Below are 118,244 nucleotides of genomic sequence, written 5' to 3' on the forward strand. Positions count from 1 at the left end.
CCCACTACCTCGACCCCGTGAGCACCTGAAGGTGAGGGTCCGTCTTCCCCTTCTACTGGTCAGGCTCCTGAGCGTCCAGTACAGCCTCCCTGCACGTAGGAGAAGCCAGTATAGCGCTCGGCCCACGGAATGCAGTCGATCCATCCTTTACATGCCAACTGGCGTGGACGAAGAATTGTCACACTTAAACCGGGGTCTCTCCTCTGTCCCCCCAAACGCTGATGCAAGGGGAGAAAAGAGAAGCAGGGTGGCTTAGTGGGGGCTTAAGACTCAAAAGTCGTGGGTTCTAATCCCGCCTGTGCCACTTCTCCCCTGTGTGACTTTGGGCAAGTCACTCAACTTCTCTGTGCCTCAGTTACCTCATCTGTAAAATGGAGATGAAGACTGTGAGCCCCACGTGGGACAACTTGATTCCCCTGTGTCTACCCCAGCGCTTAGAACAGTGCTCGGCACATAGTAAGCGCTTAACAAATACCAACATTATTATGAACTTCTCTGTGCCTCAGTTACCTCGTCGGTAAAATGGGAAGACCGTGAGCCCCACGTGGGACAAGCTTGTACCTCTCCCAGCGCTTAGAAGAGTGCTTGGCACGTCGGAAGCGCTTAACAAAAACCATCGCAGAGGGAGGAGCTGGTGGGCTCCCAGAGGGCCTGGGCGGGAGCTCTGCGTCCCGTTAATCCGAGCCGGTTGATGTTTTGAGAAGATGCCCCGGCCGTCCCGTTGCCGAGTGCGGTTTTTTGGAAATTTGAAAAGATCCCAGGGAGGCTGCTCATTGGCTGGTCTCTAGAGCTGCGGCTGCGCAGAACAGCCTGCCCCGCCCCCCCTTTCTGCCCCCCCTTCTTGCCCCCTCCCTTCCCCCCCCCCAAACGGCCTAACGGCCCCCCACCCCCGCTTTCAGCGGCTCCCGGCTGACTCAGTGCCGGCCAACTGGCCTCCTCCCTCTTCTCTAGCCTTACAACCGCCCCGGTTCCTGCATTCCCTCCCTCCCTTTTTTTTTTTCCTCTCTCAAATAGCGTTTGTTCACAATTAAGGCATTCGTTGAGCCCTCACTATGTGCCCGGCACTGTACTGAGCGCTGGGGGTACACACAAAGCAAATCGCGTAGACACAGCCTCTCCACGAGGTCAAGCCCCAATCCTGGTGGAGAGGGGAAGGGGAAAAGAGAATAATAATACTAATGTTGGTATTTGTTAAGTGGTTACTATGTGCAGAGCACTGTTCTCAGCGCTGGCGGAGATACGGGGTAATCAGGTTGTCCCACGTGAGGCTCACAGTCTTCATCCCCAATTTAGAGATGAGGTAACTGAGGCCCAGAGAAGTTAAGTGACTTGCCCACAGTCCCACAGCTGACAAGAGGCAGAGCCAGGATTCGCACCCATGACCTCTGACTCCCAAGCCCGTGTTCTTTCCACTGAGTCATGCTGCTTCTCAAAAGTTTTTTTTTTTAGTGATTCATACATAAAATTTCAGCAGAAGAGAGATTGGGAACAAATTTCCTGGTCTCTGTCTCTTACTCCCAAGACCTCTTCCTTGTTCCACCTGTACCCCCAGTCACACATTCAGAGTGCGGGCATTACTATTCAAGTGCTTAGTACAGTTCTCTGCACACAGGTGCTCCATAAATTCTAGTTTTTGTTACTAATAGCAATAACATTCGGTAGCCACAGCTCTCCCCATCTTCGGTGCCCTTCTGAAATCGCATCTCTTCCAGGGGGCCTTCCCTGATTAATCTCTCATCTCCCAGTTCTGTTTCCCCCCAACTGCCGTTTCAGCACTACCCTGTTACCAACGACTTGAGTAACTCCTATCTGCAATTTTAATTTTAGTTTCTGTAATTTTAGGACCCCTGCTAGACTGTAAGTTCTTTGAGGAAAGGGACCACGTCTACGATGGCTAATATACTCTTCCAAACACTCAGAAAAGCGCTCTGCACACAGTAAGCCCTCAATAAATATTATTGGTTAATTAGCACCACCAGCATTATTAGGCAGCGTGTCCCAGTGGAAAGAACACAGGCCTGGGATACAGAGAACCTAGGTTCTTATCCCACCCTGCTGTGTGAATGTGGACGTGACAACTTCTCTGAGCCTCGGTTTCCTCGTCTGTAAAATGGGGAGTCGATTCCTGTTTTCTTTCCGAGTTAGACTGTGAGCCCCATGTGGGACAGGTGCTGTGTCCAACCTGCTTTATTGTATATCTATCCCAGCTGTCAGAAGAGCCTTTGGTATAGAGTAAGCGATTAACCAATTTCATTATTATTATAAGAATATCTTGACCCCAGGGGAGAGATAAGCACTCGTGGAGCCAGAAACACAAGCAGGTCCAAAGGGAATTGGACATATCTACAGATGAACGTCCACTCTGAGTCACCTAGAGGGAGAGTTGGTGATGGAGAGCGGGGAGAGTCAGGAGTATCGGATGGTCCGTGCCGCGTCACTGGGTGGTGGTGGGGGATCAAGGCTGGAAAAAGGAGAGGCGGGGTGTGGGATAGTCTATACTGGATCACTCGGGGAGAGTCTGGGATGGAGAGAGGAGGATCGGGAAGTGTGGGATAGTCCGTGCTGGGTCACTGGGAGAGAGTCAGGAATGGAGAAGGGGGAGTCAGGGGGCGTGGGATGGTCCACGCTAGGCCACTGGGAGAGAATCAAGGATGGAAAAGGGAAAAGCAGGGGTGTAGGATGGTCCATTCCCGGAGGATGTCCAGGAAGGTGACCAACACCCAGTCCCTCCCTACACCCCAGAGCCCCCGTTGAACCCAAGGCCCTGAATCAGCTGGGCCGTGGGGCTGGGCCATCACTGCTCCCCGAGGAGGAGTGGCAGCCCCTCATGTCGGCCGCCGACCAACCGTGACCCCACCCATGGCACCTCCGGTTCAGCACTACCCAGGGCTGCAGACGGCCCCGGGCGGGCTGTGATTGTGGTGGGCAGAGAGAGCAAAACACTCTTGCCAGCGGGAGGGGCCTCCTGGACTAGTCGTCTTCGCCCAGACACGCCGAGTCTTCGTGTTCCTGGCACCTTTGCTCTCTGCTTTTCCCTGCTTTGTTCCATTTATTTTTGCGCACACACACATAACACACACTCAGCCGCAGCATCTCGGCGAGAGCGGGCAATCCAGGGCCACAGAGAGGCCTCTGCCGGCTCAACTCGGGCTACAACACCAGGCACATGGCAGTCTCCAGCTTTGCAGAGGCCTCCGGCCCTCAGTTTCTCCCACCAGTCTACCTCTACAACGTGCAAACTGGGAACCGTGGACAGTCGTCCGGACAATCCCACCAGACTCCCAAAGGGTTAGCCCCATCCTGGTTCTCAGCCTGGGTGCATGTTTGTGTTGAAGGAAGAGGACCCATATACGCATCCAGGTGTAGGTGTTTTTGTTTGTGGGTGTTTTGTGTGACTAAGACCGGGAATTATTATCTCTATTTTATAGATGAGGAAACTGAGGCCCAGGGATGCTGAGTGACTTAGCATTGTCCTCCACTCGTCTCCTTCGAACCACATATTCAGCCTGTCGGTTCTACCTCCACGACACGCTGAAATCCACCGTTCCCCTCCGTCCAAACTGTTCCCACTGTGATCCAAGCACTCATCCTATCCCGGGACACCGGCACCAGAATAGAAACTCGCACAGTCCGCGCACAGAGACCCACAGGCCCACCCCGAACCCGCGCCACGAACACTCTCATGTCGCACGAACTCACACCCACACACGACGTCCACAAATGCCCACACACATCCACGACACAGATACGCACAGATGCCCCACAAACACAGATCCTTGCCCTCAGAGCACCTGCAGAGCCCTGTATCCCACCGTGTCCCCCAACGGACCCGCCCCCATGCAAGGGAGAGCCTTCACCTGGGGAGTGTCACCGAAGGGGCCTGTCAGCACTCGACACTCCTTATATAACACCCGCCCGAGACCGGCAGGACGGGGCCCGTCTGAAAGATGACAGCACAGAAAGCAGACGCAGTCTTCCAGAAAGAAGCTTCCCTGCTCTGACCTGCACACTCTATTATTAGTTTCTAATAATAACGATGATGACGATGACAAGGTTGATGGAGGTGTTTGATGGAGGTGTTTACGAAGTGCTCGCTTTTTGCCCGGAGCTGCACTGAGCACAGGGGAAAGCAGAGGAGAAACGGATCGGTTATTTCAATTAGTATTAGTTATTAATAGTTAATGTGGCAATCAGTTACTATTTATTTGGAATTTTTACGGTGTTTGTTAAGCGCTTATTATGTGCCAGGCACTATACTAAGCGTCGGGGTAGGCATGAGCTAATTAGGCTGGACATGGTCCTCGTTTCACAGGGGTTCACAGTCTTAAACTCCATTTTACAGATGAGGGAACTGAGGCACAGAGAGCGCTTTCTATGTGCCAGGCACTTATACTAAGCGCTGGGGTAGGTACAAGCTAATTCGGTTGGACATCGTTCGCGTCCCACAGGGGCTCACAGATTTAATCCTCATTTTACAGATGAAGAAACTGAGACCCAGACAAGGGAAGTGACTTGCCCATGGTCACACAGCAGACCAGTGGCAGAGCAGGGATTAGAACACAGATCCTCTGTTTCCCAGGGCCTGTGCTCTTTCCACTAGGCAACACTGCTTCCCCTAGATTGGGATTCCCATATCGATTCCCATATAGATTCCCATAGATTGGGAAGCGGCGTGGCTCAGTGAAAAGAGCCTGGGCTTTGGAGTCAGAGGTCATGGGTTCGACTCCCGGGCTCTGCTACTTGTCAGCTGTGTGACTGTGGGCAAGTTACCTCATCTGTAAAATGGGGATTAACTGGGAGCCTCACGTGGGACGACCTGATGACCCTGTATCTCCCGAGCGCTTAGAGCAGTGCTCTGCACATAGTAAGCGCTTAACAAATACCAATGTTATTATTATTATAGATGCTGCTTACTCTGTGCTAAACATTGGGGGAAGTAAAAGATGATCAGATCAGTTATTTTAGTGGGTATCAACTCATTATTATTGGTTAATGCGGTAATTAATAAGTAATAGTATTTTTTCAGGGCTTACTCTGGGCCAAGCACTGGGGTAAACAGAAGAAAATTAGATCCAGTCCCTCTCCCAATCCAAGGGGAGGGAGAGCAGGAATCTTATATTCATTTCCAGATGAGGAAACTGAGGCCAGGGACTGAGGTAGACCCGAGAATAGGAGATTAGACACAGTCACTGCCCACAGTCTATCATATTCCCATTGTACAGATGAGGAAACTGAGGCCAAGCACTGAGCTGCACACAGGATTAGGAGGTTAGACACAGGTCCTGCCCACAATCTATTTTGTCCTCCCCATTTTACAGAGGAGGAAACTGAGGCTAAGCAATCTGGCAGACCCAAGATTAGGAGATTAGACAGAGTCCCTGCCCACAATCTATCATATTCCCATTGCACAGAGGAGTAAATTGAGGCCAAGCACTGAGCTACATACAAGATTAGGATGTTAGACAAAGCCCCGGCTCACAGTCCATTCATTCAGTCATATTTATTGAGCACTTACTATGTGCAGAGCACTGTACTAAACGCTTGGAATGTACAATTCGGCAACAGATAGAGACAATCCCTGCCCTATAACGGGCTCACAGTCTAAATGGGGGAGACAGACAACAAAGCAAAACAGAACAAAACAAAACAAGTAGTCTATCAAATCCCCATTTTACAGAGGAGGAAACTGAGGCCCAGAGAAGCGAAGCAACTTTCCTAAGGTCACCAAGGCCAGGAGCAGAGCTGGGACTAGAACCCTTGTCTTCTGACCCCCAGCTCTGGGCTCTTCCCCGTCAGAGGAACGGGGACTGCGACGTGGGCCTTGGGTGACAAAACGTTCCAGAACCGAAACATCAACAAGCTGATCTCATTTGTACCGGGGAAGTGGGCTGACCTGGGCTCAGAGACCTTGGGGAAGTCATTTCCCTCTCTGAGCCTCAGTTTCCTCACCTGCAAAATGAAGATGAGAGCGCTACTTCCCTCCTTCTTGGACCATGAGCCACGTGTGGGGTGGGGATGGGTGCCATCTGATTATCTCACATCTGTTTAATTTATTTACTTATATTAATATGTCTCCCCTCAACACTGTAAGTTTGTTGTGGGCAGGCCGTGTGTCCACTAGCTCTGATATACCGGACTCTTCCAAGGGCTTAGTACAGTGGTCTGCACACAGTAAGCACTCAATAAATGATTGGTTTGGCCTGGTACTGAGCTGAGTACTTGGCAAAGTCCGCGCAGGATAAATACCATCCCCATCAACCCTGACCCCTCAGAGTTCGGCCCGCCTCAAGGGAATGGTCACCCCCAGAGGGCCGGTGACTGAGCCAGAATCTGAAATCATGACTAACGAGCTGCTCTCCGGTGCCCCAGAAGCCTGGCCAGACCCTCTGAGGGGCTGGACATCAGTCCCTAACTTGTGTCCCAACATAGCATCCACTGGGAAGACTGGCATCAACTGGGCTTGACCAGCGCTCCCTGGGCCAGCATCCGCTGACACCATGGGGAGGGAGACGGGGCATTCAGGAGAGGGAGCCCCTTAGACTGAGGGACTGAGAGAAAGTTTAATCATCTGGGGGAGTAAATGGGAGCTATGGGGTAGGAGCCTCTGTCTTCAGGGGACTCCTGTCCAGCCTCCCTCCCCCTCACCCAGCCTGTGGGCACTGTGCCATTTCTTACAGGCTGGACCCCTTGACCTTTTGACCATCTGACCATTCGCTCTTCCATCCCAGGTGAGGGGCAATCTCTGAATCGGCACACCGACTGTAAACCCTAGATCTGGGCTAAGCACTGCGCTGAGCCCCGGAGCCCATACGAGACCGTTGGGTCGGGTCGGACGCCGTCCCCTTCCCACATGGGGCTCACGGTGGGAGTGCAGGGCTCCCATTTTCTATTTTATAGGTGAGGGAACCAAGGCTCAGAGAGGTAGAGAGACCTGCCCAAGGTCACACAGCAGATCACACGATGCTGAACGCAGTGGACACACAAGAATGTTACATGTGTGTCTATGTCCAGCATTAACAGGGGCTGAGGATGGGACCTGTGAGTGCTCTGACATGATCTTTCCCCCCCTTCATTCATTCACTCAATAGTATTTATTGAGCGCTTACTATGTGCGGAGCACTGTACTAAGCGCCTGGAACGAACAAGTCGGCAACAGACAGAGACAGTCCCTGCCCTCTGACGGGCTTACAGTCTAATCGGGGGAGACAATTCCCGTGCAAATTCCTCCTCTCAATCGATCGAACCATATCATTTATTGAACACCTACTGTGTTCAGAGCACTGTAGTGTATGCCTACTGTGAGCAGAATCCTGAATAGGTTGCCTAGTTTGAGCAGAGCACTCTACAGCGTGCCTGTTGCGTTCAGAGGGCTGTACTGAGTGCCTACTGTGTGCAGAGTGCTGTACTGGGCATCGGCTACGTGTAGAGAATTGTAATCAGTGTCTAATGTGTGCAGAACACTGTAGTAGGTGTCTGCTGTGCGAAGTCCTTTTGCTGGGTGCTTGGGACAGTTGAAGGCAAGCAATACACACAATTCCTGCCCTCCAAGAGCTTCCAGTTTAGTGGGAAAGACGGGTCCTGCCTTGCCCCTTCCAGGGGGAAAATGTCATGATTAGAAGCAGGGCTGCAGGGTGCCCACAAAGGCTACGTGAGCTCAGAGCATCCTGTTATGGGCGGCCTTGCCAACTAATTTCCGGGTGAGCTGGTGGCCTTAATAATAATCACTGTGGTATTTGTTAAGCACTTAGTATGTGCCAAGCTTTGAGGTAGATAAAAGATAATCAGCTCAGACACGGTCCCTGCCCCACACGGGGCACCCGGTTTAAGGGGGGAGGGGGGAGAAAAGGGATCGAACGCCCACTTTACAGGTGAGGAAAGTGAGGCACGGTGCAGTGACTCGTCCAAGGTCATGCAACAGCGCTTGGTACAGTGCTCTGCACATAGTAAGCGCTCAATAAATCCTATTGAAGACGAAGAAGGAAAGTTAAAACGGGTTACCAGGCCCGCTGCTTGTCTCCTGTTCCTCCACAGGGGGGCGCGGTATCTCCTCACGCTGAACATTGAGGGACAAAGCCCAAGTCAGATCTTCTTCTGGGGGACATGGACAGGCACCTATCAATAAATCGGATTTATAATAAATAATAATAATGAGGATGGTATTTCTTAAGCGCTTACTATGTGCCAAGCACCGTTCTAAGTGCTGGGGTAGACACAAGGAAAGCAGGTGGTCCCGCGAGGGGCGCAGAGAGGCTCAGTGGAAAGAGCGTGGGTTTGGGAGACAGAGGTCACGGGTTCTAATCCCAGCTGCGTGACTTTGGGCAAGTCACTTCACTTCTCGGTGCCTCAGTTACCTCCTCTGCAAAATAGGGATTAAGGCCGCGAGCCTCACGTGGGACAACCCGATTCCCCTGTATCTATACCCCAGCGCTTAGAACTGTGTTCGGCACATAGAAAGCGCTTAACAAATACCAATATTATTATTACTCTCGTTAATCCCCATTTTACAGATGAGGTAACTGAGGCACAGAGAAGTTAAGCGGTCGCACGGCAGACAAATGGCAGAGGCGGCAATAGAGCCCACATCCTGTGACTCCCAAACCCGAGCTCTCGCTACAAAACCGCACTGCTTCTCTACTGATTCACTGAGCGTTTGCTGAGCACTGTACTAAGCGCTTGGGAGAGCTCAGTCCATTAGAGTTAGTAGGCAGGCTCCCTCCCCATGAAGTCACGTCACGGGAGCGCTTAGTGCAGTGTCTGGCACGAAGTAACTAACACCGTTATTCAGAGCTGGGAAATATGGTGGAGCCCTCCACAAACATATCAAACATATCAAGGATGAATAAATAGTTGCCTCTACCTACAATCATAATCTTCCTCTTTAGCTCATTGTGGGTAGGGAACTTGTCTATCATATCTGTTGTATTGTTAATCAATGTCTCTCTCTCTCACTCACTCTTCAAGTCCATTTTTTACGGTATTTGTTAGTCAATCCTCTTTTCTGAGCGCTTTCTGTGCGCAGAGCACTCTACTAAGCACTTGGGCGAGTACAATAGAGCAGTAAACAGACACACTGTTTAGCACTTACAATATGTCGGGCACTGTATTAAACGCTGGAGTAGACACAAGCTAATCAGGATGGACGCAGTCAGTGGCCCACAGGGAGGTCACAGTCCTAATCCCCACTTTACAGATGAGGTAACTGAGGCATAGAGGAAGGGAAGCGACTTGCCCAAGGTCACACAGCAGACAAGTGGCACGGCTGGGATTAGAACCCAGCTCCTCTAACTCTCAGGCTCAGGTTCTCTCCACGAGGCCACACTGCTTTTCAGCGCTCCGTGCTTAGTACAGTGCTTGGCGCACAGTAAGTGCTCAATAAATGTCATATTGATTATTAAATGCTTCCTCAGGGCCAACCACCCTGCTACAGGAAGAGCTTACTAAATATCCCCTGGGGGTCTGAGTGACCCAGATAATTAGCCCGTGTGGACAGGGGTCCTTGCCCCTTCCACCCCCCCAAGGTGTGTCTGGGGGAGGGGGTTAGAGGAGGGGGCAGAGACTATTTTGACAGAAGCAACCCCTGTTCCTGAGAGTCACTTGCTGCTCTGTTCTCTCCGCGGTGTGGGCAAGCTGGCGGTGGGGATTTTTCCAGCGTGTTATTTTTAACGAAATTTACATTCGTCCTTCGGAATCTTGACACAAGGATCTGTTGGTTTAAGGCAGAAATGTCTCTTTCATCATCTTTATGTACTGATTTTGAAATGAGTATTACCCAGGAGAGAGCCACTTCCCACAGTATTCCTGGAGAGGAGCTTAGCTTTTTCTGGACAGGAGATGCTGAATAAATTCAAAACATCTCTCCGACTCCGGGATTTTCATAGCATCGGAGTAATGATGAGCGTGGCAGAGGTTTTAGGAACCCGAATAAATAATGATAATTTTGGTTTGGTGGAATTCATTAATCAACTGTAATCATTTTTATTATTTACTCTGAGCAGAGTTGAGAAGCAGGATAGCCTAGTGGATCGAGCACAGGCCCGGGAGTCAGATGACCTGGGTTCTAATCCCTAGTCCTCCACTTGTCTGCTGGGTGACCTTGGGCAAGTCACTTAACTTCTCTGTGACTCTGTTCCCTCATCTCTAAAATGGAGATTAAGACTGTGAGCCCCACGTGGGGCATGGACTCTGTCCAATCTGATTAGTTTGTATCAATCCCAGAGTTTAGTAAACTGCCTGGCACAAAGTAAGTGCAAAAAAATACCGTGAAAAGAATATACGATCCTTGCATTCAAGGAGCTTACAGTCTACTGTGTACATAGGGGACTGAACTGAGAGCTTGGGAGACTATAATACAGATAGAAGAGAGTGATCCCTGCATTCAAGGAGCTTACTGTTTGAAGAGTGCTGTGTTCAGCACTTGCGAGAGTACCATACAGTTGGTATACACAATCCCTGTCCTCAAGGAGCTTTTTGTCTACTGTGTGCAGAGCACTGAACTAAGCGCTTAGAAGAGAACAATGGAGTTAGTGAGCATTCATTCATTTAATCAGATTTATTGAGCATTTACCGTATGCAAAGCGCAGCATTAAGCACCTGGGAGAGTACAATATAACAACAAACTGACCCATTCCCCGCCCACAGTGAGCTCACGGTCTAGAGCATGATCCCTACCCTCAAGGAGCTTGCAGTCTGGCATTTATTAAGGACTTAGAGTGTGCTAAATCCTGGGACAGATACAAGATGGATTGGACCGAGTCCCTTTCCCACATGAGGTTCACAGTGCAAGAGGGAAGTAGCACGGCCTAGTGGACAGAGCACGGGCCTGGGAGGCAGAGGACCTGAGTTCTGGCTCTGCAACTTGCCTGCTTGTGTGACTTGGGGCAAGTCACCTAACTCCTCTGTGCCTCAGTTCCCTCATCTGCAAAATGGGGATTCGATCCCTGTTCTCCCTCCTACTTAGACTGGGAACCCCATGTGGGCCCTGATGATCGTGCACCTAGCCCAGGACTCAGTATAGTGCTTGACATATAGTAAGCACTTAAATGCTTTCATCATCATCATTATTATTATTATTACAAGGGAGGGACAGAAGAACTCTCATTCCCCATTGTACAGAGGAGGAAACGGAGGTTTAGAGGTTTGGTGACTTGCCCAAAGTCACCCAGCAAGCAAAAACTAGAACCCGGCTGTCCTGACTCCCAGCCACAGACTCTCCCTCTCTCCCTACCATGTCTCTCTGGCCCTAATTTTCCCACTTACATTCAAGATGGTACCTACCCCTATGTGGGCCCCACCCACCGATCTAGACACCTGCTCTTCCCGCCCAGCCCAATTCCCAGGCCTGCTCCTTCACCCCAGAGTGACCCAGCCTCCCAGAGGGATGAAGAACTCGCCATTGTTTCCCGTTTGGAATGACTCATTAAGCTCTAACCCTCCCGGGACACCAGCAAACAATTATACCGGGCAGTGGAAGGGTTGGGGGCGGGGGCTGCTCACCCTTTATTAGGAGAGGCAGGAATATCTGCCCCATTCCCCCCCCCCCCCAGATGCCCCCTCTGGTGTCGGGGAAAGGAGGTGAAGGTGCCCCCCTCCCCAAGCCCTTGCCCCGGACACCTGAGTCCCTTACTCCGCTGCTGGGCCACCCGGGGCGGACTAGCTGGTTTGGGATGTGAGCCATCCAGATCACTCACCCTCGAGTGGAGGCTTCTTGTGAGCAGGAAACGGAGCTTATTTCTGTTCTACTTTCCCTGGTGGCTCTCACGTCAGTGCCCACTGTGTGCTGAGCACTATTTGGATTACCTACTGGGGCCGCAGAGTGCTGTGCTGGGTGCCCACTATGTGCAGAGCAGTTTATTAGGTGCAGAGCACTCTAATAGGTACCTACTTTGTGCAGAGCACTAAACTGGGTACCCGTGGTGTGCAGAGCACCATCCTGAGTGTCTTCTATATGCAGAACACTGTACTGGGTCCGGAACACCATACTGAGTTCCTAAGGTATGCAGAACACTGAATAGACACATACTGGGTGCAGAGGTCCAAAGTGGGCTGCAGAGCACTGTACTGGATACCTACGGTGTTCCGAGCACGGCACTGAGTATCTCTTCTGTGCAGAGAACTGTACTAGATGCCTACTGTGAGCAGATCACTATACTGCATAACTTCAGCATACAGAGCATAGCAGTACATCCTTAAGAGCACTTTACGAGTTTCTAAGCGAAGAGCACTACACTGAATACCCACGGCCTGGGCTTGTTTTATGTGCAGAGAACTGTATGGGGCACCAACTGGATGCAGAGTACTGGACTAAGTGCCTGAGAGAGAACGGTAGAAATGAGAAACACAATCCCCAGTCCACAATCTCATGGGAGAGGCAGATTGACCGAAATGATGGATAGATAATGGAAACAAACAAAAATGCCAAGACTTGGGCTCTGTACCCAGGGACTACCCAATAAATACCTCTGATTGACTGATCAGTTGAAAGGTAGAACCATCAGTTGCAAGAGCCTGGAGAGACGAATCGGTGAGCCAGGGAATGGAGGGTGCAAAGCCATCTATAAATAAGGATTGTGTGGTTTTGGGGTGACCCCCAGGAGCATTTGCGGGGGAGGGAGAGCGGGATTTTGAGGGGAAGGTTTCCAGAGGAAGCAGAAGGGCCTGGTGCTGGTGTCTCTGCCCTGCTCCATCAGGGAGCTCTATTGCTCGAGACTGTAAGCTCATTGTCGGCAAGGAATGTGTCTGTTATAGTGTACTCTTCCAAGCGCTTAGTACAGTGCTCCGCACATGGTAAACACTCAGTAAATACGATTGACTGACTGAGTCTTCTGCCTTTTGCTCCTCCCCCTTCCACCCAGGGCTTCTGAAGCACTTCCTGTTGTGGCTTAGTGCTGGATTGGCTGAGGAAACTGGGGCAGCTCGTTGCGGCGGGAAGTGATGTCGAATGCCCCCCGGGAACGGCAGGCCAGGGGCTTTCATCCAGAAGAGTGGACCCCAGAGGGACAAGGGAGGAAGTGGTCAAAGTGCAGGAGCTCTCTCCAAGGCCGTGGGTTGGAGGAGCAGCATGGGTCTGGGGAGAGAGCACAGGAGTGGGAGTAAGGAGGCCAGGGTTTGAGTCCCGTGGGCCTCAACCCTCCTAGGTTTTAATTTTCTCAATCTTCCCCCCTCCTCCCTCTCCCCTTGCCACTTACTCCCATCCTCCTTTGCCCCCTCCTCCTCTTCCTTATTCCTCCTTCTCATTTCCCTCCTCCTCTTTCTCTTGCCTCCCCTCCTTATTTCCTTCCTCTTTTCCCCTCCTTCTCATTCTTCTTCTCTTTCTCATCCCCCTTTTCCTCTTCCCCTTCTCCTTCTTCTCCTCCCTCCCTCCCTTCCTCCTCCTCTTTTTCTTCCTCCGCCTCCTTCTCACTCCTTCCCCCTTCTCTTTCCCCTTCTTTTCCCTTCTCCCTTCTCCTCTTCAACTCCCCCTTCCCCTCTCCTTCTGCTCTTCCCCTTCTCCTCATCCTGCTCCTCATGCTCTGCTCTTCTCCCTCCTCCCCACCTCTTCTGCATTCTCCCCTACTCTCCATCTCAGACGAAGAGCACCAGTGGAGGGGGGCACGAAGTCCAATCTGGTGATCTTATACCTGCCCAATTGCTGGGCTCAGAGTCGACACTTAGTACATGCTGTCATGATTTTAGCTAAAGGTGGAATGGAACGAAGGATGTGCTTTTCCTCAGAGAGCTGCAGTCCAAGACCGAGGGCAGCAGTGTGGTCTGATGGAAAGGGACAGGGCCTGGGAGTCAGAGGTCCTGGGTTCTAATCCCACCTCTGCCACTTGCCTGCTGTGTGAGCCTGGGCAACTCATTTCACTTCCCTGGGCCCCAGCTACCTCATTGGTAAAATGGGGATGTAATACTTCTTCTCTCTCTCACTTAGACTGTGAGCTCAGGGTGGGACAGGGACCGTGTCCCCCTGATGGTCTTATAACTCTCCCAGAGCTTAGAACCGTGCTTGGCACGTAGTAGACGCTTCACACATACCATGGTTATTACTAGGAAATGGCAGGGGTTAGGGTTAGGGTTAGAGACACACCCTATGACTATCTAGGTTGGCGAAATTCTGCCAAGAAATTTTTAGTGCGTTTCCTTATGACTCTCATCACCTAAGTAACGTTGTGTTGTTGGGTTGGGTAAGGGGGTGTTCTGAGGTCTGATCCTATCCCTTCTATGCTGGTCCCACACTCAATTTGGGGAGCTGACCGGGGTTTGAATTCAACCAGCTCTTAGCATCTCTCTCTCCCCTCTATCTCAAAAATGAAACCACCGTCTCTTTCAAACACCTGTCATGTGGTTGATCATTAAAGACAATCCTCCGGGACAGTCGCCCGACCGTCTGCCTCCCAACCGCCATGCTTGACCAGTGCACACAGCTGTTGCTAAAAATCCCTTTCCAGCTTCTCTGCCCCCTTGGGCGACTGCCCAGTACCTGGTTCTGCAGTGCCAGGGCAAGGGACTAAACTGTTGGTTTAAAGTATCCCTCTGCCAAGAACAAAGCAGCACGAAGCAGCGCGGCTTAGTGGATAGAGCCTGGGAGTCCAAAGGAAGAGGTTTCTAAGGCTGGCGGTGCCTCTTGTCTGCTATGCGACCTTGGATGAGTCACCTCACTTCTCTGTGCCTCAGTGACTTCATCTGTAATATGGGGATTGGGACTGGGAGCTCCATGTAGGTCATAGATTATGTGCAACCTGATTAGCTTGTATCTACTCCACTGCTTAGTACAGTGCCTGGCACATCGTAGTGCTTAATGACTATCAAAAAAAGATGCCTCTTCTCCTTCTCTCCCTTTTCCTCTTTCTCCTCTTCCTCCACCTCCTCTTCTGCTTCTTCTTCCTCCTCCTCATCCTCTTCCCTCCTCCTTCCCCTTGTCCTTTTCCTCCTAACACCTAAGCAAATAGGCACCCACCCTCTACTCCCAATCACTCAACACTTATGTCCATCTCTCAAAACTCTATTGCCTCCTCACTTTCTATTAATTTCTATCAATGTCCGTCTCCCCTGCTGTAATGAACACTCACCGAGGGCAGGGATCCTGTCTTTTATTGCTGTTGTACTCTCCCAAATGCTTAATACAGTGCCCTGCAAACAGGAGGTCCCTAGTACGGCCCTCTGGATTCAGCCAGCATTCAGTACAGGGTATTAATGCCTAATACAGGGCTCCACACTTAATAGAGTCCAGAGTAGCACTCTGCACAGCAGCATTCAGCACAGAGCTCTGCACAGAGTAGGTGCTCAATAAATAGTATCAATTGTCTGGTTGAGAACATAGTTCAGAGATTGAAGCTCTAGGCAGTTCCCTAAAGGTCTGAAAACATCCCTACATCCATCCACAGAGGGTGCAGGCTGGTTTAAGGATCATGTAAAATAGTTGTGGGCATTCATTCAATTCATTCATTCAATAGTATTTATTGAGCGCTTACTATGTGCAGAGCACTGTACTAAGCACTTGGAATGTGGAATGGGGAAGCAGCGTGGCGCAGTGGAAAGAGCATGGGCTTTGGAGTCAGAGCTCATGAGTTCGAATCCCAGCTCTGCCACTTGTCAGCTGTGTGACTGTGGGCAAGTCACTTAACTTCTCTGTGCCTCAGTTCCCTCATCTGTAAAATGGGGATTAAGACTGTGAGCCCCACGTGGGACAACCTGATTCCCCTGTGTTTACCCCAGCGCTTAGAACAGTGCTCTGCACATAGTAAGCGCTTAACAAATACCAACATTATTATTATTAATGTGCTTAGCAGCATGGCTAAGTGGAAAGAGCACGGGCTTGGGAGTCAGAGGTCATGGGTTCGAATCCCAGCTCTGCCACTCGTCAGCTGTGTGACTGTGGACAAGTCACTTCACTTCTCTGTGCCTCAGTTACCTCATCTGTAAAATGGGGATGTTGACTGTGAGCCTCACGTGGGGCAACCTGATTACCCTGTATCTATCCCAGCGCTTAGAACAGTGCTCCGCACATAGTAAATGCTTAACAAATACCAACATTATTATTATTAATGTACAATTTGGCAACAGATAGAGACAGTCCCTGCCCAATTATGGGCTTACAGTCTAATCGGGACAGACAGACGGACAAAAACAAGACAACATAAAGGGAACGTGTCTATCAACTCTGCTACATTAGACTCTCCCAAGTACTTAGTGCAGTCCGCTGCACACAGTAAGCGCTTAATATGATTGATTACTTGATTGATTTCCATGAATGTTCCCTCCAGCTACCTCCCTCTGGCGCCAAGCAGGGAAAGCACTGCAGCCCGCTTGTAGTCCCCAAGAATTGTAATCGTCAAGCAAAATCAAACCCTCAAATCCAAAGCTCGGCGAAGCCACCCGAGGGCTCTGTCTCAACTGGCCCAACTCCCTCCCCAGCAACTCTACGGGCGGTCCTGATTGGCTGCTGGCCATGATCTCACAGTCTCCAGGCTCCTCTCTAATCTGCCCCACCCGATGACCTTGCTGCCCAGCTCCAGTGGGTGGCCCCAAATGGGCACTGGCTGTGAACTCACCGTCTCTAGGCCTCTCTGGAATCTGCCACACCTGAAAGGTCGCAGTGGCCAACTGCCCAGCTCCAGTGTTGGTCCTGATTGGCCGCTGGCCCCGACCTTACCGTCTCCAGGCCTCTCTCTAATCTGCCCCACTGGAGGCGCCTACGTACTGGGCTCCAGTGGGTGGCCCTGATTGGCGTCTGTTGGGACTTCGCTGTCTCCAGGCCTCTGTCTAATCTGTCCCACCCAAGACTTCCCAGAAACCAACTGCACGTCTCCCGTGGGTAACGCCGATTGGCCAGTGGCTGTGACCTCACTTGTCTCCGGGCCTCTCTCTAATCCGCTCCACTGAAATATCCTAACTCCCCAAACTCCTGAGGTGACTCTGATTGCCCACTGGCTGTGACCTCACTCTTTCCTGCCCCATCACTGATCCACCCACCGGCGCCTCCTAACTCCCCAGTTCCAGTGAGTGGACTTGATTGGCCACTGGCTGTGACCCCACTGCATCCGGTCCTACCTCTAATCTACCCCACTGGAGGCTCCTAATTTCCCAGCTCCAGTGAGTGGCCCTGACTGGCCACTGGCTGTGACTTCACGGTCTCTAGCCCTACCTCTATTCAGCCCCATTGGAGGCTCCTCCCTGCCCAGCTTTAGTGGAAGGTCTTGACACTTGGCAGTGGACATTGTTTCCACTGTTTCCAGCCTCAAAGCCAGATCCCGACATCTCCACCATGGTCTTCCGTATCATCTGTGCCCAAATGAGGGCTAAACTATAAAATCTATGCCCTATCAATCTTACCCATAACGAAATGAGAAGCAGCATGGCCTAGTGGATACAGCACAGGCCTAAAAGTCAGAAGGACCAATCTAATTCTGTCAAACAAGAGTTCTAATCCTGCCTCTGCCATTTGTCTTCTGTGTGACCTTGGGCCTATCATTTCACTTCTCTGTGCCTCAGTTACCTCATCTGTAAAATGGGGATTAAGACTGTGAGCCCCATGTGGAACGTGGACTGTGTCCAACCCGATTATCTTATATCTACCCCAGCGCTTAGTAATAATAATAACTGTGGTATTTCTCAAGCGCTTACTATGTGACAAACACTCTACTAAGCTCTGGGGTAGGTCTTAGATAATCAGATTGGTCACAGTTCAGTGCCAGTTCGGTGCTTGGAATTTCGTAAGTGCTTAAAAAATGCCATTCCCCAAAAAAAATGCCTGTCTCAGTGTAAGAGCCACCAGACTCCAACTCCAGACCCAACCCGGAGAACAATGAGATCCAACCTCCAGACCAACGCCTGGCAAAATCTTTCCGATCTGGTGCAAATGGAAGTTTTTCGTCGTTCGCTCCTCCCCTGGAGACTTTGAAGCCTCAGTATTACGCAGCTATTAATTAGAGACCAACACCAGAAAACCTTTTCGGGTACTTGAAACAATGAATTACAATTAGTCTCAATTAAAGCGAAGCCACTGAGCGCCTTGAAGCCTGCAATCTGGAATTCCGCTCTGGGCCACTGCGACCACAAAAACTTTATGACAGGAATAGGAAACAGGAACATATGATGTCAGAGCCTCCCCTAGACACTAATCTATGTTTAATATACAGATGCCAGTCTGATCCTTTCTCCCTTATCATGTCAGTAAAGTTATTAAAATGGAAACAGCCTAAGCCACGACATTCTTCGTTTAGGTTTCCATAGATATGACATTATACAAACACACGTACACACACGCGAACACACGCCTATGCCCCTTTGTCGACCCCTGGGACCAATGGAGAAGCAGCATGGCCTTGTGGAAAGAGCCTCGGGCCTGGGAGGCAGAGGACCTGGGATCGAATCCCGCCGTGCCACTAGCCTGGCTTAGTTTCTCTGGACCTCAGACTTCTCATCTGTACAATGGGGATTCAATGCCTATTCTCCCTCCCCCTTGGTTTGTGAGGCCTGAGTGGGTCAGGGACTATGTCTGACCTGATGATCCTCCATCCGATCATCTTGTAGAGAAGAAGTGTGACCTAGTTGATAGAGCATGGGCCTGGGAGTCAGAAAGACCTGGGTTCTAATCCTGGATCTGTCACTTGTCTGGCGTGTGACCTTGCTCAAGTCACTTCATTTTTCTGTGCCTCAGTTACCTCATCTGTAAAATGAGGATTAACGCTGGGAGCCCAATGTGGGGACAGGCAGTGTGTCAGACCTAATATCCCATATTCACCCTAGTGCTTAGTACAGTGCCTGGCACGTAGTATGCATTTAACAAATACCACCATCATTATCTACCCTAGACCTTGGCAAATAGCAAGTGCTTAAAAATGCCACATAATTAACATTCCCAACAGAGAGGCCAGAGGTCGAAATGGCCAATCTTGCCCATCCCCTAGGACTGCGGGGGTTTCAGTCGGGCTATGGAGGTCTTGAAGATCTGAATCAGAAGGAGGAATTTCTCCTAGATGTTTACTCCTTCTCAATTTCTCAAGTAAGAGAAGCAGCAAGGCCTAGTGGAAAGAGCCAAGGCTCGGGAGTCAGAGGACCTGGGCTTTAATCCCAGTCCCACCACTTTTCTGCTGTGTGACTTGGGAAAGTCACTTCACTTAACTGTGTCTCAGTTACCTCACCTGTGAAATGGGGATTAAGACTGTGAGCCCCACGTGGGACATGGACTGTGTCCAACCTGATTATCTACCCCAGCCCTTCGTGCAGTGCTGGGCATGTAGTAAGTGCATAAGAAAAAAACATTTTAAAAAATAATCCATCTTCCAAAAACAAACTTGGGGAAGAGTGGCTTCTGGTAAAATAACTTTATCCCTACCTCCTCCAGGAGCCGGATCTAAGAACGGTCCATTTGGGTTTTCCCTTCACAGTTTTCAGGATTCCTCGATACCGAGGGGAATCTGGGAGTCCCCTAAGATTTGTGGGGAGTCCTGCAGAGGATGTCCGGTTAGGAGAGAGGCACAGTGCTGCCTTGGCTGAGTTTTGCTGATTACTAGGGAGGCCCAGATGGAAGCTGTTGAACATCAAGGACATATTTACAGGACCTAGCACATAGTCAGCACTTAATAAGTACCATAAGACATTTACATCATCACCGATCGTCACCATCAACAGCCCTGATCGAGAGTCTACGGATCACAAAGCACTGAACCGAGTGTCTGCTGGGTGCTGAGCGTTGCATCGAGCACTTTCTGAAGGAAGAGTATTATATTATCTACTTGCAAGAGTTCAGAGCACTGCACTGAGCACTCACTATATTCTGGGCACTGTACGGAGCGTCTACTGTGCACAGAGTGCTGTTTTGAGTGACTACTGTCTGCAGAGTAGTGAGATAGAGTTACTATTCTTCCTACTTTACAGATAAGGAAACCGAGGCCCAGAGAAGTAAAGCGACCTGCCCGAGTTCACACGGTAGCCATGGGGCAGGGCCGGAATTAGAACTCACGTCCTTCTGACTCCCAGGTCCAGGGTCTAGCCACTAGAGCACACTGCTTCTCAGTGGGAGCATCGAGGTGCTAGGGATGGCAGCGAAGAACAGAAATCTGGGATGGAAAAGGACTGAGCAGGCTAGGGACCACGCCGGGATGGGGTGAGGGGGAGAAGGGGAGATGAATCTGCAGTAACAGATCAGAAAAGTCCTGGGCCATGTCTTCAGAGCAGGGTGGGCCGACCTGCCCTCTGTATGGATAGATCGTAAACTCCTTGAGGGCAGGGATCTTGTCTATCGACTGTTGCACTTTCCCAAGAGTGCAGGACAGTGTTCCGCCTGGAATAGACTGTAAAATCCTTGAGGGCAGGGATCGTTCTACTAACTCTATTTTACTCCCTCAAACTCTTAGGACTCCGAAGGTGCTCAGCCTACTCAGAAGCAATGTTGCCTAGTGGAAAGATAACAAGAAGGGCAGTCAACAGACCCCAGTTCTAATCCCAGCTCAGCCACTTGCCTCAATCAATCCCACAGTCAATCAATGGAATTTACCGAGTGCTTACTCGGAACTGAGCACTGTACTAAGCGCTTGGGAGAGGGCAGTACGACAGAATTGGTTGACACAATCGCTGCGCTCAAGGAGTTTACAGTCTTAGTGGGAATCTTACCTGCTGTTTAGCCTTGGGCATGTCACTTAATTTCATCAGTTTGGTCGTCTGGAAAATGGAGATTAACTATCTGTCTTCCCTCCCCCGTAGATTATGACCCCCAAGTGGGACAGGACTGTGTCTGACCTGACTCTATTATATCTACCCCGGTTTATAGTACAGTGCCTGACACCTAGGAAGTGTTTAACAAATACCATAGTTATTATTATTATTACCTGTCCTTCCTCCCCTTTAAACTGTGAGCCCCATGTGGAAAAGGGTCTGGGTCCAACCTGACTACCCAGTGCCCAGTATAGTGCTCGGTACCTATTAAGTGCTTAACAAATACCACAGTCAATATTAATTATCATTATTACCTTGAGCCTTATGTGCGACAGGGACTGTGCCTGATCTGATTGTGCTGTAGCCACCTCAGTGCTCAGCACAGCTTGGCCCATCGTAGGCGCTTTGCGAAAAGCCCGGTGATTCTGATCCTGTGTTTTCTGGAGTAGCTCTGCATCTCTCAGCCCCTCTGGGACCGAGGGTCAACCTTTCTCCTCTGGAGGAGGCCCCGGGGTACCCCACCCACTCAGCTCCCTTCCCAAACAGGAAGTGGAAGGAAGGGTTTCCGCACCCGCACCCGTTGCCTGGCCCGTGATGGAGCAATAAAGGCGTGCGGGCGTCCTGCAGCGAGATCCTGGAAGTGACCGTTGCCCGGCCGTGCTGACGCCAAAGCCAGGTTCTCCGTGGGGCCCCTGACCGCGGTCCGTATCCTGTGTTCCCAAGGTCCGAGCAGAAGCCCGCTGCCTCTCTCCCGCCAGGAAGTGCTCGTGTGCCCGATCGTGCCGAGGCCCGGCTCTCATCCCCTACGGTCGATGCTTCCTGCTGTTTATCCAGCACGTGCCTGCCCCCCCTCCGCCGCTTCCCCTCTCCACTCCTGGACGGACGGAGGAGCCGGAAGCAGCTGACCCATCTTTCGGTGCAAGGCAGTGTGCCCAAGGCCTCCAGGATGGGAGGCAAACAGGCCTGGCCTGTTCCTGAACAGAAGGTGCTCACCACAGACGGTCTACACGAGGAGGATAGACCCCACATGGGCGCTTTTGTTGGCGGGGGCAGAGGCAGCCTGGAAGACCAGACCCCCCGAGGGGCTGACAGTCCCTCTCCACCTCCCTGGGGTGCCCCACCATCACCTCCCAACCCAGAGAAGACAGGCATCAAGTTCAAGCCGCGGCACGTGGGGGCACTCGGCGGCAGAGGGAGGCTGGGCACCGGAGGCAGGAACGTGTCTAGGGCCACTTCCAGACCAGACTGGCTGGATGCTAAACTGGACAACTGATCAGCCGACAGCCCCCGTTCCCCAAACCAGATGGATCCATCTCTTAGCTCCAGGAATGGCTGGCTTAGTCAGGGAAGACCTCTTGGAGGTGGTGTGATCTTAATGTCTTTGAAGGTGGGAAAAGCAGTGGACTTTGGCGGAGCAGTGGCCTGGTTCAGAGAGTATTTGGCGTCCTCTTGGGGGGGGGGGATGAGTGAATGAGGGGAGAGGGACCCCCCACAGGGACCCGCATTCTCTGCCCTCCATCAAGTCACCCCTCTCAGCAAACATTCTCTCCCTGAGCCTCCCGACCAGATGATGCCTATTGATTTGGTCCTTGTTAATGATTAAATCCAATCATCCTCAAAGTCGGCAATTAATGAGAACCCCTCGACACACCACGCGGGTCCCTATTACGTTGCTCTGTCCATGGAAAACCCAGGCATCAGGGTGTCGGATGAAGAATACTCTACTGAAATGGTGTATGGGCTTGGGATCCCTTCGATCTGAGAGTCAATCAGCCAGTTAGAAGTATTATTTGAGTGCCTCTAAGTGCTAAACGCTGCACTAAGCACTTGGGAGAGTGGAACAGAAGCAAGACAGGCGTTTCTCGCTCTTGGAGAACTTGCATTGTAATGCAGGAAAACAGCAGGACAGGCTGTTTCTTGGGATCAGGCCTATGAAACTGTAAGCTCCTTGAGGGCAGGTATGCTCCCAAATGCTTAGTACAGTCCTCTGTGCACATGGTAGGTGCTCAGAGAAAACCTAGTGGCTAGCATTCACTAGGTGCTCCAAACATATCACTGATTGATCGATGGATTGAGACCCTCACCCCTCACAACGGATTCTGAGACCCAGCCCATCACTAAGGTATAAACTCCTTGAGATCGGGGACTTGTTTCTTCCGAAATCAATCAGTCAATCAATCAATCAAACGTATTTATTGAATACTTGTGTGCAGAGCACTGTAATATGCACTTGGGAGAGTACAATATAACAAGCGCATTCCCTGCCCACAACAAGCTTACAGTCTAGAGGGGGACACAGACATTAAGACTCTCCCAAGTGCTCAGACAGGGCTCTGCAAACAGTGGACTAAGATCCTTGAGGGCAGGGATCATGTCCACTAACTATTGTACTCTCCCAAGAGTTCAGTACAGTGCTCTGCCCACAGTAGACTGAAAGCTTCATGAGGCCAGGGATTGTGTCCATTTACTCTATTGTAATTTCCCAAAAGCTCAGTATGGCGCTCAGCTCACAGAAGGTGCTCAATAAACACTACTGATTGAGTGGTTGGAATATGTGCCCATGTGCCTAGGACTGTGTCTGGCTCTCCGCGAGAACTCGGTAAATGCCACAGATTTATTTGATTAGTCCTGTCGTGTGGACCTTTTCTATTTTTGAGGAAATAGCCATCCAACCGTAGGATCAGGCCGGCCCAGAGGCAGGGGGATGGAGGATTCTCTGTGTTCCCTTGGGTCCCACACCTTGGGCAAAGCAGCATGGCCTAACCGATAGACCGCAGGCCTGGGAGTCAGATGGAACTGGGTTCTAATCCCAGCTCTGCCACTTATCTGTTACGTGACTTTAGGCAAGTCACTTCTCTGAGCCTCAGTGACCTCATTGGTAAAATAGAGATTTAGACTGTGAGCTCTATGCAGGCAGGGACTCTCTCCAACCTCCTTAAATTTGTATCTATCTCAGCACTTAAGACAGTGGTTAGTACAGGCATTTAGTACAGAGGACATGGGGTTTATAGTCTTAATCCCCCCTTTTACAGATTAGGTAATTTAGGCACAGAGGAGGTAAGTGACTTGCCCAAGGTCACTGACAGCAGACAAGTATCAGAGCTGGGTTTAGAACAGGTCCATCTGACTCCCAGGACCATGATCTTTCTACTGGGCTACGCTGCTTCTCCCTACCGCTAAGATTGGGAGCCTCATGTGGGACAGGGACTGTATCTGGCCTGAGGCATCTGCCTCAGAGCTTAGCACATTTATTCATTCATTCTTATTCAATTGTATTTATTTAATGCTTACTGTGTGCAAAGCACTGTACTCTCACTTGGGAGAGTACAATAAAACAACCAACACAGTGCTTGGCATATAGTAAGAGCTTACCAAATAGCACAACTATTATTTCTATACTGTGGGTGTGCAGAAGAGGGCTCAGAAGGGAGGGTGGTGAGTTTAGGTCTGGAGACTTTCCCGCGCCAGGGTGAGGATCAGAGTGGGGGGGCTTTGAGTGGGTGCAGGGGCCGGCAGCTTCTTGGGGCAAAGGGGCGGGTTTCCCCCGGAGACCCGGGGCCCACGGTCCGGCCGACTGAGGCCTCAGCCGTCCGCGGGCTCCGATGGAGGACTGTGACTGGTGCCAGGAGGAAGCGTTTATATCAGTCTTCCTGCCATCCATTCCGTGTCTCCACGTTTCCGGGAGTTGAGCTGGGGCCGCTGACCGGATGGCTCGATTTCACCACCCCTTCCCCTCTGGGGACCCTGAGGCCATTGGGGTCATAGCAAGAGGGGGCTGTGGAGCAGAGGGGGTGAGGGAGGGCTAGACCACCTCTAAACCAACCCCTCAATCCACTTTTCACTGGGGGTTTGAAGGAATGGACCCTCGGGGTGAGGTGGGGAGCGGGTTGCAGAGGACAAGGGGTGGGGTGAGGGACTGACCGGGGAGGGGGTAGGGAAGGAGGGGATGAGAAGGGAGGGGAGAGGAGGGTCTGAGCAGAGCAGGGCAGGATCAGAGACAACCTCCTCCAGGTCAGGGATTGGGTATTTTCCCGCTGCGGTATTCTCCAATATGCTTAGTACAGCACTCTGCACACGGTGGGTATCAAGTACGCCCATACCATGGGTGCCCAGGACAATTCACTGCACAGAGTGACAACTCTCTGCACATTGGGGATGTCCAGGCAGCTCTCTGCACACTGTGGGCATCCAGAGCAGCTCTCTGCACATAGTGGGAGTCCACTAAGAAGCAGGAAGTCTGGCTTGTGTCATAGAGACTGGGAAGGGGTAAGGATTGTGCCCATTGGGAATGGCGGACATTAACCCAGCCTGGACCAGCAGCCTTTGTCATTGGCTCTGGGAGGGGACAGACTGAACTGTGATGGACAGCTCAGTCTGCCAGTCAGCTGTAGGATCACCACGGGCCCAGAAGAGGCAGGGGAAAGGAAGGAGCTGAGGAGGTTTCTGCTAGGAGAGACCGGAGGAGCAGGGGCAGCTGAAGCAGGAGAGAGACTGCTGGGCCTCAGTTGCCTCACCTGTACAATGGGGTTAAGATCCCCTCCTCCCACTGCTGGAGAAACCCCCCCACTCCCAGGCTGAGCAGGAGCAGAGGCTTATAAGAGAAGGCCCACAAGTGGAGGCAGGTTCTTGGTGTGAAGCAGTATGAAACAGTGGAAAGACCCCGGATCTGGGAGTCAAAAGGACCTAGGTTCTAATCCCGATCCGCCACTCTGCTGTGCGATCTTGGGCAAGTCACTTCACTTCTCAGGGCCTCATTTGTAAAATGGGGATTAAGACTGTAAACCCCATGTGGGACATGGTCTACGTTCGACCTGATTATCTTGTATCTACTCCAGTACTTAGTACAATGCCTGGCACATAGGAAGCCCTTAGCAAACACCATTAAAAAAACAAAAATCCAAAAGTCTGCAGATCTGAATCATAGCAGTTAAATTCCCTAACAGCCAGCCAAGCCTCAAAAACAAGTTTGAAGCGGACCGTCCAGGGACGCCCTCTGGGGTGATTGTTGGCCTTTCACACACACACACACTCACTCTCTCACAAAAGAGATACAAAAAACACACACTCACAAGTTACACATACACATACACTATGAAAAATGATACACAATAAATGGAGAAAGAGACTCAGGGAGAGGGGAGCAGGGAAAGTGGAGGAGGGGGGGGCGGGGAGACAGGGGCAAACAGAGGAAGCTGGGGGGCAGAGAGAGGGCCAGAGGAGGGGGAAGAGAAAGGGGGTGGGAGAGCAGGAATTGGAGGAGCAGAGTAGCGGGCAGAAAGAAGAGGCACTGAATCCTGGTTGTCCTGACCATGGCTCCTCACTAGCTATCCTCTCCCTCCTCCCTCACCAGTCTGGCCCAGTTCAGTCCAGCCCAGCCTGGCTCCTCCCTCGTCCCCAGCAATAGCAATCAGAGGCAACAACATCAGAGGCAACAACAGAGGCAACAACAACATCAGAGGCCCCCAGATGGAGGGTCTCAGAGGCGGGACCCCCACCCACGGGTCAAACCCCCAAAAGGGCTTGCCCTGTGGCATTTCACCCCTAAGAGCTCTGCAGAGCCCCCGACCCTCAGCGCCCCCAGACCATGATGAGCCCTGCACAAATCTTCTCATCTTCCCTCCCAAGCCCGGTCCGCTCCCAGACTTCTCCATCACCGTGGATGGCACGACCATCCTTCCCGTCCCGCAGGCCCGCAATCTCGGTGTCATCCTTGACTCGTCCCTCTCGTTCACCCCACACATCCTATCCGTTACCAAGACCTGCCGGTTTCACCTCTACAATATCGCCAAGATCCGCCCTTTCCTCTCCACCCAAACGGCTACCTTACTATTACGGGCTCTCGTTATATCCCGGCTAGACTACTGTGTCAGCCTTCTCTCTGACCTCCCTTCCTCCTCTCTCGCCCCGCTCCGGTCTATTCTTCACTCCGCTGCCCGGCTCATCTTCCTGCAGAAACGATCTGGGCATGTCACTCCCCTTCTTAAACAACTCCGGTGGTTGCCTATCGACCTCCGCTCCAAACAAAAACTCCTCACTCTAGGCTTCAAGGCTCTCCATCACCTTGCCCCTTCCTACCTCTCCTCCCTTCTCTCTTTCTACCGCCCACCCCGCACGCTCCGCTCCTCTGCCGCCCACCTCCTCGCCGTCCCTCGGTCTCGCCTATCCCGCCGTCGACCCCTGGGTCACGTCCTCCCGCGGTCCCGGAACGCCCTCCCTCCTCACCTCCGCCAAACTGATTCTCTTTCCCTCTTCAAAACCTTACTTAAAAATCACCTCCTCCGAGAGGCCTTCCCAGACTGAGCTCCTCTTCCCCCTCTACTCCCTCTGCCATCCCCCCTTTACCTCTCCGCAGCTAAAGCCTCATTTTCCCCTTTTCCCTCTGCTCCTCCACCTCTCCCTTCCCATCCCCACGGCACTGTACCCGTCCGCTCAACTGTATATATTTTCGTTACCCTATTTATTTTGTTAATGAATTGTACATCGCCTTGATTCTATTTAGTTGCCATTGTTTTTACGAGATGTTCTTCCCCTTGACGCTGTTTAGTGCCATTGTTCTTGTCTGTCCGTCTCCCCCGATTAGACTGTAAGCCCGTCAAACGGCAGGGACCGTCTCTATCTGTTGCCGACTTGTTCATCCCAAGCGCTTAGTACAGTGCTCTGCACATAGTAAGCGCTCAATAAATACTATTGAATGAATGAATGAACAAATCTCCACTCGGCATCTTAGCCTGGAGAAGGGATGCAGGCACACGGTTACCTTACAACAGTAATTGTCTAGTACAGTGCTCTGCACGCAGCAGGTGCCTAATCCAGAGCTCTGCACACAGTAAACCCAGTTCAGCATTCTGCACCTAGTGGGCACCCAGCACAGCACTTTGGAAAGAGTGGGTGTCCAGCACAGTTGTCTACACGCAGTAGCTCCCAGTATAGAGCTCTGTACACAGAAAATGCCCAGTACAGCACTCTGCATACAGCAGGCATCCAGTAGAGTGCTTTGCAGAGAGTAGGTGGCCAGTACAGTTCTCTGCACAGAGTAGACTCCCAGTACAGCATTCGCTACACAGTAGATGCCTAGTACAGCATCTGCACACAATAGGAGCAGCATAGTTTAGTGGAAAGAACACCGATCTGGAAGCCGGAGGACCTGGATTCTACTCCCACTTCTGCCTCTTGCTTGCTGTGTGAGCTTGGGCAAGTCACTTAACTGTGGCTCAGTTTCCTCATGTGTAAAATAGAGATTAAATATGAGTTCTCCCTCCTCCTTGGACTGTGAGCCCATGAGGGACAGGGACTGTGTCAGACTTGATTATCTTGTATCCTCCTGAGCGCCTAGCACTTAATAAGGGCATAATAATACTACAGTTCATTTTAATGGGAGCTCAGTACAGTACTCGTCACACAGGTAGGTGCCTGGAACAGGGTTCTGCATTAAATAGGAGCACCGGCACAGCATTCTGCACATAATGAAGACTCAAGTCTGGTTCAGTCTGGTTTACATAGAAACTACCTCCTCAAAGGTTACAAACGATCTCCTCCTTGCCAAATCCAATGGCATCTACTCCACCCTAATCCTCCTCGACCTCTCAGCTGCCTTCGACACTACCATCCCCTTCTCCTAGAAACATCATCCAACCTCTCCATCCAGCTACCACGTAAATCCAAGCATCTATCCTACTCCGCCTCGATTAGCGTATCAGCGTCCTTGCTGACCTCCCCGTCTCCCGGGTCTCCCCACTCTCGTCCAGACTTCACTCTGCTGCCCGGATCATTTTTCTACAAAAACTTTCACTTCATGTTTCCCCACTCCTCAAGAAGCTCCAGTGGTTTGCCCATCCACCTCCACACCAAACAAAAACTCCTTTCCATCTGCTTTAAAGCACTCAATCACCTTGCCTTGCTACTCTTCTACTATAACCCAGCCCCCACACTTCACTCCTCTAATGCCAACCTACTCATTCACTGTACCTCAGTCTCATCTATCTCGCCACTGACATCTCACCCATATCCTGCCTTTGCTCTGGAACACCCTCCCTCTTCATACCGAAGGTACCCATCCTCCAAGAGGCCTTCCCTAAGCCCTCTTTTCCTTTTCTTCCACTCCCTCCCGAGTCGCCCTGATTTGCTCCCTTTATTCATCGCCCCACCCAGTCCCACAGCACTTATGTACATAAGCATAATCTATTGATTTATATTAATGTCTGTTTCCCCTTCCAGAGTGTAAGCTCAGAGTGGGCAGGTAATGTGTCTGTTATATTGCACTCTCCCAAGTGCTTAGCATGGAACTCTGCATACAGTAAGTGCTCTATAAATATGATTGACGATCCCTCCGTAACTTAAATTCCACCAGTGGAAGAACCATTAGGGTCTCCACTTCAACCCAGTCAGAAATGGGAAAACCTGGGCCCCAGACTGGATAGGGGTCTGCAGTCTACAGTGGGGTCAGCAAGCAGATTCAGTTTCAAGCGAGTTGGATCTGTGACCTTTGGGCATTTGATATTCACCCCACAACACTTATGTACCTATCTCTCAATTATACATCTTTTAAATTATTTATTTGAGCTTGTAAGCTCATTATGGGCAGGGAACATGTCTGCTAACTCTGTTGTAATGAACTCTCCCAAGGGCTTAGTACAGTGCTCCACGCGTAGTAAGAACTCAGTAAATACCTTTGTTTGATTGACTGACGATCCAGATGGGGGCTATTGACTGCCAGCTTTCCCCCTCGCTGCACCGGCCACGGGTCATAGCGGGTTTGGTCCACAGTTCAGCTGTGTCCCTGGTAGTGGAAGTAACCCAGTCTGCCCTGACTCTGCATTCCTGGGGAGGGCACTGCCAGTGGCTCCAGCCAGGTCCTGCTGTCTCCCCATAGTGGGGTTGATTTCCGTCTCCCCAGGCCCGAGGCAACCTGCTGCCCATCGCAGTTTCGGTGCCCGTGGTTGAAGCGGAATTGACCGGAAGGCCAGTGACTGGTCACTCTGAATCAGGGCTGCTTCACGCCTGGGTTCCAGCTATGGGGGAAATAGGGTGAGGGTCCTCGGGTCCAGCAGCGGGAGTGATGGACCCAGTGACCCTTGGGTTCTGGCTGTGGGAGTAATGGAGCTGTTGGGGTGACAGGGCCAGTGTCCCCGGGTCCAGCTGTGGAAGTGACGAAGCCAGTGTCCCCAGGTTCCAGCTCTGGGGGTGATGGGGCCCGTGACCCCCGGATTCTGTCTGTGGGGGCGATGGAGCTGACGTACCCGAGTTCTGGCTGTGGGGCGACGAGGCCGGTGTCCTTGAGCCTGTAGAAACTTCTGGGATGCCGGAGGGGGTGCGGCCTGTTCTGACAGCAAAGCCCTTCAGAGAAGAGACAGACAAACGAGTGGAGACCATCCTGGTTGGGGGGAAGAAGTGAGGGCCCATTGTTCATGGCTCATGAGTGCTCGGGGGTCCTGGCCCCCCGGCAGGGGAACCCATGGGACTCTCCGCTCACCACCTGCCGGCCCCTGGGGCCCCTACGAGGCGCCAGGACCACCAGCGGGGCATTTTTCCGTGGCCGGATACAATGGTCTCTTTGCAGGATTAGCAGGGACGCCTGGGGCCCGCTGGCACACCAGAGTCATTTACACGGGGGGGAGAAGGGGGAGCGACCGGCTCCCTCCCCGTAGGCTCCCTCGCTCTAACCAATCAGCGCTCTGTCCCTCCGGGAGGGGGGGCCCCGGGTTGGGAGAGAAGCCGGTCTGGAGGCCGGACGCCCGGTGGGTGAATGGGCATCGCGGCTCCTTTAACCGGCTGGACGGTCATCAGAGCTTGCTGTGGACACCTGTGGCCTTAGCTGGGTGCCTGCTCCAAGGAGATGAAGGGACCAGTGTCTAGGGATTCCAGCTATGCGAGCAATGAGACCAGTGTCCCCTTTACCCCTTCCTCCCCGACCCCCTCAGTCAGGCCCCCTGGGTCGGAGTGGGAGATAGAGGAGCCGAGAGATGGGGCAGGCTGGTTTCCCGTGGCTCGGAGAGATCACGGGCCTAGGAGTCAGAAGGAGCTGGGTTCTAATCCCGGCTCCACCAAATGTCTGCTATGTGACTTTTGGCGTCACTTCCCTTCTCTATGCCTCAGTTACCTCATTTATAAAATGGGGATTAAGATCACGCGCCCCATGTGGGACAGGGACCGTGTCCAACCTGATTAGCTTGTAACTACGCCGGTGCTTAGAACAGTGCTTGGCACATAGTAAGCACTTAACAAATACCGTAATTATTATTCCCAGCATCCCCAGTCCCCAGGGCCAACCACAATTTGCATATTCACGAACATCTGTGCTTCAGTGAGGTGCCTTCCTCTCCCCCGCCTTGGCATTTCCTGTGTTGGCGCGCGGTCTTTGAGGATGTCAAAGGCCTCTTCGCCATCAATTTTTTAATTCCCTCTGCTCTCCAAGAAGCCAAAAGTGAATGGTTCTTCTCTTTGTCAGGTGCCCGGACCACCCAAGCGATTTGCTATCAATACATGCTATTTATTGAGCATTTACTGTACCCAGAACACTGTACTAAGCGCTTGGGCAAGTACAATCCAACGGAAAGGGACGTTCCGGCGGCAGGTCCGTCCAGGTCTGTCCATCCCTTGTCCAGCGTGGCCTAATGGATAGAGCACAGAACAGGGAACCAGGGACCTGGGTTCTAATCCTGACTCCGCCATGAGCTTACTACGTGAGCTTGGGCAAGTCACTCCACTTACCTTTTCTTCAGTTTTCACCTCTGTAAAACTATGGATTGACTACCTCTACTCTCTTCCCCTTAGACCGTGAGCCCCAAGTGGGACAGGGTTTGGGTCCGATCTGATTGTTTGCATCTACTCCAGTGCTTAGCACAGAGCTCAGCACAAAGTAAGAGCTTAACAAATGGGACTGGGGAGAGCAAGAGCCTGGTGGATGTGAAGAAGGAAGGAGCTGCAGGCAGGACAAAAGCTGAGAGTTGAGAGTGAGGAGCAGTGAATAGGTGGGTTTGGGAGAAGCAAGAGGTGGGAGCTGGGGTGCCGTAGGAGTGGGGAACAGATGAGAGGGAGGGATGGGACATCAGCGTATGACTGTAAGCTCGTTGTGGACGGGGAATGTGTCTGTTCATTGCTATACTGTACTCTCCCAAGTGCTTAGTACAGTGCTCTGCACATAGTAAGTGCTCCACAAACACAAATGAATGATTGAGTTGTCCAGGTGCTGGGGCGCTGGGGCTGAATGGGCCTGGGCCAAGGAGGACCGGGGAGGCCAGGGTTTTCCAATTTGTGATGGACCCACAACTGCACACAACCTCACTCTCAGGCCAGCACAAGCCCGCATACACACAGACCTTGTTCCCATGTCAGCCCTACACACACACACCTCTCTTGTTTCCATGCCAGCCACACACACACTCCCCCTTGCTCCCATGCCAGACACACACATACACACACACACATACCTTGTTCCCATGCCAGACAAACACAAACACACACACACACACACACACATAAACACCTTGTTCCCATGCCAGCCCACCCACGCACCCTCACACACCTCGACCCCACCTCCATTTCTAGGAATGAGATGAATTTGACTCTCCACCTTTGGAGGACCTGGTGCTCCCGGAGATGGTCGGGCAGAGAGGGCGGAATGGGAACGGAGGCTGGTTCTTCGCTTTCGCAGGTTCCGCCCGGAGCCCCCCGGCCCCCTGCCCTCCTCGGCCCCCTGCCACCCCGAGCCAGTCCGGGTGGGGGACAGGTACGAGTTGAGGGTTGTCTTGAAAGGGGGCAGCCGGACCCGTTCTTCCATCCCCAGAACTGCCCTTGACCGATCTCTCTGCAGTGCCGCTGCTAAGTACTGTGTTGAGCACCTATCGTGTGCAGGACACTGTACTGAGCATCCGCTGTGTGCAGATCATTGTTCTGCGTGTCTGTTTTGTGCCAAATGCAGCACTGGGCATCTGTTATTCATTCAGTGGTATTTACTGAGCCCTTACTGTGTGTAAAGCACTGTGCTAAGCACTTGAGAGAATAATATACAACAGAGTTGGTAGACACGTTCCCCACCCACAGCGAGGGCTCAGGCCCATGACCGTTTTCTCTTAAAGATATCTTAGACTAGAAGCTCCACGTGGGCAAGGAACATGTCCATAATGCTTATATTGTCCTCTTCCAAGCGCTTAGTACAGTGTTCTGCACACCGTAAGCACTCAATAAAGATGAGAGGGAGTGTGGCCTGGTGGAAAGAACATGCAACTGGGAGTCAGAGCACCTGGGCTTAGTTTGGTGCTTGGCACAAAGTGAGCACTTAAATTCCACAATTATTATTATTATGAAGACCACTGACTGATGGACTGAGGCGGGTAGGGACATGGCGGGACCCGCAGTACTGGAACCCAACATGCTGTGGACCCTAGGGCGCCCCCAACAGGGGGGGCTGTGCAGGCAGGGAAGAGAGGAAGGGAAAAGACTGAGGAAATGGACCCTCCCCCTCACGACTCCAGCTCAAGTTCATCCCTGTCACCGTCCCGCTAATGTGGCTACCCCCCGGCAGCCTTCAGAGTCCCCCCCTTTCTCCTTCCGTGCTCCCCCTCCCCTAATTTCCCCCTCTTTCTGTACCTCTCCTCTCCTGCTCCTCTAACTCCGGCAAGCCCCCCCCCCCCCCCCGTACCCCTTCCTTACATTTTCCTCCTCCCCTTTCCCTCTGCCCCTCTATCGACGGAGAAGCAGCCTGGCCCAGTGGAAAGACCGCAGCCTTGGGAGTCAGAGGACCTGTGTTCTAATGTCATCTCTGCCACTTGCCTGTTGTGTGACCTTGGCCAAGTCACAACTTTTCTGGGCCTCAGTTCCCTCATCTTTAAAATGGGAATTCAATACCAGTCCTCCCTCCTTCTTTCCACTTGAGCCCCACGGGGGACCCGATGATCTTGTATCTGCCCCTGCGCTTAGTAGAGAAGCAGCGTGGCTTAGCGGAAAGAGCACAGATTTGGGAGTCAGAGGCCGTGGGTTCTAATCCCACCTCCGCCACTTAATAACAATAATAATAATAATGTTGATATTTGTTAAGCGCTTACTCTGTGCAGAGCACCGTTCTAAGCGCTGGGGTAGACACAGGGGAATCAGGTCCTCCCACGTGGGGCTCACAATCTTAATCCCCATTTTACAGATGAGGTCACTGAGGCGCAGAGAAGTGAAGTGACTTGCCCACAGTCACCCAGCTGGCAAGTGGCCGAGCCGGGATTCGAACCCATGACCTCTGACTCCAAAGCCCGTGCTCTTTCCACTGAGCCACGCTGCTTCCCTTGTCAGCCGTGTGACTTGGGGCGAGTCACTTAACTTCTCTGTGCTTCAGTTACCTCATCTGTAAACTGGGGATTAAGACTGTAGGCCCCACGTGGGACAACCTGAACACCTTGTATCCCCTCCCTCCCCCAGCGCTTAGAAAAGTATTTGGCACATAATAATAATAATAGTATAATAATGTTGGCATTTGTTAAGCGCTCACTATGTGCAGAGCACTGTTCTAAGCGCTGGGGTAGATACAGGGTGATCAGGTTGTCCCACATGAGGCTCACATTAATCCCCATTTTCCAGATGAGGTAACTGGGGCCCAGAGAAGTGAAGCGACTTGCCCACAGTCACACAGCTGTGTGGGGAAGCAGCATGGCTCAGTGGAAAAGAGCCTGGGCTTCGGAGTCAGAGGTCATGAGTTCGACTCCCGGCTCTGCCACTTGTCAGCTGTGTGACTGTGGGCAAGTCACTTCACTTCTCTGGGCCTCAGTTCCCTCATCTGTAAAATGGGGATTAACTGTGAGCCTCACGTGGGACAACCTGATGACCCTGTATCTCCCCCAGCGCTTAGAACGGTGCTCGGCACATAGTGAGCGCTTAACAAATACCATCATTATTATTATTATTACAGCTGACAAGTGGCAGAGCCGGGATTCGAAGCCATGACCTCTGACTCCCAAGCCCGGGCACTGCTGCGCTTCACAAACACCATCATTATTATTCTCTGTGCCTCAGTGACCTTATCTGTAAAATGGAGATTAAGACCGTGAGCCCCAGTGGAACAACCTGATGACCTTGTATCTACCCCAGCGCCTAGAACAGTGCTTGGCACGTGGTAAGCACTTAACCAACACCATCATTATTATGATTGCAGTGCTTTGGCAGTTAACAAATACCTCCAGGCGTCCCTGTTTCCGAGTCGGAGAGGAGGGGGGGCGGTGCCCAGGGTGCACGCTTTGGCCCCGGGGGCGGCCACCTGCTTAACTAAATGTGGGTCGGGGGGCGAGGAGGGCGATCAGCTGCCCCTAGGACCACCTGCCGGGCAGCAGTCCTTTCCCCCGGGCCCCCACGGGGAGGGACCGGCCGGGCCTGGAGGTCCAGGGGTTGCAGGGTCTTGGGGGGCTGCAGGGCCTCGGGTCACGGGACCGGAGCCCCCTCCCCTTCACCCTGGGCCAGAGGGCGCCGGGGGCTCGGCGAACGGACCCTCTCGGACCTGTCCGACCCCTGAGGGGGCATTCATTCAGCCATTCAATCGTATTTACTGAGCGCTTCGCGTGTGCAGAGCACTGTACTAAACACTCGGAAAGCACAATACAGCGATAAAGAGAGACGATCCCTGCCCACAACGGACTTACAATCTAGAGTTAGGGCTGGGGGGTTATAATTATCATAATAATGCATTTGGTAAGGGCTTCCTATGTGCAGAGCACTGATCTAAGCGCTGGGGTAGATACAGGATAATCAGGTTGTCCCACGTGAGGCTCCCAGTTAATCCCCATTTTACAGATGAGGGAACTGGGGCGAAGAGAAGCGAAGTGACTCGCCCACAGTCACACAGCTAAGTGGCAGAGCTGGGATTCGAACCCATGACCTCTGACTCCCAAGCCCCGGCTCTGTCCACTGAGCCACGCTGTACAGGGTGGGCGCACGGTGGGCCACCGTGGCGGGGATGGAGGCCCAGCTCTCCTTTCGGGTTCTGGGTCTGGACTGTAAGGTCGTTGTGGGCAGGGAACTTTCATTCAGTTGTGTTTACTAAGCGCTCACTGTGTGCAGAGCACTGTACTAAGCGCTCGGGAGAGGGCAATATAATAATAAATGGACTCATTCCCTGTCCACAACGAGCTTAGGGTCTAGACGGAAAGATAGACATTAATACGAATCAATAAGTCACGGGTCTGGATATGAGTGCTGTGGAGCTGGGAGGGGAGATGATTTATTTGTCACCACAGCACTGTTATAATGTACTCTTCCAAGCGCTTAGTACAGCACTCTGCACACAGGGAGCACTCAATAAATCCCATTGCCCAATTGATTGGGTCTGCTGTGTGCCCTCAGACAAGTTACCTAACTTCTCTGAGCCTCAGTTTCCTTTGTCTAATGGACAGAGATGCCAGGTGGCCGGAGCAATGGGGGGAGGAGGGGGGCCACTGCTTATCCGGCTGGGTGGGCTGTGACCACTCCCCAACTTACTGAGTGCAAAATAGTCTTCCACCTTGTACCCTCTCAACGTGGGTCCAACCAGTCAACTGATGATATTTACTGAACGCTTACAACGTGCACAGCACTTGTATTAAGCACTTGGGGGACTACAGTATAACAGTGGGTAGACACATTTCCTGCCCACAACGAGTTTACAGTCATTCTGGGCCCAGGCCCATGAGAATGAACTGGGGTGAGTCTGGGGGGCCTGGTTGGTAGGGAAGGGGGGAGGGGGTCCGTCTCAGGACCCCATGGAAACAAAATTCAGTCGACGGCAGGGTGCTTAGAAGTTTGTCATTTGATCCTCACCTCATCCCTGGGAGGCAGGAAGAGCCAGTCGGTCAATCAATCGGTTGTATTTATTGAGCGCTCACTATGTGCACAGCCCTGTACTGAGCATTCGAGACGGTACAGTGGAATTAATGCAGAAAACGAGGCCCAAAGAGGTCAAGACATTTCCCTAAGGTCACTCAGCCGGTCAGTGGCGGAATGATGAGGATTGGAACCAATCTCTCCTGACCCTTCCCTCCCAGCCCTGGGACCAAAAGCCGCTAGGGTTAGATTTGGGACTGAACGATTCCTCAGTTTTTCTCTGGGAGCTCCGCTCCCTCCTGCCTCGGGCGTTCTGCAGGATAAATTCTCACCTGGGTCTCAAATCCAACTCGTCCTGGTAGTCTCGGATCAAAACCGGAACAAGCGAAACCAGGGGAACTCCGGGATTAGATGCCAGTTAACAATCGACCCTCGAATCAGTCAGTGCTTTGATTTTCCCACAGCCATGATCCCATTTCATCCTCACAACATTCCTGGGAGATAGGAAGAGGCAGAGGCCATTACGCCCATTTTACAGATGAACAGAGAGGTTAAGTGATTTGCTCAAGGTCGCACAGCTGATCTAGGATTAGAGCCCAGGTTTTATGATTTCTTAGCAACAGAAACAGCATTTATTTAAGTGCCTTTTCACGGCAAAGCACTCCTGAGCGTCTGCGATGTGCAAAACACTACTGAATACCTACTATGAACAAAACGCGGAACCGGGTCCCTGCTCTGGGCAGACCGCCGAATTGGACGTGTGCTGTGGGAAAAGCACTGTACTGGGTGCCTGCTTATGCAGAGCACTGTGTCGGACGCCTGCTGCATGCAGAGCACTATATCGGATACCCGCTGTGGACGGAGCAGTGTGCTAGATGCCTGCTGCGGGCAGACACCGGGCTGAATTGGACACCAGCTGGGTGCAGAGCACCGTACCGGGCTCCTGCTGTAGGCAGAGCATTCTACGGGATGCCTGCTGTGGGTACAGTCGGATACCAGACACCTGTTCTGTGGGGAGCACTGGACTGGATGCCAGCTGTGGGCAAAGCATTGCACTGGATGCCCATAGTGTGCATTCCCCCCCGCCCCCGCCCCCGGATGCCTGCTGCGTACATTCACTTGGGTGCGTTGAGCTAGGGAACGTACAGTAGAAATAACAGGCCTGTCCCGGCCCCGTCTGAAGCTTTTCAGTCCTCCCAGCTCTGGGATCTGTCATCCTATCCTGCCCCTCTGTCTCTCCGCCTGCCAACCCACCTCTCGACCCGCACATCTCTCTGCCCCACACCCGTCTCTCTGCCCTCACATCTCTATCTCTGCCTGCAAATCCGTCTCTCCCACCACAGATCTCTCTGCCTCCGTATCTGTTATTCATCAGTTCGTCTACTGTCCGACCGTCTCCCACCTCTCTGTTTTTCTCTGAATTTGTGGGTTTTCTCTGTCTCTCTCGCTCTCTGCCTCTAGACTGTAAGCTTGTTGTGGGCAGGGAATGTATCTTTATCGTTATATTGTACTCTCCCAACCGCTTCGCACAGAGTAAGCGCTCAATGATGAATGAATGTCTCTGCCTCTCCTTGGGTCTGCCTGTCTTCCTCTCTCATTGTCCCCGTCTCTGTCCGTCTGCCCCTCCGACTCTACTCCCCCCTCTCCCTATTTACTGTCTCCCTGCTCCACCGGACACACTGTTTGATCACCAAACATCACACCTTTTTTGCTGGCCGAGGACCCTGAAGCTCAGCACATTTTCCCAGGTGACAGATGGTGAGAGACTGCTCCAGTGGGCTTAGCCCAGGCGGGGTTGGGGCAGGACCGAGGGGAGGGGCGCCGGAGCGGGACCTGGGGTGACCAGGCGGCCACTCCTTCAGCCCCCGTTTCAAGCGCTCGGTACAGTGCTGCGCGAGCACCGTCATTCCCGACTTGATTGGACGAGCTTGCAAATCTCAGGCGTCGTTCGGGACCCCCTTGCCCCTCTCCCTGCCCTCTCGTCCTGCCTTTTCCGGTCTGTTAGGGGGCTGCGGAGGTACGGCCCCCCTCATCCTCCCTCTGAAGTTGCCCACCTCCAGAGGCCTTGTGGCTTCCCTGGATTTTCTGCCCCAGAGCATCCGAGCTGCGAAAGAAAGGCTCCGGATGGTCAGCTCGGTGCTCCCTATGTCCCTCAGGCCCCCGGCCCCCGGGGAGGGAGAACAAACTGCAAAGTTCTGGGTTCGAGTGCGGGGTCTCTCCGGGTGCAGAACCGCCGTCCATCCCAACCGCCCCCCCCAAAGGTCAGCGAGTTCCTCCGCTGGGAGCCTTTGTGCGAACCCCAAGGTCAGCTCCCAGGCCGGACCACTGGCCCCTGAGGTGTGGAGGAGGGATGCTCCAGGGCCCTGGCGCGACCCCGAAGGGCCTCCCTTCCTCCGTCCACCCCTCCGCGTCGGGATGTGGGGAGGACCGGCCGGGGACCTTGACCGGCTCGCCGTCCGTCATCCCTCCACTTTGGTCACCACTTTGGCCGCGTCCCCCGTCGCCTGGGCCGGGGCGGGGGGGGTCTCCCTCTGGAGCCCTGAGCCGAGAGGGGTCAGGAAGAGACTCGAAGACCGTTTCAGCTTTCCACAGTCCCAGGGCGGCCAGGCGTCTCTGTGGAGAAGGAAGGGAGGAGAGAGAAAGAGAGAAAGAGAGTGTCATCTCAGAAACGCCCCCGACCCTGCTCCCCCCAAAATCCTCCCCCAAAACTCCCCCCTCACCACTACCCTCTGTGGCCGGGACACAGTTCTTCCGTGCGGAGGAGGCGACCGAGGCCCAGAGAGGGCGAATGACTCACTCGAGGTCACGCAGCAGTCGGGGGCGGTTGGGAGGGATAACAATGTTGGTATTTGTTAAGCGCTTACTATGTGCAGAACACTGTTCTAAGTGCTGGAGGTAGATACGGGGTAATCAGGTTGTCCCCCCCCCGGGGCTCACAGTTAATCCCCATTTTACAGATGAGGTCACTGAGGCCCAGAGAAGTTAAGTGGCTTGCCCAAGGTCACAAAGCAGACAAGGGGCGGAGTGGGATTAGAACCCACGTCCTCTGACTCCCAAGCCCGTGCTCTCGCCACTAGGCTGTGAGCCCCACGTGGGACAGGGACTGTGTCCAACCTGATTAACCTGCATCTATCCCAGTCTTAGAACAGTACTTGGCACGTAGTGAGCCCTTAACAAGTACTATAATAATTATTATTATTATAAATGTCTCAGGCTGCCCAAATAACAACAGTAAGAGGAAGAAGTAATAATTGTGGCATTTGTTAAGTGCCTGGATGATAAAAATAAATAATTGTGGGTTTTCTTGTAATGAGCCTGGATGGATAATCAAAATGATAACAATAATAATGATAAATTGTGATATTTAAGTGCTGACTCTAGACAGAAGCTCCTTGAGGGCAGGGAAGTTATTCCAATTACTGTATAGTACTTTTCCAAACACTTAGTGCAATGCTCTGCACACAGAAAACTCAATAAATACCATGGATCGATATTGATATATACTATGAGTCAAATACTTTCTAAGCCTAGGGGTAGATACAAGATAATCGCATTGGACAAGTTCCTGTCTGACGTGCGGTTCACAGTCTAAGGGGGAGGGAGAGCAGCTGCGTTATCCCCATTTTACAGATGAGGACACTGGGGTACAGAGAAGTTGTGTGATTTGCCCGAGGTCATAGAGCAGGTAAGTGGAAGAGCCAGAATTAGAGCCCAGGTCCTCGGAATCTCAGGCCCCGGGCTTTTTCCCACTAGACCGTCAGCGCTTTAAGTGCAGAAATCGTGTCAGTGAACTCCGCTGCCAACTCTGCGAAGTGTTTAGTTCATACTCTGTAGCCAGTAAGGGCTCAATAAGTGTCACCGATTGGTTTCTTGATTTCCACTAGACCACACCGCTTCTTCGCTGTCTCTTGTCCTCATCGCCGTGGCTCAGGCAGACATGACGGGGATGCGGGGACCCTTTTGAGGGAGAGAACCGCCCCCCCCAATCAGAGAAGCGCTGAGATCTTGGCCCAGACCCTCACCCACAACCCTTGGGAGTTTTCGACCCCTCCCTCAACCCCCTAGCACTTACGCCCATATCTGTAATTTTTTCATTCATTCAACTGTATTTATAGAGCACTTACCGAGTGTAGAGCACTGTACTAAGTGCTTGGGAGAGTACAATACAACAATAAACAGTTACATTCCCTGCCCACAATGAGTTTCCAGTCTAGAGGTGGGAAAACAGGCATCAGTACAGATAAATAACAGATATGGGATGTGGGGCTGGGGCGGCAGGAGGTGGGGGGAGAGAAGGAGCAAGTCAGGGCAATGAAGAAGGGAACGGGAGATGAAAAGAAGGTGGGATTTAGTCTGGGAAGGCCTCTTGGAAGGGATGTGCCTTCAATAAAGCGGGGAGAGTAAATGTCTGTCAGATTTGAGGAGAGAGGGCGTTCCAGGCCAGCGGCAGGATTTAGGCCAGGAGTCAGCGGCGAGATAGGAGAGATGGAAGCACAGCGAGAAGGTTAGCCCTAGAGGAGCGAGGTGTGCTGGCTGCGTCGTAGAAAGAAAGAAGCGAGGTGAGGTAGGAGGGGGCAAGGTGGGAGAGCGCTCTAAAGCCAATGGTGAGGAATTTTTGTTTGCTACGGAGGTAGATGGGCAACCACTGGAGTTTTTTGAGGAGCGCGATGACAAGGACTGAAAGTTTATAGGAAAACGAGCTGGGCAGCAGAGTGAAGTACGGCCTGGAGTGGAGAGAGATAGGAGGCTGGGAGGTCAGTAAAGAGGCTGTCCATCTCCCCCTCTAGACTGTGATCTCATTATGAGCAGAGAACGTAGCCACCAACTCTGTTATTTGTTCTCTTCCACGCGCTTAGTACAGTGCTCTGCCCACTGTAAGTGCTCAATGAATACAATTGATTGATTGACCTCCCACCCACTCACCACCCCCAGTGGCACCGAAGCCCAGTTAGGTCCAGCACGGGGAGAAGAGGCTGGACACACTGGATTTCAGGGGTTGAACTCCTGGGGCTCAAACTGTCCCAAGTTCCTGGTAGCAAGGCAGACCTGGCCCTGTAGTCCTGGGAGCGGGGAAGAGAAGGGAGCCTCTATTCAGATCCGGAATTGGCCCCCTTCCTGGAACATCCCCGCCCCCACCGAACATATCCTCTTCGGGACACTGGCTTCCCCTTCCCCGCTTTCCTCCTTCCGTCCCCCGGGCAACGGCCCGGATCTGTGCACTTGGAAGGCAGGAGGCAGCTGGATGGCACCATTCTAGCCGGAAGAACCGGGGATCTCCCCAGGCTGGGGCAGGGGGCAACGTCTCGCTGGGAGATTGCCCTCCCCTCCACCGTGGCCCACCCTCCCAGTGTTCTTTCTGAAGTCCAGCCTCAGCCCTGGCTGTGAGGAGAGAACAAGTCAGCATTCGTTTCTTGACCAATCAGTCGGATTCACTGAGCACCTCCATAGGCAGAGCACTGCAATAATGTTGGTATTTGTTAAGCGCTTACTATGTGCCGAGCACTGTTCTAAGCGCTGGGGTAGACACAGGGGAATCAGGTTGTCCCACGTGGGGCTCCCAGTCTTCATCCCCATTTTCCAGATGAGGGAACGGAGGCACCGAGAAGTGAAGCGACTTGCCCGAAGTCACACAGCTGACAAGTGGCCGAGCCGGCATTCGAACCCATGATCTCTGGCTCCAAAGCCCGGGCTCTTTCCACCGAGCCACGCTGCTGGGTTGGGGAGACTACAGTATAATCGATCGTATCGAGCGCTTACTATGTACTACTTACAAAGCTGGAGGAGAAAATGGTCTCCCAAGAGCCCTTTGTGCCCCAAATTCCAGCTCCGAAGGCTGCCTGGGATGAGAAAATCCTCAGGTTCCGGCTGAGTTTTCTTCCCCTTCCCCCTTTTTTTAATCAAAAGCAATCCCTCCGGATGGCAAGCTCATTATGGCAGAGACCGTGACTACCAACTCTGTTATAGGGTACTTTCCCAAGTGCTTAGTACAGTGCTCTGCACTCAGTAAGCACTCAACAAATACGATCTATGCATTCATTCAACCGTATTTATTGAGCGCATTCTGTGTGCAGAGCACTGTACTAAGCATTCGGAATGTACAGTTTGGCAACAGAGACAATCCCTGTCCAACAACTGGCTCACAGTCTAAAAGGGGGACACAGCAAAACAAATAGGCAGGTTGGTTGATTGCAGAGCTCTGTACTAAGCGCTTGGGAGAGTACACTATCACAGAATTGCGAGACACGTTCCCCGCCTAAAGTGACTTCCTCTGCCCCTTGGGGACAGGGCCCGGTCCCTGTTCCCCAACAAGGGTACCGCCGGCACATAGAGAGGACAGAGACAACCAAGACGTTAAAGGGGAGGGGGCAGCTTCTGTGCAAAGACACGGGACACCTGGGTTCTAATCACGGCTCCACCGCTTGCCTGCCGTATGTTGGACTGGTCACGTCACTTATCCGGGCCTCCATCTCCTCCTCCGTCAAGTGGAGATTAAAATCTGTGTTCTCCCTCCTACTCAAAGTGGGAGCCCCATGGGAGACAGGGACTGCGTCTGATCTGATGATCTTTACCTCAGTGCTTGGCGCAAATTAAGTGCTGAAAGAATGCCACAGTTATTATTTTCCACCCCTGGAGGTCTCAGCCCCTTCCCCGGGACCTGTCCAGTAACAGCCCAAACAGAGACCAGCAGTGCCAGGGCCAACCGGATGCCTATCGATGATAATAATAATAATGATGATGGTATTTGCGAAGCGCTTACTGTGTCTCGGTCTCGGCGGCTGCCAGGGAAGTGGCAGGGTTTTCTCAGCCCTGGCAGCTCGGACCCACCCCCACGGACCCCCCGGGAAACCAGATATTGCAGCTGCGATTCCCTCCGTTTTTCCTGGCAGGGGTCCGTTTCCACTCGCTGGCACCGCGCCGCCCTACAAACAGCTGCGCGGGCAGTCGACGCCCCCCGGCCTCGCTGCCCTTCGCCCATCCTCACGCTCAGGTTTCAAACTGGGGAGGGGAAGAGACCGGTCGGCCCGCGGGCGACGCTGGAAACCGGGGCCACCTGGGGCGCGCTCGGAATCCCCACCGCAGGAGGGCGGGCCCTGGGTTCCAATCCTACCCGAGCTCGCTGGATCAGCTGCCGGGAGCCGGCTGGCCTCAAATCGTCTCCACGTGCAGCGGGGTGACAGGGGGAAGGGGCGTTTTCTCCCTGGGGCCCTCCCACCCGACCTGAGCCGCCATGGAGAACTGGGCTACATCCTGGGCCCCGGAGAAGCCCGGACATCAGGGCACTTGGTTGGCGTAGAGGGGTCCAGCACAGTGCTCTGCACAGAGAGAATGAGCAGTCCGGTTTTTTGGGCACACTGTAAGCGCTCAGTACAGCGCCCTGCACACAGCAAGTCCAGCGATTTGCACGTAGCGAGCACCCAGTGCAATTCTTAGGACACAGTAGGTGCCCAGTACAGTGTTTTTCACACTGAAGGCACTCAGGACAGTACCCCGCACACAGCGGGTAAGGACCCGAACGGGTAAGCGGGAAGCAACTCAAGAAAAAGCACCGATTTATTCATTGCCGGTGCTCCCGGCCGCCCAGCTCACGGATTCCGTCCTCATCCCGCCTTGGGATAACTGTGATTTAGGAAAGAGCAATCAATATCTCTCTCCTCGTCTGTAAACTCCAGCCCTGTCCCCCTCTCACCTGCGCCTGTCCAGCCTGCAGGGTCAATCACACAATCAACGAATCGGTGGTATTTGCTGAGCGCTTACTGGGCTCAGAGCACTGTACTGATCGCTTAGGAAAGTACAGCATAACAGTGGCGGTAGCCACTTGTTCCCTGCCCACGTGGAGCTAGAGGGGGAGACAGACATTAAAATAGATTAGGGGTAGGGAAATGGTAGAGTATAAGAATATTGACAGAAGCAAGCGCTTAGTACAGTGCTAAGCGCTTCTGCACACAGTAAACGCTCAATAAATACCGTTGAATGAATGAAGTAGACTGTGAGCCCCAGTAACTCGTATCACCCCGGCACGGCTCAGGACATGCTTGACACAGGGTAAGCGCTCAACAAATAATCATAAATATTAAGTATCGTGGGGCTGCGGCAAATACACTACTGGAGCATTTAAGGTCTCCAGGAAAGGGCAGAGAGAAGCCCTCAGGGTAAAGACGGTGACGGGAACTTAGACGGATAGAGGTAGCTCGGCCTAGTGGATACAGCACGGGTCTGGGAGTCAGAAGGATCTGGGTTCTAATCCCGGCTCCTCCACTTGTCTGCTCCGTGACTTTGGGCAAGCCACTTGGCTTCTCTGGGCCTCAGGCGTTTCATCTGTAAAATGGGGACTATGAGACCGCGAGCCCCGTGTGGGACCTAATTTGCTTGTACATACCCGAGTATTTAGTACAGTGCCCGGCACATAGTAAGCTCTTACAAATACCATTTAAAAAAAAATTGATTTAAACTGTGAGCCCCACGAGGGACAGGGACTATGTCGAACCTGATTAACTCGTCTATCCCAGTGCTTAGTACAGTGCCTGGCACATAGTAAGCGCTTAACATCAACAATAACGAAAGGCTGATCTTAGCTCCCTGTGAGCATCAGTGAGAGACAGAAAGAAGTTAGGTCCCGGGGAAAATGAGGAGACCAAAAGACCAGACACCAAGACCGAGGGAACCGCACAGTTTTCCGGCAAACATTCCTGTGGATATAGGGACAAATTCTACTAGGGCAAAGGAAAATTAGTTGATTCATTCACTCAATCATTCATTCAATCGTATGCAGTCGCTACGAAGCAGGGCGGCTTAGTGGAAAGAGCACGGGCTTGGGAGTCAGAGGACGAGGGTTCTAATCCCGGCTCCACCACTTCTGATTATCTCCTGCGTGACCTCGGGCAAGCCACTTAACATCTCTGTGTCTCAGTTCCCTCATCTGAAAAATGGGGATTAAGACTGTGAGCCCCATGTGGGACAACCTGATGATCTTGTATCTACTCCCAGAGCTTATAACAGTGCTTGGCACATAGTAAGTGCGTAACAAACACTGTAATTATTATTATCATCGCGTATTAGGCACTCTCTGGGTACAGAGCACTGTACTAAGCGCTTGGGAAAGTACGATACAACAACAACAGTGACATTCCCTGCCCACCACAAGCTCACAGTCTAGAGGATCTAGATGATGGTTTTCCAGAGTCCTGATAGGGAAAAAGCAACATCACAGAAAGAGTGAAAAGGGGGCTGAATACCCAAGGCAAGAGGGGAGAAGAGTAGCAGGATTATGGAGGGGTAGAATCGGGAAAGTCAAAGGGGAAAAATTTAAGGGGGATAAAGCAGCTCTGGAAAATACCGGCGATAGGAGAGGAAGAAGGAAAATCTCTGCTGGCAGATAGAGAGGAAAGCGGGGGTAAGATGACACAGGGTGCGGAGGCTGGGGGGGAGGGCCAAGCCTGCCAACTCTCTGCCTTTTGTCCCTTGGTTTTCCCACGAGAATTCCAGCTCCGATCGGTTCAGCGGGGCATGTGCCACCGGGCTGGAAGTCAAAAGAGACCAGGGAAGGAAATGGATGCCAAATATTTGGGAACCCCGGATAATAATAGTAATAATGGCCGTGTTTGTTAAGTCCTTGCTATGAGCCAAGCACTGGGCTAAGCACTGGATAGATACACAAAAATGACATTGGACACATTCCCTATTCCGCAGTCTTAGGGGGAGGGAGAACAGGGCTCTTATCCTCACTGATGATGATGATGGTAATCGTTAAGCACTTACTATGTGCCAGACACTGTACTAAGCTCTGGGGTGGGTACAAGCAAATCAGGTTGGACACAATCCCCGTCCCACCTGGACTCACAGTCTCAATCCCCATTTTCCCGATGAGGCATCTGAGGCCCAGAGAAGTGCAAGTGTGACTTGCCCGAGGTCACACAGCTGACAAGCAACAGAGCCGGGATTAGAACCCATGACCTTCTGACTCCCAGGCCTGGGCTCTATCCACTATACCGTGTTACTTCCCGATGAGGGCGCGGAGGCTCAAAGAGGGTAAGTGACTGACCCAAGGTCACCCGGCGGGCCGTTGGCTGTCATTGCCGATTCCACAGCCCCCCATGGGAAGGACAGTCACCCCGGGCATCTGCTGACCTCTGGCATCCCACTCGCGGCCTGTCCTCCCCGTCTGTGGGGTTCTGAGTCGTCCGGATGCTCGCAGGGCCACCAGCACCGGGACCAGGCCGGGACCGCACCCATCCAACGGTCTGGAAAGCATCTCCGCGTGATTGGAGTTTGACGAGAACGCTCCCTCCAGACCCGGATACTGTGTGGTTTCTAATTTAACCAGCGCAGCATTCTGTGCCCAGCCCAGCTCTATGCTCACAGTAGACATCCAGTAGAGTGCTCTGCACCCAATAGGTACCCAGTACACAGCACTCCGCACACAACGGATACCCAGTACAGCATTCTGCATAAAACAGATGCTCAGTACGGCACTCTGCACACTGTGTTCTCTGCACACAGTACAGTTCACTACATACCAACGATGATGCAAAAATGAGGATGATGATGAATGATGATGATGATCAAAAATCCCCCTTCCCTGGAAATCGTGAGTCACTCCCCAAACCCAAATGTAAGTAATTTTTCTCCCTCTTTAGATTGTAAAATCCTGGGGGGCAGGGGGCATCTCTTTTGCTTCTGCTCTACCCTTCCGAGCACTTAGGACAGTGCTCTGCACTCAGTCGGTGGACTATGAGCTCATCGTGGGCAGGGAATTTGTCTACCAACTCTGTTAGGCTATAGTGTCCCAAATAATAATAGTAATATTGGCATTTGTTAAGCGCTTACTACGTGCAGAGCACTGTTCTAAGCGCTGGGGGAGATACAGGGTCATCAGGTCGTCCCACGGGAGGCTCACAGTTAATCCCCATTTTACAGATGAGGGAACTGAGGCACAGAGAAGTGAAGTGACTTGCCCACAGTCACACAGCTGCCAAGTGGCAGAGCGGGGATTCGAACCCATGCCCTCTGACTCCGAAGCCCAGGCTCCTTCCACTGAGCCACGCTGCTTCCCTAATCAACACTCCCTCGAGTCGGAATCAAACCAGCGACCTATGGCTATCTCCGCGCCCTAAGCCAGGGATACAGTTCTCTGCACACAGTAAGTGCTCGATTAAATATGATTGATGATTGATTACTTGAGTGGAACGGTTGACAGGGTCCCACATGCTGCCCTCCGACCCTCGCTCTTGCTTGCCTTTCCCCCCTGCTTCGGCCCTGATGCCGCCCCCCCCGGGGGGCAGAATGGCAGTGGGGGAGATGCTTCGACAAGAAATGAGGTGGAGAACACCCCACCCCGTGCCGGTCAGTCAGTGGAGTCACTGCACATGCCACTCTCTCGACTGACCCTCAGAGGGAGGGTCAACTGCCTCCCAGATGGGGAAAAGAGGGCAGGTGAAGGGAGGGAAAGGGAGGTGGGGGCAAAGACGGCGGCAGAAGACAAAGGAAGAGGAGGTCGCCTTAACCGTGTGCAGAGCACTGTACTGAGCACTTGGAGGACAAAACACAACAGAGTTGGTAGACACCTTCCCTGCCCACAGTGAGAAGCGGAGTGTACTCGTGGATAGAGCATGGGCCTGGGAGTCAGGAGGAGCTGGGATTCGAACCCAGGTCCTTCTGACTCCCAGATCCCTACTCCATCCTCTTGGGTAAATCACTTCGCTTCCTCCGCGCTTCAGTTACCTCATCTGTAAAATGGGGATTAAGACCGTGGCACGTGGGACGTGGCGTGCGTCCAAACCGATCAGCTCGTACCTACTTCAGAGTTCTGTAAAGTGTCTGGCACATAGTAAGCGCTTAACCAACCCCGGGTTTTTTTAATGATCTTACGTTCTAGATTCCATACTGGTAGAGTAAAAGGAAAGATAGGAATAATAATCATGGTTGTATTTAATAAGCACTTACTATGTGCCAAGCACTACGGTGGATATAAGGGATTGGACACAATCCCTGTTCCGCACGGGACTCAGTCTAAGGAGAAGGGAGAGCAGGAGCCTTGTCCTCCACTGAAAAATAAAGAAAACGAGGCACAGGAAAATCCAGGCGACTCTGCCAAGCTCCTACTGTACTGATTCATTCATTCAATAGTATTTATTGAGCACGTACTATGTGCAGAGCACTGTACTAAGCGCTTGGAATGTACAAATCGGTAACAGATAGAGACGGTCCCTGCCCTTTGACGGGCTTACGGTCTAATCGGGGGAGACGGACAGACAAGAACGATGGCAGTAAATAGAATCAAGGGGATGAACATCCCACTGAAACAACAGCAAATCAATGGAATCAAGGCGATGTACATCTCATTAACAAAATAAATAGGGTAACGAAAATATACACGGTTGAGCGGACGAGTACGGCGCTGAGGGGATGAGAAGGGAGATGGGGAGGAGCAGAGGGAAAGGGGGGAAAGGAGGTTTAGGTAGGGAGAGGTGAAGTGGGGGGTAGAGGGAGCAGAGGGAAAAGGGGAGCTCAGTCTGGGAAGGCCTCTTGGAGGAGGCGACTTTAAGTAGCGTTTTGAAGAGGGGAAGGGAATTGGTAAATAGCTGAGCTGGGATTAGAACCCAGATCTACCGCCTCCCAAACGCAAGCTTTTTCCACTAGGCCACGCTGCTCCGCTACCTTAGAACCCATCTAACCCCGATTCCCGTCTTTCACCACCTTCGGAGCCTCGAGTGAATCTCCCTTGTTTCGTCTCCACCTCTGGGGCTTTCTGAAGGCCATGATTCACGGAAGTTTGCGGTCTTCATCACACCTGGCCGGCCCCTCCCCGCTGACCACGGCGGGGGAGCCCCACATTCTTGCACCCGTGACGTCACCCCGGGCGGCGGTCGGGGTTGTCTTTATGATGTCACCGGCTCGGGTCTGCACGGGGGGGAGTGGGGAGAGGGGAAGGGGGGTGTCCCCCGGCTCCAGAACCGACAAAGAAGGAAGTGTCTCTGCTTTGGGTCCGAGGATGGATCCGGGCGTCGAACGGAGGGAGCGGGAAAGAAAACAAGGCCGCGTTTTGGACGAGGCGTGCGGGAGGATGGGAAGGGCGGGAGGGGAAGGTGGGGGGAGGCGTAGCCGCTGAGACAGAGACTGGGAATTCGCCGACCAGGGTCTGAGCTGTTGTTTTGGCTCGGGGGCCCCCGCCCCCGCCCTGCTAATCCCGGTGACGGTGTCCCGTCCGGAACCCACAGTTTCCTCAGATGAAGTCTTCGACTCCTCCGCACCCCTTTAAACTCACCCCGAGAAGCACAGCGGCTTAGTGGAAAGAACACGAGCTTGGGCGTCAGAGGCCGTGGGTTCTAATCCCGGATCCGCCACTCGTCTGCTGTGTGACCTGGGGCAGGTCACTTAGCTTCTCTGTGCCTCAGTGCCCTCCTCTGTAAAATGGGGATTAAGACTGTGAGTCCCAAGCGGGACGACCTGATTTCCTTGGATCTACCCCAGCGTTTTAAACGGTGCTCGGCACACGGTAAGCGCTTAACAAGTACCGTCACACTAGGAGCCGGCCGACGATCGCGGACCGGTGCGCTTCCCTGCCCGTCTCTCTCCCACAGTCAGAAGCAGCATGGCCTAGGGGCAAGAGCACGGGTTTGGGAGTCAGAGGTCAGGGGTTCGAATTCCGGCTCCTCCACTGATCAGCTGTGTGACCTTAGGCAAGTCACTGCATTTCTCTGTGCCTCGGTTACATCTGTAAAATGGAGATCGAGACGGGAAGTCCTGCTTGGGACAACCTGATAACCTTGTATCTACCCCTGCGCTTAGAACGGTGTTTGGAACATAATAAGTGCTTAACAAACGCCATCATCATCATCGCCGTCGATCCATCGATCTCTTTTTTGAGGGCTTACTCTGTGAAGAGCACTGTAATAAGCATTGGGAAAGTACAGTTGAATTAGTAGACACGACCCCCCCTCCTCGGAAAACAGACACTAAAATGAATGGACGGGGCGGGGAGGCAAAGGAGCTCACGGTCTATTCTATTCCCACTTCACAGAGGAGGAAATTGAGGCCCAGAGAGGTTAAGTGACTTGCCCGAGGTCACAGAGCAGAGAAATGGCGGTGATGAGACTCGGACTCGGTTCTCCTGACTCCCAGCCCCTTGGCTCTTTCCATTAGGCCTGATGATGATAATGATGGTGGTGGTGGTGACGATTCCTTTGAATTCCTTGAATTCCTTTTATTTTCCCAAAGCGCTTTTGCACCAGTTAATTCACTTTAACCTCACCACTTACCTGAGAGGGTAGAAAGAGGCCAGAATTATCACAATCCCCATTGCCTAGAGGAGGAAACAAGTCCCAGCAAGCTTAAGCAACTTGCCTGAGGTCTCCCAGCAAGGCAGTGGTCGAGCCGGGACCAGAACCTGGGCCTCCCTAGGACAGGGTTGTTCCCATTCTATCAGTTTATCGATTAATGGCATTTATTGAGCGCTTCTTGTGTGCAGGTCACTGGCTCTGCCGCTTGTCAGCTGTGTGACTGTGGGCAAGTCCCTTAACTTCTCTGTGCCTCAGTGACCTCATCTGTAAAATGGGGATGAAGACTGTGAGCCTCACGTGGGACAACCTGATGACTCCGTATCTCCCCCAGCGCTTAGAACAGTGCTCTGCACGTAGTAAGCGCTTAACAAATACCAACATTATTATTACTAAGCGTTGAAAGAGTACAGTGCCACAGTAAACAGGCACGTGCCGGGCCCACAACGAGCTAACAGTCTAGAGGGGGTGAAATATGTCGGACAGTCCTCGGAGACCTAAACGGCTCCGCCGGCCTCTCCCGTAGGGGTTCCCCCATCCCCCAGCATCGGGGAAGGCGTCTCCCCCGCTCCAAGACTTCTCTGAGCCCCCTTCGAGGCTGGAGGTTCCCCCCCCCCCAACCCACACACATACAGCTCCCTCCTTACGGCAGCCAGGCTAGTGATTATGATGATGATGATGATGATGATGGTATTTGTTAAGCGCTTACTATGTGGAAAGCACTGTTCTAAGCGCTGGGGGGATACAAGGTAATCAGGTTGTCTCACACAGGGCTCCCAGTTTGAATCCCCATTTTACCGATGAGGTCACTGAGGCACAGAGAAGTTAAGTCACCCAGCTGACAAGCGGCGGAGCCGGGATCAGAACCCATGACCTCTGACTCCCAAGCCCGGGCTCTTTCCACGGAGCCACGTTTAGCGTCCTCATCATCATGATCATCCTAAACACTGTGGTATTTGTTCAACTTTTACGGGGTGCCAAGAACTGTATTCGGCGCTGGGATAGATACCAGATAATCAGATCAGAAGCGCTCTGCACACAGTAAACGCTCAATAAGTACCTCACTCAGGCTCAGGGGCTGGGACGCCCGAGCTTCGGCTGTGGGAGCAAAGCCATCGACTCCCCCACAAGGGTCTGGGCCGGACTCCGGCCTCGGCCTCCGTCCGGGGGGGGGGGGGTCTCTGACCCGTCGGAGCGGACCGGGGAGATCGCCCCGCAAAAATCAGGCCCGACCCCAGACTCTTTGAAATCGGCCCTGCCCCCACCCCGGAGCCGAACAAATCTAGCTTCCCGAGGGGGTGACGGCGACCCCCCCAGCTAGGGCCCGTTCCCCGAGGAGAATAAGAGCCGGGCAGCGGCCCAGCGGGGGTCAGCTGACCGTGGAATTGGCTGGCCGCAGAGAGTGCCACGCTCAGCTGACGGAAAGCTGATGAGGTGGACAGATTTAATCAAACTGACCCTGTGCCAGGGAGGGAGTTAACAGGACTTGAGGGCATGGGAAATAAGTCAAAAGCGAGCGGCTTTCAACACCACCACTATCACCACCAGGACTGCACGGGGCAGCTATCGTATGCGGAGCTTCGACTTGGGCGCCTACTGTGTGCGGAAAGCCCTACGAGGCATCTTCTCCGTGCAGGGGACTGTCGCGGGTGCCTAATGATAATAACGATGGCATCTGTTGAGCGGTCACTATGTGCCAAGCACCGTACTAAGCACTGGGATAGATCCAAGGTAGTCAGGTTGACCCACGTGGGGCTCACCGTCTTAATCCCCATTTTACAGATGAGGGAACTGAGGCACAGAAACACTAAGTGACTTGCCCAAGGTCACACAGCAGACAAGTGGATCAGAACCCATGACCTCTGACTCCCAAGGCCGTGCTCTTTCCACTAAGCCACGCTGCTTCTCTACGCCTACTGTGTGCAGAGTGCCGTGCCAGGGGGCCCACTTTGTGTAAAACATTGTCCCAGGTAGGAAGCACAGCCCTGAGCATTGTGAAGATTCATTCATTCAATCAATCGTATTTATTGAGCACTTCCTGTGCGCAGAACACTGTGCTAAGCACGCGGGAGAATACAACAATAAACAGACACATTCCCTGCCCACAGTGCACTTACGGTCTAGATGCCTAGGAAGTAGGAGATTCATTCATTCAGTAGTTTTTATTGAGCGCTTACTATGTGCAGAGCACTGTACTAAGCGCTTGGAATGGACAATTGGGCAACAGATAGAGACCGTCCCTGCCCAGTGACCGGCTCGCAGTCTAAAAGATTCGTTCCCCGCTCTCCGGGAGTTTACGTCAGGGATAATACAGCTGCGGGCTTTTAGTCTTTTGGAGTGGAGTCAGCTCACTCCATCAAAAATTGGTATTTATTGAGCACTCACAGTGTGCGGAACACTATACTAAGAACTTGGGAGCATGCGATATAACCCTGTTGGTAGATGTGTCCTTGTCTAAAGGAGTTTACAGTCTACAGAAGGGAGAAAGATCTTAATATAAACCTGTACATTAGAGCTATGTCCATAAGCGCTGTGGGGCTGGGGTGGGGGTGAATACCAAGTGCCTGGAGGGTATGAATTGAAGTACATAGATGAGGCAGATATGAGTCAGAATCTGGGACCGTTGCATTGGACAGGCAGCGTGGCCTAGTGGATAGAGCACGGACCTGGGAGTCAGAAGGATCTGGCTTCTGATCCCCATTCCGCCGCGTGTCTGCTGTGTGACCAGGGCAAGTCACTCCGCTTCTCTGTTGCCTCAGTTACCTGCTCTGTAAAGTAAGACCGTGAACCCCACGTGGCTCACGGACAGCGGTCCGACTTGATTAGCTCGATTCTTCGGCGTTCAGTACAGTACTCGGCACGTAGTAAGTGCTTGACAGATACCATTTCCAAAAAAATCGGAGGCTTAGGCCCCCTCTCCTTGCCCCCAAGTGGCAAGGACTGAGGAAGGGCGGGCCCGTGAAAGGAATCACCTTCGCCGGGGAGGGGTCGCTCTGAGGCGCGTGCCGTGGTCCGGGACTTAGCTCCGCCCCGCGACCCTCCCCCGGGAGACGGGGCAGAGGGGCTTCCCCAAAGAAGCAGGTGGAGCGGTCGGGACGCGGGACAGGCCAACGCGCCTCGCACCTGTCTCGCTCTTCCCAGCCCGTCCCGGGACTGGCGACGGGCTTGGTCCAAAGAACCATTACTGCCAACCTCCGCCCCTGCCCGCCATCCCCCCGTCCCCGCCGGCCCCAGCCACTCCCACCCCGGACACCCAGCCCGGCTAGATTAGCCGTGAGCCCGAAAATGGAGGCGAGGGGGAAAGGGGGAGGAGGGAGGGAGATGAGGTCAGCGGGCATTACGGGGTTATTGATTTATTCATTCACTTGTGTCTTCTATTTATAGCCCCTCTCAGGCTCTTACAATTCTGGCCTGCTCAGCACCGGGTGTCTCATTAGACTGTAAGATCCTCTGGGGCGGAGGTCGCGTCGATCGTCTTTGGTTTGTCCCCCGAGCTCCAGCTCAGCTTTCCGACCCTCTAGATGCCCGGCGCCCTGTACGTAGTAGGTGCCCGATACATCGCTCTGCGCAGAGTAGATGCCCAGCACGGGACTCTTCACACGGAAAGCACTCGGTACAGTGCTCAGAAAGAGGCCTAGCAGAGGCAAGGGCAGGGTCAGGAAGCAGGTAGGACCAAGCAGGTACTTGAGCAATTTGGATACAGTTGTAGTGAGCGCCTATTTGGGGTCACTGGGGGAGAGTCGGCGATGATGGTCCGTGCTGGGTTGCTGGGAGAGAGTCAGGGATGGAGAGGGAGGAGTCAGAAGTGTTGGACGGTCCATCCTTAATCATGAGGTGTGGCTCAGTGGAAAGAGGCCGGGCTTCGGAGTCAGAGGTCATGGGTTCGACTCCCGGGTTCTGCCCCTTGTCAGCTGTGGGACTGTGGGCGAGTCGCTTCACTTCTCTGTGCCTCAGTTACCTCATCTGTAAAATGGGGATTAACTGTGAGCCTCAGGTGGGACAACCTGATGACCCTGTATCTACCCCAGCGCTTAGGACAGTGCTCCGCACCTAGTAAGCGCTTATCAAATACCGACATTATTACTGTGGAACACTGCTGATGGACCAGGGCGGGGACAAGGCAGACCTGGGGAAAGACCAACTAGAAGAATTCAAGTATCTCCAGACTCCACCCCACGACCCACATCCGCCTTTGTTTCTCTTGGCCCCTCAATCTCTGTATCTCTCTGTCCCTCGGCCTCTCTTTTTTCAGGTTCCATCTCAGTGTCTTGTTTCTCCGTCTCTGTTTCAGTTTTTGTGTACATTTCACTCAATCTCCGTTTCTCTCCATCTGTTTCTCGGACACTGTTTCTTTTTGTCTCTCTCGGCCTCTATCTCTCTCTGGCTCAATCTCACTCTCTGACTTTCACCATCTCAGTCTCTTTTTCTCTCTCTCCTGCACCTCCTCTGTAGGCCCTTTCCGGCAGCCCGGCAGCTGTTCCCCTCATTCCTAGGTGACAGCTCCCTTCTCTCAGGAAACCCCGGACACATCTCTAGAGCCGGAGCCACAGCCGAGACCGGGGGGAAAGGTCAGGGCAATTATTATCCTACAGAGGGGGAGGGCGGGGTAGGGTTCTGTCCAAGATTTCGTGGCACATCGGACCCCAACCCAGGGCACCGATCACTGAACCACACTGCGATTCTGGAGCCAGGAAATGGAGCGACTGCAGAGACCCGTCTGCTTCCCGTCCTGACCCACCCCGGCCCACCCTTCATCCCGACGGGCTGCTGGGAGAATCAAGGATGGAGAAGGGGGAGTCGGGGGTGTGGGGGAGTCCGTGCTGGGTCACTGGGGGAGAGTCGGGGTTGGAGAGGGGAGAGTTAGAGTTGTTGGAAGGTCCTGGCTGGGTACTGGGGGAGGGGATGGAAAGGGAATAGAGGGGGAGTCGGGTTCTGGACGGTCCATGCTGGGTAATAACAGAATTTGTTAAGAGCTTATGTGCCAGGCTCTGTAATAATAATAATGGTATTTGTTAAGTGCTTAGTATGTGTCAAGCACTGTTCTAGGCACTGGGGTAGATATAAGGTAATGAAGCTGTCCCACGTGGGGCTCACAGTCTTAATCCCCATTTTACAGATGAGTGAACTGAGGCACAAAGAAGTTAAGTGACTTGCCCAAAGTCACACGGCTGATAAATCGAGGAGCCGGGATTAGACCCCGCGACCTCTGACTCCCAGGCCCGTGCTCTTTCCACTAAGCCACGCTGTTTCTCTGTGCAGTAGGATCAGGGGTGGTTACAAGCAAATCGAGTTGAATGCAGTCTCTTGTCCCATGTGGGGCTCACAGTCTTAATCCCCATTTTACAGATGAGGGAACTGAGGTGCAGGGAAGTTAAGTGGCTGGCCCACGGTACCGCAGCAGACAAGTGGCGGAGTGGGGATTAGAACCCACGTCCTCTGTCTCCCGAGCCCGGGCTCTTTCCAAAGGTACGTGGGAGGCATCTGGGACATTCCAAGCGCTTAGTACAGTGCTCTGCACATAGTAAGCGCTCAATAAATACTAATGAATGAATGAATCTTGAGTCCCTTTCGAGCCCGCATCCAAGCCATCAAGCGACGGCGCAGAGGGAGCGCCTTCTGGGCTTTGTTCCTAGTGCCCCCCGGGTCCCTAGAGCAGCGGCGGGTGCCCGGCGTGCCCCTCCTCCGTGCCCCGGCCTCGCTCGGTGCCCGATGCCCGCCCCCGCCGAGAGCGTGGGAGCCCCCTCGGTCCCTCCCCTGATCCGATCCACAGATAACCTGCCCGGGAAAGGAAAGCGGCGTTTCACCTTCCAGCGCGCACGAGGCTGCCCATTGTTAGCAACTTTCCTCCCCCCACCCCCTTACCCACTCCGGAGAGGTCCTTGTGCCCCCTCCCCACAAAACAGACACAACGGACACCCACCCCCACACAACAGACATGGTGTAGTGGAAAAGCAGCATGACATAGTGGCTAGAGGTTGGGCCTAAGAGTCAGAAGGTTGTGGGTTCTAATCCTTCCTCTGCCACTTCTCTGTTGGGTGACCCTGGGCAAGTCACTCCACTTCTCACTTCTCTTCATACATAGAAGCAGCGTGGCTCAGTGGAGAGAGCACGGGCTTAGGAGTCAGAGGGCGTGGGTTCTAATCCCCGCTCTGCCACTTGTCACCCGTGGGACTTTGGGCAACTCACTTAATATCTCTGTGACTCAGGTAACTCATCTGTAAAATGGGGATTAAGACTGTGAGCCCCACGTGGGACAACCTGACTACCTTAGAGAAGCAGCGTGGCTCAGTGGAAAGAGCACGGGCTTTGGAGTCAGGGCTCATGAGTTCGAATCCCAGCTCTGCCACTTGTCGGCTGTGTGACTGTGGGCAAGTCACTTAACTTCTCTGTGCCTCAGTTCCCTCATCTGTAAAATGGGGATTAAGACTGTGAGCCCCACATGGGACAACCTGATTCCCCTATGTCTTCCCCAGCGCTTAGAACAGTGCTCGGCACATAGTAAGCGCTTAACAAATACCAACATTATTATTACCTTGTACCTACCCCAGCGCTGAGAACGGTGCTTGGCACTTAGTAAGCGCTTAACAAATATCATCATCAGTAGTAAGCCCGTCGATTAGACTGTAAGCCTGTCAAAGGGCAGGGACCGTCTCTATCTGTTACCGATTTGTCCATTCCAAGCGCTTAGTACAGTGCTCTGCACATAGTAAGGGCTCAGTGAATACTATTGAATGAATTACAATATAACAGTGACAACGAATTTACAGTCTAGCTTAATGCCCTCCTGCCTTAAGCCTAAACTTAACGCCTTCATGTTCCTCGCCATGCATGGTTATTCCTTGTGGTGGTGGGCAGGAGAGCACCCAGAGGGAAGAGGAAACGAGGCAAAGGCGACCAGGGGAATCCGCTGCCCTGGAAATAACTCACCCAATCCGGTCTGGTTCCGACTCGGTTGAGAGCGGATCGGAGAGAGCCGAAAGATGATGAGAGATGATATAGAGGATGGAGAGATGATAGAGCTGGAAGGGTTAAGAGGGAACCTAGAGGTGAACCACAGATCGTAGGCGGTAGATGGGGGATAGAGGCGATAGCGATAATAGATGAGAGACCCAATAGAGCGATCACAGCTGATCGAGAGATGTAGATAATAGAGGTGATGGAGCCGATAGATTCACCCGGTCGTATTTATTGAGCGCTTACTGTGCGCAGAACACTGTATTAAGAGCTCGGAAAGCACAATTCAGCGACAAATAGAGACAATCCCTGCCCACGGTGGACTCACAGTCTAGGAGACGATAGAGAGGGGGAAGAGCTGATAGGTGAGAGAGGGGATAGATAGCACAGGTCATGAAAAAGATCACGGGAGATAGATCATGGCGCTGGTGAGACAGCAGAGTTTTGGGTGAAACGGTAGAGTTGACAGAGAGATGATGAAGTGATAGATGATATAAAGGTGGTAAAGATGAGGTTAGAGAGAGGATAGGGATGATAGATGGTATCACAAAGCGATAAAGAGATCACAGGTGGTGAGAGATGATGAGAGACGGTACAGCTGATAGTTGAGAGAGATGGAAGAGCCGACAGAGATGTGGGAGAGCTGTTCCAGGCCCGGTGTTCCCAGCTCCCGGTCGCCAGGGCCGGCAGGCACTGGGCCGGTTTTCCCCTGGCGAAGGGAAGACCAGGAGGAGAGGGGAGGGAGGTAGACCACCCCCATTTAAGCTCGCTGCGGGCAGGGAATGCGTCTGTTTTTTGTTCCGTTTTACTCGCCGACGCACTTAGTCCAGTGCTCCGCACACCGTAAGCGCTCAATAAATCCGATCGAATGAATGAATGAGGCAGCGGGTGTCCATTGCCTTTCCTCTGCGGGAAGCCCAGTCACTTCTCAGGCACCCAGTCTCCCCCTTCCTCCTGTTTATTATCGGTTTCCCCCCTGGCAACGTGCAAACACAGACATTCATCTTTTCCAGGCCCTTTCATATGAGGCGTCTGTCGTGTGACCTCGCGGCCCGAAACCCCGCCCCCGCGGCCTCCGCCGGAGGGATGGGGCTTCCGAAGGTCATACACTCCATCCCTCTGCCTTTCGTCTGCACGTGAACTCACCCCTGCGAGGGAAGGGGTCTGAGTCCAGGGACATCTTCACCTTCGCCTTCATCGATGACATTCTCCAAGCGCCACGACCGCGGTCGCGGGTTCACCTCGGAGCCGGAGGGCACCGTCGAGGTCACCGGGCCCAGCCCCCTGCCCCTCACCTGATGAATGTCTGAATCCTTCAGGTTGATCTCCCAGCTGCATTTCCGGCAGCCCCAAAATCAATCAGTCAAGCAACCAGTCATCGACAAACACTTCTAACATGGAAAGGATGTGCGGGGCGGGGCCGTGGAAGCTGCATGGCACGTGTGCCCTGATGCATGGGTGTACATGTGTTGTGGGTGTGCAGGCAGGGACATGCGCAGGCAGACTGCGGTGGCCGCTCCCTCAGGAGCCCCTCCCCCCAGGGCTCGCGGGGGAGGGTGTATCTGGGGAACCATCCTAATCGGTGCTGATAATAATAATAATAGTTATCATTATGGCATTTACTAAGCGCTTACTGTGTGCCGAGCACTGTTCTAAGCACAGGGTAATCCGGTTGTCCCACGTGGAGCTCACAGTCTTAATCCCCATTTTACAGATGAGGGAACTGAGGCCCAGAGAAGCTAAGTGGCTCGTCCAAAGTCACACGGCAGACAGGCGGCGGAGCCGGGATTAGAACCCAGGTCCTCTGACTCCCAGGTCCGTGTTCTTTCCACTAAACCACGCTGCTTCTCTAATCCCCGGGCCGGGGGCGGCCACCCCCTCCACCTGTCGGGACCCCTCCCTCCTCCTCGCTGCAACCTCCAGGCCACATCGCAACCTTCCCAAATCCCGCCAGAATAATAATAATAATAATAATAATAATAATAATAATGTTGGTATTTGTTAAGCGCTTACTATGTGCAGAGCACCGTTCTAAGCGCTGGGGGAGATACAGGGTCATCAGGTTGTCCCACGTGGGGCTCTCAGCCTTCATCCCCATTTTCCAGATGAGGGAACTGAGGCCCAGAGAAGTGAAGTGACTTGCCCACAGTCACACAGCTGCCGAGTGGCCGAGCCGGGATTCGAACCCATGACCTCTGACTCCCAAGCCCAGGCTCTTTCCACTGAGCCACGCTGCTTCGAGAAGTCTTCCCGGACTGGTCCCCCGCCTCGCCCACGGGCCCCTGCAGCTGTCCCCAACTCCCGAGAGCCCCCGTTGCGGTCCCCCCTTCTTCTCTGAGAAGCAGCGTGGCTCAGTGGAAAGAGCCCGGGCTTGGGAGTCCGAGGTCATGGGTTCGAATCCCGGCTCGGCCACTTGTCAGCTGTGTGACTTTGGGCGAGTCACTTCACTTCTCGGTGCCTCGGTTACCTCATCTGGAAAATGGCGATTAAGACCGTGAGCCCCACGTGGGACAACCCGATCCCCCTGTGTCTACCCCAGCGCTTAGGACAGTGCTCGGCACGTAGTAAGCGCTTAACAAATACCAACATTATTATTATTATTATTCTTCTCCCCCTTTCCACGAGAAAGGGGCGAGTCCGCGCGTGGGCTTCGTGGCAGGTTTGTGTTTCTCATCGATACCTGCGACTTCATCCTTGAACCTGCTGTGTTGCCGTTCGAGTCCACCTGTCTAGCCCGGTGAGCTCAGCCTTCACGCCTATTGCATCCCCCCATTTCCCAGCCCAGCCTTCCTAATCCAGCACGCGTCCAGCACAGCGTTCCGCACACAGAAAGTACCCGCTAGAGCACTCTGCATCGAGCGATCACCCAACACGGCGCTCTCTGCACGCAGCAGGTGACCGGTCGCAGCATCCGGCACAGAGTAAGCGTCCAGAACGGCGCTCTGAGCAGAGTAGGAGCCCATCCCAGCAATCTGCACAGAGTAGGCGCTCAGCACAACGCTCTGCACACAGCGGATGCCTGGTCACAGCGCCTCGTCCACTCTAAGTACCCAGTACAGCACTCTGGGCCTAGTGGGAGCCCAGCCCGGCAATCTGCACACAGTAGGAGCTCAGCACAGCTATCCGCTCGCAGTAGGCGCCCAACACGGCGTTCTGCACGCAGCAGGCGCCCAGTCCAACGCTCTGCACACAGTAAGCGCTCAGTACAGCGCTCGGCGCTCAGTAGGCGTCCAGCGCCTCGCGGTGAGGGGGATGACAGCTCCGCCGGTCCAGTGGTTGGCCACGAGGTGAGAAATCAGCTCGCCGCGGGGCTCGGAGCTCTGCCGGCCAAGCCCGGCACAGGCCCCTTCGAGGCTTTGTCAAAGCCAGAGTCGGCGAGGACAGCTGTACTTCCCGGTGTCCCCATTTCGTGCCGGAACTCATCCCGTCTGGAAAAATGCGGCACTGGAATGCTGAGATCATCGTCCAACCCCACGGCCGCAGCGGGTTCGGGCCGTGTGTGGGGCGTGTGTGTTTTCTTGTAGGCCTGTGGGTGTCTGTGCCGGTGTGGGTATGTTTGTATCTCGGGATTTCTGTGGGCCCGCGCGTGCCTTTGTGCCCGGGTTCGGATCTGGATGCATTTGTGTTTGATCTGCGTGTTCTGGGGAATCTCTTTCTGTCTGTGCTTGTGGGGGTGCGGGGGTGTGCTTTGATCGGCGTGTCCTCGGGGGTCTGTTTCTGTGCGGGCGCTTGTGTGAGTGCGGTTTTACTGGTGCGTTCTCGGAGGGTCTGTTTTCGTTTGGGTGCTTGTGTGAGTATGCTTCTAAGGCGTGTTGGTGGGCCGGGCAGGGGGTGGTGTGTGGACGTACGTTGGTGTCCGCTTCTCGTTTGGGTTTGTGAGCGTGCGCTCGCGTGGGTATCTCTGTAGCTTGGTATTTCCGTGGGTCTCTGGGCGCGTTTGTATCTGGGTTTGTGTCTGTGTGTGTGTGTTGGTGTTCGGGTGAGCTTTAATCTGTGCGCTCCGGGGGTTCTTTTTCTGCGTGTGTGTGTGTGTGTACTTTCATCGGTGCGTTCTGGGAGGTCTCTGCCTGGGTTGGGGTCTGGGTTTGGGCTGGTGAGCGTGCGCTTGCACGGGTACGTTGGTGTCTCGGTGCGCTTGCGAGTCCGTGTGTGCGTCTGTGTCTCCGTGTGTTCGCTTCTGCGTGGGCCGTTCCTAGGGGTCCGTCTCTGTCGGCGTGCTTGGGTCCGTGCGAAGCCTGCTGGCGTTGGGTTTGTGAGCGTGCGCTCTTCTGCGTGCTCGCGCGTGTGTGTGCGCGCGCCTCGGTCTGTGCTTGTGTGTCTGTGCTTGTGGGTGTTCTTAAGACTGGGTGACGGGGAGCTGGTGTGCGTGGTGTTTCTTATTTGTGGGTGTTGTAATAATAATGATGGTGTCCGTTAAGCGCTCACCGTGTGTCAGGCACTGTTCTAAGCACTGGGATAGAGACAACGTAATCGGGGGGGCCACGGTCCCGGTCCCACGTGGGGCTCGCAGTCTTAATCCCCCTTTTACAGACGAGGGAACCGAGGCCCGGAGAAGTCAAGTGACTTGGCCAAGGTCACGCAGTAGACGAGTGGCGGAGCCGGGATCAGCGCCCGTGACCTTCTGACCTCCGGGCCATGTGTGTTTGTTTTTGTGTGAGGTTGGGTGGGTGGGTTTGTGTCCGGGGTTGGGGGGGGGGGGGGGTTTGTCCAAGCGCATCGGTCCCCGCGTGTGAGGCGGGGAGGGAGTTGGCAGCTGTGCGTGCGTTGGGGTGTTGTGTTGGGGTGTTTGTGTCCGACCGACCCGCAGTCGAGGATCCCCGCGGTCCAAAAGGCGGGACCCAGGCGTGCTCTCGCTCCCGGCGCCCCGGACCGGCCGGGCCGGTTCCCGGAGCCTCAGCCCCGGCTTCATGGGTCGGGGGTGGGGGTGGCACGGGGGTGAGGCGGGGGGCTCCGGGGGGTGCCGCCGGGCCCGCTCTTTTCACCCGCCGCCCCCTCCCCGCCCCCGGCCCGGCTGCCGCAGCTCCCCTGCCCCGGCGGGCTCGGGGGGGGATCCAGGGGCTGGTGGGGAGGGGGTCTCCCGGGGGGCGGGGAGCTCCCACCCGGGCACTCGGCGGGGGCTCCCCCTCCTTCCCCGCCCCCGTCCCGCCCCGCCTCACCCCCCCGCAGCCTTGCCAACTGCCGCGGCCGGGAGCGAAGAGGTCCGACCGGTTTGGTAGGCGGCTCCCCCCGCCCCCTCCTCGTCCCCCTGCCCCTCCTGTCCCCACCTCCGCCCACCTTCCCGACCCCCTGCCCCTCTTCCCCTCCGGCCCCCCGGGGTGGGGCCTGTCCCTGGGAAACCACCTGCCCCCCGCACCCTCCTCCTCCTCCTCCTCCTCCTCATCCACCGGGAGGAGGGGGGACGAAGACAGCTCAGGGGAAAGCTCCGAGGCGACAGAAAGGGGGACGGGAGGGGAGGCGGTGGGGGGAGATGGAAAGAGGAAAGGTGGGCGAGGGGAGGCGAGGAGGAGCTGGGGATTTGCAGCTCTGGTTTCAGATCTGGATCCCGCCCTGCTGCTCCGAAGCTCAGGCCCGAGCTGGGGGAAATGGGGGTGGGGAGCCAATCCCGGCCGGGGACACAGAAATCGCTCTTTATAAACACCCTCCTGGAAAAGAGCCACCAGGATGACGAGGGTATTTGTTAAGCGCTTACTATGTGCCGGGCACCGTACTGACTGCTGGGATGAATACGGGCAAATCTGGTCGGATGAGGTCACTGGCCCCCTTAGGGCTCACGGTCTCAATCCCCATTTTACAGATGAGGTAACCGAGGCCCAGGGAAGTGAAGGGACTTGCCCTAGGTCACACAGCAGATGAGTGGCGGAGCTGGGATCAGAACCCATGACCTTCCGATTCCCAGGCCCGCGCTCCAGCCATCACACCCCGCGCCTTCTGCTAACACTGGGGCAGATTAGGAGAAGCCAGGAGTTATCATCATCATCATCAGGATTTACTGAACTGTACTGAGTACTTCCTGTACACAGAGCACTGTACTGAGCACCAACAGGGCACAAAGATTCCCCTGTGTCTACCCCAGCGCTTAGGACAGTGCTCTGCACCTAGTAAGCGCTTAACCGATACTGACATTATTATTATTATTATTAAAGCACGGTTCTGACTGCCTGCCCTATGCAGAGTATCGCACTGGAGTCCGCGGTGTGCAGAATGCTGTACTGAGTGTTTACTGTCTGCAGAGAGCTGTACGGAACACCTGCTCTGCGCAGAACACTGCGCTGGGCACCCGATGTGCGCATAGTGGTCCGCTCGGGGAGTCGGAGGCTGAACTGAGCACCGGCCGTCTGTAGAGCACCGTTCAGTAAGAATGAAGGGCATGATCCCTGTCTTGGCTCAGGGGTGATGTGAAGGTAATACGAATGAGGGGTAAAACCACATCACCAGTCAACTTCATAGCCCATCCATGCCGGGATTCTACTCCTCCCAGAAGATCCTGGAAGGGGCCGGGTGCTGATCGCCCTCCTGGACACCCACCCTCAGGGGACCCCCACTCTCATAGGATTGGACCACCCAACACCCCTGACTCTCCCCTCTCCATCCCTGACTCTCCCTTCATGAGAAGCAGCGTGGCTCAGTGGAGAGAGCCCGGGTTTGGGAGTCAGAGGTCATGGGTTGGAATCCCGGCTCTGCCACTTGTCAGCTGTGGGACCGTGGGCGAGTCGCTTCGCTTCTCTGGGCCCCGGTTCCCTCGTCTGAAAACGGGGATGAAGACCGTGAGCCTCACGTGGGACAACCTGATGACCCTGGATCTCCCCCAGCGCTTAGAACGGTGCTCTGCACATAGTAAGCGCTTAACAAATACCAACATTATTATTCATGCAGCACATACCATCCGACACCCTTGACTCTCCCCTCTCCTCCCTGACTCAGTGACCCAGCACGGACCACCCCCCACCCCTGACTCTCCCCTCTCCATCTCTGACTCCCCCTTGACCCAGCACACACCTTCCAACACCCTTGACTCTCCCCTCTCCATCCCTGACTCTCCCCCAGTCACCCAGTACAGACCACCCAATACCTCTGACTTTCCCCCTCTCCATCCCCAACTCCGCCTTGATCCGGCACACACCATCCAGCACACACCCCGACTCTCCCCTCTCCATCCCTGACTCTCTCCCGGTGAGCCAGGGAGGGAGCTCCAATATGTCGGAGCTGGGGAGAGAGAGGGAGAGGGGAAGGAGAGGAGGGATGTTTCACACGTCATCCCCAACCGTTCTTGAACCTGCTGCTATTTCCGGCTGTCCCGCTTCCTGTGGGAACGGATTCCTGTTGCCCCCCCAATCCCGATCGCGTCAAAGAGGGACCATATGGGTTTATCCTTATATCTGATTGAATGAGCAGCTGCTGACCCCTGAGAAGGACCCAACGCTGAGCGGAGAGCGGACGAGGGTCCTGCGGCATCCGTGACCACACCCGATGGTGGCGAGTGGACCCAAGGGTTAATACGGCGGGAAATAGCTCGGGGTTGGGGGTCAGGGGCACCCTCCCGACCCTGGCTCTGCTTGGCTTGCCCGCTCTGTGACCTAGGTCAAGTCACTCTCTGCCCCCCGCCACCCTTCAATGCTTTCCTGAAGGCACATCTCCTCCAAGAGGCCTTCCCAGACTAAGCTCCACTTCTGCTCATCTCCTACTCCCTCCTGCTCCCCCGACTCGCTCCCTTTTCTCTCCCACCGCTCCCCCCAGCCCCCCAGCACTAACGTATGTATCTGTTATTGTATTTATTTCTACTGACGTTTGTCTCCCCCTGCCCCCAGACCGGGAGCTTGTTGCGGGCAGGGAATGTCACTGTTTATTGTTGTTCTGGACTTTCCCAAGCACTTGGTACAGTTCTTTGCACGTGGTAAGTACTAAGTGCAATTGAATGACTGAATGAACTTCACCTCTCTGGGCCTCAATTTCCCCATCTGTCAAATGGGAGTGATTGCTACCCTCTTAGACCGTGAGCCCTTTGTAGGACGGGGAGTAATTGGAAGAGCATTTGCTGAGCACAAACTAGCACTTGCAAAAATATTACACTAAGAAGGGACGCATTCCCTGCCCACAAGGAGTCTCCGCTCTCACAGTCTTATGGCCTTGTCCCGCCCGAGAGCCTGATCCAAAGAAAACACTGGATCAGTCCTGTAATTTTTATTTTTTAAGAGATTTTTAAGCACTTACTCTGTGTCAGGCACTCTACTAAGTACTGGAGTAGACACAGGTTAATCAGGTTGAGATTTTTCAGATAAGGTAGAGGCAAGGAGAAGTGAAGTGACTTGCCCACGGTCACCAAGCAGACAAGCGGTGGAGTCAGAATTAGAACCCAGGACCTTCTGACTCTCAGGTCTGTGCTCTCTCCACTAGGCCACGCTGCTTCTCATCATCATTCTGATTTTCATCATTCTGCTTCGCTTCCACCTCCAATGACGTCAACCAACTTCTGGGGTCTCTTGGCCCGGGGGCAGCACAGGAGGGAGCTGACCCCTGCTACACACCCCCAACAGTGTGTATGTGTGCAGGGGGTAGAATCTGTTTTTCAAATCATCATTCTGATTTTCAAAACACCATCCTCAAAGACTGGCGCTTCCCCTGAGGCCTTCCCCCCTTCCTAAGGCCCCAGATCTGCCCCTCACCCCCCCCCCCCGCCCCTCCCGGACACACACACACACCACACGTACAAGAGCAGAGCAACGGCCGAGGCCCCCGCAGGTCCAGGTGTGAGAGAAGCAGCTCCATCCCATCCCACAGCCCTCCCTCTACCTCCCGAGGTTGTGCTCCTGGACTGGGGTAGACGCCTCCCTTCTAGACTCCTGGACTAAGGAGATTTCCTTCTGTGCTCCCTTGCATGGACGCCTCCCTGCTGTTGCTTCCGGACCTGGTAAGGTCCTACCAGGCTCCCGATCAATCGTATTTATTGAGGACTCACTGTATGGGGAGCACTGTACTAAGGGGTCGGGAGAGTATCGCATAGCAGAGTTGGCAAACACATTCCCAGCCCGCCGCAAACTTACAGTCTAGAAGAGGAGGCAGACGTTAATATAAATATATTACGGATATAGACGTAAGTGCTGTGGGGTTGAGGGAGGGGTGAATGAAGGGTTGCAATTCAAGTCCGAGGGAGATGCAGAAGAGAGTGGAGCTGACCGCTGCTGGGCTCCAGGAAGTTGGGGTGTGTGGTGGGGGTCAGCTCCCTGCCGTCCCCCCCCCCCCAGCCAAGGGGGCAGTTAGACCTAGTGGATAGAGCCACAACCTGATTAGCTTGTTTGTACCCCAGCCCTTAGGTCGGCACCTAAGTAATAAGCGCTTAACAAATATCGTAAACAAATAAATTAGAAATCCAGAAGTCGGTCGACGGCTTTGGCAGTCGAAGCGACTTCAGTTCTTCCCTGCCGCTGCCTCCGGCCCACTGACCCACTACCCCTTCCACCTCCGCTGGTCAGGGAGTTCGGCAAGAAGCCGTACCCCAGGACTTCCAGGACCGGAACCTGCCGGGCTCAAAGGTCAGCCCGTCCATCCCCCTGCCTCCAGGCTAGCCTACGCTCTGCTGAGCCCTCTCGGGGCTGGCTCTAGGACGCCATGAGGCCTGGTCGCCGGGATTCAACTTCGGAACTCAACTTGGCTAAACTACGTTCTCCCAGGAAGCTCCGCCCGGGGCGCCCCCAGCCCCTCACTCAGGTGAGAGCCCCCCCCCCCCCCGAGCCAGCTGGGAGTAGGGGCAGTGGGAGGGTCGCCAACGTTCTGCCGAGAGTGAAGCCAGGCAAGAGCTCGGAGAGGCAAAAGAGAAAACTTTCACTCCAAAACTGGTGTTGACAGCAAGGAAGTTGGTGCACAAATATGGGCAAAACCAAAAAGGGAGAAGAGTCCCGCTGCTTCTCTTCCCACCAGCAATCCCAAGCCGGGCTGGAATCCGAAATTCCCGAAAATTAACCATTCTGCTCCTGGAAAGATCGGGCCCTGGGGTGGGGCCCGACTGGGGGCCCGGTCACCTCTTAAAAAGGAGGCTTCAGGGCTGCGGCCGGTGAGGGAGGAAGAGGGGACAGGGACAGAGATTCAGAGAGAGAGAAACAGGGAGAGAGCGAGGCAGAAGCACACAGAGAGTGAGGGACAGGGAGTGGCAGTGAAAGACAGAAACAGGAAGGGGTATAGAGAGACGGAGCCTCCTATAGGGGTAGGGACTGTGTCTAACCTGATTAATAACGATGATGATAATAATATCATCGTTACTATTAAAGTCAGACAAAAACACAGAGTCAGAAATAAGCTGAGGCAGACACTGGTAGAGAAAGAGAGAGATAGGAGTGAGAGAGCAATAGAGAGGCAGAGAGAAACGACAAGAGAATCAGAGAGAAGAGACAGTCAGAGGTAATGAGTCAGAGGAGAGACAAAGATAGAAAGAGCTGGAGAGTAGAGACAGACAGAGATAGGGAGAGTCAGAGGAGGTTGAAGAGAGAGGGAGTGGCAGGGAGAGGAAGAGAGACATAGAGAGAGGAGACACAAGGGGAGGCAGAGAAAGAGGAGAGAAATAATGCTCTTTTGGGGCGGTGAACATGTCTTCTAACTCTGTTGTGTTGTACTCTCCCGTGCGCTCAGTACAGTACAGTAGTGTTGATTGATTGGAGGAGAGGCAAAGAAATAAGGAATGAGAGGAGAGATGGAGAAAGAGGCAGAAGGGACAGAGAAAGATAGAGAAGAGAGATAGTGTGAAGGGAGTGACAGAGAAGACAGACAGGCACAGAGAGGCAAGGGAGACAGAGGTGAGAGACACAGAGAGGGGACAGAGACAGAGATAGAGACGAGAGTCAGACAGACTGAACAATCAACTCCACCGCTTGGTTGCTGGGTGACCTTGAGCCAGTCATTTCACTTATCTGTGCCTCAGTTACCTCATCTGTAAAAGGGAGATTAGCGCTGCGAGCCCCATGTGGGACAGGGACTGTGTCCAACCTGATTAGCTCCTCTCTACCCCAGCGCTTAGTACAGTACCTGGCACACAGTAAAAGCTTAATAGGCACCATAAAAAAACTCGGGAAAGAGGGGGGTCAGGCCCAACCGGATAGAACATGGGCCAGGGGCCCGCCTTCCAGTTTCGGGGAGTTCGCCGGGGACAGCCCCTCCGGTTCGGAGTCGGGATTTGCAGAAAATACGTCCTGGGCACCAACAGTCAAATCGCCTTGACATTTCTTCTTCACGGCCCTGCCCCGCCCCTCCCCCAGCGGGGGCCCTGCCCCTCCACCGGCCAGTACCGACCTACCGGGGGCCGAGGGGGCTGCTGGGGGCCGGAGGCTGGGGAAGAGACCCACGTCTGCTGCCCAGGGACTCCGGAAAAGGGCTGAGAGGAAAGAGCTGGGGATGAAATCCATTTATAATCTTCCCTTTCTCCTCACTCTCCAAACTGCTACTATGCTAATCCCGTCACTTATATCCCGTCTCGACTACTGCATCAGCCTTCTCGCTGACCTCCCTGCCTCCTGTCTCTTCCCACTCCAGTCCGCACTTCCCTCTGCTGCCCAAGTCTTTTGGCTAAAAGAAGCTCAGCCCACGTCTTCTCACTCTTCAAGAACTTCCAGTGGTTGCCCATCCACTTCCACATCAAACAGAAACTCCTTATCATCCACTTAAATCGACTCACCCCCTCCTACCTTACTTTGCTTATTTCCCACCACAGCCCAGCCTGCAGACTTCCTCTAACTCACAGTCCCTCCATCCCACCTGTCCCATCGCTGACCCCTTGTCCAAGTCTTTCCTCTGTCCCGAAACCCCCTCCGGTTTCCTAACCCCCTAGGACTGTAAGCTCACCGTGGACAGGAAATGTGCCCACCAACTCTATTACATTGTTATATTATACTCTCCCAAGAGCTCAGCACGGCGCGCTGCACACCTCGATAAATATGATCGGATATGATCCAACAGACCACCCCTGTCCCCATCTTCAAAGTCTTATTAAAATCGCATCTTCTGGGAACCTATCTACCGACTCTGTTATACTGTACACTCCCAAGCACTTAGTACAGTGCTCTGCACGTGGTAAGTGCTCAAAAACATGATTGATTAATCTTCTCCAAGAGGCCTCACCCAGTTAAGCCCTCATTTCTCCTTCTGCATCGTCTGTGCATTTGGATCCGTCCCTTTTAAATACTTGATATTCGCCCAACCCTCGGCTCCACAGCACTTCTGTACACATTCATAATTTATTTTAATGTCTGTCTCCCCTCTAGACTGTACACTCATTGTGGGCAGGGAATGCGTCTGCCAGCTCTGCTATATCATACTCTCCCAAGGGCTTTAGTACCAGTAGTCTGCACACAGTAAGCGCGCAATAAATACCACTGATTGATTGATTGATTGATTGATTGAGTCCAGGCAGGATGCTTTACTTCTCTGGGTGGGGAAATGGAGGCTTAAGTCTCTGGGGCTCCGAGGCAATCCGGGGTGCTGCAGGCATGAACACCCAGAGGCTGAGTCCTGAAACCCCTCTCACCACCTGGGGGGCATTTTGGCGGGGGTCGTCAAAGGTCTAGGAGGTTCGGGGGTCTGGGATGGGGTGTGGAGGGAGCACGGCGTTCCCTGACCTGCGGAGGGGACTCCTGTGGGCACGCCTGCACATATACAGGCACACAAAGACATGTGTACGCATATACACATGTGCATCTATAAAAACACGTGCATGCCCCAGGGTCAAGGCAAACCCACCCCAGCACACCCACGGGTGTAATATACAAGCAGCAAATGCCCACATGCATAAGCGAGGACTGAAGTCCACCCAAGCACATCTGCACAGACACATACCCCTGACTGCACAACACACAGACACACATGAGAGAGTGCAAAGGCAAGCATGAGACCGTGAGCCCTCTGTGGGACAGGGACTGCATCCAACCCAATTACCTTGTCCCTTCCCCAGCGCTTACTGCAGTGCCCGGCACCTAATAAGGGCTTAACGAAAGCACAATTATCATGATCATTATAATGCACACACCCATGGGTGCAGGCAGACACTCCACACACACATACACAGACACACACACACGATGGGAAACACCCCCAGCACTCGTGTGCACGCACAGAAGCTCACACGTACACACTAGAGACAAGAGCAGGTGGACCAAGGATTTTCGTAAACATGACTGTCTCTACGTGTCCACCGGCCTTCGCCCAGTGTCCGCTCGGCAGGGAGGGTAGCTCCAGCTCTCCCTGGAGAGACACGGGGGAGAGGTTCGGGGGGTGGCGGGGGGAGGGAAGGAGGGGCTGGGGATCTGGGGATGAGGTCCATAGCACCTCTAAATCCTTTCAATGCACTGTCTGTTGTTTTTGTTGTGTTTGGCTCTGTTCCGGGTTTGCTGCACGGAACGTTTGTTTACGCCTCTTGAAGAGCGCGTCCGGGACACGGTGCCCCGAATACTAAAGTCTTGTCTCCAGTCCTCAGCTTGGACAAGGCTGGTCCGGTGGGGTTCTGGTGGTGGGGGGGGAGGACGGGGAGTGGGGAGGGGTCTGGCGAGGCTACTGTAGACGGGGCCCGGGCGTGAGCCTGGGGGGCACCGAGCCCCAAGGCGGGGAAGAGCGGTAAACATTTCTTAGAAAAGGCCTGGGCCTAGGCCTGGGGGAATGGGGGCGGGGGCCAGGAGGCGGCCCTCTGTCGGAAATGGGGCCGGCCGCTTTAGGGAAAAGAGGCTCCCGAGAATAGTAATAATCACAATAATTCTGGTCTCTGTGAAGCACTTACTATGCGCCAAGCATTGTTCTAAGCACTGGATAAGAGACAGATTTCTCAACTGGGACACGGTCCCTGTCCCAAATGGGGCTCCCAGTCGAAGGAGAAAGGAGTAGGATTTAATCCCCATTTTATAGATGAGGAAACTGAGAAGCAGAAAAGTTAAGGGACTTGCCCCAAGGGTCACCCAGCAGACAAGCGGCAGAGCCAGTGTTAGAACCCAGGTCCTCTGACTCCCAGGCCCGGGCTCTACCCATTAGGTCACGTTGCTGCTCGAGAAGCCAGGGGAGAAGGGAACTAGGAGGCCTGGGAGAAAGATTGCAGGATTTAGGGGTCCGGGAGGTCTGGGCTCTAGGTCCAGCTCTGCTCTTGGCCTGTTGTATGACCTCCGACAAATCGGTTTCCCTCTATGTGCCTCGGTTTCCTCATCTGTAAAATGGGGATTCAAAATCTGTTCTGCCTCCCTCTTAGACTATGAGCCCCAGGTGGGCCAGGGGCTGCGTTTAGTGTGGTCTAGTGGATAGAGCCTTGGCCTGGGAGTCAGAAGGACCTGGGTTCTAATCTCGGCTCTGCCTCTCATCTGCTGTGTGACCTTGGGCAAGCCACTTCACTTCTCCGGGCTTCAGTTACCTCATCTATAAAATGGGGATTGAGACTGTCAGCCCCACATGGGACAGGACTGTGTCCAACCTGATTTGTTTGTATCCACCGCAGCGCTTAGAACAGTACCTGGCGCATAGTAAGCACTTGACAAATACCATAATAATAATCATCATCATTCATCCATTCAATTGTATTTATTGAGGGCTTACTGCGTGCAGAGCACTGTATTAAGCGCTTGGGAGAGTACAACAACAAACAGACACATTTCTTGCCTAAGAATAATGTACAAACAAGTGCTGTGTACCTGTTGTATGCAGGGTGCTGTACTAAGCTCCTCCTAAGGTGTGCAGATCACTGAACCGGGCCCCTGCTGTAGGTGGAGCAACCAGTCGATCGATTGTATTTACTGAGCGCTTGCTCTGCACTTAGTACTTGGGAGAGTACGGTATAACAGACGCATTCTCCGCCCACAAAGCCTTACAGTCTAAACGGGGAGACAGACATAAATATAAATAAATAGATTATGGAAATGTACATAAGTGCTGTGGGCACCTACTGCATGCAGAGCTCTGAACTGAGTCCCTGCAGTATGCGGAGACCTGTACTGGATGCCTGCTGCGTGCAGAGATCTGAACAAGTCGACTGCTGTGTGCAGAGGACTGCCTGATCCAGAGGTGGGGGACGGTGGAGGGGGGCCGTCAGGGATGATGATACCGAATAGAACGAGAGCCGAGTCCCCTTGTCCCCCGACCCGGACGCCCCCCAGCCCCCCTGCTAGGCTAGAAGGTACTTGAAAGGAGGGACCCTGTCTACTCAGTCTACTGTACCCCCCAGTGCACTTAGTACAGTGCCCCGCGTGCGGTAAGCGCTCGGTAAATGCCGACTGCCCGCAGTGAGCTTACAGTCTAGAGGAGGAGACAGACATCGATATAAATCAGTAGATTACAGAGATGGACAAAAGTGCTGTGGGGCTGGGAGGAAGGATGAAGAAAGGGAGCAAGTCAAGGCGACGCAGAAGGGGGTTGAAGAAAAGGAAAAGAGGGCTTAGTCAGGGAAGACCTCTTGGAGGAGATGTGCCTTCAGTAAGGCTCTGAAGGCAGGGAGAGTAATTGGCTCTAGACTGTAAGCTCGTTGTGGGCGGGGAATGTGTCTCTTTATATTGTATTGTACTCTCTCAAGCGCTTAGTACAGTGCTCCGCACACAGTAAGCTCTCAATCAACACGACTGAATGAATGAATATGAGGAGAGCGGCGTTCCAGGCCAGAAGAGGGACATGGGCGAGAGGTCGTCGGGAAGATACACGACCTCGAGATACATTAGAGAAGCAAACGTGTGGGCTGGGTTGTAGTAGGAGAGTAGCAAGCTGAGGTGGGAGAGGGCCAGGTGATTGAGTGCTTTCAAGATGAAGGTGAGGAATTTTTGTTTGAAGTGGAGGTGGATGGACAACTCCTAGAGGTTCTTGAAGGGTGGAGAAACATGGCCCAAATGTTTTCTGTAGGAAAATGATCCGGGCAGCAGAGTGAAGAATGGACCGGAGCGGGGAGAGATGGGAGGATGGAAGGTCGGCAAGGAGACTGATAAAGTAATAAAGGAGGATCGGTTAAGTGCTTAGGTGAACACAGTAGCAGTTTGGATGGAGAGGAAAGGGTGGATTGCTCAGCACGCAGTAAGGTGCTCAGTAAACAGCATTGACTCATTCAACAAAGACACCCTCAGTGGTTGTTACCACATGATCCAGCAGAGAGAGAACAGGGCTAAGAGTGAGTGGACCGGGGTTCTGGTCCTTCCCCTGGCCTGCTGTGAGACCTCAGCAAACCACTTACCCTATCTGGGCCCTCAGTCTTCTCATCTGTAAAATAGGGATCACTGTCTCGCCCCAACTCCAGGGTTGGAAATAAAATGAGACGATTGCCGTGGGTGCTTTGTAAATGTTGAAGTGGCATACGATTTCCGGGTATTGTTGGGGGTCAGGGGTGAAAAGAGTTGGGCTCTGGGGATGCAAAGGAACAGGGCTTCGAGGGGCAGCCAGGCCTCGAACACCGAATGGAAGAAAGACACAATTCTGGGGCTCCCTGGCTACGTTTGGAAGTGCTTGGGTCTGGTCGGGGATCCAGGATAAGAAAAGCTGGAGACTTGTACAGTGTGGCGAGATTCAAACCAGACCAGTGGGTTTGCCTGTGTGTCTGTGTGTGTGGAGGGGGGTGTATCTGTGTGAATATGTGGGTGTGACCCACTGAGTACGTCTGTGCCCGTGAGTGTATCTGTGTGTGACTACGTGTATGTGTGTGGAGGTGTGAGATGTATTGAGGGGGCCTGTACGTACGTGGGAACCATCGCGCCATTCCCATATCTGGAACCTGGGAGCGGGGGTCCCACCGCCCCCAGAGCAGGAACCCGGGGACACCGGCCCCCATTTCCCACCCAGCAGGAACCCCAGAAAACCAGCCCCGTTGCCCCCACGGCCAGAACCCGAGGGCAACAACCCCATCACCCCACCATCAGAACCCAGGGACACTGGCCCCATCGTCTCCACGACCGGGACCCGGAGGCACCGGCCCCACCACCCCCGCAGATAGGGCCAGAGGACTGGAGCCCACACCACCGGGAAAAACTTCAACTGGAGACACTGGGGGGGTAGGGAAGGTGAGGTCCTTGGTTTCAGGGGCTGAGGGAGGCAAAAGGTGGCTTCTGCCTTGTGCTCTAACCGGCAGCAATCAGCCAGTCAGTGCTACGTACTGAGTGCTCACCGTCTGGGGACTCCTGTACTCGGCACTTGGGAGAGTATAATAAAGATCAAAGAGCCACGTCTCTGCCCTCCAGGAGCTTCCGGTCTAACAGGGGAGGCAGGCACCCACAGATTATTTCCGGCTGGTGGGAAGAGGAGGAGGAGGAAGAGGAGGAAGAGGAGGAGGAGGAAGGATACGGGCAAGATAAGAGGAAGGAAAAGGTGGTGGGGATGTACCGGGGGATGGATCAGAAAAGGCGGAGGTGGGGGGCTCCAATCCGTCGGTGTCGGGGAGCTCAGGCAAGGTTGGCCCAGCCTGGGGTGTGAGGAGACTCAATCAGGGAAGACTTCCCGGAGGAGACCGGGCATCAGAGAGGCTTCGCAGCGGGGGCGAGCTGTAGTCTGGCAGGTTCGCAGGTGGTGGGGGCTGGGGGCGACTAAGTCGGGTGCCATCGGTGAAGAGGCCCAGCCGGTTCTGGGCGGTGGCGGTGTCTGTCGGAGCTGACGGAGGCGGGACCGGCCGGGGGCGGGGAGTCGGGGGAGGGAAGGGGGAAGGAAAAGAGAAAATGAAAAGAGAAAAATACAACGCCGGAGCAGAAACCGGTAGGAATGTTGGTGGCTGATTTCTGACACTCCCACAGCCGGTGGAAACTGAAATCGGGCTGGAAACTAGCACCCTGCCCCACGATTAGGTCTAGAAAAGGAGAACAGACTTGTACAGCTAGAAGCCCACGTACACACGGGCCCCCTCAGTACATCTCACACCTCCACACGCATACATGCAGTCACACATAGATACGCTCATGGGCACAGACATACTCAGTGGGCCACACCCACATATTCACACAGATTCACCCCCCCCCCCCCACACACACACACAGACACACAGACGCACAGGCAAACACACCGGTCCGGTTTGAATCTCGCCACGCTGTACAAACAATCACACATACCTGTTTTCAAAGCATTAGACTGAGTGCCTATTTCAATCGACCGCATCTGTTGAGTGTTCAGCGGGTGCCGAGCGCTGTACTAAGCACTTGGGAGAGTGCGATAAAACAGAGTTGGCAGACACGTTCTGTGCCCGCAATAAGCTCAATACAGTCTAGGGGACTGCAGAAGAGTGTAGAGAAGCAGCACGGCCTGCATGATAGAGCACGGGCCTGGGAGTCAGGAGGACCCGAGTTCTAATCCTGACTGCCAATTGCTTACTGTGCGACCTCCGGCAAGTCACTTAACTTCTCTGTGCCTCCATCTCCTCAACCGTAAAATGGGGAGTCAATACCCGATCTTCCTTCTACTTAAGACTGTGAGCCCCATGTGAGACAGGGACTGTGTCCGACCTAATTGACTTGTACCTACCCCAGCGCTAAGAACAGTGATTGACACATAGTAAGTGCTCACAAAGTACCATGAGACAAACAAAGCACTGTACTGAGTGGCCACTGTGGGCAGAACAGTATACAGGGCACCTTCTGCTTGCAGAGCACTGTACTGGGTGCATACTAAGGGCAGAACACCGGGTACCCACTGAAGGCAGAGTGGTCTTCTGGGTACTCACTTTTTCAGAGCACTGTACTATGCACCTACTATGTGTAGGACTGTGTACTGGGCACCGGGCACCATACTAGGTTCTTGGCCACCTTCACTAGAAGGATCAGACCTAGTCTCTGCCCTCGAGAAGCTGCCCTGGTTGGAACGAACGTCCAACATTTAGAGAGACTGACTGCCCATACAACTGATGTGAAGGAAGACAGCCGTTAAATAATCAGACACAGGAACCTTTAGCTCGGCCTTTCCCAGGATTCTGAGGACCTGGTGGGGGTCTCCAAGACCAGGCCAACAAGTGGGGTCTACAAGACCAGGCCAGCAAGAGGAGGTAATGCCAGGGGATGGGACAGGGTCAGGGTCACCGCTGACCTCAGGCTGGACCACGACCTCCTCGGTTTCTCCCCCACCCCTCGTCCGCCCAACTACACGGCAGAGAACAGGGAAAGCAGCGAGGCCTAGAGGAAAGACCCTGGGAATTAGAGGACCTAGGTCCTAATCCCAGCTCTGCAACTTGCCGGCTGTGCGACCTGGGATAAGTCACTTACCTTCTCTCTGTCTCAGTTTTTCCTCATCTGTGAAGTTGGGATTGAGACCGGGAGCCCCACGTAGGACACTGACTCTGTCCAACCTGGTGATCTGGTATCTACCCCAGCACTTAGTAAAGTGCCTGGCACATAGTAAGAGTTTAACAAATACCATTAAAAAAAAGAGTGCTGAGCAAATACCACTGTTATTAAGTGCCCCTTCCCCGAGGGCCCAGCCCAGTTGGCACCTGCTCCCATGCCCGAGACGACCCCGGGAGAAGCGGAAAGAAGGAAAGTGGGAGGGGAAGAGGGAGGGGCCGACCCGTTGCAATTCCCCGGGGAGGCCGGAAACACGCAGGAAAAAGGACCACCCGTCCCTGGCGTGGAGCACCCCAAGTGGGCTAGTGGGGGGTGAATCCCACCGGCTGGACCGAGGGAGCCCAGACCAGAGGACCGCGGTTCCCGTCGGAGGACGCGGAGGAGACCACCCGCAACGGGAGACCGAGTCAGGAGACCGAGTTAATAAAGGAACCCGAGAAAGCTGTTCCTCAAAGCTGAGGGGACACCCCCACCCCCGCTCGGCGCGGCGGAAGCAGGACAGGAAGGGTGTGGAGTGCTTTTAGGAACTAAACAAAGCAAGCCGACAGACTAGAACGCAGACCAGAAAACTGGCCAGTGTCCTAGAGGGGGGGGGGGGGTCGAAGACCCTACCTCCCCCGACCTCTGCCTCCCTCACTGGCCCGCAGAAGGAGGCAGGGAGCAGGCGGGCTGGGCTCCAGCCCCCCACAGTGCCAGGCTAATCAGAGGGGGCAGCATCTGCCCCAAGAGCTGAGCTCTTTGCCCCTGCTTCCCAGCAGAGAGCAAGGCACGACCCCCTGACCGCAAGGGTGGAGGAGAAGGGCTACCTCCTTCCCCTCCCCCTGGCCCCGGCCCTGGACCACCCACCGACTCAGAGTGGGTGCACGTCCAGCTACTGCGAGGTGGGAGGGGAGAGCTAAAGATAGAAAAGGAAACTGATATGGGGAAACCTTTCCGGGCCCCTGGGGAAAAGGAAGAGTCATGGGGACAGGGGGAGCTTGGGAGCCTCGGGCGAAGTCCTTTCACCTGCTCTGTCCCACTGTCCCTCTGCCTCTCTATCCTCTTGTGCCCCTGTCCCCTTGGGTCCCCATCTCTCTAACCATAGTAAGAACCCCACAGGGGAGTTTCGTCCGCTGTGTGACCTTGGGGAAATCACTTTACTTCTCCGTGCCTCACTTACCTCATCGTAAAATGGGAGCTGAGACTGTGAGACCCATGTGGAACAGGGACTGTGTCCAACAGCGATGTACCTGTACCCGCCCCAGCGCTTAGTATAGTTCCTGGTAGACAGTAAGTGCCTAAGAAATATCACAGGTATTATTATTATTATTATTATTATTGTTAGCATTAGGTGGGACGTGGGCATAGCAAGGGGAGCAGGCAGGCTTTCGATTTAGCCGGGAGACATCCCCCAGGGAATCGGATCGAGAAACCAAAGGTCCCTCATAGTTGCACACACCACGTCCCAGAGAGGCAGGGAGGGGTGGAGGCTCTTCTCTCCCATTGTACAGATGAGGGAACCGAGGCCCAGAGAGGCTAAGTCATTTGCCTGAGATCACACAACAGGCCAAGGGCCTTCCTGGCAGTAGAAGCTGCGGTCCCCCAGTCATCCCACTAGGCCATGCTGCCTCACTCTGAGGGGGAAGAAACGGATACTAAATGTAATACTACCGGTTGAGCCCTGTCCCCGCCGGAGTAGGCCACAGGCCACACCGGCGGGCAGTGGATCGCGGTGGAAAAATAACGAGCAGGAGGCGGTGCCGGGGAGGTCTTGAACGGTGGGGCGCTTGGTCCCCCTCCCTGGGGGCTCCGTGTGCCAAACTTGTGACTGGCATACAGACCCCAGGGCGGGCGCCGCTAGGGAAGTGGGATATGGGAACTTGGAAGAGATCCAGTGGAGAACAATTAACCGAGGAACTAATTGGGAAACCAACACAAACAACTGGAATAGATGGAGGAAGCGGATCCTCCCCCAGAGCCCGGGACCGGCCGGCCCCGCCGAGAGGGAGGGGCTGGATCTTATCAGACGCCCATGTTCGAGGGCAGTTGGACGGGCCCGGAGCTCCAGGCCCAGGGGACTCAGCGCCGCGGACCCCTGGATGGCTCGGAGTCACAGGCCCCGAGGACCGACCACCCCACCCCAGAGGACGGCTCGGAGTCACGGGCCCCCAGAGTCACAGGCCCCCAGAACTGACCGCTGCGAACCCGCTGGATGGCTCAGAGTCTCAGGCCCTGGGAACCGACCGCTGCAGTTACGCTGGATGATTCAGGCCTCCACGACTGACCACCGCAGGCACACCGAACGGCTCACAGCCCCTGGGACCGACCACCGTGGACACATTGGCTGGCTCAGAGTCCCAGGCCCCCAGGATTGACAACCACAGACACACTGGATTACTGAGAACACAGGTCCTGGGAACTGACCACCGTGGACACACTGGATGGCTCAGAGACCCAGGCCCTGGGGAACTTCCCTCCCACCCTTCGGGACCTAACTGAGGTCTCTCCTGAAGGACAGGGGAGGGGGTTCAGAGGAAAAGAACCCTGCAGTCAGGGGAGATGGGAGGAAGTGTCTTAGCCGAGGCCAGCTGACCCAAGACCATCTGTAAATCTCCTCACCGTCCAGGGGCGGATTTGCGAGAGGAAGAGAGAGTTTCAGATGGGCTCTATCAATGATCAGGAGGACAGTTACTGAAAAGCAATTTGTTTCAAGTCTTCCCTCGCCAGGAACGTTTGCAAGCAACCATTAGAATTTCCTATTGTTTCGCCTGATTCGGTGACATACATCTGACCCCAGCAGGATACATTCATTCATTTGCTCATCCATTCAAAAGTATTCTTTCGAGATTCCGCTGCAAATACGGTACTGCGCAGAGCACCGCAATGAGTGGTAACGGCATGCAGAGCGCTGTTTCGAGCCACTACTGCTGCATAGTTCATTTTACGGAATTTGTTAAGTGCTTGCGATGTGTCCCCGCACCGTTCTGAGCCCCGGGGTAGATACAAGCCAATCAGGTTGGCCACAGCACCTGTCACACTTGGGGCTCACAGTCTTCATCCCCATTTTACAGAGGAAGTAATGGAGGCCCAGAGAAGTCAAGTGACTTGCCCAAGGTGTAGAGCACGGTACCAAGGAGTTTATTGAACTGAACTGGGTGCCCAGAAATACAGAATAGAAGGCAAAGACCGAGGAGCTCACAGTTTTAGTGGGGAAACGGATGGACACAAAGTCCGGGAACCTGGGGGGTGGGGGGTGGTCAGGGAGTTCTGGGATGCCCTAGTGGATAGAGCCGGATCCTGGGAGTCAGAAGGTCTTGGTATTTGTCTGTTGTGTGACCTTGGGCAAGTCACTTCACTTCTCTGGGCCTCAATTCCCCCGTCTGTAAAATGGGGATGAAGACCGTGAGCCCCATGCGGGACACCTGATTTGCTCGTATCCACCCCGGCACTTAGTACAGCGCCTGGCACACAGTAAGGGCTTAACAAGTTCCATCATCATTATTATTACCTTGGAGGGGGGGAGGGCAACAGGGAGGCTGGGAGTTTTGAGGTCAGAGGATCGGGGAACCAGGGGGGTGGGAGCCGGGCCAGGGAGTTCTGGGAACCAAGGGAATGGGGGGGGGGGGGACGTGCAGAGGGGGCCGGCAGGATTGAGGTCAGAGGGTCGGGGGCCTGGGGTGGGAGGGTTGCGAGGTCGGGGTGGGAGGGGGCGGGGGAGTCAGATTGACCCTGTCGACAAGCCTCCCGACTCGTCCGAACTGCCGCCGGTCATTTCCACGGAGACGGTCAGCTGACACAGAGCAGGGAACAGGTCGGTTCTTCGGTTTGGCTGCGGGGGCATAATAGCCGGGCTAATAAATTACCTTCCACTTCCTCTCCTGGGAAAGGGCACCACTCACCCGGATGTCGGGGGGTCAGCCGCCGAGGGAAGCTCACTTCAGCATCGCTGGGCAGGCCTATCAGACAGTCTCATCACCGGACAGAAATAAGGAAACTCAGCCTCCTCCAAAATCCATTCATTCATTCAGTCGTACTTATTGAGCGCTTGCTGTGTGCAGAACACTGCACTAAGCGCTTGGGAGAGCACAACACGGCGTCCAACTTCCCCAGGTCCGTTTGCCACCGGGCATAATAATAATGTTGGTATTTAAGCGCCTACTATGTGCAGAGCGCTGTTCTAAGCGCCGGGGTAGATACAGGGGAATCAGGTCGTCCCACGCGAGGCTCACAGTTAATCCCCATGTTACAGATGAGGTCACTGAGGCACAGAGAAGTGAAGTGACTCGCCTACAGTCCCACAGCTGACGAGTGGCCGAGCCGGGATTCGAACTCATGACCTCTGACTCCCAAGCCCGGGCTCTTTCCACCGAGCCTCGCTGCTTCTCTATAATGGGCACCTTGGGGATGTTCTAAAGGCAGGGGGTCCACTTGCCTGCGGCGTGCGGGCAAGTCACTTAACTTCTCCTTGTCTCCTTTTCCTCATCAATCAGTGCTATTCGCTGAGCATTTACTGTGCGTGGAGCACCGTACTAAGCACTTAATAATGATAATAATAATCGTATTTGTTAAGCACTTACTCTGGGCCAAACACTGTTCTAAGGGCTGGGGTAGATGCAAGGTAATCAGGTTGTCCTACGTGGGCCTCACAGTCTTAATCCCCATTTTACAGATGAGGTAACTGAGGCCCAGAGAAGCTAAGTGACTTGTCCAAAGTCACAGAGCTGACAGGCGGCAGAGCAGGTAGAGGTGTAGGTAGAGGCAAAAGGAGGGTTTAGTCGGGGAAAACTCTCTTGGACATTCATTCGATCGTATTTATTGAGAGCTCACTACGTGCAGAGCGCCGTACTAAGCGCTCGGAATGTCCATTGGTTTTTTTAGTAAGGATGGAACGGCTGGGTTCACCGCGGACAGAAGCGGGAGAGAGCGGGGAGATCCCGGTTTTCCCTTCCTCTTAGACTCGAGCCCCACGTAAGGCGAGGATTGGGTCTGCTGGGATAATCCGGTGTTCTCCGGTGCTAAACGCTAACTAGATCCCATCGACGCCGTCCCCAACCCATTTGCCCCTGCACCCCCTGCAAATTGGGTTCGAGGTCTCCTCCCAAACGGATCCCCTTTACCCTCGGTAAAACAGACATTTCCGGGACCCCCCTCCGCAATCCTTCCCCCGTCCCCAGGAAAATCGTCCCGACCCGGGCCCTTCTCCATCAGAGACGACGGCTCCATCACTCCTCGCCTCCAGTTGTCTCCCGCGGGGCAAGACGTCCCATTCTCACAGGTCAGGGGGATGGCGCGGGTGGAGAGGGACGGGGGTCGCTCTGAGACCCTCCTGGGCCGAGGAAGGAGCCCGGGGTCGTGGAGGGAGTTAGAATCCCAGATCGATCTCGGCCCGCTCTGCGACCTCGAGCGAGCCACTGACCGTCTCTGGGCCTTTGGAAGGATGATCGCCGCTTCGGGGGAGATGTCGGGAGGAAGAAAGGAGCGGGGAATCCAGGGTCAGAGAGGATTCTCGAGGGGGCCGCCTCCCGTCCCGTCTAAACCGGACAGGAGGGCGGTGGGGTGGGGAGTCCTTAACCGCCGGCCCCCAGAGAGTTGGCTGGAAGTCAGGCGGGGCCCAGAGTTGCATCGAGAAACGTCCAATCTCGTCACTTAGCAACCTTCGCAGGCGACCCGGCCCCCGCCCCAGACGGGTCGGATCGAACCAGGGGCGCCACAGAGAGTGACAATCCCATCTACGGATTAATAACCCTGACTGCCCTTCACATGTGCAGAGGGCAGGGATTAAGACCTGGGTTTTGTTGGGTTGTTTTGGAAAAAAATGGCATCCGTTAAACGCTTACTATGTGCTAAGCGCCGGGATAGATGCAAGCTAATCGGGTCGGACAAGGTCCATGTCCCCGTGTGGGACTCACACAGGGCCCACAGTCTTATTCCCCATTTTACAGATGAGATCACTGAGGCCCAGAAAAGTTAAGCGACTTGCCCAAGCAGCAGGTAGGCGGTGGAGCCGGAATTAGAACTCGGGTCCTTTTTGGGTCCCGGGCCCACGATCTATCATCTAGGCCCCACTGCTAACCGGCTCTGTCACTTGTCTGCAGGGTGACCTCGGGAGGTCACTTCCCTTCTCTGGGCCTCAGTTTCCCCATCTGCTAAATGGGGCTTAAGACTGCGAACCCCAGGTAGGACGGGGACTGTCTCCAGCCCGATTACCCCGTACCTACGCCAGCGTTTAGTACGGCGCCTGGCACCCGGTAGGCACTTAGTCGATACTATTTTAAAAAAGACACCCGAATCCTGTCTCAATCGGACAGGCTGGACGGGAGTGGGTGGTCGCAGAGGACCGCACCCCCGAGAGGAGGTCGGGAGCTGGGAAGACCCCATCATTCCCCCCCCCCCCGCCCCCCGATGGTCCGAGACTCAGCCTGACTGCGCCTTTCCCTCGGCTTCCCCGGAGATGCGGGGGTGGGGGAGTGGTCCCGCCCCCGCCACGGCTTTCCCTTAGCGCCAACCTCGGAGACGCCGTCCGGGCGCGGCCCTCGTGTTGCTGTTTTGCTCTTGCCCTCGTGCATTTTTTGAAGTTTCACATCCTCTTTCCAATCTGGCCCAACCCTAAAATTTAAACACAGAGCAGAAACGAGGACCGGGGGGAGGGGGAAGGCGGGGGAGAAGAAGGTTGCGGGAAAGGAGGGGTGGGGGGGTTCAGGGGGCTCACGGCAGCCTCTGCCGGAGCGCAATCGGAGAGACCCCCCCCCCCTCCCCCGCCGGCGCCCCGATCCCTTCCCCCGCTCCAGGCGGCCCGCGCCAAACGCCTCCTCCCGCCCTTGCGCTCCCACCACGCCCGCACCTGTCGCCTCTCGTCTCCGGCGCCGGCTTGCCCTCCGTCAGGCCCCCGCGAGCTGGCAGACGGGCCAGAGGAAGTCTCGGAGCCGAGAAGCAGAGGCTAAGCCCCTCCGAACCACCCTAACCCCGAGCAAACCGGCGGGGAAACGCGGGCGAAGTCGCGGCCCGGTTGGATTCCTGCGGGTCTTCACACCGGAGCCCGGGCGGTCGTCTCCGCCCCTTCCCCCCCCCCCCCCCCCGGTCCCCAGACCTCAGCCCGGCCACTGAGAACCCCGCCCCCCCCAAAACCCAAGCCAGGGCTGGGATTCGGGGAACATCCCGGGGGGTGGGGGGAAGGGGTCCTCGGGCCCCCGCCAGCAGGCAGACAGCAGCGACCCTCTGCAGGGGGAGGAGTTCTGACCCGGGAGCTCCCCACGACCTGTAGGAACCGCCCCCCACCCCAAGATTTCTCCGGGGTCCCCCCCCCCCAGGGGAACCTTGTCTTTGCTCCCCCGTCCCCTCGCCAAAGGGGTGACGGAGTATCCGATCTACCCCGGGGGCCGGGAAGAAGGGGCGGGGGGCGGGCGCGGTCCGGCGGGCGACCCGGGGAGAAAGGAATCATTGAGGGAGAAGTAAAAGATCTGCCTGGCAACCGTGGGGGGAATATGTTACACACACACACACACACTCACTCAGTGTCAGGCTTAGACTAAGTCCTTGTCCGGCCGACCCTAGCTGGGTGGGGTGGGGGCGAAGGAGGGTTGGGGGGCGGCGCGGTGTCAATTCCAGATAGGGTTCTTCTGAGATCCCCAAGGCCGGTCTATAAAAATAGACAGGGGCGAGGGGGGAGGGGGGAGGAGAAGAAACTTGTTTACTTCCCTGACTGTCATTTAAATGGCTTTCGGTGCCCTTGGGGTCGCTCCGAAAGAAATCGGGCCCACCGGGAGCTAAAGGCCCCGGCGAGCGGCCCCCACCCCCGTCCCCCCCGACCCCGGGCCACGGACGGAGAACCCCGACGGTTCCTCCCCGCACCCCCGGGCCCGGGCCCAAGAGCAGAAGCCGAGCCACCGTCGGAGCTGGGGGAGGGGGAGAGGCGCGGGTGGGGGGCGAGGGGCCTCCCTCACCCTCCTCCTCCTTCCCCCCCCCCCCGGGGGTGACGTCACCTGTCAAACCGTCCCGGAACACTCTGAGACAAGGTGGGCCGGCTCCCCACCCCCACGGGCGGGGCCCAGCCCGGGACAGACTCCTCTCTCTTCCCCGCATTCCCCCCCCCCCCCCCGGACCGCAACAGCCCGGGCTCCTCGAGGGCAAGAAGGGCGGCGAGGGACCCCCTCCCCCCCAAGCCCCCAAGCCCCCCGAGCGCATCGGTGCATCATCCGATCACCTTAGACGGGACGCACCCCGCCCCCAGCCCCGGCCCCCCTCCGAGTGGGGGGGGCCCGGCCCTTCAGCATCTCCTTCCCCCCAACTCCCCCGCTTCCGACCCACCGCACCGCTCGGACCCGACGACTGGACGGACTCGCGGGGGCACCGGCGTCATCAGCAAAAACCAATTTATTCACTGTAAACTTTAGACTTTGCTCAGGAGACAAACTCCAACTGTCCCTCTGGTCCCTGCCTTCCGGACAGCCACTGGGTGAGCAAACAGAAAGGGGGGCGGGGGGGGTGGGGGCGGAGGACGGGCGATAACCGGTCGCCCGGCCCCCCCTCGCACCCAAGCGATCAGGTGAGGGAGACAAACCGACAGCAGCAACATTTTTTTTTAATGGCTAATACTTGATCGATGAGGTAGTTGAAGGAGAAAAAAAAACAAAACCCCTCCGAATAAGGGCGACCCCCAGCCGCCCCCTCCCACCGCCCCGCACCCCACCCGGACTTGGAAAACCAAACTCCATGCACAGGGAGGTGGGAGGAGGACAGGGCTCTCGGTCCAGGTCCGAAGACTCCGAGAGAATCTTTCGTACAACGTTTATAGAAAAAGAAAAAGCAGAAAAACTGCCTCTCTGTGCACGTCTAGCCTAGCAGGATCACCGCAGCCACTACGCTCGGGAACCGGGTCTCTCGCTGCCTTGACGGTTTCGTGGGCGAACTTGAGAGGGAGCAAAATCGGGGCGGGCTTTTTACAAAAAGGAATCGCTCGTGGTCGGGTTCCGCCCCCGCGAGTCCAAGTTCCCATTTGGCACAGTACCTTTACAGTTCAAAAAGCCCGCGGAGTTGGGGGGGGTCCCGCAGAGCCGCTCACTGTCCCGTCGCTGCTGCTCCTCCTCCCGCTCCCGCTCCTCCTCCTCCTCCTCCTCCTCCTCCTCCTCCTCCTCCCGCCCGAGGGGGTAGCCGTTCTGCTCCCCCGCGGGGTCGCTCCTCCCGTTGCTGTTGGTGGAGTAGCCGTTGACATACATCTTGGAGGAGGCCTTCCGGAGGCACAGGAGTTCCTGGAAGGCGTACCTGAAATCCGGGCTCCGGCAGTAGATGAGCGGATTGAAGGCGGAGTTGACGTAACCCACCCAGTTGAGAAGGATGTACACGTATTTGGGGATGACCTCATCCTGGATGACGTGCACGATGTTGACGATGAAGAAGGGCAGCCAGCACAGGGTGAAGGTGCCCATGATGATGCCCAGCGTCTTGAGGGCCTTGTGCTCCTTGAGGCAGAACTTGGAGGTCCGGCGGGCGCCCGAGCGGCCGGGCCGGTCCGCCTGCTGGCCGCTGTTCTGCACGTGGAAGCGGCCTTCGGACCGGTCGATCTTCCGCAGCTGCTTCCGGGCCACCTGGAAGACCCGCGAGTAGACGAAAATCATCACCACCAGCGGCAGGTAGAAGGAGATGATGGACGAGGCCACGGCGTAGGCCTGGTTGGTGAAGAAGTCGCAGCACGTGTCCTCCTCGTAGCAGCGCCTGGCCTCGGCGTGGTCGGCCCGGTACCAGTGCATCTGGATGGGCAGGAAGGAGGTGAGGGCCGACACCACCCACACCACCAGGATGACCCCCCGGGCCTTGTTCTTGGTCAGCAGGCTCTGGTACTTGAAGGGGGACGTGATGGCGAAGTAGCGGTCCACGGCGATGACGCACAGGGTCTCGATGCTGGCCGTGACGCACAGCACGTCGATGGAGGTCCAGAACTCGCACCAGAAGTTCCCGAACTGCCACATGTCCATCAGGATGTGGCTGGCCCCGAAGGGCACCACGGCCAGCCCCATGACCAGGTCGGCGCAGGCCAGCGACGTGATGAAGTAGTTGGTGACCGTCTGCAGCCGCTGGAACCTGGCGATGGCCGTGATGACCAGGACGTTGCCGAAGACGATGGCCAGGACGATGACGGACATGACCATGCCCAGCCCGGCCACCCACGCCTCCCCCAGCCCCGCCGCCGCCGCCGCCGCCGCCGCCTCCGAAGCGTTGGTGGCGTTGGCCGCCGGCTCCATGGTGGCCCGGGAGCGGCCCGCGGGGCCGTCAGCGGGCGAGCGGGGCCCCGGCCGGCTCGAGCGGGGGTCCTGCGCGGCGGGGAGCCGCATCCAGGGGCTGCCGGGCGGGGCGGCCCCGGCTGGGGGGCGGGGCCCGGAGCCCCCCGTCGTGGGGCGGGGCGGGGCGGCCGCGCCTCCCGCCCCGTCTGCGGCTGTCCGGCTCCGGCTCGCCCGCCGGGCCCGGGCCGCGCTCCGACTACGACTGTCCGCGGCCCGTTATGTGCAGAAGGACTTATCGCGGCCCCGGCCCCCCGCCCCCTGACGTCCGGCGGCCGCCACCCAATGGCCCGCCGGAGGCCCGGACCGGGCGAGGACACTCCCCCCTCGCCGCCCCTCCACGCTCCGCCCTTTGGCCCGGGGCTCCTCCCTCGGCCCTCCCCGGCGGGGCCGGGCGGCTCCCGGGGGAGGGGGCGGGAGGGCACGGGCCACGCGCCGGGCCCGCCAAGGGGGTGCCCGGGGGGCGGGCGACCCCCGGCCACGGCGACAGCTGAGCCGGGGCCGGCCGGCCCCCTCCCTCCCGCCGCCCCGCCCCTCCGCTGGCGCGGAGCCGGGCTCGCTCCGGCCCCGGCCCCGTCCCCCGGCCCGCGCTCGGGGGGTCGCCCCCGAGAAGAAGCGCTTCCCCCGCTCCTCTGACCGGTCGGGCATTTGGACGCGCTTGGGCCATCGGGTTTCCACGGCGGAGAGGGAAGGGGCGGGGGGGAGGCGCCGGTCCTGCCGGGGTCCCGTCCCCCCCCCCCCCTCCCCATTCGTCTGCACCGAGGGGGCGGGGGGCGCACGGGGAAGGGGCGCTCTCATCCATTCGACGGTATTTACCGAGCGCTTACTAGGCGCTCGGAATGGACCATTCGGCAACGGAGAGAGACCGTCCCTTAGCCGGTCTCTCTTAGAGAAGCAGCGCGGCTCAGTGGAAAGAGCACGGGCTTCGGAGTCAGGGCTCATGAGTTCGAATCCCCGCTCTGCCACTTGTCGGCTGGGTGACCGTGGGCGAGTCACTTCGCTTCCTCTGTAAAATGGGGATGAAGACTGGGAGCCCCACGGGGGACGACCCGATTCCCCTATGTCTACCCCAGCGCTTAGAACAGTGCTCGGCACCTAGTAAGCGCTTAACGAATACCAACGTTGTTAGCCGGGGACGGGCTCGCCGTCCAAACGGGGGAGACGGACAACGAAACGAGACCGCGTCGTCAAGATAAATAGAATGGAGGAGAGGTACGCCCCGTTAACAAAATGTACGGGGCAATAAATAATACAGACAGATGAGCGCGGTGCCGAGGGGGAACGGGGAGCGGGGGGGGGCTTTCCCGATCCGGGATGCCCTGCTCGGGCAAGGGCCAGCCGGGTCATCCTCGCCGAGGGGACCGGGGGAACCCAGGCGATCGATAAGGCGGCGGGGGCGGGAGGGGACACACACCGAACGGTCGGATCCGCTTCCCAACGGCAGTTGGCAGGGGCGGCCCCGGGTTGCCAGGACAAGCAATCTTCACGCACGGACTCGCTTGGCTCGCCTCCGAAACTCCACGCTCCCCACGGAACTCCACGAGGCACGTGGCCTCGTCTTTAACAGACTCCAGGCTCGCCCCCGCCCGCCCCAACGGTCTCGGGAAGCACCGAGGTTTAAAATTAGATCCGAAATTCAAATCGATGGAAACGACTTGTCTTCCCGACTCCTCCTCCTCCCCCCCCCCCCCCCCGCCCCGGCCTCTCCGGGAAAAAAGCGACACGAAACAGAACCTTACCCTGGGCGAGGAAACGAGGGGCTATTTGCCAACGCCGAGGTGGAGATCCGTCGACCGGAGGCTAGAGTTTGGGCGGGAGGTCCGCGATTTCTGGGTGGCTTTCAGAATTAGGACCCGGCTTGTGGTGTCGGTACAATCGTCGCGCTCGCCTCGCTACCGATTCTTTAAATACCCGTCTTGACTTCGCCCAGGATTGCGGACCCCCAGTCGTTCGATCTGTAGAAAAGAAAACCTCCTTCCCGTTCGTGAAGAGACGGAATAAATAAGGTCACGGTGGAAGGGGAGCCTGCGGGGGAGAGTTTAGAAACACACGCCGTCCGGTTGTCAGCCCTGTCGGTCACGAACGGCGGTCACTGTGGTACCTAACACGTGTGCCAAGCACTCTGCTGAGCGCTGGATAGATCCAAGATAATCAGGTGGGTCACAGTCCCTGTCTCGCATGGGGTCTGCGGTCTCAGAAGGAGGGAAAACGGGTAGTCGGTCCCCATTTTACAGATGAGCAGACTGAGGCCCAGAGAAGGGAAGTGGCTTGCCCAAGGTCACACGACAGCAGCGTGGTCTAGTGGACAGAGCGCGGGCCCGGGAATCAGAAGGACCTCTAGACTGTAAACTCGTGTGGGCAGCGACTGTGTCCGTTTATGGTTATACTGTACTCTCCCAAGCGCTTAGTAAAATACTCTGCACCCAGGAAGCGCTCAGTAAATACGACTGAACGAGAAGGGCCTGGCTTCTAATCCCAGCTACGCCGCTCAGCTGCCGTGTGGCTTTGGGCAAATCACTTCATTTCTCCGGACCTCAGTTCCCTCCTCTACAAAATGGGGATTGATGATGGCCGTGTGTTAAGCTCTTACTATGTGCCAAGCCCTGTTCCGAGCGCCGAGGTAGATACAAGGTAATCAGGTTGTCCCACGCGGGTTTCACAGTCTTAATCCCCATTTTACAGAGGAGGTCACTGAGGCCCAGAGAAGCTAAGTGACCTGTCCGGAGTCCCGGAGCTGACAAGCGGCAGGGCGGGATTAGAACCCACGACCTGACCCCCCCCCCCCCCCCAAGCCCGGGCTCTTTCCGCTAAACCACGCTGTTTCTCTGGCGGATCCGGGATTAGAACCCCGGCCTCCCGACTCCCAGGCCCGTGCTGAAGGAGCTGAACGTGAAATGTCTGACAGGCGACTGGGGAGGAAATCGAGGCACGCTGTCTCTCGGCCCGGCGAGACACATCCCTGTTCCCACTGTGCCGCATTAGCGAGATGGAGGGGGAGCCTCTCTGTCGTGAAAGCTGGAATGTGTCCCCTAGCCCCACTGGCCACCCCTGTCCCCTACCTGGACCCCGAGGGGACCCTCCTGATTGATCAGGCCTCCCCTCTCCTCGGGCCCCATCCCGATTCTCCGCCAGCCACCAGAGGGAAAGAGTACAGCCAGTACTGCACCTCAGCAGCAAGTTTTTCTGCCTTATTTTAAATCCATCCTTCGCATCTCCAGCCTGGGACGAACCCCGAATGTGCCCAGGGCACGGTACTGAGCTCCTATACTGAGCGGAGTGCTATACTGAACACCCCCTGTGCGCCGAGCACAGCGCGGCCTCCTGGAAAGAGCACGGACCTGGGTTCTAATCTCAGCTCTGCTACTTGCCCGCCGAGCGACACGGAGCAAGTCGCTTCACTTCTCTGGGCCTCCTTGTCGTCATCTGTAAAATAATTCATTCACTAGTATTTAGTGAGCGCTTACTGTGTGCGGAGCACTGTGCTAAGCGCTTGGAATGGACAATTCGGTAACAGAGACCATCCCTGCCCAGTGACGGGCTCCCAGTCTAACCGGGGGAGACAGACGGACAAAAACAAGACAACATAATCACGATAAATAGGATCAAGGGGGCGTACACCTCATTAACAAAATAAATAGGGTAATATAACAATAACGGTATTTGTTAAGCGCTTAGCTATGTGCCAGGCACCGTACTAAGCGCCGGGGTGGATACAAGCAGAGCGGGTCGGACACAGTCCCCGTCCCACGTGGGGCTCGCAGTCTCAATCCCCATTTTACAGATGAGGGAAATGAGGCCCAGAGAAGTGAAGTGACTTGCCCAAAGTCACACAGCTGACAGGTGGAGGAGCGGGGATTAGAACCCACGACCTCTGACTCCTAAGCCCGGGCTTTTTCCACCGAGCCACGCTGTTTCCCAATGGAATTACATTGCCATTCTCCAGTTAGACTGTAAGCACCATGAGGGACAGGGTCCGTGCCTGATTTTCCCCAGTATCTACCTATCTTTCTGTCTAGTATCAAGTGTCTATCCACTATACCCCAGTGCTTGTCACTTAGTAAATGCTTATTAAATATTAGTAATTATCACACAGACCGCATCCACTCAGTGGGAGCAGGGGGAAAAGCATGGGTACACCCAATAAAAGGTAAAACAGATGAGAAGCAGAATAGGCTGGTGGATAGAACACGGGCCTGAGAGTCCGAAGGATCTGGGTTCTAATCCCAGTTCTGCCACTGACCTGCTGTGTGACCTTGGGCAAGTCGCTTAACTCTTCTGTGCCTCGGTGACCTCATCTGTAAAATGGGGATTGAGACTGTGAGGCTTATGTGGGACAGAGACCGTTTCCCACCTGATTAGCTTGTACCTATCTACCCTGACAGTATAGTGCCTGCACGTATTAAGTTTAAATTCTTTAGGAAAAAAAACCCCAGGATTTACCTGGAAAGTAATGAAGAAACAGGTCACTGGATAAATGACTGTGTGGCCTCTACTCCAGTGGTTGGTTGACACATAGTAAGGGCTTAATAAAGGTCATAATAATATGAAAATATATTATAACATTAGTATATCTATTCTATTCCCTTTTATTATTATTTTTACTAGAGAACAGAAATCTCAGCACACACAAGTGCGGTGGGTGGGGTCAGGCTGGCACAGTGAGGGGCAGTTTGGGCAGGCAGGACGGAGGATAGTGAGAATCCGTTTAGGGAGGCCTCTGCCACCCTTCTCTGGGGTCCCTAATGAGCTGGGGGGCAGTTTCCAGAGGAGCAGAAACAAATTACCCAAAAAGGCGATAACCACAGGAGATCTTGCCCCCTATTCTGATCAGGCACCCTTACCCCCCGCTTGCCAGACAGTGCTCACCTAGACAAATATTCAGGGTGAGGGGTCCAGCGTCCTGCCACTCCACCAGTGACATGAACTTCTCCCTTGTTGATGTCCAGCAGAAAACACAGTGGGGATGATTCCTCTTCTCAGAGCAGGTGGATAATCTTCCCGGTGCACATCTGTTTGAAATTACCCCTGCGCCCCGAGCCTAATAAATTGGGCATTAATCGAATCAAGCTGGGTCCTCAAGCTTCTGGCAAGCCCTGCTCACGTCCCCGGAGCATTTACCCTGAAAATGCAGACACCAGAGATGTGTTCTGTCCAAGCCTAAACTCCGAGCGTTGTTTATTTTCAGAGAATTACTCAGCATGAGGGGAGGTCGGGGGGGGGGGGGGGGGGGAGGGTGGGGAAAGCAGGAGAATTCTTCGAATCTGCATGGAGCTTATTTGTGGGGGATTCTCCTGTTTACTTTTCTTTATAAACAAACCATAACACCAGTGTTCCTCCAAAAGGGGTGTGGTCCCAGGAGGGAAATGAGTGAGTCACGATCTGGAGCTGCGGAACCCCCAACAGCTGCCGAAAAACAGGGGCGACGGCGAAGGAGCGTGGCTCGGAAGGAGATCCCCCCGCAACTGAGAGTCAGAAGACCGCGGTTCAAGTCCCAGCTCTGCCCCCGGATTGCCGAGCCACCTTGGGAAAGAGTCACTTGGCCGCCCTAAGCCTCCGTTTCCTCCTCGACAGAATGGGGAGACGAGCTCCAGTCCCTCTCCCTCTTAAATTGGGATTCCCCGTGTGGAACAGGGACTGAGCCAGATCTAAGGATCTCTTATCTAGTCATTGCTTGGTGTACATAGCCAGCACTCAAGAAAGAGCACCATTATTATGGCCCTCTCCAGTTGCGTTAGCGTGAATTGAGCTCCCACTGGCTGCAGCGTATTGCACTGATCTCTTGGGAAGTTCAAAACAAACAAGTGACCTGTTTCCTGCCCACAGAGAGCTTCCAATTTACCGGGGAAGGCAGACTTAAAAATATTTAGATAGAGCAGTCGAGATAAATAATTGAATTCACGGTTGAGTAAACACATAGACAAACAGACTAAGGACGGTTATAAATAGGCTCTAAGTGTGGACCGGTGGGTTTTTAGGCCTTGCGATGCTGGGAATCAATGCCGAGCTCAACTCATTCGTATTGAATCTACCCCAGGGTTTAATGCAGTATAGGACACAATGATTATACAACTCCTCTTCCGCCAACCCCGCCGCCATCACTCTTCTCTCCCACAGTGCATCTGCTCCCATGCCCAAAGCTCCCTATTATTATTTCTTCCTTTTTCTTGTCGTTCCCTCTCTTCTGCCTTCTCCTCCCCTGAACAAGAGAAAAGAAATCTGTTACTTAAACAGTGATTTCCACTTGTCCAAAGCCCAGAGGTCCTGTCAGAACCGAGAAGGTTGAGGCAAGGAGAATGAGAAACCCCTCCAACGACCACCACACCACTGCCCCCGGATATGCAGGAGCAGAGCAATTCTCCGTTTGCCTCCTGGGGACTGACCAAGGGTGAGAGGCAGAGGCAGAAAACAAGCAAGAGAAGCAGCAGGACTAGAGAAGCCTCACGGCCCAGTGGATGGAGCACGGGCCTGGGAGTCCGAAGCACCTCGGTTCTAATTCCAGCTCTGCCACATACCTGCTGTGTGACTTTAGGCAAATCACTTAGCTTCTCTGGGCCTCTGGGCCTCACCTGTCAAACGGGGATTAAGCCTGTGAGCCCCATGTGGGACAGGGACGGTGTCCAACTTGATTAGCTTGTATCTAGCCCAGTACTTAGAACAATTCCTGGCCCATAGTAAGAGCTTAACCAATCCCATTGAGAAAGCAAGCAATCACTCCATCGGTGTTAATTACTGAGCCCTTACAGTGTACAGAGCGCTGTACTGAACGCTTGGTAGCATACAATAGAATTAGAAGACACAATCCCTGTCCCCGAGGAGCTGCCAACCCCGTGGGTTTAGTCTTCCCCGGTTCGGCTTTTCTTCCAAACAGGACTCCGCAGCCGGAACAGGTGGAGGAGGTTGAGTTTGGGGGGGTGAGGAGCCCGGGAAATTCAAAAAGAGCCTTTGAAATAAAGTTGTCCTAGAGCCGACAAAGACCCACTTTTCTCCGAAAGGGTAACGAACCGGTCCCGTCCATATCAGCGTGGCTCAGTGGAAAGAGCCCGGGCTTTGGAGTCAGAGGTCATGAGTTCGACTCCCAGCTCTGCCACTTGTCGGCTGTGTGACTGTGGGCAAGACACTTAACTTCTCTGGGCCTCAGTTACCTCATCTATAAAATGGGGATTAAGACTGTGAGCCCCATGTGGGACAACCCGATTCCCCGATGTCTACCCCAGCGCTTAGAACAGTGCTCTGCACATAGTAAGCGCTTAACAAATACCAACATTATATTCCTGGATTTTGAGCCCCACCGGGTCCCCTCCCCATTGTCCTTCCCCAGTGAGTACCCGTTGGTACCTCCAAACGACCTCAACGTCACCTGAGAATTTGGGGACGCCGTTTCCCTTCTCTGATCTCTCCCCCAGACTCTCTTCCTACCACCTTGGGACCCTGGGGTGATGATGGTGGAGACCCAGGAAGGGACAAAACGGGCAATAGAAATCTGGAGCAGCTCCAGGTGATTGTGGGGCGACGCTGTAGAATTCTTCAGCAGCAGCTTTGACCCTTGGGACATACTAAGGGACTCTAGAGCAAACACTGTGCAATTTCTAGAACATCCGGTCGGGATTCTGGAGCCGTGTGGCAGAGCCCGTGGGCAACGCTGGGGAGGTTTTCCAGAGCAGCGCTGTGGAATTTCTAGGGCGCTCCCGTGGGATTCTAGAGCAGCAGAGTGGGGCTGGGAAGCTGACGTCCTGAGATTCCCGAGCAGCTCTGTGGAATCCTAAAGTAACACTGTGGAATTCTGAGACAGTGCCGAGGAGCCTTGGAGCAACCCTGTGGGATCCTGGTGCAGTGCTGTGGAATTCTGGAGCAGGACTGGGGGATTCTGGACCGGAGCGGAGGAATTCTGGAACAACACTGTGGAGCCCTGGATCAACACTGCGGGACTCCGGAGAGACCGGATAATTGCCAGGATCCGTAAATTCCTGCATCCCAGTCATAGCCAGAGGCTGATAGGTTGGGCAGACAGTGAAGACCTACGTGTACTCGATATTAATGGTGAGTATCCGAGAGGGCATCCAAAAATAGGCCGTGTGTACTGAACGGGGGGCCGGCCCTCCTCCTGCCTTCTCCCTAGGTTTCGCGAGGTTATTTGTGACACACGTAGGGTGTGGATTCCAGGGTTTGAGAGCCGAGTGGTGATTCAGGATCCCCAGGTTTATTCCCAGAACGCCCGTGACTCACTCCCTGATCTCTCTGTATCGTCACCTTCCCGGGCCTCAGTTTCCCCATTTTCACCACGGTGGAGTAGGACATTGGGAGACCGGACGGAGCTCACAGCTGGGGATTCTGGCACTGCCCAAGGGTCAAGAATCCTGGATTTGTGTGTTTTTTTAATGGAATTTGCTAAGTGTTTACTCTGTGCCAGTAAACACTGTGATGAGTGCTGGGGTAAATACAAACTAATCAGGTTGGACTTGGCCCGTGTCCAAATCGGGGCTCGCCATCTTAATCCCCATTGACAGATGAGATAACTGAGGCCCAGAGAAGGTTACACAGCAGACAAGTGGCGGAACATGGGTGAGAATCCAGGTCCTGCTGGCTTCCGGGCCCGGGCTCTATCCATTGGGCCACACTGCTTCTCAGCAAGGTGCCAGCCAGTCTTCCCCTTTGGTCTGGGATGCCCAATCCCCCAGGACCCCCCCCCCCCCCCCCCCGTCCCGGGGTGGGGGAAGGAAGCTGGTTTGGATTGTAATAATTGCAGCGATTATGAAGTATTTACCAATAGCACTGGGAGAGATAAACCAATCAGTCCCAATTCCTGTTCCTCACGGAACTCATGGTCGAGAACAAGCACGGCCTAGTGGAAAGTCCCCCGGCCCGGGAGCCAGACCAGCCGTCTCTCCACCGTCAAGGAATTATTGAGGTCACATCTCCTCCTTGAGGCCTTCCCCGATCAAACTGGTTTTTTCCCCGATTAAACTGTTTTTTTCCCCCGGTTCGGTCTCCCTTCTCCGTCACCTATGCACTTGCATCTGTGACCTTTGGACATCTAATAGCCGCCCCACCCCCAACCCCGCAACACTTATGTACACATCTTTAAATTATACGTTATAAATTACTTATTCATATTAATGTCTGTCTCCCCGTCTAGGACTGTAAACTCATTAGGGGCAGGGAACATGTCTGCTAATTCCATTGTATCGGAAATCTCCCAAGCATTTAGTACAGTGTTCCGCACACAGTAAATGCTCATTAAACGCCATTGATTGATTGACTGGAGCTATTCCTGGCTCTGCCACCTGTCTGCTGGGTGACCTTGGGTAAATCACTTGTCTGGGCCTCAGTTTCCTCCGCTGTAGAATGGGATTCAATACCCATTCTCTCTTCTACTTAGAGGTTCATTCAGTAGTATTTATTGAGCGCTTCCTCTGTGCAGAGCACTGTACTAAGCGCTTGGAACGGAGAAATCGGTAACAGATGGAGACAGTCCCTGCCCTTTGACGGTGAGCCCCGTACGGGATAGGGATCGTGTCTGATCTGACGGACTCATATCTCCCCCAACACTTGAAACAGTAAGGACTCAACAAATATTATTTTGAAAAAAAGGGAGGGAGGACAGACGCGTAATCCCCATTTCCCAGATGAAGAAAAGTGACTCTCCCATGGTGACCGGGCAGACCGGCGGAAGGACCCGGACTAGGACCCGGGCCCAGCTCCGCGCTCCGTACACTAGGCCTCGCCACCTCTGGCGGTCCTGCGGATCTCACGGCATCGGCAGAGCGGGAAGCCGATCCAGGTGTGGTCTTTCCGAACCGCGGGGAGCGACGCACCCGCCCCCACCCACTCCGCACCCCGCCGGGCCCCACGCCACCCGCTCGGTTGCAGGGGCCCCGCCACGGACTCCCACGCCCGTCGCCGCCGTTAGGCTCTAAAGGGGCTCGGGGTCAAAGGGCGGGTCCAACCCCTTCATCCCACCTCCGGCCCCCGGGTCCCAGCGGCCCCACCGAGCCAACGGGTCGGGTCTTGGCAGCCCGGAGGATTAGAACTCAGCCAGCGGGAACCTGGGCCGCTGTTTCCTGGGAGGATTAGAACTCAGCCGGTGGGAATGTGGGCCGCCGCTTCCCGGGAGGATTGGAACTCAGCCGGCGGGAACCCGGGCCGTCTTTTCACAGGATTAACGGGGATGAAGAGCCCCACGCGGGACGTGGACGGGGTCCAACCCGCTTAGTCCTGGGTCTACGCCGGTCGTCGTCCGGCGCATAGTAACGGCTTAACAAATACCATTTTAAAACAAAACACCACCACCGGAGAGGGGCAGGGGAGGGAGGACCCGAGGAGGATGAGCCGGCCTCGGCTCCCAATTAAACGGTGGGGAGGGAACCGCCGCCTTTCATGTCGGGTCGTCGTGGTAACCACACAAGCAGACGGTTCATCGTCGAGAGGCCTCCGGTGAGGCGGGGCGAGTGCGGGATTAAGGCCGGGGCTGTGACTCACCGGGCCCGGGGCATGTCACCATCTGCCTTGGCGGGCGTTTGCTGACAGGCCGGGAGTCCCAGGGGCTGCCCCAGTCCCCCACCCTGAGTGTGAAGCATCACGACCCCCACAGGCAGACCCCCGTCCCCCGTCCCCAGGCCGGGCAGCAGCTGGGCGTGCGCCTGGGGGGGCCCAGGGGCGAATTTTCCCCTCAGAGGAGCAGCGTGGCTCACCGGAAGGAGCCCGGGCTTCCGAGCCGGGGGTCATGTGTGCGACTGTGGGCAAGTCACTTCCCTTCTCTGGGCCTCAGTGACCTCAGCTGTAAAACGGGGATGAAGACCGGGAGCCCCACGTGGACCAAGCTGATTCCCCTGGGATCCAAAGGAGTAGTCGAGCGTATTTATATACTCGTCGGATACATCTACGTATTGGTTAAGCGCTTACTATGTGCAGAGCACTGTTCTAAGCGCTGGGATAGATAGAGGATCATCAGGTCGTCCCACATGAGGCTCACGGTTAATGCCCGTTTTCCAGATGAGGTAACCGAGGCCCGGCGAAGTGAAGCGACTCGCCCACGGTCACCCAGCTGACAAGCGGCATACGTACACCCATCTGCTGGGTGACCTTGGGCTCGTCACTTCTCTACGCATCATCTGTAAAAGGGGGACTGTGAGCCTCACATGGGACGGGACTGGGTCCAGCCGGGGTTGCCGGGGTCCATCCCGGGGCGTAGTACAGTGCCCGGCACGTAGGAAGCGCTTAACGAATGAGAAGCAGCGGGGCGCAGTGGAAAGCGCACGGGCTTTGGAGTCAGGGCTCCTGAGTTCGAATCCCAGCTCTGCCACTCGGCGGCTGTGTGACCGTAGGGCAAGTCACTTCACTTGTCTGCGCCTCAGTTCCCTCATCTGTCAAACGGGGATTCAGACCGTGAGCCCCACGTGGGCCAAGCTGATTCCCCGGCGTCTACCCCAGCGGTTAGAACAGTGCTCGGCACGTAGTAAGCGCTGAACAAATACCAACATTATGGGGGAGGACCAGAGCTGAGCAGAAAGGACGGGGTCTCTACTCATAATAATGGTCTTTGTTCAGCGCTTACTACGTGCCAAGCACTGTCCTACGCGCTGGGGTGGTAATGTTGGTATTTGGGAAGCGCTTAGGGGAAGCGGCGTGGCTCGGTGGAAAGAGCCTGGGCTTCGGAGTCAGAGGTCAGGGGTTCGAATCCCGGCTGGGCCACTTGGCGGCTGGGTGGACTGTGGGCAAGTCACTTCGCTTCTCTGGGCCTCACTTCCCTCATCTGGAAAATGGGGATTAACTGTGAGCCTCAAGTGGGACGACCTGATTCCCCTGTGTCTACCCCAGCGCTTAGAACTCCCCGGCCTCGTCGCCCCCCACAGCCGGGACCCCGGAGGACACCGACCCCCCCTAATAATAATAATAATGATAATGTTGGTATTTGCTAAGCACCTGCTACGTGCTGAGCACCGTTCTAAGCGCTGGGGTAGATACAGGGTTGTGCCACGTGAGGCCCACAGTCTTCATCCCCGTTATACAGATGAGGAAACTGAGGCACACCTCCTTCACAGGTGGAAATCCGGAGCACAGAAACCTGGGGGAAAGGAGCAGACCCTAGACTCAAGCTCTAATGGGGGAGAGGGGAATCAAGGCAGGGGACAGGTGTAGGAGGAGGCTCCAACCATCTCCCCCATCATCATCCTGTCTGTGCAGAGCGCTGTGCTGGCGCCTACCGGGAGCAGAGTGCTGTGCTGGACGTCTACCGCTTGTGGAGCACTGAACTGGGCACCCGCTGTGTGCAAAGTCCTATGCTGGCCGTCTACTACGATGCTGTCGCGGGCTCCTCCCGCGTGCACAATGGTGTACTGGGCATATACTTTGTGCAGAACACTGTATTAAGCACCTACTGGGTGTGAGCTCATTGTGGACACGGAACGTGTCTGTCCGTTGTTATATCGTACTCTCCCAAGCGCTTTGGCACAATAAGCGCTCAGTAAAGACGGTTGAATGAACGCATGAATGCCAAGCTCTGTGTTTTATGCCTTCTGTGGGCAGTGCTATGTATTGAGTACCCGCTCTTTGCAGAGCACTGTACTGGGTACTTCTTGCGTGCAGAATTCTATACTGGGTGCACATCTTTGGGCTGGGTGCTGTCCTGAACTCCTATTATGCTTTCTGCCTGGAGTCAAGGCTGCTCCCAAATTGGACCTTGCTCTGCCCATTGAGGAAAGGCTGCAGTGACCTCTGCTGACTAATCCTTCCTTTCACCGGCTCCAGGATGGACTGAGTACCTAATAATAATAATAATAATAATAATAATGTCGGTATTTGTTAAGCGCTTACTATGTGCCGAGCACTGTTGTAAGCGCTGGGGGAGATACAGGGGAATCAGGTCGTCCCACGTGAGGCTCACAGTTAATCCCCATTTTACAGATGAGGGAACTGAGGCCCAGAGAAGTGAAGTGACTCGCCCCCCCGTCACCCAGCTGCCGAGTGGCGGAGCCGGGAGTCGAACCCATGACCTCTGACTCCGAAGCCCAGGCTCTTTCCACTAAGCCACGCTCGTTCAGAACTCCGTACTGGGCGCCTGCTCTGCGCAGAGCAGGGCACTGGACGCCTGACCTTACGCAGAGCACTGTACTTGGGCACACGCTGTGTGCCGAGCAATTTTTTGAGTCGTATTTATTAAGCGCTCGCCTCGCGGCAAGCACCGTTCGGAGCTCTGAGGTCGATGGACACAATCCCTGTCCCACTTGGGGCTCACAGCCGAAATCTGAGTGAGAACAGGTATCCAATCTCTTAAACAGGCAGGTGAGGCGACTGAGGTACAGAGAAGTGAAGCGACTTCCACAAGGCCACACAGCGGGCAATTGGCAGGATCGGGATTAGAACCCAGGTCCTCTAACTCCCAGGCCCGGGCCCTTCCCATTAGGCCACGCTGCTTTTCTCAGTAGTAATAATAGTAATGATCAATAGGAGTCGGTGTAGTCGAATAACAATAATGACGGTATTTGTTAAGCGCTTACTATGTGCCAAGCACTGTTTGCAGCGCTGGGAGAGACACAAGGGAATCGGGTTGTCCCACTTGGGGCTCCCGGTCTGAATCCCCATTTTACAGATGAGGTAGCCGAGGCACAGAGAAGTGAAGCGACTCGCCCAAAGTCACACAGTTGACAAGTGGCGGAACCCGGACTAGAACCCACGACCTCTGACTCCTCAAGCCCGGGTTCTTTCCACTAAGCCGCTCACCGGCGATAGTAACCGACGCAAATCCGGCAACTGGGGGAAGCAGAGTGGCTCGGTGGAAAGAGGTCGGGCTTGGGAGTCAGAGGTCGTGGGTTCTAATCCCGGCTCCTCCACCTGTCAGTTGTGTGACTTGGAGCCACTTTACTTCCGTGGGCCTCAGTGACCTCATCTGTAAAATGGGGATTCAGACTGCGAGCCCCACGTGGGACAAGCTGATTACCCTGTATCTACCCCAGCGCTTAGAACAGTGCTCGGCACGTAGTAAGCGATTAACAAATACCAACATTATTATTATTATTATTATTATTAATAACGGCAGTAGTACAGTACAGTAACAATAAAAGGAGTAGTAAAAGTAATAACACGGGTTTTCAATACCCGGTCGCCCTCTTACTTGCGAGCCTGCCGTGGGACAGGGAATACATCGCAGCCTGATCGTCTTGTAAATATCCCAACGCTTAGTACAGTACTTGACAGAGTAAAGCTCTTAATATAATAATAATAGTAAGACCAATAGTAGTTGCGGGCAGGGATCGCCTCTACCGACTGTTACATCGTCCTCTCCCAAGCGCTCAGTAGACTGCTCTGCACACAGTAAGTGCTCAATAAATACAACTGATCGATCAACTGAGTGACTGATAGCAAAGATACTAGGAGGAGGAGAAGTAATACCAGCTATTTAGTATTTACCGAAAACCTACTTGGTTTGGTGCACTGTACTAGACGCTTGGGAAGTATCTAGTGAATAACAAAGTGACACATTCCCTGACCACAGAGGCGAACCGAAAATCATTTACAATCGGAGTGATCAAAAGGAGTGGTCGAGCGTATTTATATACTCGTCGATTACATCTACGTATTGGTTAAGCGCTTACTATGTGCAGAGCACTGTTCTAAGCGCTGGGATAGATAGAGGATCATCAGGTCCGTCCCACATGAGGCTCACGGTTAATGCCCGTTTTCCAGATGAGGTAACCGAGGCCCGGCGAAGTGAAGCGACTCGCCCACGGCCACCCAGCTGACAAGCGGCATACGTACACCCATCTGCTGGGTGACCTTGGGCTCGTCACTTCTCTACGCATCATCTGTAAAAGGGGGACTGTGAGCCTCACATGGGACGGGACTGGGTCCAGCCGGGGTTGCCGGGGTCCATCCCGGGGCGTAGTACAGTGCCCGGCACGTAGGAAGCGCTTAACGAATGAGAAGCAGCGGGGCGCAGTGGAAAGCGCACGGGCTTTGGAGTCAGGGCTCCTGAGTTCGAATCCCAGCTCTGCCACTCGGCGGCTGTGTGACCGTAGGGCAAGTCACTTCACTTGTCTGCGCCTCAGTTCCCTCATCTGTCAAACGGGGATTCAGACCGTGAGCCCCACGTGGGACGACCTGATTCCCCGGTGTCTACCCCAGCGTTTAGAACAGTGCTCGGCACGTAGTAAGCGCTTAACCAATACCAACATTTATTTTATTTCGGTAAGCACCACAGTTATTATTATTATTATTCTATGTGAGCGCTAAGGAGGGTGTAAAGGGTCCAGGCCGGACCATCCCGCCCCCTTGACTGTCCCGTCTAGGACGTCAATGGCCCATACATCTATTTCGATTGCTCGATTTGCCAATATTCACTTATCCATCTTCCCCAGCTAGGGCGTGAGCTCCTCGCGGGCAAGGTACGGGTCTCCCGTTTCCATGACACCTCCACGAACGCTCCGTACGGAGCACCACCCGCGTCGGGTGCTCAGTAAGTGTTATCACCGCTAACTATGATTTATAATAAGACTAATTACGGTATTCGTCAAGTGCTAATCGCTGGGTGGATCCGAGCCAATGGGATTGGATACGGTCCCCGTCCCACGTGGGGTTCACGGGGGTCCATCCCCATTTTACAGATGAGGGAAGTGAGGCCGTCAGCCTGGCCCTCCCGGATTCCTGGCTCCCTCCTCCTGGGCGCTGAGTCAAGCCGGGAAGGAGGGGGGTTGGGGGGTTTCCCCGTCCCCTGGGCCCTGCCCCCCGCGTCCATCCATCCTGGGAGGGGCCCGGCCCAGCGCACCGGCCTGGTATGATCGGAAGTCCCGGGCGCCTCGGGGATCTGGGCCAGGAGGGAGGAGGGCGTTGCCAGGCAACGGGGGAAGAGGGGGCCGGGCGAGTGGGTACCAGGACATGCCAACCGAGTCACGGCCGGTATGTGCGCCCACGGAGGCCTCCCCGTCCACCCTCCAATCACTGCTAGTCGTCGCCTTGCTCCCCTGACGGGCAAATCCCCCAGGGGTCCAGCGCTCGGAACAGGGCCTGGGCACCTAGTAAGCGCTTAATGAGCATGTCGGTATTTGTTCAGCGCTTACTATGTGCAGAGCACTGTTCTAAGCGCCGGGGTAGCCTGTCCCGCGTGGGGCTCGCGGTCCTAATTCCCCATTTGACAGATGAGGGAACTGAGGCCCGGAGAAGGGAAGTGACTCGCCCACAGTCGCACAGCTGACGAGTGGCAGAGCTGGGATTCGAACCCGTCACCTCTGACTCCAAAGCCCGTGCTCTTTCCACTGAGCCGGTCACTTGACTCCTCTGCGCCTCAGTCACCTCAACTGTAAAATGGGGGTAAGACCGTCTGATTACCTTGGATCTACCCCGGCGCTTGCAACCGTGCTCTGCCCGGGGCGCTTCGCAGATACCAACATCATCATTATTGTTATTATAAATCATGATAAAGAAGAAGTAGAGAAGCAGCAAGGCGGAGTGGCTAGAGCACGGGCCTGGGAGTCAGAAGGTCATGGGTTCTAATCCCGGCTCCGCCACTTACCTATGTGACCTCGGGCAGGTCGCTTCCCTTCTCGGGGCCTCAGTTCCCCCATCTGTAAAATGGGGATGGAGACTGTAAACCCCATGTGGGACAGGGACCGTATCCGATTTGCTTGTATCCACCCCAGTGTTTAGCATAGAGCGAGCACTTAACAAATACCATAATTATTATTATTATTATTAGAAACCATAGTTAGCGGTGATAATACTTACTGAGCGCCCAGTGCGGGTGGTGCACCGTCCTAAGCGGTCGTGAAAGTGTAATGAAAACAGGAGACCCGTACCTTGCCCGCGAGGAGCTCGCTCCCTAGCTGGAGAAGAAGGAGAAGTGAACATTGGCCAATCGAGCAATCAAAATAAATGTCTGTGCCATCGACGAATTGATCGACACAATTAGGATGATTAGACATGATTCCTTCCCTCGAGGAGCTTACGGTCTACGGCGTGCAGAGCACTGTACTAATCGACGGGAGTCGCCATCTCTGCCTTCGAGGAGCTTACGGCCCTTGGCGGGGCAGACAGATATTATTATGGTTATTGTTATTATGGTATTTCCGTTAAATGCTAACTCTGAGTCAAGCAGCGTGCTAAGCGCTGGGGCAGACGCACGTCGATCGGGCCGGGCCCGGTCCCACATGGGGCTCGCAGTCTAAGTAGGAGGGAGAACAGGCATTGAAACTCCATTTTACAGATGAGTAAACAGAGGCTCCGAGAAGTTAAGTGACTCATCCGAGCGATTCATCGAAGGTAAGTGACTCATCGCACAGCGGGCAACTAGGAGAAGCGAGATTAGAACCCGGGTCTTCCGATGCCCGGGGCCGTGGGCTCTCCGCTAGGCCACGCTCCTCCTACCAGGGTACGCGGCTCCCGTGCTAAAATAAATCGTGGCTAGGGGAAAGCGACATCGTTTAATGGTTACGTCCCCAGATGCTCGTTATGGGCAGGGAACGCGCCCGCTAATTCGGTTCCACTCTACTCTCCCAAGCACTCAGAATAAGCAGTGTGGCTCAGTGGAAAGAGCCCGGGCTTTGGAGGCGGAGGTCATGGGTTCGAATCCCGGCTCGGCCACTTGTCGGCTGTGTGACTTCGGGCGAGTCGCTTCACTTCTCGGGGCCTCGGTGACCTCATCTGTAAAACGGGGGATTGAGACCGTGAGCCCCACGCGGGACAACCTGATTCCCCCGTGTCTCCCCCGGCGCTCAGAACAGTGCTCGGCACATAGTGAGCGCTTAACAGATACCGACATCATTATCAAGTGCTCTTGACTGCTACGACGTGAGGAGAGGTAGAGGAGAGATGAATCGGGGAAGGCTTCCTGGAGGAGGTATGATTTTTTTTTTTTTTTTAAGGAGGTCTTGGAAGATGGGAGAGAGTAGAGGTCAGCCAGATGTGAAGGGGGAGGGAGTTCCAGGCAGGAGGGAGGGTGCGAACGAGAGGTGGGCGGTGAGAGAGAGATGGAAACAAGGTACGAAGAGTGGGTTGGCTTGGGAGGGGCGAAGCGTGAGGGCTGGGTGGAAGTGGGAGAGGAATGAGGACAGGGAGGATGATGTTGGTATTTGTTAAGCGCTCACTATGTGCCGAGCACTGTTCTAAGCGCCGGGGGGGACACGGGGGAATCAGGTTCACGGTCTCAATCCCCATTTTACAGATGAGGTCACTGAGGCACAGAGAAGGGACTCGCCCGCAGTCACACCGCTGCCGAGTGGCCGAGCCGGGATTCGAACTCAGGAGCTCTGACTCCAAAGCCCGCGCTCTTTCCACGGAGCCACGCTGCTCCTCGGGTAGGCCGCGATGTGACCGCGGCTAGGGGACGGATCAGAGAAGGCTCTCGGGGACCGGGGGGGGGGGGACGGGGGGTTTCAGGAGGTTTAGGAGCCGGAGGGGGGTCCTGGTCTGAGACATCTGGAGGGATGGGGAGGGAATTCCGGGTCGGGGAGGGGGGACACTCGACAGAAGGGATGGAGTTGGGATACCGGAGAGGGAGGAGCTGGTAAGGAACCATCCCGTAGAGAGGCAGCGTGGTGTAGTGGCCGGAGCCCGGGCCCGGGAGTCAGCAAGTCGTGATGACGAAGCCATCCGTTAAACGCTTACTATGTGCCAGGCGCCGCTCTAAGCGCTGGGGTGGATACAAGGTAATTAGGTTGCCCCCCGTGGGGCTCCCAGTCTTCATCCCCCCTTTTACAGATGAGCTCACTGAGGCCCAGAGCGGTGACTTGCCCAAAGTCGCACGGCCGACGAATGGCGGAGCCGGGATTGGAACCCGCGGCCTCTGACTCCCAGACCTGGGCTCTTCCCACTAAGCCGCGCTGCCGTGAGTTCTAATCCCGGCTCCCCCGCTGGACTGCTATGTGACCTTGGGCAAATCGCTTCACTTCTCTGTGCCTCAGTTGCCTCATCTGTAAAATGGGGCCGATGCTGTGAGGCCCACGTGGGACAGAGCCCGTGTCCAACCTGATCTGCTTGTCATCGCCCCGGTGCTCAGTGCAGGGCCTTACTCGTAGTAAGCCTTTAACAAATATTACTATAATCATTATAATAACGTTGGTATTTGTTAAGCGCTTCCTATGTGCCGAGCGCCGTTCTAAGCGCTGGGGTAGACACGGGGGAATCGGGTCGTCCCACGTGGGGCTCACGGTCTTCGTCCCCATTTTACAGATGAGGGAGCCGAGGCCCAGAGAAGCGAAGTGACTCGCCCACCGTCACGCAGCTGCCGAGTGGCCGAGCCGGGATTCGAACTCATGACCTCTGACTCCAAAGCCCGGGCTCTTCCCACTGAGCCACGCTGCTTCTCTTAGAGGTGCCCAGTCGAGTGCTCTGCAAACAGGAGGTTTCCGGTACGGTGCTCCGCACCCAGTTGGTGCCCAGGACAGTTCGAACCGGTTCCTGGTACGGTGCTCTGCGCCCAGATGTCCAGTCCAGTGCTCTGCACACGGTAGGTGCCGTGTACAGTGCTCCAGACACGGTAGGCTCCCAGTTATCCCGCTCTGAACATAGTAGGCGCCCTGGACAGTGCTCCGTCCATGGAAGGCTCCCAGTCCCACGCTCTGCACGGAGTAGGCCGCGACCAAGTGTTCCGCGCGTCACAGGTCCTCAATAAACGTGACCCAGATGAGAGACGACGGCGACGAAGATGACGACGGAGCGACCGGCATACGCCACGGAGTGAGTCCTTTCCCATGGCTCGGGCCCCCGGTTTCACGTCCGAGCGCTATAAATAAACCCCAACGACACAATAATCATTTCGTTGTCCTCGGGCGAGAATCTCCGCTGCGAGACTCCAACCGCCGGCCCGGCTATTTTGGGAGGGAGCCGAGGGGCCCGGAGTTGGCATCCGCGGCTGGCTCCGAGCCCCCGGGTCGGTCCGGGGGTGGGTTCGACTGGCGTGACGAGGGGTCGGTGGCCTCCTTCTTCCTCTCCGTGGCCCCGGGAGAGCCAAGGGAGAGGCCTCGGAGCAGGGGCTAATGACTCTCTGGTCTGGACGTACTGATTTAATTGAGGGAGGGCCCCGGAGGGGGAAGGGAGAGTGAATAATCACGATGGCATCTGTTAAACCCTTACTGTGTGCCAGGCACCGTACTAAACTCTCCGGCCGACCCAAGCGAAGCGAGCCGGACGCAGCCCCTGTCCCATCTGGGGCTCACGGTCTCGATCCCCGTGTCACCGATGAGGTAACTGAGACGCAGAGAAGTAAAGCGACTCGCCCAAGGTCACACGGCACGCAAGTGGTGGACCCAGGTTGTTCCCACTGCCGAGCCCGTGCTCTTTCCACGCTGAGCCCCGGGTTCTAGAGCCCTGGACGCGGAGGGACCTGGGTTCCAGTCCCGCCTCCGCCCCGCGCCTGCTCTGTGACCCTGAGCAAGTCGTTTCCCTCCTCCGAGCCTCAGTTACCTCGGCTGTAGAATGGGGATTGAGACCGTGAGCTCCGTGTCGGAGAGAGACCCCATCAGCTCGTATCTACCCCCAACGCTTAGTACAGGGCCTGGCACACGGTAAGCACTTTACAAAAACCATTAAAAAGCAATGAACTTCCCCTCTAGAGTTCAGGGGTAACGCAGCAGGAGCCCAGTACGGTGCTCAAGAGCCCAGGACAGTGTTTGGCACACCACAGGTACCTAGAAGCGGCGTGGCTCAGCGGAAAGGGCACGGGCTTGGGAGTCCGAGGGCACGAGTTCGAATGCCGGCCCCGCCGCTTGGCAGCTGCGCGACGGTGGGCGAGTCACTTCTCTGTGCCTCAGTCACCTCATCTGTAAAACGGGGATTAACCGTGAGCCTCACGTGGGACGACCTGATTACCCTGTATCTACCCCAGCGCTTAGAACAGCGCTCGGCGCACAGTAGGCGCTTAACAAATACCAACGTTATTAACATGATTAGTACAGTGCTTTGCACCCAGCACAACGTTCTGCACACAGCAGACGCCCAGAAGAGTACTCCGCGTGCAGCGGGTACCCAGCACAGCGCCCTGCACACAGCAGGCTCCCGGAACGGCTCTCACACCCCACTACGCCATCCTTCCTTGACAACTGTTTCTGGCCTGGTCGGCGGTTTTATTTATGGCACCTCTGGGCCCGTCGCGCGTGCCAAGCACTGTGCTCGGTGCTGGAGTAAACACGAAATAAACACATCGGGCTCGGCCCTTTCCTTGCCCCGGCTCCCCTCCTCTCCCCCGCCCCCGAGGCGGGCACCAAGCCGAGTCCGGAAGGGACCAAATCACCCTCGGCTCTTTGGGGCCTCGAGGTGACCATTCCGGAGGGACCCCCGCGCCCCCCAGGAGTACCTTTCTGCGACCGCCCGGAGGGACTGACCGCTCCAGGGCTGCCAAAGGCCCGGAATGGCCCGAGCACCGGGCCAAGGAAAAGACTCTTGCCCCATCGGCGCCCTGGCCCGGCCTCCTCCGTGCGCCCCTTCCCCTCGATTCTCGGCCCCTCCCTCCCGCTGGCCCCCCAGTCTGGAGCTCCTCCCTGCGCTCCATCCACGGAGAGGGGCCGGGCCTGCCGGTCAGAGACCCCCCCCCCCGGCTCTGCCCCTTGTCTGCTGGGTGACCTTGGTTCACTTCTCGGTGCCTCGGTTCCCTCATCCACAAAACGGAGATTCAATACCCGGGCTCCCACCCCCTTAGACTGCAATTATTTACACATACATACACATAGCAAGATTATTTAATCTCGTTTCTATTTACTGCTATCTCGACTCTATTTATTGCTACTGTTCTTGTCTGTCCGTCTCCCCCGATTAGACCGTAAGCCCGTCAGAGGGCAGGGACCGTCTCTATCTGTTACCGATTTGTACATTCCACGCGCTTAGTACAGTGCTCTGCACATAGTAAGCGCTCACTAAATACTATTGAATGAATGAATGATCAATTAATTAATGCTGGTATTTGTTAAGCGCTTCCTATATGCGAAGCACTGTTCTAAGCGCCGGGGGATGCAAGGTGATCAGGTTGTCCCCCGTGGGGCTCACAGTCTTCACCCCCCCTTTACAGATGAGGGAACTGAGGCCCAGAGAAGTGAAGTGACTTGCCCAAAGTCACACAGCTGACTCTAAGTCCCACGTGTCCGACTGTGTCTGATCTGATCATCTTGTAACTACCCGCGGCGTTGAGCACAGCGATTGGCACATAGTAAGTGCTTTAACAATAATAGCCATCGTCATCATCATCATTGCCGTTGTTCATGTCCAAACCCTCCCGAGCGCGGCTCCCCCCGGCTTCAGAGCCTCCTGAAAGGGAATCCGTTTTTCAATACCTCTCTCATCCCTTTTCCCCTCCACCAGCACCAGCGTCCTTATAATAATAATTATTATTATGGCATCTGTTCAGCGCTTATTAGGTGCCAAGCACTGTTCCAATCGCAGCCTCCGTAGCGCTCGGATTCAGAGCGAATTAGTTCGTCTCGGGATCTGTGTGGTCACCCACTCACCCATTTAATCCTTCCGGGTTCTCTTCACCCTGACCAAAATGGACTGTAAACTCCGGAGCGGAGAGCCGGGAGGAGGGAGGGGAGACGGGGACAGCGTGTCCGGAGCTGTCGGGCCCGGTGGCGTCCAAGCCGGCCAGAGAGTTGCGGATGCCCCAGCGGGGCTGTCTTGGGATCCCTGGGAGCTGCGGGAGAGAGAGTTCCAGGCCTCACTGGGCCAAAGGCCCCTGAGCTCCGGGCGGGAGGGGTTGCGGGGGAGCTAAGAGAGGGGGAAGCGGGCTCAGAATAATAATAATAGCATTTAAGAACTTACCATGTGCCAAACACTGTTCTAAGCTCCGGGGTAGATACAAGGTTGGACACGGTCCCTGTCCCACATGGGGCTCACGATCTTAATCCCTCTTACAGATGAGGACGCTGAGGACCAGAAAAGTTAAGCGATTGGCCCAAAGTCCCAAGGCAGACAAGTGGTGGAGCCGGGATTAGAACCCACGACCTTCTGACTCCTAAGCCCGTATTCTGTCCACTAAACTGTGCCGCTTCCCTACCCCGCTCCCCTGGGCACGGGTCTCTCGGGTCTCCAGGGCGCCCGAGAGAGAGAGTGGGGGGAGCCGCCGACCGGGGGTCGAGGGAGCGGGTCAGGCCCGGGGGTTGGGGGGATAGAATGGGGGGGATCAAGGATCAAGGGAATTGGTGTCCCCTCTCGGGGTGCCCAGCCGGGGAGCGGGGGCGGAGATGGAGAGATGTTTAACCCCACCTTAAGGCCAGGGCGCTTCAGGGCCCCCCCGCAACTCCAAACAAGTCAGGGGCTCCTCTCCTTCTCTACCCAGAGGGGAGCACGACCCCCCCCTCCCCATCAGGTGTCCCTAATTCCACCGATCGCCCTTGAAATCTCTCTGTGGTCTCCGCAGTCGAGGTGGGTGGGGAAGGGAAGAGATGGGGGAAGGGTAGACGTGGGGGTCGTGGAGGGGATGGGGGGCATGGAGGAGCTGCCCTGGGGAAGCGGGGGCGGGGAGGGGGAACTCTCACAAGCCGACCAACAAAAAATAAATAAATCTGCCTTCCCATAAATGGGGATAAAACGATTGCCTGCTCTCCCTCCCTCAGACTGGCAGCTGCTGGGAGATAGGGATTCTGTCCCATCTGATTATCTTCTAACCACTCTGGCGACCAGTAAGTACACGGTGAACAAGAAGTACCCGGTGAACGATACCCTGAGCGGTAGGTATTATCGCTCCCATCGCGCAGGTGAGAAAACCGACTCATAGGACGGGAAACGACTGGGCCAAGATCACACGTCGGGCCGGGGGCCGAGTTGGAACTAGAATCCCGGTCTCCTGACCCTCCAGGTCCCCGATCTCCCCAGGCTTCCCCCAAATCCCTCCTCGGACACCGCTCTGCGGAGAAACCTTGTTCCCGGCCCCGTCTTCCAGGCTCTAAAGCAGGAGGGAAGAGGCTCAGCCCAGGCTCCCGAGACACCGGGACGCCTACGGTGCTCGGCCCGGAGGTCCGGGAGCTACCACGACGCTCAGGACGATCGTCGCCCACCCGCCCTCCGACACGCCCACCGGGAATTGGACCCATCTGCCATCCATCTGGGCAGGGAGAAGGGGAGAGGGGGGTCGGGGCTGCTGAGCTCTTTTACCCCCACTGGGTAATTCGTTCGCCGGAATTCCATTCCCCACAGGCTTGGTGTTCTGGGAATCTTGGAAACAGACTCTGGGCTCGAACCCCGGCCTTGATTTTCTTAATCCCGGTCAGCGACCCCTCTTGATTGCTTCCCTTTCAAAGCGCCGGCCAGGCCCCAGCGCCCAGGCCTCTGGGTCTGCCGCATGGTCTACCCGGCCCAGAACTATCCCCCAGGAGCACCGAGACGCTCGAAGATCCATGTGCCCTCTCCCTGCCCTTTGCCCCTTCCCGTCCCTCCCCGCTTGCAAACAGTTGCTGAAAACACAATTCCTCCGGGAATCTTCCTGGATTCGCTCCAGCACAAAACATCCAACGTCTTTGCCTCTCCTTTCTCCATCCTTGACTCCCCCAGTGATCCAGCAAGGACCATCCCAATTCCCTAATTCTCCCCTCTCCAACCTCGACTCTCCCCCAGTGGGCTCAGAGCAGACCATCCGATACCCCCGACTCTCCCCTCTCCACCCCTCATCCTCTCCAATTCCCAGGCTCTACCCCCGGCTCTGCCCCGTCCTGCTCTGTGAACCCATTTACATCGCTTGACCTCTCTGGGCCTCGGTTTCCTCATCTGTAAAATAAGGATAATCATACTCGCAATCATACTCTGTCGGGAATGTCGAGTGAATAAAAATGACATCACTGACGTGAACGTGCCTTGGGAAAACTAAGAGAGGTCGACAGCCACGGTGGGAGGGGTAGGGTGGAAAGTCCAGGCGGATGGTCCTGGGGGTGGTCATGAGTGATGACCGTTCGGGATGGCCATGGGGAGAGGGGCTGACGGTGGTGGTGAGGTATGCAGGAATCCACGGGGAAAAGACAAGAAATCATCAAAAATGAGGTCAAACGGTGCTTGCGGTTACCACGCTCTGACGAAACTTCGTTTCTACTACACGGTGGCTTTTTTTTTCTTCCTCCGATGATTCTTGCCAAAGCAAGGGAAGGAAAAGAAACAAAAAACCAACCCTCTTTCTCCCCCATCGAACAGATGTGATCGTTGAGGCCCAGAGAGGCTTGCCCCAGATCCACGGCAAGCCAGCGCCACCTCTGTGAGACGAGAACCTGCGACCTGGAGCCCCAGAAAAAGGGGCTGCCGGAAAGTCGCTCCCCACGAAATTCCCACCGCTACCCACACCCCGGAAAGTGTCCCCCACCGGGAAAAGGAGTCCGGGCTAGTCCCGAGGCCGGTAGGGTGACCGCCCTCCTGTCCCTGACCAGATGCAGGGGAGGTGCTGAGCCGGCGGCTGCAAGAAAGCAGGCTGCGGCGAGGCCTGGGCCTCCTCGGGGGGTCGGTTTCCGTCTTGATATTAATCATTTCGGCCGCTTTATTTCCATCGTCCCCCCCTGGCCCCCGGGCCCTCTTTCATCTCTCCTCCACCAGCTCTCCAAACATTTTTCTAAGCGGAGGTGAGCTGCAGGGGGTGGGCGAGGAAGGGGTAGCCGGAGGGGCAAACTGGCAGGGGGCTGGGGGACGAGGAGGGAGACATCACCCAGTAGGGGTTGGACACCCCGAGAGAGGGGGAGGGATGGGGAGGGGAGGAGAAGAGGCGGGAGAGGAGGAAGGGAGGAGGGGGAAGGAACCGAGGGGTGGTGGGGGTGAGGAAGGATGAGGAAGGATTTCTTTTCATGTCTGCCTCCCACCCTAGCTTGAGTTCCTCGTGGGCGTCGATCGAGTCTCCCGACTCTGTTGTACTGCTCTCTTGCAAAGTTTATCACATCGCTCTGCGCCCAGTGAGGAGTCGATACTTACTGTTAACTGACTGGTGGATCGATTGAGGAAGGTGGGAGGGAGAGAGAAAAAAGGGGAGGGGGATAAGGAGAAAAGGGGAGGGGGGGGAGAGAAAGGGAGATGGGGAAGAAGAGAAGGAGGGAAAGGGGAGGGGGAGGGCAAGAAGAGGGTGGGAGAGAAGGGAGGGGGGAGAAAGGGGAAGAGGAAGGGGTAGGTGGGAGGGGCAAGGGGGAATTGATAGATACGTTCTCTACCCCCCAACGAGTTTATAGACTGAAGGGAGAGCCAGGCATTAATATAGACATTTATTATAATAATTGTATTTAAGCGCTTACATGTCCCAAGCGCTGGGGCGGGCACGGAATATGCAGACCGGACACAGTCCCCGTCCGGCAAGGAGTTCACACAGAGTGTGGGCAAGTCACTTCACTTCTCGGTGCCTCAGTGACCTCATCTGTAAAATGGGGCTTCACTGTGAGCCTCACGTGGGACCACCTGGTTACCCTGTATCTACCCCAGCGCTTAGAACAGTGCTCGGCACGTAGTAAGCGCTTAACAAATACCAACATTATTAAGGAGGAAGGAGAACAGGTATTTAATGCCCATTTTAGAGGTGAGAAATCTGAGGCCCAGAACGGTGATTTGTTCAACGTCTTGATTTTCTCCGTTCTTTTACTGAACCCAAGTATTCTTTCCTTCCGATTGTCCAGTCCTTGCTTCCTGGAAGGCTGGCTCAGTGGGAAGGGCCATGGGCTTTGGAGTCAGAGGTCATGGGTTCGAATCCCCGCTCTGCCACTTGTCAGCTGTGTGACTGTGGGCAAGTCACTTCACTTCTCGGTGCCTCAGTTCCCTCATCTGTAAAATGGGGATTAAGACTGTGAGCCCCACGTGGGACGACCTGATTCCCGTGTGTCTACCCCAGCGCTCAGAGCAGTGCTCGGCACATAGTAAGCGCTTAACAAATACCAACATTATTAACGAATACCAACATTATTACTGTCTGGGGTATCTGTCTGTAGGCCCCTCCAGGGCAGGACTGTCCATTTGGTGTCGTTTCGTCCGGCCACCCGCGCTCGGAGCCCGAGAATCGGGGCGGATCCGGCGAATAGAAGTAGCGTGGCTTAGCGATAGGAGAACGGTCATGGGTTCTAATCCCACCTCGGCCGCTTGTCAGCTGGGTGACTTTGGCCAAGTCAGTTAACTTCTCCGTGCCTGTTACCTCATCTGTAAAATGGGGATTAAGACTGGGAGCCCCACGTGGAGCGACCTGTTAACCTTGTATTTACGTTAGCTCTTAGAACAGCGCTTAGCACATAGTCAGCGCTGAACAAATACCATCATTAGTAGCGTTAATATTATTATTATTACGGTGGGTTACAGTGCCACCTAACGGACGATCAGTCGCTCTGCCGATCGCTGAAACGGCCCAGCCCTTTCCTCTAATAATAATAATAATAATAATATTGGTATTTGTTAAGCGCTTACTATGTGCAGAGCACTGTCCTAAGCGCTGGGGTAGATACAGGGGAATCAGGTCGCCCCACGTGAGGCTCACAGTCGTGGCTCAGTGGAAAGAGCACGGGCTTCGGAGTCAGAGGTCATGGGTTCGAATCCCGGCTCGGCCACTTGTCAGCTGGGTGACTTTGGGCAAGTCACTTCTCGGTGCCTCAGTTCCCCTCATCTGTAAAATGGGGATTAAGACTGTGAGCCCCACGTGGGACCACCTGATTCCCTTGTCTCTCCCCCAGCGCTTAGAACAGTGCTCGGCACATAGTAAGCGCTTAACAAATAGCAACATCATTATTATTATTAATCCCCATTTTGCCGATGAGGTAACTGAGGCCCAGCGAGGTTGACTTGCCCACAGTCACACGGCTGGCAAGTGGTGGAGTCGGGATTCGAACCCAGGACCTCGGACTCCCAAGCCCGAGCTCTTGCCACTGAGCCACGCTGCTTTGAAGCTCCTGTAGATCAAGGGGCAAGGGCTGGAGGGGTGGGCTCGGGGATGACCCGCTCCTCCCATCCCTGGTGGGCTGCGGGAATTGAGGAGGTGAGCCAGGTCTGCCCGGGAAAGAGCTGGGTGGTATGAAGAGAATCGTGCTACCACAGGGAGTCGTGGGTTCTAATCCCGACTGCCCCGCTTGTCAGCTGTGTGATCTGGGGGGCCAGTCACCTCACTTCTCTGGGCCTCAGTGACCTCATCTGTAAAATGGGGATGAAGACTGGGAGCCCCACGTGGGACAACCTAGATCACCTTCTATCTTCCCCAGCGCTTAGGACAGCGCTTGGCACGTAGTAAAAGCTTAACAAATACTGTCACTGTTATCATCATTATTATTATGAACAGTGGCTGAAGAGAGGGTGAGGGAGTTCTTTCATCATCCCTACCTTCTCCGTCGCCGACGTCGATCCAGGGTCCGCTGGGTGCAGAGCACTGCGCTGGCTGTGCGCTGGGTGCGGGAGCGCCGTACTCCTAGAGAAGTAGCGTGGCCCGATGGCAAGAGCCCGAGCTCGGGAGTCAGAGGACGCGGGTTCTAATCCCGGCTCCACTCCTTGTCCGCTGCGCAAGTCACTGAACTGCTCTGAGCCTCAGTGACCTCATCTGTAAAATGGGGATTAAGGCGGAGCTCCACGTGGTTACCCGCTTACCTTTTTATCTATCCCAGTGTTTAAGACAGTGCTTGGCACATAGTAAGTGCTTAAATACCGTCATTGTTATTATCAGCTGTCCGCCGGGTGCAGCGCACTCTCCCGGGGCCTACTTGGCGCCAAGCACCGTTCTAAACAGCGGTATTAAGCGTGGCGCAGTGGAAAGAGCCCGGGCTTGGGAGTCGGAGGTCATGGGTTCGAATCCGGGCTCTGCCACTTGGCAGCCGGGTGACTGGGGGCAAGTCACTTGACTTCTCGGTGCCTCAGTTCCCTCATCCGTAAAATGGGGCTTAACTGTGGGACAACCTGATTACCCTGTATCTACCCCAGCGCTTAAAACGGTGCTCGGCACATAGGAAGCGCTTAACCGATACCAACGTCATTATCGTTAATCTAGTCGGGAAGACGAATGATTTACAGGCGACGGGAGCCGAAGGAGGGCAAGGATAGGGCAGGGGGTAGCACGAGTCTACTGGGAAGAGAGACGGAGACTGAGAGATGAAGACGCGGGGACGGACGGCCATCTTGGGAAAAGGACGGGAAACTTCCAGGTGAATTCGGTGATTGGGCCCAGAGACAGGGACAGAGAGACAGAGACAGGGAGATAGGCGGCCGGCTGGGAGAAAGGGAGATACGCTTCTAGCGTGTATTCAGTGACTGGGGCGAGGGAGAGACAGAGAGACAGAAAGAAACCCGCAGAGATAGACGACATAGAGACTCCGGCAAACGAGGGGCGGGAAAATGCCGGTGCAGAGTGAGTGGGGGCACAATCCACGGAGAGACCAGCTGGGAGAGCGGGCGGGACACTGCTAGGGTACACCGGGTGACCGGGCCTAGTCTCCGGAAGTCTCTGTTAATAATAATGTTGGTATTTGTTAAGCGCTTACTCTGTGCGGAGCACCGTTCTAAGCGCTGGGGTAGATGCAGGGTCATCGGGTCGTCCCCCGGGAGGCTCACAGTCTTCATCCCTATTTTACAGATGAGGTAACCGAGGCACAGAGAGGTGAAGTGACTCGCCCACGGTCACACGGCTGCCAAGTGGCTGAGCTGGGATTCGAACCCATGACCTCGGACTCCCAAGCCCGGCCTCTTTCCACTGAGCCGCGCCGCTTCTCTATTAATGAACAGTCTCTGGAAGAGACCTTTATATTAATGTCTGTCTCCCCCTCTAGAACGTAAGCTCGGCCGGGTTGCCCCCAGACAATTAAGAGAAGCAGCGTGGCTCAGTGAAAAGAGCGTGGGCTTCGGAATCAGGGGTCATGGGTTCGAGTCCCGCTCCGCCGCTTGTCGGCTGTGTGACTGTGGGCGAGTCACTTCACTTCTCTGGGCCTCACTTACCTCACCTGTAAAATAGGGATGAAGACTGTGAGCCTCCCGTGGGACGACCCGATGACCCTGGATCTGCCCCAGCGCTTAGAACGGTGCTCTGCACACAGTCAGCGCTTAACAAATACCAACATTATTATTATTAATAATAAATACTCTTACTAATAACTGGTCTTTTCTTTTTCCTCCTCATCTCCCTCTTTAGGTCAGAAACCCTTCGGCCGGCAGAAACGGTGTCTTTTTGTCCTAATATACGTTCCCTACAGGTACCCAGGACGGTGCCGTGCCTGCGAACCCTGCGCGGTGTGAGCGGGGAGGATAAATAGGGGTAAATGGGGGGTTGGAAAAACAGAGGGGGGGCGTCGAGGGTCAGGGGTTTGGGCCTGCACGGGGGAAGGAGGCGGAGGACATGAGCGGCAGCCGCCGGTCAACGCGGCTGGACTCCTTTGAGGCGAAAGAGGACCCCGGCCTCCCCGCCGCTCGGCCGCGCGAAGGAAAGCGGGAAGAATTCGGGGAATGTGGGGGAAGATTCGGGAGGAGAAGCCGTGAAGGAGGGAGCCGAGGGGCCGTCCCGTGTGGGACGGGGACTGTGTCCGACCTCCTCGCCCTCCATCTTCCCCAGCGCTCAGCACATGCCGGCGATAAGAAGTGCTATAATCGTGATCATTAGCGGATCGGCTTCGAGCCGGCGGGGGGGGTCACGAAGCTGGCGGGCCGCTGAGCGAAACGATAAGAAAGCTGCCCTGGCTTTGACCCTTTCATTCATTCATTCATTCAATAGTATTTATTGAGCGCTTACTATGTGCAGAGCACTGTACTAAGCGTTTGGGATGAACAAGTCGGCAACAGATAGAGACGGTCCCTGCCGTTCGACGGGCTCACGGTCTAATCGGGGGAGACGGACAGACGAGAACGATGGCACTAAACAGCGTCAAGGGGAAGAACATCTCGTAAAAACCGATGGCGACTAAATAGAATCGAGGCGATGTACAATTCATTAACAAAATAAATAGGGTAACGAAAATATATGCAGTTGAGCGGACGAGTACGGTGCTGTGGGGATGGGAAGGGAGAGGTGGAGGAGCAGAGGGAAAAGGGGAAAATGAGGCTTTAGCTGCGGAGAGGTAAAGGGGGGATGGCAGAGGGAGTAGAGGGGGAAGAGGAGCTCAGTCTGGGAAGGCCTCTCGGAGGAGGTGATTTTTAAGTAGGGTTTTGAAGAGGGAAAGAGAATCGGTTTGGCGGAGGTGAGGAGGGAGGGCGTTCCGGGACCGCGGGAGGACGTGACCCGGGGGTCGACGGCGGGACGGGCGAGACCGAGGGAC

General features: G+C 55.0%; 1 protein-coding gene and 1 long non-coding RNA gene across 2 annotated transcripts; both read right to left on the bottom strand.

Annotated features, from left to right (window-relative positions):
- Positions 1-38,598: 38,598 nt before the first annotated feature.
- ADRB2 (adrenoceptor beta 2) lies at positions 38,599-87,171 on the bottom strand. Its single transcript, XM_029052998.2, has 2 exons — positions 85,851-87,171; positions 38,599-39,015 (listed from the first exon to the last, which is right to left on the bottom strand). The coding sequence occupies exons 1-2, from the start codon at positions 87,169-87,171 to the stop codon at positions 38,981-38,983; spliced, it is 1,356 nt and encodes a 451-aa protein (XP_028908831.2). The 3' UTR covers positions 38,599-38,980.
- LOC120637989 lies at positions 80,310-83,890 on the bottom strand. The gene is made up of 3 exons (XR_003755468.2): positions 83,688-83,890; positions 83,353-83,452; positions 80,310-80,675 (listed from the first exon to the last, which is right to left on the bottom strand). It is a non-coding gene; the product is annotated as an uncharacterized LOC120637989 (long non-coding RNA).
- Positions 87,172-118,244: the final 31,073 nt, after the last annotated feature.

The sequence above is a fragment of the Ornithorhynchus anatinus genome, chromosome X2 (assembly GCF_004115215.2).
Source record: "Ornithorhynchus anatinus isolate Pmale09 chromosome X2, mOrnAna1.pri.v4, whole genome shotgun sequence".
Taxonomy (NCBI): domain Eukaryota; kingdom Metazoa; phylum Chordata; class Mammalia; order Monotremata; family Ornithorhynchidae; genus Ornithorhynchus; species Ornithorhynchus anatinus.

What these genes read in the sequence shown, in the direction of transcription:
- ADRB2 (XM_029052998.2), bottom strand. Translation starts at nt 87,171, where the DNA reads ATGCGGCTCCCCGCCGCGCAGGACCCCCGCTCGAGCCGGCCGGGGCCC. An exon ending in GGGCTTTTTGAACTGTAAAG is followed by an intron (nt 39,016 to 85,850) that starts GTACTGTGCCAA and finishes CCTTCTCCACAG; the next exon opens with AGACGCCTGGCCGCCCTGGG.